This window comes from Pantherophis guttatus, chromosome 1 (genome assembly GCF_059756535.1).
Source record: "Pantherophis guttatus breed Tessera chromosome 1, ASM5975653v1, whole genome shotgun sequence".
Taxonomy (NCBI): Eukaryota; Metazoa; Chordata; class Lepidosauria; order Squamata; family Colubridae; genus Pantherophis; species Pantherophis guttatus.
The window spans coordinates 129,741,033-129,885,211 of record NC_142063.1 but is presented as its reverse complement, the minus strand read 5'-3'; the positions used below and the strand labels follow the sequence as shown (position 1 = coordinate 129,885,211).

The window sequence follows — 144,179 nt, the reverse complement described above, 5'->3', positions numbered from 1 at the left end:
TGATATATCTACTTTTAATTTATAGATATAATGCTAATATATAATTTCCAAGCTCCCTTTAGCACCCATTTTAATATTGTCTTAAAACAGGAATAGAAGAATTAAATCTAAAGGTCTTTTAAAAGACTTTTGAAAACTTGGAAAATTTGAAGGCCTTCAGTGTAGCAAAAAGATCACAGTATACCTCAGCAACCCTCTCAGGAGAGAATTTCAGAGATAAATTGCCAGCTTCTGTTCAAACTGGAAATGATAGGAGTAATTTGTAGCATAGTTAGAGGAAAATGCTGGTCAGAAAGTAGGAAATCAGAACTATAAAGAATTACCTGCACAAAAAGAGCATTAGGCCCATCCAGAGTTGCTAGACAGAGAGATGAGCAGCATATAAATTTAATAAATAAAATAAATACATTAAGCTGATTGGGAAATACATTGATGGCAAATATATGCTTTCATACAGAAGATTCAAATCTTCGCATACCTAAATGGGAGCTGGAATAATTCCTATATGAAACTCTGGAGAACTGCTGCTTGACGGCAGTACCTAAGTAGACTAAAGGCTGTGTGGTTTTCTTATTGTGTATAGAGCATTACAGTAGTCTAAACAGAATAATTATGACAAGAAAGATCAAAGGTTACCTGGTACACTTGAATTTACTTCTCAAGCAATGTTCTGTATACATTGTTGAAATTTTCATCACTAGAATGGATTTTATTCTCCTCTTCACTGTCCTTCAAAAGGGAGTGGGATTTTCTGAAAAAATATATGATTCCCAGGGCCTCAAATAACATGACATTGCCGTAGAGATAACGGTCACAAAACCTCAGGAAAGTCTAAACAACCATTAAGTGAGAGTGTGAATAGCCTGTATATATTTTATAATTGTTTTCTTTATTTATGTTATTTCTTTATTTAAGACATTTATATAGCTGGCCATCTGACTTGAGTTTTTATTTCTCTATGTGCAACTTGTTAAGAAATATATAACAATACATTTTAAAAATTAAAAAAGAAGGAGAGGAAGAAGAAGGAAGGTTGGATGCTTCTAAAACATAAATTAAGGAAAATCTGTGAGGTAACTGGGAACTCCAGATCAAAGCTCAATTTAAGCACTAACCCACTCAGCCAGGACCACAATTGGCAGACCAGCTGAAGCTGGGCCAAACCCCTTGTTGTTTTGTTTATTTGTTTATTTATCATATTTAGCACGCCACAAATGATTAGCCTCTCAGTCATTGCTATAATTGCTATAATTAGGAGTAAACAACAGACAAAACAACATAAATGAAAAGAACTGTGGCAAGGTTAAATTATAATTAAAACCACGAACCCCAAAACAAAATTTATTCCAATGATATTAGGCTTCTTATCTTTCATTACCCTTTGAAATAACTCAGTTTTCAAGAGTTTCCAAAGACTGAAACTGTGGTGACCAACTTGGTCTCTACTAGAAGATTATTCCATAGCACAGATTCTTTACTGAAAAGCAGCACATATGAGCCTCTGCATCATATGGAAATGAAGGATCCCTGTGTCTCTGATTAAAATGATTTGATAACGTCTAAATACAACAATGAAGGAAGCATGGTTGGAACAGTGCTGGAATTTTACTCAATGCCTAGATATTTCTATAAAGATGGTGCTAAAGGAAGTTCGGCTTTTATCAACACTGATACCTATCTGCTGATTGATTGCCCTTGGGGCCAATTGAAACTGTGCTCAGTTTAAAACTGATAGGGGCCTAGATGAAGAGCAGTGGTGCAGTTTTTCATTAAATGAAATGGAAAAAGTGATTTCAAATACTTTCTCTGTTAGGTTCCTTGAAAAGAATTTTAGACAGTTAAAAATTGCATGGATTTCAAACCACATGTGTGAGAGTGAAAAAAAAAAAGACGCAACGGTTTGAGTTTTTCCTATTTTTAATATGAGCCAGATGAAACAAAAAGATTGTTTCCTTCCAAACTATAGGTCAAGTACCTCTGTAGGTTTTAAGATGACTCTGTATGTTATCATGTTATCTTTCTTGCCTGACAGTGTACCATTATGTGGTGTATCATTTCAGCATTTACTATCCTTCATGTCCTTTTATCTTCTCGCTAGGATTTCTTTTAAAATTCCAGTCCATACATTTGGTTTCATTATATAAGTCTGGCTTTTACAAAACAGATTTCTTTCGTTTCTTATATTCATTTTCTTTAGTTTCATATTTGCCAGAATTGACCTGAAACAGTATATCCACTTTGTTGCTTTTATCATGCAACTTGAACAACAGTGAAATGCGGGAAGTTTTCAAGTCCACAGCATGGAAAGAAATAACATACTGGGAAAAGTAAATTCTATATTCTATGAATTCATGTCATAAAAAAATTATTTAGGTACTATAATGCCCATGTTTCCAAAACTTCTAGAAATACCCAGTACATGGGTTAGACTACCAAAACAATGCCAAGAAATCTAGAATTAAAACCCAGTTGTAATATGGATACTTTATGGTTTTTAACCTTAAGGACATATATTTGCTTTATCTCTTCTTAATAAAATTAACAATAACAACAACAACAAAAATTCTCTTCTTCTCCCTTGAAAAGCATGAGGCAACCTTGGCTGATCAATTTCGGTTAAACCTCACCTATTTCACAGAACAGGTGAACATTCTAAAAGTAATGATTCCAGGTGAGCTTGGAATAGAATCAATAAAGTAGGAGAGTTAAAAAAAGGTTAGTACCAAAATAGTGCCCCAAAAAAAGGCTACTGACACACCAGGAGTTTCCCTTCTAATCCTCTCCATTGCAGATTCTTTTTTCTTGATATTGCAAATGGCAGTTAAAGGAGTGGACTGCTTGTACGTGAAGACTCCATCCATTTTTGGCAATGCCTCACACCTACTGTGTTCTATGTGAAGCACAAGGAAAACCTTAACAAGCCAAAAAATATCCTGACCCTTTTGAAAAATAGCAATAGCATTTTGATTTATCTACTGCTTCATAGTGCTTTATATCCTCTCTCTAAGTGGTTTACAGAGTCAGCATATTGCCCCCAACAATCTGGGTCCTCATTTTACTGACCTTAGGAGGATGGAAGGCTGAGTCAATCTTGAGCCAGGATCGAACTGCTAACAGTCAGAAGAATTAGCCGGCAAGACTGCATTCTAACCAAAGCACTACCATGGCTCAGTTTAGAGTTCTCCAGAAAATTTGTAGTTATTAAGAAGGAGGTAGAAAGTCTCCAAGGTATGAATGGTATCCCTTTAGCATGCCCCCTCCCCAAATATTTTCACTAGAATTGAGAACTGCCAATCCAACACATCAGGAGGATGGTAGAACGGGCAAAGCTGGACTAACAGTTGGATCCATGTGAAGTGGACAAGAAAAGCCAATGTAGCTATTTCATTTTTTTTAAAAAAAAATCCTTGACCATCAGTTTCTCTTTACTCCATCTGAAATTCACTTTAACATGAAAGTTAGTTTTAAAAAGCATTTGATACCAAATGTTACAAATTTTAATACTGCAAGCATGGTGTTAAATGGTTACTAAGAAAAACCCCCATCTGGCACATATTAGTCAAGCTATTGCAAAGATAAATTGAATAAGAGAATGCTAAGGAAAGGAGGGAAAAGAAAAGAGAGACAACTGCTTAATGCTATAAGTATATCAAAATGTTTCACAGGGGCTTTCGTTTTTTCTCCCTCCCTTCCTATAAGGGTGCACGTATAAAGTTGTTTATTGTGGGTAGAATGCATCTGCTTCCTCTCAGCCTAAGTATGAAGCTATCAAAGCTGTTTTAGGATTTCATTTAATCTCATACCCAAATTCAATGGGGTTAAGGGGAACAGAGAGCCTGACAGCAACATGAGATCTTGAAATTCTCTTTCTTGAATCCTTCCCTCCCCACTTCAAATGCATCTTTGCAGACAATTCATTTTATTTTCTCCCACATCTCAAAGATCTCATTGGATTTTATGTGAGTAAAGAAAATAATTGAGCATCAATAAAAGATTTAGCCAGTTACAAACATAGCACCAGCTAGAGTTACTTTGGGAGGGAGGGGGTATGAGTCCGAGGAGAAGACTTAAAGGAATATGAAACATTGAGTTCAGCGATTTGGAGAATAAAATAAAAGGAGATGCTGTTAGGGTAAAGTTAAGGAGCAGAGATGTCCTGTCAGTTGGTAGGCTTCCTTCAAGAACTGAAGATTCAGTGGTTTGCTCTTGAAGCAATAAAGGGCTAATTCAATTAGAATAGAGCAAAAAGTATCCCTTTGTTCTCCCTCCAGGTTCTTGGATTACCCAATATTGCTTGGAAACTGGAAAAAAACTGATCTCTACATATGGCCATTCACCATATTGATGTACAATGTAAGTTGAATGAATGAGCTCTGTAAACCAACTACGCAGAATAACCTTCAATGCATGCATATCTTTATAAATTTATTTGTTCTTCTTTGTTTCTATGGCAAATTGCCTTGTATTAGTTGTCTTTTTAAAAGACACATTTTTTTTTTCATAAGGCCATCCTATGATGCAGGAGTCAGCAGCATAACATCCTTGGATATTTAACAGGCACAAAATACAGGCATATGCATTGTCTGCAAAGGATGAATGTACCAGAAAAAAAAAATACGATGTTTCCTAAATTATTGGAAGGTACATTGTGAACATATTGATTTATATGACTTTATTCTTACGATTTGAATTGTCCCACTCTTATTCCGGAGTACACCTTTCCTATGGTCTTAAAAGTTCATATAAAATGGCAATAATCATCAATGAAATGGATTTATAAAACTGTTTAAACTATTCAGTTTAAAAACTGAATAAGCCAAAACATATATTCTTCTTTTTAATCAGGGTCCACTATGAACATTCTGAGATTAATAACTGTTATATCCTTTTTTACCACTGATCCAGAATATAAATACATATCCTCACCACCATCAACAGAACCAAAAAAAAAAAAAAAAACCTTGAATGCTAGACTGCTATGAGGGTATTCCAAGCAGGATTCAGGTTCTGTTAGGGTAGTATGTACACAGAAGCAAAGGTTGATCCTGACTTCAAATTACCATAGAGTAGAAGAAGAATAGGTTGATGTGGGAACAGGTGGCAATGAGAGCCAACAGACCCTTAAGCTCTTTCATAAAACTGCTGACATGGTCCTCCCACTTCAATCTGTAGCTCCACTCAATGGTTATTCTACAGACTCTGGTGAAACAGGTCTTTTGTCCATCTCCACTCATCACAGCTTCTATATAGATCTCCAGCTGGACAATGAGCAGCAATTATAGTATACTACTACTACAAGTAGATGAAACCAGTGGTGGGATTCTGCCGGTTCTAGGGGGTTCGGCCAAACCCTTTGTTAAATTGCTGGCTCACCCCGCCCCTTGCCCCGCCCCTCTGCACCACTATTTATTGCCAATAAATAGTGGTGGGTGAGGGGCGGGCGAGCCAGCAATTTAACAAACGGTTCGGTGTTTTTTTTGTAATTTTATTGGCCCGTGGAGCTTCAGCATAGGCTAATTAGCCCTTGCTTAGATCGGCTCCTGACTCTCAGCTGATTTGCTCTCAGCTGTTTTGCTCAGGGCTCTGCTGCTTGCTTGCAAAGAGTGCTGATTTTTTTCCCCCTAGCTATGCTGAAAAACAAAACTGAAAGTAAAGCAGGCTGTTGGCTTTGCTGTTCCTGCAACGTTGGAAAATTAGGCAGGCAGATTTCTTTTCTTTTTCCTCACCAAAAAAGATAGGTGCAAACAATGGGAAATTTAGGGGAAAAGAGGAGAGTTCAAGATTTTAAAACACAAAAGAAAAAAGCTCTATTTAACTAGGGAATTGTAATAATTGAGATACTATTAATTGTATATTGTGTTGAAAGCAGAAATGGTTAAGTTGTGGTTTAGAGGAATATATGGGGGAAATTATTGGGTTTATTATTATTGGTAAATATAATTAATTGATTTGTAAGAAATTGGATTGCATGGAAATAATTGGAATATTCATGTTCATATTGATTAATATACAAAAAAGGTAGTTATATAACTAATTGATTTATATTAAAATGTTGAATTTATATTAAACAACTGTAATATTACATAATTAACCAATGTGAGGATGGATATAAAAATAGATGACAATGGGAAGGGGTATAATATAGAATAGAAGGGAAAAATTGAATTTGATTAAGATTAGAGATGAGGATGAAGGGTAATATTGTTTTTTTAAAAAAATAGATGAGGAATAAATATGGCAAAAAGGAAATATAGAAATTGTAAATTTAATTGAAATGACTAAACACTGTTTAAATTTGTGAACCGGCCAAATACTCTGTTCAAAGAAAATACATTGTATGTTTGTATGTGCGTTTCTAATTATTGTTATTTATTCATATTTGTTCTCTTTTATTCTTTAAAGTTTAACAATTCATTCTTTATCTTAATATCTTTATATTTGTTTGGGGTTGGCTTTCTTCCTTTTCATCTTTTTTATTGTACAGCAATCTTTCTCCTCAAACCTACCACCTCTCTCTTTTCTTTCCTTCTTACTTTCTCTTCCTCCCCTTCTTCTCCTCTTCCCTACTTCCTCTTCCTTTCTCCTTCTCCTCCTCTCTTCCTCCCTCTCTTACCCTCACTCCTACTCTAATTTCCCTTTCCTTCCTTCATCCCTCTCTATTGCTGTATCCTTTTATGCATATGGACTACTCAGAGGGCTGAAAAAATTATTTCTGACTGGTCCTCACACTTTTGACCAGTCCTCGAACTTACAACTGTCATCACATTTTATGTTTTTGCCCTATCTTGTCACCATGGTGAAGAGAAGCAGTTGTGAAACGAGTGACACGGTTGTTAAGAATGCTACAATGGGCATAAATGATGACCAGTCATAAGTGCGAAGACCAGTCAAAAGTGCGAGGACCAGTCAGAAATCACTTTTTTCAGCCTTCTGGGTAGTCCTTTTGTGCATATGGACTACTCAGAGGGCTTAAAAAGTTATTTTTGACTGGTCCTCACACTTTTGACCAGTCCTCGAACTTACGACTGTCCTCACATTTTACGTTTTTGCCCTATCTTGTCACCATGATGAAGAGAAGCAGTTGTGAAATGAGTGACACGGTTGTTAAGAATACCACAACGGGCATAAATGTGAGGATGGTCATAAGTGCGAGGACCGGTCAAAAGTGCGAGGACCAGTCAGAAATGACTTTTTTCAGCCCTCTGTAGTCCCTATGCAGATAGCCACGCCCATCAGTTACATGACAGCTAGCCACGCCCACCCGGTCACATGACCAGTTAGCCATGCCCACCCGGTCACATGACCACCAAGCCACACCCCCAACTAAGCCACGCCCACAGAACCGGTTGTTAAAAAAATTGAATCCCACCACTGGATGAAACCAGCAATTTATGATAATCTGGAGATAATTATTTATGTCCAACATTAGGAGGCTTGGCCCACCTTCACCCAGCAGCTTTTGAACAGCTAATCTGTGTTTTGTAATTATTTTACATAATTAATAAACTTAACTTATTTTTAATTCACAACTTTTGTTCCTAAAAACAGGAGTGGGAATCCGAAAGCATCCCAAGAAGCCCAGGGTGGAAGGAATGGCTGCTGAACACTGTTTTATTGTTTTGTGAGAGGGGGAGGAGGCAGTAAAGGATGGCTAATGGATTGTGAAGTAGAGATGTACATATTTGTAGGAATGTGTATAACCCTCTTCTGTTTTCTTGCTTGCATTAATAGCGGTAGTATTCTGCTCTGTCAGATGTAAATGCCTTATTCCCTAATGTGTAAATAATGTATATATGGGATATCAGGGGTTAACTTATTCTTTGACTCTTAATGTATTCATAATTCACCACTCCCACTCTTGGCTCCACCCTTTGTATATATAAGGAGCCACCTTCACCATTTTCTTTGCTTCTATCTGTGAATATTCAGTGAATATAGAATGCCTATTATAATTAAAGAGAAATATATTTAAACCTCTAACTCTTATTATTATTATTGAGTCTGATCCTGAAAATATTGCAACAAGCTGGTAGCAGAGGATGGTTAATTGACTCAATAAATACCTAAAAATGTCTAAGAAAGATAGGCCCAACACCAGGGCCTACAGCAAAGAAATAGAAACTGAACAAGAAATAATCAACGAATCCACAAACGCGATTTCGAGAGAATCCGAAGAATACACCACTGAAGAAGAAGAATTAATAAATGAAAATGATGGCCAGGAGGAAATCGAAATAGAAAATAACGAACTCAGGTCAGAGATATTAAAGTTATTAAAAAGCCAGAAGAATGATGAAAGCCTCATCGCGAACCTCCAAGAAATGCTGAAGAACAGCGGAGCAGCGAGAGAGAAAAACATCGCTAAAGAGAAACCCAAAGACCAAAAAACTGTGAGTGATATGACTACAGAGAAAGTCGTTATGAAAAAGAAAAAATGTGATCCCGCGCGAAATTTTGAATGGCAGCCATCTTGGTTTCAACAAGCCTCCAAAGTGAGCGAAGCAGAGCCAATCAAAATGCTCAGTTCAAAATTTCTGGCGCGAAAAACGTTATCAGACAACGAAAGTGAAAAGGAGGATTCAAACTCTTCGGAAGAGCCAGAATCAGAAAGTGAAGACGACTTAACGAAATCCCAAGTAAAGTCAGCAATGAAGACGCTTTTTGCTGCATTTGGGCCAAAATTAAAAATTTCCAAAGCGCCAACGAAGAAGCAAGCGAACAAGCCGATACTTCAAGACCTGCACGCTCCCATCCTGACTTCGAGAGCGACGACGCCCGAGCCCAGAGAGCCATGTCGATTCCGCCCTACACCGCAGACCGAAGCAAGTGCCAACGCACCCAAAAGAAAGAGAAGAACAGTCGCCGCCATCAGAACTCCTAAGACCGAGCCAGAGACCGACTCGTCTGAAGAGGAGCGGAGCGAGCGAGCTACAATGGAGAGAACCTTCCACGACGACGCCAAAGAAGAAATGAACAACGCGCATGTGCGAAACTACGTAGACGGTCCGGAAAGACTTGAACTGGCCAGAGAACCGCGCAGACTCGTTGCGAGCATCCCCATGCCGTTTTGCAATTTCCTACACTTGCGAGACCACGGACTACCTCAGGTTGTAAGTAATGGACAAAATAATGTGGGAAACTTACCCAGTGACTTCCCAAAACTTAGGGTTGATGGCATTAATTTGCAAGAATGGTATCAACAGCTCCAGGTTGTCTTTATGAAAGAAAATTTACTATTTTTTATCACTAGTCCCCCAAGAAGACCTTGGACTTTAAAAATAGATTGTTTACACCATAAGGCATTTTTCTTAATAATATCTAGCGTGTCTCCTGCAATGTATCATAGCATCAAACCAAATCTAACTGTTTCAGAAATAATTCAATGCATGTTTAATTTGTTTCACAGCGATAGTGTAGCTACCACCACAAGAATGTCTAAGGACTTCTTTTCTTCCAGAGTAAAACCAGGGGTTTCCATAAGTGAGCATTTAATATCTTTAAACAAAATAAGAGCTGAGCTGCATTTGAGGGGGGAAGTGATTTCAGATCAAACAATGAAAAGTGTTATTATCAATTCACTTGATTCATCATGGGATAGTTTTATGTCACACTTAGACACCATCAATCTAGGATATTTATCAATAGAAAGTCTGTCTAACAAATTGATAGCAGAAGACAATTCAAGAAAAAATCGTTATAGCAATCACACAGAACACAAATCTTTTAGGAAGGTAGCTTTCCAAGAAAAATATAATGAAACTTTTAAATGCCACAATTGTGGGTCCAGGGAACACAATAGAAGAGATTGTCCCAAAATTTCAAAGGAAAGACATAGGTCAGAATATAGGAATAAATACAATTATAGACAGTCTTCCACAGATAGACATAAATATAGAAGCCCACCAAATTACAGAGAAAGTAGAGGGGGCAGAGAAAATTCAAAAGAGAGAAAATCTGGTTCACTGAATGGACTAAATAAACAAGACAGCACTAAAACGCAACAAAATGAGAACAATAATTGGCTTATTGATTCTGGGGCAACTAATCACACCACTAATAACAAAAATATATTGTCTTCATTTACAGAAGATAAGTTTGTAATAAAGGTAGCTAATCAAGAAAAAGTTCAAGTATTAGGCAGAGGGAATGTGACCTTGCCTGGTCTAGGAAAAATAGAGGGGGTATTGTTAATACCAGAAATACCTCATAACATACTAAGTGCCATAAAACTAAGCAGAGATTCTGACATCAATATAGTTTTCTCAAAGGGAAAAGCAACTTTAGAGAAGAATAAAACAAATGTAGGCACTGTGATGATTAAAGGAGGCCTACCCTATCTGATAACAAAAGAAAGATGGTTACATAACATTGATTCAAATATGGAAGATTGTATTGAGGCAGATGATGAAAATATTAGTAACAGTGACAATGATGAATGTAAAATATCTCATGATCACACAGATACACACAATGAGAAGAAACCAAAAATAGGTAAACCAATTCATGACGAGTGTGCTCACATCTTACATAGGAAGTTAGGACATGCAAGTTTTCCTGTAGTACAAAAAATGACTGAACACGCAGAAGGTGTCAAAATAAAAAATTGTGAAAATTATTTGGAATGCTCAGTATGTAAATCTACTAAACTAAAAACTAGTCCCAGGCCAAAAAAATCCACCAGATCAACTAACAAAATTTTTGACTTAGTACACATGGACTTAGTTGGCCCATTAACTCCATCAATCACTTATAGAAAACGTTACTTCCTAACAATAGTAGACGATTACAGTCGCTATGGTTTTGTTTACACATTAAAACACAAGGATGAAACCTTTCAAAAATTTAAGGAATTTTACAAACGCATAGAAACACAACACAATATCAGAATAAAACAAATTATGACAGATAGGGGATGTGAATTCATGTCTAAAGAATTCTCCCAATGGTTAAAGGATAGAGGAATGCTACATTACACGTCTAGTCCATTTTCTGCGTTCCAGAACGGGATTGCAGAGAGAAAGAATTCCACATTACAAACCATGATTAGGTGCACATTAGAGGATGCTGGTTTAGGCAAACAATTTTGGTCAGAAGCCTTACATTATTCAAATTACACTCAAAATAGAACCTGGTCCAGTATTGTGAATAAGACACCATATGAGGTGATGTATAATAGGAAACCAAAATTAGCACACATGCACATATTTGGGGTCACTGCAGACGTACACATACCTAAACAGTTGAGAAGAAAGGGAGAAAACGTATCCAGAAGACTAAGATTTATGGGATATGAAACTGGCACCAAAGGGTACAGATTCATTGATAATAATAACAAATTTATAGTTTCCAGAACAGCTGTGTTCCATGAACAGGCAAACTGGTCTAAATTACATCTTAATGAAATATTTCCAAATAAATGCAAAGATACAAAATCTCGTGAGGAAGGGACAATAGAAAATCAAAATATCAACAAAAATAAAAACAAAACCAAAACATGGACAAATAGTCAACACAAAATAAAGACAGACACATTAACAAAAAAGGAAGCAAGATATTTGCATGACTACCATAGCAAACCTGAAAGAGCTATTAGGAACAACAGAAATCAAATACCAAATAAATACAGAGATTACATAATGCATATGGATGGTGAACAAATAACACCTAATACATATGAGGAAGTATTAAAACTCCCTCGTGAAGAAAAGGAAAAGTGGGAACTAGCTATGAAAAAAGAGATGGAAAGTTTGCAAGGATTAAATGTATTCACACCTGCGATTGCACCTAAAGATAAAACAATTATTGGTACCAGGTGGATTTATAAAATTAAGAACCTAGAAGGAGGCAATACCCTATACAAAGCTAGATTGGTTGCACAAGGTTATGCACAAAAATATCCGGAGGACTATACTGACACGTACTCCCCCACAGTAAGAACAGAGAGTGTTAAAACAGCTCTAGTAGTAGCATCCGCACTCAATCTTGATGTATTTCAATATGACATACAGACTGCGTATCTACACGCAAAACTAGATAAGGAAATATATGTAAGAGCACCTCACAGTCAATACACTAATAAAAATGAAATTTGGCTATTGAACAAGAGTTTATACGGATTAAAGCAATCTGGCAAAAGATGGTACGATTGCTTGGTAAAAGTACTTAAGACCATGGATTTCAACGCTACCACTGCTGATAACTGTTTCTTTGTCAAAAAGAGTGATGATTACATTGAATTTGTATTGATTTATGTAGATGATATTTTATATATAGGAAAACACAAAGAGAGAAGAGAAATCTTTGTAAACAAGCTAAATGAACATTTCTCGTTGAAATCTCTAGGTAAAGTAAACAAATACCTTGGTGTACAAATTAACAAGACTAGAAGGGGATTCAAACTTACTCAGAAAGATAAGATTATTGAACTTCTAAACAAATGCAATTTAAACAATGCCAAACCCTGTGACACTCCTATGCAAACTGATTTCCTTAGAAATACTGATGAATCTTCCCCTGAATTCAAGGATAATACATTTTATAGATCAGTCATAGGTTCACTTCTTTATATATCTAATTGGACTAGGCCAGATATTGCATTACCACTCAATTTATTATCAAGGCACGTTAGCAAACCAACAATGTATCACTGGGAAGCTGTCAAAAGAATTTTAAGATATCTGAAAAGTACATTAGACTTTTGCCTAGTATTAGAACCTAGTGATAATAAAGAACCAAAACTTACATGTTACGCAGATGCGGATTGGGCTGGAGATATATCATGCAGAAAAAGTACTTCTGGTTATATTTTTCTATTAAATGACTGTCCAGTTTACTGGTACACTGGTAAACAAGAACTGGTAGCCACTTCAACCACAGAAGCGGAATATGTTTGTTTATCCAAAGCTGCAAATAACCTTGTATGGTTTAATGATTTAATTTCAGATGTTTGGAAAAAACCTGCTTTGCCTTTTGTTATGCATGAAGACAATAAAGCAGCCATTGGAATATCTAGATCCGATGCCATTGGACAAAGATCCAGGCATATAGATATAAAATTTAAGCATGTGAGACAATTGTCTCAAGATGGATTTATCAAAGCAGTGCATAGTGATACCTCTGAACAATTAGCAGACATATTGACGAAGCCTTTACCTTCTAAACAGCACAAATACTTAACTTCCAAATTGTATGTCTTATATTGTCCTGAATCTGAATGTAATTGGTGTTGTATAGCGAACCGGCATTTAGAGGGGGATTTGTCAGATGTAAATGCCTTATTCCCTAATGTGTAAATAATGTATATATGGGATATCAGGGGTTAACTTATTCTTTGACTCTTAATGTATTCATAATTCACCACTCCCACTCTTGGCTCCACCCTTTGTATATATAAGGAGCCACCTTCACCATTTTCTTTGCTTCTATCTGTGAATATTCAGTGAATATAGAATGCCTATTATAATTAAAGAGAAATATATTTAAACCTCTAACTCTTATTATTATTATTGAGTCTGATCCTGAAAATATTGCAACATGCTCTATCTGGTTTTTCTTTGAAAAATCCATTTAAAAAATCAGTACTACTTTTTTGTGTGAAACTTTCCCTCATGTGCAGAATGAGAAGGGCTTTTGAGCTACATCCCTTGAAAACCTGACTTTCAAATTCCCATAATTTTGTTTTCTGACACAATGCATTTCTTTTTTCACTGAAAATGAATCAAATTGTGAGAAATGTCTGTGGCAAATTTCAAGCAGGCTGGAAGGGATTGGACAAAGGCTAGGCTGGTAGCAAAGAATAATGATGTCCATTTATGAATGTAGTGGAACTGACAGTCAGGGCTAGAGAGCAGCACTCATCTCCTCATAAAAGAAAATACAATCCATCAGTTAGATAACAGTCACAAAACCTCTTTTAACTTCTGAGGGAGTCAGCAATGGAAACAATAAAGTGAACAAAGGGTTAAATTCCAATAAAGGAGAATATTTGTAGCTCAGGGTTGAAATGAGGGTTGGTCCTCTCTGAGCTTGCTTGTTTTTTGCAGACTTACCCAAACTAGGTAACACCATCAATGCAGTTTGGTGTCAATTTACATTCTGGTGGCTTGCCCTGTCAGTGTTGGTGGGGTAATCTTAAAGAGATTCTTTGGTTGGGTTGTTCCTTGGCAGTTTCTTGATTGGGGTATTGTTTATTTGATTGCTGGTCTGATATTAACCTTTGAGTTAATCAGTGGTGAAATCCAAATTTTTCTACTACGGTTCTGTAGGCATGGTATGGCTTGGTGGGCGTGGCTTGGTGGGCGCAGCAGGAGAAGGATATTGCAAAATCTACATTCCCACCCCACTCTGAGGCCAGCCAGAGGTGGTATTTGCCAATTCTCCAAACTGCTCAAAATTTCCACTACCGATTCTCCAGAACCTGCCAGAACCTGCTGGATTTCACCCCTGGAGTTAATCTATGTTGATCTGGATGCTGATTGCTGGTGGAGAGGTGTTTGGGTCTATTTGTTCCCTTTTGGGCTGGCTGATTGTCTCTTTTGCATAGTCTATTGATGTTGTTAATGTCTATGTGTCTATTGATGGCTAATTTGTCAGACTGCCAGGTTTCAAGAAATTCCCTGGCATTTTTGGACTTGGCCTGGTCTAGGATTGTCACATTTTCCCAACTGAAACTATGTTAAATTTGTCTATATGTTGTGAAATTAAAGAATTTTCATCATGTCTTCTGACTGCTATGGTAATTGGTGTTCGTGGATGAGTTCTGCCAGTCTTCTGTCTGTTTGTCCTACATACTGGTTATTGCAGTCATACCTTGTAGATGGCAAAAATGTGGATATTCTGGTCATATAGGCATAGGAAAGTATTGCTGTCTGATAGATTTTCTTTCTGCTGATCAGAATAAGTAAAATCAATTTTTCATTGATTTAGGGATAATTCAGTTTAAGATTTAAAGCTGAAGCTCAAATACTTTGGTCACCAAATGAGAAGAGAGGACTCCTTGGAAAATATCCTGATGTTGGGAAAGATAGAAGACATAAGGATAAGGGGAGGATAGAGGATGAGATGGTTTGAAAATGTCATCAACACAATGAACATGAATTTGGACAAACTCTGGGGAACAGAGGATAGGGGCGGGGGGGCTGACATTCTACAGTCCATGGGGTCACAAAGAGTCAGACATAACTTAGGGAAGAGACTGAACTACAACAACAGTTTAAGATGTGACAATTAAATCTCAAATTATTGCATTTAAATTTCATTGAAGCTTTGAAAAGAAAGTGCTTAGGATATAACAAATCTTTTCATGGAAACAAAAGTGAAAATAAAGGAGAAATTATAAGGCAACTCTTAAATCCTAAGGGACAATCAAGCCTTCCTATAATTATGAAATAGAGGAATTGCAGAGAGAATACTAATTATATTCAGAATATTTCTATTCATTTGTAGTTAAAGCTGCAGAAAAGGTATTCTTTGTTCTTCTGATCCAAAATATTATTATCTTGAAGGAAAAAAAATGAAATAGGAAATGTAAAGGGATAATTATAACAAATATCAGAATAACTATCCATTTACCCTGTTCCTATTCCCTCTTTAAAAAAGAAAGAAGAAACATTAAGTATAGAAATTAAATAAAGTTTTTTGGAGTTTGGGGAAAACAATTAGAATGAAAATTTATGTTGAACTTCAGAATTTTTATCCCTAAGGAATCTCGTATTTTAATGACCTCATTTTCTGGTAACATTTGCTATTAGTATAATTAAGAGATCAGCAATGAATCCTGAATTTGAAATTTATGTTCTACTTTCATCCCAATCCTTTTTAAACTTCTTTGGAGAATTTCATATCATTTATACAAACCATATGCCAAAGCACATGTGTTCAAAAATTAATGTGAGCAACATAAATTTTATGTGCAAAATATGTCAGACACAAGTGCATACATCCCTTACCCATATGTATTTTTAAAATAAATTATAATTTTGAAGAAAAAAGAGATAATGATATTAAAGGGATATAGAAAATAGAAAGGGAAAGGGGAAAAAATCCTAATATAACAAAAATATGTGTATAACTAACAAGTCTTGAATAACCAGAAAATCTAAATATGACTAATACATTCTAATACACTATAAATGACTTACAGTGCCATAGATGTTTCATAGGCATACAAGTTAATTAAGATATGTAATTAAGCTTGTAAATCTGTAAATATATTTGATAAGCACTATTGAGATCAATAAGAGGAAAAGGAAATAAATGTAATTAATATTGTAAACATAAGTTGAAAAATCACTGTGAATAACATATTGATTATGTGTTGGATTAAAATATGAATTGAAGAACCTAAATTTAGTATGTGGCATAACTCCATGTATAAAATTATAGCCCAGAAATGCTCTCCATGAGATTAAACTATACATCAGATTTACTTTTTGGATATGAAATTATATTAGAAATTAAGGAATATTCCCAAAATTTAATCAAGCTTTCTTCTATAAAGATAATCAGATTTTTTTCCAAAAAAACCAAACAAACAACAAAATCCTTACACTTATTGTCACATATAATACCAGTTCAGTGTACTTTGAAGATATGCTTGCTTTAGTGCAATTTAATAAAAATATTTTGGGTTAAAATAGGGTTATGATTTTTACAGTTTATTTCATTTTAAGATAAATTAATTTCCAATATGTTTAAGATGTGCAATGTTGCCACTACACATGAAAGAAAGAGCCAATCTGTTCATATCCCCCCGGCAAGAATCACAAGAATGTTCCTGGGAGTTTCTTTGGCATGCTGGAAGTGTGGGAATGGTTGTGGGACGTACTACCACCAATGGTGCACATGCTCCAAAGCAGGCAAATATTGGTCCAAGGTTCGGAACTGGATGGTGGAAATTACAGGATATAATATAGAGCTGAAACCAGAGATTTTTTTATTAGGAATGAAACCAGACAAAATAACTAAGGAAAAATGGTATTTGATCCTCCACATCACTACTGCAGCTAGGATACTATATGCGCAAGAATGGAAAAACGAATTAATACCCACAGAAAATAAATTGATTTGGAAAATTACAGAATGCGCAGAGGCAGACCGGTTAACGAAATTACTTAGGAACCAAAAAGTTTCTGATTATTACAAATGTTGGAATTTATGGTATAATTGGGTGAAAGAAAAGAGAGGGAAATGAAATGGATTGTATTAGTGGTATAGGCGCAGATTTGTGTACGTTAGTTGCAATAACCTTGTATGTATATATGTAAAGTATTGTATTTTTAAAAATGAAAATAAACTTTATTTTAAAAAAAGAGCCAGTCTGTTAATTACATGTCCAGTATTTCAGGAAAAAGGAATGATTCATTTTGCAGTCATGACTGAGCAATGTACCAGTGATAAAACATCTTAGAACTTTCTCTTTAAGTATACTGTTTTGAGTTATGCTTGATCTTTTTTTAAATTGAAATTCCTACTGCTCCATCTCTACAACTGTATTCAAATATTGCATCCATTTAGTCATACATATTTGGACTTGTTCATATTAAAAGTAGATATTCAATAAGGAAACAAGAAGGGACATGCCTGGACTTATTGCCACCATATGAATTTATTCTGAGTAAAGCCTGAAGCTTGTCTTAAAATATATGCACTTGTTTGAGAGATTACTGCATGCATTTAATATGGATTATTTGTATGTATACAGGTGGAAACTTTGCACAGACTTTGACCAAGTTGTAAGGTTTGCATGTTAGTATTTTTCCTCACTCATGCATTATTGTTATTAATAATAATATATATGATTGCAGCAGATGCTGTTTTGCAAGAATTATCATTGTAGCTGTTGTGCCAGAGGGCTACATAGAGATGAGCCTAGGACATTCAAGTTTCGTTCTGCAGCCTACATTCCCGAATATTCACCTATCCTTGCATTCATAACAGATGCAAAGTAACTACGCATGTGCCTAAAAGTCTACACAGAGCTTGTTTTTTTTCAATCTACCACACATCATCATATAGGATTATGTGAGTATAAAAAACTTTACATTCCAGTTACAAATCAATATTGTTAAATGAGTATGACGAACTGATTTACTCCAAAAGAAAAAAAATGACAAGCATAAACTAACATTCAAACTTTACCCATTTGTGAGATATTTCAAACTAGGGAAAAAATATTCAGAGGCTTCTAAATCTTCTGAGAAGCGATTTATTTTATTCTACCTTGCATGATCAGAGGCTTCTCTTTCTAGGCAAGAGATGAACAGCCTCAGACCTCTTAAAAGTAAACTTTTTTCTGGATTATTAATCCTCTACAGGGAAAAAAATGACATAAAAGAATTCCAATCTGATATTGTACAATATTAACCTATATTACTAATATAACCCTGGCCTCTACCAAGTTCCCAATTTAACTCCTGCCTGGACTTTCCAAGGGTGGAATTTCATGACCTCAAATGCTACCAGGTAACATCTGAGGCTGATAGAAGAATTGTGAGAAATGATCTTTTAGATTTCTCTTTTTAAAGACAGGGTCGTTTCTGATTACAGAGGAGAGGACATCAACAAGAGCTATAGATTGTAACCTTGCATCCCAGTTATTCTTAAATATTTGTACCTTTGATTGGCAAGAGCAGCTAGGAATATTTTGATTATGTTGTTAAAAGCTAAATAATAAGGACATTTTAATGTCTATGTTTTTATCCATAATTCAGTTTTCTTTCTTTAAAACCATATGGTCTATAATCCCATAAGTGAGCAAAGCTAACTTTAGCTAAAGCTAACTAAAGCTAAATTTAAGCATGTACAGAAATGAAAAGTTAAATCTTAAATAAATGTATGGTGGACACTTGTCAATTTGTGTGTGGGGATAATTTAGGTGTAGATGTATGTCATGTTTTGTGTATTTGCATATGTGTCTTCATGCTTGTGATGGAATATATTAAAATCTTGATCAACATAGGCTGATGTGGTATAGTATCATCACTATAGGAAGAGACCAAATGAAATAATCCTTCAACTGGTTGAGATTTATGAAATAGGAGCCTTGGAAGAAATGAGTACTTCTAGGACAGTGATGGCTAACCTTTTTGCCATCACGTGCCAGGAAGTGGGAGGCAGGGGAGGTTTGCGCGCACACGTGCCCACACCCATAATTCTATGTGCCCCACCCCATGCATGCACATGCGCATGTGACTCCCCACCCCCCAACCCTCTGCTCTTGGCACGTGATGGCCCGTTTTTCTTTCTCACCTGGCTCCAGTTCTTCTCTATGCATCTGGGGAGGGCAAAAACAGCCTTCCCCACCCACTCGGAGGCCCGAAACAGCCCATTTCCCAACTTCCAGTTGGACAGGAAGTGATGTTTTTTGCTGTCCCCAGCCTCCAGAGACTCCCAGAGCTAAGCTGGCATGCCAGGCGACATAGCTCCATGTGCCACCTGTGGCATGCGTGCCATAGGTTCGCCATCACGGTTCTAGGATGTATATCACCAATTCCTAGGAGTGCAAATTTGCAAACTATTTACTATTTTCCTAGATATTTATAAATACTTTTATTGTAGTCTTTCCAGAAAAAAAGATGTTCAGGAATTCAGGACAAAAGCAATGCTGTTTGGAAATATGATTAAGTTTAAAAAATACATTTCTCATTTTGTTTATGTCAAAAGTGCTGTTGTCATTTGCAGTGACCAATCAGAGGAAGTTGACAATTTTTCCCCAAAGCTAAGGTGTCTCAAGTTCATTTATGTTTCTGCAGCATGTAGACCTAAACTCTAAATGTTTTTCTAGTGGCCAACGAGATGGTGACCTAGGCATCCCTAAAATAATAGGAAACAATGAAAAGGCTGAAACGTCACTAGTTTTTGGTATCCCATATGACATGAAATGTCATGACATTTCAACAATAGCAAAATCTTTCGGTGACCTCATATGTCATGAAATGTCACGACATTTCAACAACTAGCAAAATGTTGGGTGAGATTGCCAAAAACTCAAAATCAGTGATTGTGCAATATTTGGGAGTTTATTTTAATGGGTTTATTGTGGCATTCAGAGGAATTGCCATTATTAGCTTCTGGGATACACAGATAAATTAATATTTTTGCAGCCGTGTTATGTTTAACTCTCATCTATTGTTTTAAACGTTGGTCTCATGATTTCAAATTCTCTGTGCAGTTTAAATAAAACCACTACTTTAACTTAATACAGTATAATTTTGAACCGGGAATTGCTGCCTAACAGAAAATATGTACCAGTTAATCTCTCCTAAACTGTAGAAGAAAAACTCTAGTGGTCCTTTTAGTTTTTAAAAATGCTGTCAAGTAGCTTGCTGCTTTCAGGGCTTCCTCTGCATTTTAGGGTTAAGGGCTAAAATGAATGTTGTAAACATTGCAGACTTTCCACTCCTCATTTACTCTTCAACACTTTGGAAATGAAGCCTTTAACAATGCCACACAAGATTAGCACTGAAGCAAGGAAGGTGTGCTCTGCTACTTTAAGAAACATGGACAAGACTGCTGCAGAGCAAGGTAGATTACATGAAAAAGATAACTTGTCAGTGGAAAGCCAGCCAAGGACTGGAAGCGCAGCCTAAGTGCTGGACAGACATGTGATGATCCTAGCAAGAATCTCTTAGTTATCATCTAGCTATGTGGGTTGGGTTTTTTTTTTTAGCTATCATACTCATCCATATTGAAAAATGAGGATGCCGAAATGATGAGAACTGTGCTGAAAAATCACAATGCAAACACCCCCTTTTCATATTTGCATTGCAACATTGCACTCAAGGACATAAGGGATGGAGATTGCCTTGCCATATTATAATGTCCATTTTATCACTTTCTCACCCATGCCACTTAGTCTCCTCTTGTAGCAGAAAGATGAGTATGAAGAGAGAAATATACTAGCTAAGTGTCAGGGTGCCAAGTTTGGACAAAACAAAAGGATAGTGAAGGGAATATTCGCCATATGCAGCTTCAAGAAGCATAAAGCTAGGTCTTCTCCTTTTCCCAGTATAAAGCACCACAGTATGTTAACTATCAGTGTGATTACTGAAAAAATAATAGTCAAGGATGGGGACTAAAAGCCACAAGAAAAATGAGAGCAACTCACGCAGAAGTCTTACACTGCAAGAAAAATGAGAGCAACTCACGCAGAAGTCTTACACTGATCCTTACAGCTATGGGCAACTATGTCTATATGAAATAAATTATGCTCATCATCTGCAAATTAATTATTTGATGTTCTTGCTGCTATTTTAAAAAAATTGTTAGTTGCCTTTCCAACAAATTATGGAGTCCACATCCCCTGGAATGAAGAAAAATAAAAGTAGAAGTAGAAATAAGCAAAGAAATCATTACAACATAATGGAATAAGGTTACATTATTAAAACCACTCCAGACCATCACCACCTGTTAAACAAGAATGGTAGAGCAATTCGTTGACACCATCTTCTCAAGTCAAATTATTTCCATCTTCAATGCCATCATGACAGCAGCCAAAGTGATGTTCCAGGCAGGAATTGTTGGAGTAGATGTGATCTTTCAAGAATCAAGAGAACTTTTCCTTGATGTCAGAATTTCAGTCTCCTGCAGATTGAATACACTGAAGCAATACAACCTAATCAGGCTGGATCAGCCCCAGACATGTCTCTTCATCCAAAGTCCTGGAAGGATCTCCTACATGCTTATAACGTGCATAGATCCAGGCCAGTAAAAGAAAGAATAATGTTCAAATGTTCTTTTGGAATGCATGTTTTTAGGATTTTTCCAGAGGGATGGGAGCAGATGAAATAAATTCCCTTCAAATGTTTAAATGTTTTCACTTTCTATTGAAAACTGTCTTTAGAAATATCTTGCTTTAATAAACCCTATGTTCTTCCCAGCTGAGACCTTGAAGTGGCTCTTGTGTTATATAAGGCTGGGAGAAGATAAATTTTTATAAACTGCTTTGCTGAAATCTGGATGTTCTAAATCTTTTTCTGGGCTGGCTGGTGGCAGAAAAATCTCTATATTAATTTGGGCTTCATAGCTGTCACATGATATGGATACATTCCAAAATCTAAGATACAAGATTACTCTTTAACCATAGGACAAACCAGCAGGAATTTTAATCAAGACAATATCCAATAATGAATAAAGACTGGATGTGTTTGGAAGTCATCCAGAATACACATTTGGGAATTTTAATCTTGATCGCCTTTGATTTTTTTTTTAAAGAAAGCTTTTTTTAAATCATGCCATTTTGTCTGCCAGCAAAAAAGAGCCATCTAAGGTATTAAAGTGTTTCATCTGAACAGACATTGAATATTGCAAATCTGTCTCAGTAATTGATACCAGATAAGTTAGAAATGAATCCATGCACAATACTGGAGAACAAAATGTGGCTGTAGGTATATGTATGTGAATGTGCCTCTGTATACATGTGAATTGCAGATTCATAAGAGATGAAAATATTGATAATTACTTTTCTAAATGAATTGGTCTTTTGTTGGGATAATATTGAGCAAATTATTTTTGAAAGCTCGTGATTACTAAACCGGTAGATGTGCTAGGATCTAAAAAGAATTAGCAACACTTATGAGAAACTACTACTTTGGAACAAGGTTTTAAATGCTGCAATTTACATAGAGTCACATCTATGATGGGTCACATATTTTGTATAAACAGGACTGGCTGATAAAAGGACCCATTAGGGTGGAGTGGTTAAGGTTGTGCAGTGACACCAGGGAGATACAGATTCGTGTCTATTCTCATCCATGGAAATTCACAATCTGACTTTGGACCAGTCACTACCTCTCAGACCATCCTCACAGGGTTGTTGCTATGAGAAAAAATAAGAATAGGGAGTACAATACACCCTGCCTTGAGCTCCTGAACAAAAAGCGGGATGTAAACTTAATAAAAGTCATGATTGTTTGATCTGAATTATTCATTCAGTATCAATATTATTCTGTAAAATAGTCTATTGTACTGGTTGTAAACTGTTGGTATATTCCCAATATCTTGGTGACGTTCAAGGGTAATGGATGTCTCCATAACTCCATAATCTGATTTAAAATTAGCCTATTCGCATTCATATTTGTTTTAAAAGATACATACAATTTGAGTAGATTTCCTGGAATATGACCATGTTATAATATTAGTTATGGAAAATATCACACTCTGCCTAGTCTGGAAAACAAGACATTATAATCCAGAACACTTGTGGTAAGAATGAGGAGAATGAAATGTTGAATGAGCTCCCTCATTTTAAATTAGCCCAATAAATAAATAAAATGAAGACACAATATGTTCCATGCATTTTTTTCCCCCATCTTGTTAGGAATTTTACTTTTGTTTACGAAGGACAGCTTAAAAACAGCTTCCATTTTTTGTACAGGCTTGAACACATCTTTACTGGAGCAACTGCAACTATCACAGTATAGAAGCCAGAAATCTTCCTGAGAATTGCTTGTTTATCTCTGAATCCAATATGCTGAACCTCCTTCCATTTCTCTCTAGGAATCAACAAAATAGAGAATGATCAGCCTCGGTGGAACACTAGCTCTAGAATCGGTAGTACTTTCCACCATCTTTCTCTCTATTTTACCCTGTTCAGTTTCATTAGCTGTTGCTCTCTGGATCAGGAAAACACAGTCTGAGAACATTAAGGCATGTCCTACCATGCCCTCCATCTTATACAAGGGAATTACTCCATACTAATACTGCATTTTTTTCCCTCCTGATAATACACAGTTGAAACAAATCTCAGCAACTTCAGTGAGAAAGCTATTGCAAACAGGCATAAATTGAATGCCATTTTATTTAGAGATCAAACCTCCTGAATACTTTAGTATTTGCTACGGTTTCATCCACAGAAGTCCTGCTGAATAAGTTCAAAAGAAAAATTAAGTGTTACCACTCCATCTTCTCTTGCCCAGAGAGCAATTCAATATGAGGGCCGTTCAAACCCAATCAAGGAAATGGAAGAACTGAAAGTCCTTATAGTCTGAGCCAGCAAATTCACTTCAGTGAGCGCCTCTGGGGGAGATCAGCGTCTTCATTCTATACTGGAGCTTGAAGTTTGCAAGTTTGAAGTGGATTGAAACATTCCAGGAAAGCTTTGTGAGACTCTAAAACTATGTCCAGCTAACATCTGTTTAATGGTTTCATTACTTCCTCTAAAATTGTCCATGGAAAGACAGTAACAGTTTCAGAGCTTTGTTTTCTTATTATGGTGGCCTTGACAGACATAAAAATGGATAGAAATAGAGACAGACAGAAAGACAGTGATTATTAGAGATGTCAGCTTTGAGGTTCAAAGGGTTTTAAAAAATTTGTCCGGTCTTCAAAGACAAAAAAGTGAATGATCAGAAACATCAGCAAAAATTGAGCTCCTCTGAGTATGAAATGATGCAGAAATGATATTTTGGTTCAAGCTTGGAAGGTGCACAAGAAGATTTGTGTTCTTATTTATTTATTTATCTATCTATCTATCTATCTATCTATCTATCTATCTATCTATCTATCTATCTATCTAATTAATTAATTAATTAATTAATTAAATTTATATACCACCCTACTCCTGAAGGACTCAGGATGGTGAACAGCCAAAAGATAAAATACACATAATACAAACATTAAAAAACCATTTAAAAATACATTAAATACTTTGGCCCAAAATAAATTTAAAACACCCCAATTTATAAAACAAATTTAAAAGCAATTAAAAGGGAGGTTAGGCCAGACCAGCCTGCTGGAATAAGAATGTTTTGAGGGCACGGCGGAAAGTGCGCAAATCCGGGATCCTCCGTATCTCCGGGGGGAGCTCGTTCCAGTTGGCAGGTGCCCCCACAGAGAAGGCTCTCCCCCTGGGGGCCACCAGTCGACATTATTTGACCAACGGCACCCTGAGAAGACCCTCTCTATGGGAGCATACTGGTCAGTGAGAGGCTACTGGTGGCAGAAGGCAGTCTCGTAGGTACCCCGGTCCTAAGCCATGGAGCGCTCTAAAGGTGGTAACCAAAACCTTGAAGCGCACCGGAAGACCACCGGGAGCCAGTGCAGCTTGTGCAGGAGGAGGGGTCACATGGGAACGCCACATCGCTCCTGTAACCATCCGCGCGGCCGCATTCTGGACCAGCTGGAGCCTCTGGGTGCTCCTCAAGGGGAGCCCCATGTAGAGGCTCCCTACAAGACTAAAAGAGTCCCTTAGAGCAGGGTTTTTCAAACTCTTTCAAGGAGTGGAACCAATTAGTTAAAAATAAAATCCTGGAACCCTTGTTCAAGAGGCAAAATTCTAGCAAACATAATATCTGTTGCATTTTATTTTTTTTTTACTCACCAAGTCTCTCTTAGAACCCTAAGAATCTTGAGACACAATTTGAAAAATCTTGTCTTAGTCCATTGGTTAGGCACGGTTAAAAGCCAACCAGATAATACAAGGCTATGCCCAGAGGTTGAGGGGATATGTGCATTATTAGACTTTTGCAAGGCTGTGCTTTGGGGTCTAAAGCTTCAATATGAATTATTTCAAATTATTTCAAATCTTTATTGTCAGTGCACAAGATATGTACAATGAGATTGGTTGAGCTCCCTCAGTGCAACCCCCCCTCCAACACAATACAACTCACAGTGAAGACAGAAAATCCCTAACCCAATAAATCATATTAACAAAACACCCAGTCCTATTGCACCAACGTGAACATGTTACACGTTGCACCGACCCTGCAAGTCCATCGTACTACGTAGTTATGCTATTTCGCATTCAGGAGTCTGACAGCCCATGGATAAAAACTGTTCTTCAGCCTGTTTGTGCAGCTGGCTGTGCTTCTATATCTCCTTCCCGATGGTAGGAGAGTAGAAAAGTGGTGACCAGGATGAGAGCCTTAGAAGATTCTAGTAAGGTGGGGTGGGGCTAATCAAAATCCTCAAAGCATGTTACAGAAAACCTTCCCCCTCTTTCCTCACACCTCTCTTGACAGAAGCCAAGTATCCCTGGGACTCAACCCTCTCTGGATGCAAAAGTTTAAAAGCCTTTTGCAGGAAGCTATAAAACAACTTAAGCCCAGGAAGGAATGCAGTGCATATTAAACGAATAGGAGAAGAGGCTAATAGAGTTATATAAGTTTCCAGGAAAGATATAATCAAGTGTGTACAATATAAAGCAGAAGGTTCATAATGAGGAAGGGGGTGGGGTGGAAGGGGAGAAGCTATTTTGTAGTAGCTTGGTGAACTTTGGCTGAACTTTGCTGTTTGGCAGCCTTCAGTAAGGACAGCCTAGGATGAGGCATTAGGGCTTGAATCTGAGAAGCTGACATCAAGCAGACAGCAAGACATGATATCTTATTTTCCTGAGCTGTGCTGACATAAATTGAACTCCGCTTATTATTTTCTTATGCCAGTAAAAGCTGTGCTTGGAATTTGAGCATTTTGCTTGCAGATGTTAGGAGGAGGACTGCTTTGTCTTCATTTAAATAATTTGCAGATTGGTTGGAAGCATTGGAAGATAAAACTCATTTTTCATTTGAATCCAGTCCCACAAGGAGGGTAATAGCACATTTCGTTGGGTCTTTCCAAAATTCAGAAGCCAGAATTCTTGCTGTTACATCGAGCGAATGCTTGCCTGGAAGATAATTGACTATTTACAGTACACTGATCTTTAAATAGTTTTCATCAGGAAAGAGTTTGTTTGTTTCTTTCCTTGCTTGGTGCTTTTTGGCTTCTGACTGCTTGGAAACACTAACACTGTCATCAGAATTGCAAAGGCTGCTTTAGACATCTGTACTAACTATGGGGTCTTTAATTTCCACACATTTATTGCGTGTATTCCACCAGTGAAATCAATTATATTTTCCTTCTGTGAATTCCATAGATAAACCATGAACTATAAGAAAAGAAAAGTTTATTTCAAGGCATCAAGATAATGAACTATAACTATATCCAATAGATTTTGGTGGTACCATATTTGTGAAGCTCTCTTTTACTTATTAAGAGAAAAATAGAAGCATAGAAAAATATTGGACATTTATAACTGAACTATAAGGATACTATAAATATAACTCTTGTTTAGAAGACTCAATACTTTGTGTATGGGATTGTTTGGGGGGGAGTGATAAATATTTGTCTAATGCTACTTATATTAAGTGATTAAATGAAGGTTTGTTCTCTAACCAAAAACCAGTTATTCCAATTCATTCAAGAGTTAATTTTCTCATTCAGTTTTTATATCCAATTTTATCATTTCTTTTACAAATCATGATGCAGTAATCATACAAGTCATTAATATCTTAATTCTCATGTTTCATAATAACACTCTCAGATATTTTTTTCCCCTTTTGGCTATGCTGAGAACTAGTGGTAAACTCAACAGTGAGATGTGGTGGATATCTCAAACAGTTCGAAACAAATTAGTTGCAATCACCTTGCTGTTGGAATTCAATTTAGGAGTTGGATCGTATGCTGATATGATTTAGGCTTATTCAATTGTTGTCATCTGTTCATCTGAAATTCATAAGAACGTCAACATGGTTTTAGATTGATTACAGCTTATTGGCTGTATTTATCAAGATTATATTTATCCATTCTTTTTGGAATTTATCATGGCAACTGATAACTGCAACTGCAACTGTAATAAAGATTTGATTTGATTTGACAGCAATGATTCTTATGGATCCTTGTGCAGAGAACATAGACAAGAATTTGTATAACATTAGAAAGATAGATTTACATTTAATATGAAGCAGAGGATTCGCCTTCTTGTTAACAACTTCATACAGTACGCTAGAGCTGTACACAAGATCAGACAAGGTGTATTGGGTCCAATGTAGGGATTCTTTCTGAATGGTTAGAGTTAAGGAAGTATTAAATGGAAGCAACAGGGCAGTATCATGTCATCACCTCTTATTACTGCCTCTTTAATTCAAACATGCATTTCTGACCCATTGTAGGTATCCTACAAGCTCTGGAAAAGGTGCAGCTTCATTAAGGAACAGGTAACTAGCACAAATCCATCTACATTGGATGAAAAGCATCCTTCACTTTCCCCCCACAACCAAAATGCAAGAAAAAAGACTTTTGTGCAAACTGATCCATTTTTCTGAATGCTTTGTCTATGATCAGAATGTATAGGCAGGGTTTGGACACTAGAAATGCATGTTCATCAGTATTTTAAAATATAATGATCTTGAATTTTGAAGATGAAGGCATTTCAGACTGATTATTCTAGAACAGGGCTGCCAAACTCACATTGTCATGGCAGCATCACATGATGTATCATGATTTTCCCCTTCGCTAAACCAGGCATTGGCATGGCCAGTGTGTGACGCATCTGGCCTATGGGCCTTGAGTTTGACAGCCCTTTTCTAGAATAACACTTTATTCTTTTACTATTTAACTCTGCTGCTATGGTAGAACTATAAGCAGTTCAATAATAGTGAATTTCCATTGCATTTATAAAAACAGTTTCTGGTATCTCCTGGCATGACTGGAGAATCTTACTTTAAAACCCTGAAGAATTAGTCTTGAAAATACTAAATTAGATGGACAAATGGACTAATAGCTCATAAATCAATTGCCTGATAAGGTCAATAGCCTGATAAGATAATTTCCAACAATTATAAGATTCTAAATTAGAGGGATAGGTTCGTATTCTAGGCAAGTTTGATCTAACAGTAAAGCAGCAGGTGACTCTGAGTTCTAGTCTGGCATTAAACATGAAAGCTGGTTGGGTGACTTTGGGCCAGTTACTCACTCTCACCCCCAACTCACCTCAAAGTGTTCCATGGGAAATAGAAGAGGAAGAAGGAATGTTAGATATGTTCACCACCTTGAGTTATTTTTTAAAAAAGATAAAGGCAGGATAATAAATAAAATAAATGAATTCAGAATATTAGGGCAACACTAGCTTATTTTTAGTACTATTAACAACTCAAATACAATCAGAAATAACTATCAATGAAATGAGCATTAGCAATAGATATTTCTTTTTGCAAAGAAGATACGGGCATGAGGGAAGGTAGAAAATACAACAGGACTATCACCAGGAGAAGATGGGCACCAGGAGCTGTTTGGCATCTTATAAGAAAGGAACACAACCCACAATAACATTAAATTTGAGCTCAATGGTAATGCAGGAAGATTAATGAGGCAGCCTGCGACCACCTGCAACAGTAAGTTTAGATGTAGGATGAAGGTTGACTCACTAGACTAGAGCAATTACCCAAAGTTCTTTTTTTTTCTTAAAAGCGTACCAAGAACAGCAGGCAGGTGAATATCTGAATGTCTTTGAAACTTGGAGGGCTTCTTTATGTCTGTAAGGGTTCAGAATTCCTTGGTCTAATTCAAATGGAGAGTTTTGAAGACACTTTGGTTTTGATTACTTTTACAAAATGTCTTTTCATCCTTGCAAATGTCATCACATTTCTCCAGGCTTTCTATGGCCACAAGGAATGATACTTATTTATGAATTCCCCTTGTTCCATCTAGTACATTGGTGATGATGGCATAACAACATCAGAGTGGTGACTCCAAAATATATTCAGCTTATATTTAGGAGAGGTTTAATGGGTAAAATCCATATGTTGGTTTAGCTTAAGCTTAGTTAAATCCTTCCATTTCTTCCCCCCAAATATTATAGCCCAGTACATAATTCCATTTCAATGTTCATTTCATAGACAAAAATATCTTCCATAATTTCCTAGACATACTGTTTTTATTTGCTTGTTTCTGCTAGGCAACATGTTGCTCAACTAATGCCCACAAAAATTATGAGAATAAGACATCAGCTTACATTACAGCCCCTTTGGGTGAATGAAAAGAATGCATAAACAGACATATAATGAAATGTTGTATAATTTATTGCTACATATTCTGAGAACACACTATCCTTCTTCTGTCATCCCCATTTTTCCCATTGTTGAATAATTTTTAATGAAGAGAGGGAGAAATAATGTATACTAGTTGTTAAATGTGGAAGGAAGGGAAGGGAAGGGAAGGGAAGGGAAGGGAGAGGAAGGGAAGGGAAGGGAGGGGAGGGGAGGGGAGAGAAAGGAAGGAAGGAAGGAAGGAAGGAAGGAAGGAAGGAAGGAAGGAAGGAAGGAAGGAAGTATAATTTAGGACTATAATCAGTTGATAAAACTCTGCTGGATAAAATAAAAGTAATATTGGCTAGGCTTAATCTCCAATAGGATGTCTAGATTGGAACTTTAAAAATTGAAGGAAATCAAAATAAGATTATCTTCTACAGTTTTACTATAGTTAGTGATCCCTTTGGTACATTCATTTATTTATAAGATTTGTATGGCTGCTCATTTTAGATCTTTACCCATATACATCCTTTTGTTTCTGTAATTTAGGTCTGTTTCTGATCTTGCCCTTAAGCTTGGATGCCTAAATGTAGGAAAGATGCACAGACTATGTAAATTCCACCACTGGCTGTTGCAAACCATGATTTTCTAGCTTTCTGTTGTGTATGAAACCAGTCGTCTGTGGCAAACCCATTCAGCAAACACTTGGTTAGAAGAATTACTTTAAGGTGAAGTTTTGATCCCAACTTGTCTTCAGTGAAGGCAACAGAGATTTAAGAACTCAGCAATTTGTATATGGTAGTGGGTACTATCTGCCTCTGATACCGAGCTTGAGGTGGTTGCTCACACATGCAGGTTTTTGCTTGGAACTGATGGATGTAAATACTAGAGACAGATGTTAATGTAACTCTAAATAGACAAACATCACATATAGTCAAAAGCTCATGTAGTCAAAGGAGGAATGTAGGCATATGTTCATGTACAAATACATAAAGTGAATATGCAAAATATTTATAATTATCCCTAAAGCAAATATTTGGTTTGCAACTTTTTCTGTTTTCCTTGTGCATAATGTTCCTCATCCTTTATCCAGGCAGTACCTATAAAGTGTAGGTTAAAATGAAAGCTTGTTTTCAAAGCAGCTTTGTGGATTCACATGGACATGAAATGGTCTTTTGTTTGTTAAGCAGTAGGCTGTAAGAAGGCCCAACTATGATTGTCTGTGCCTGGCAATTGTTACTCAAGGGTTATGCTGGACACGCGCTTCACTTGGTATGAAATGATTGCCTCACATTGGCGTGAAGTAGTTATGGCAAAAGCTGGCAATGTGTCTCAAATGATATCCTGGATTTCACCCTCCACCAGCTACGCATGATACTTGGCAGATTGTGCGGGAAAGGTGGAAGAATATGGCTGCATCTGGTTCTGCTGCTGGGGATTAATGGGAACAATTAAATAGGATAAAGACATTGCGAAGGGAGCTAAATGACTTCTTTGCATCCCAGGGAGACAATTACTCTTATCTAATAACAAAGATGATGTCTGTCAGGCAATCTGGTGGCAAAAGGGTTTCCTTTGGGAAGCACAAGAGGTCAAGAACACCAAGTTCACACACACACATACACATACACACACAGAGAGAGAGAGAGCCTGCATGAGGCAAAAGAGTTCAGGAATGGGTTTGAGGTAAATACTGAGAAGAAAGACAAAATATTTTGAAAAAGCACTTGCCACATTCAAAATCATGAGGATGACTCTGTCAGCCACCAGACTTAATTCTGTGCCAAGTCATTAGCCTCGACAATTATACTCTATTGCTTAATTAAGTCACCCCAATCTACCTCTTTTTTATTGAGATTTTCAAAACATCTCCTTCATAAAGGGATGGTAAAAGAAAGACACTATGGGGACTGCCTGAAATCAGTGAGACACTTTCTCCAGAGAAATCTTGCTTCCTGATTGGAAGTATTATGCAAAGATATTTGTATGAAATAATCTAGGCATTCTGCAGCTGCTATAAAATCCAACAGCCACCTATGTCCTTATCTTTTCTTCTCCAATAGCATCTCTGAAAACAAAAAAGGCATGTCGTCTCATCATATTCATTATCTCCCTGTGAGAAAGAACCAATCGTGATTACACCCTGGACACCTGAAACACATCACATCTGTAGCTATATCATCTAAGACTTGTACCCCAGAAAAGTAAATTATTTATAATATTTTTCTTTAATCATTATTCCATGAAAACTTCTTTTGACTTCACAATTGTCCTCTGACAATTACTCTCTGACTAGGGCCAGAGATGTTGATTAGAACAACTTTATTTAATATTTTTGGGTGAAAGAGGGCATTTGAACTCTTTTCTCCTCAATTCAACTTAATCCTCTGGTTTCTACACCACATTGTATGTACAATAAAGTTGGCCTCACAAGGAAGGGAGAAACAGCTGAGTAAGAAACCCCAGTGTGAAAAAATTAATCCACAAAGACCAACACAAACTTACTCATAATGTATGCCACAGAAAACTTGGAATGGGAACAGAAGGGCAAGTGAGGGTTGGGCCTCATAACACAATTCACAAAACTAATTTAATTGCATCAGACATCGGGATGCAAATATTAAACTGAAGGGTTATGCCTTACAGGTCATTATTTTGATAACCTTGTGAGTTGTTACAGATCTTCAGCTGATGCGCATACATTCTCTTTCACACACAATACAAACGATGATCTAATAACAAAACTGACTTTTCATCAGGATGCAAAAATTCCTCAACCGCCAGTCTTTAGTGCTGAGAAATAATCCAAAGGTCATGAAAAAAGGGAAAAAAAAGGACAAAAGCATTCCTTACATATGCTGTCTTGCAATAGAGTCTTCTGTCTTTATCAGAGTATAATGTGAGATATAACAGAACAAAGTTTGAGCAGTCAAGGGACAGATGATAAAAATGATCAGAGATATACGAGGGAAGATGAGAAAAGCGAGGTCTGCTTTGTGTACAGAGGTGTGGCATGCTTGGGAACATGAGGAAGGTCTTTAGAATAATTAATGGGATTTTTAAAAGGTAAATCATGTGCTTCAGATTATCTCATCAGAGTAAAAGCTCTTCAATGAGATTGAAATTCAACGTATCTGTCAGGGATTCAAAGAAACAACTGGGAGAGTGGGGAATGGCATTAGTCCGAGACTAGAGGCAAATTCAAAAGATGAAATTCAGCGGGATCTCTCTGACACCCAAACAAAACAGTTCCTCATATCTGATACTCCCCCATACACACACACACACACACACACACACACACACACACACCACAAGACCTGCTCTCAAAACAGATCTCAGATTTAAATGAGCATGGGAAGGAAAAAGAAGAGAAGGGAAAATAATTCCCGTCCATGCCGCATCAGTCCTTGGCCACATCTTGAAATAGACACAAACACAAATTAGTTGAAGCCTAATTTTTGGAAAGCAATGTGCAATTATCTAATGTAAGGGACAATCTATGCCTGTTTTTAATCTGTTACAGTTTCTTTACCCTGTCATCTGCTGTGCTGGATCATTGGATCACCGTCAGCAAATATGCATGGTCTTTTTAAAGAGAAATACAGAGAAATAAGAGAAATACAATATGCATTTTAGAACAATAAAGTTTTCATGCTGGGTTTTAATTTAATGGAACAGTCAGTCGAATTATACAAAATTATGCTCTCTACATGGGGCTCCCCTTGAAAAGCGCCCGGAGGCTCCAGCTGGTCCAGAATGCAGCCGCGCGGGTGGTTATGGGCGCAACTCGTTGTGCCCACGTGACACCCCTCCTGTGCGAGCTGCACTGGCTCCCAGTGGTCTTCCGGGTGCGATTCAAGGTGTTGGTTACCACCTTTAAAGCACTCCATGGCATTGGACCTGGGTACCTTCAAGACCGTCTTCTGCCACCAGTAGCCTCCCACCGGCCAGTCCGCTCCCACAGAGAGGGTCTCCTCAGGGTGCCATCGGCCAAACTATGTCGGCTGGTGACACCCAGGGGGAGGGCCTTCTCTGTGGGAGCCCCTGCCCTTTGGAATGAACTCCCCCCAGAAATTCGCAAAATCTCTGATCTCCGTGTATTTCGCTGTGCCCTCAAAACCATGTTGTTCCGCCAGGCTGGGCTATCAATATAATGATTTTAATTGGTTTTAAATTGGGTTTTTAAATTCGGGGTTTTGTAAATTAGGCCTATTATTTAATAATTTTAATTATTTTTAAATATTGTCTGTCTTTGTGTTTTTAATTAGGCTGTACACTGCCCTGAGTTCTTCGGGAGAAGGGCGGTATAGAAATAAAATAAAATAAAATAAAATAAATAAATAAATAAATAAATAAATAAATAAATAAATAAATAAATAAATAAATAAAATTAGAAGATGAAAACAAATATGAAAAGCCAGAAGTCCTTCATCAGGACTGACCAACATGTCATGCTTTATACCTGTGACCAGACACTCATAGATATGATGGAAGGGGTTTGGGCTGAAGGAACAATCAGTAACAAGAAAACTCTTTGATTGATTCTGCAAAGAAATAATAGCATATGGATGACCAGATCCAGTAACAACTGGAACTAGACCATGGAGAAATATAGAAGCTGTTTTAATGACTGTTGATTGGGACACCTTCCTTGGTTGCTATACATTTTAATTTGTTTTGTATTTGTAATAATTTTTTTTTAACAATGTTCACTTGTTGAGTCACTTGTTGAGATGGGCAGCTGTACAAATTAATCGATTCATTAAAGAAATAAATAAGCAAAACCATGCTGCGCCTTTGCCCTCTACCCCCACCCACCTCTAGTAATAAAGAGAAAGGAAAAAAGTCATGCTAAACCTTTTGCCAACAGAAGCATTAAAAGACCAACAACACACAACTGGAAATACCCAGCAGTCTTTAGTTTAGTTTAGTTTAGTTTAGTTTAGTTTAGTTTAGTTTAGTTTAGTTTAGTTTAGTTTAGTTTAGTTTAGTTTAGTTTAGTTTAGTTTTTTCCAGGGTTAGGGTTAGAGTTAGGGTTAGGACAGCTAGTAATGTAGCCCCATAAGACTGTAAACCTTTAACATTATTATGTGATTTGTATACATTAATTATATATTTTATATGTGTCCCGAGACAATTCCTCTTCACTCAATGTGACTTGGTCAAGCCAAAAGGTTGGACACCCCTAGTTTAGATCTATGCAGCAGGCGGAAGTCAATACTGTATCCCAAACCAACATATACACAAAACAGGAGAACTCACACTCACTTTGCGAATACAAGAGCAAGTTCTTCTGTGGAAACCAGATGCCTGAATCAAGGCAAAATCCTGAATCCTGGAATCAAGCCAAAACAGCCATGAAGGCCTGTGCCAATGACTATACAGCAGCCTCCTGAGCAGGAGGTCTCAGCTGACAATTAACCACCTCACTGATGAATTGTTATAGATAGCATCCACAGCAAAAACTCAGTTTAAAGAAGAGAGGAAATACTAAAACTAGAACGGTTAAACATTATTTTAACCTGCCTGTGCTCTCTCAAAGGCAACCTCCTAAATCTAGAATAGTGTTTGCCACAGGTAGCAGACTGTGAAGACTGACCCTTTTCCCAGGACTTTATCACTTTCCAGGCTGCTTCCACATGAATCTTTGGTTAGATTCATGTATTGTCTATATGGTTTCCACGTATTTATGTGTCTTCCAAATAGGTAACTTCTATTCCTTGGTATCCTTGGCTTATGATTCACCTTGAATAGCAACTTTTCTTCCATGCTTCTTTCTTAGAAGGGGAAGTCAACATTTATTCATTCTCCACCCACTACCCACTCCCATTCAAGGCCCAAGTGCCATCTTTGCTCCTGTTTGAATCTCAGGCTACTTGTTGTCCAGCAGCTGCAGGGCTGCAAAGCAAAGGAGACAGCAAAGAAATCATTTTTCCCTGGTGTTAACTCACATTTTCTGTTCACACAGTTCCACAAAGTCATATGTCTACACATGTCAAGATGGATTGGGGAATGAAGAGTGCTTTTCTGGAAATTTGGCATGCAAACAATAAACGTATTCATCGCTCTTCAACAGGGTGCCTAATAAGTATTTCAAATGCAGGTGAAACAGTTTAAAGAATAATTTTAACTTCAGAGGTACAGAATTTATTTTTAAAATACGGTACCTATGTCCAAATAGCACAAATGGGAAACATTGATTCTTTATTAACCCATATCCTGGACATAGACAGTTCATTATTTGTAATGGCTCTACGTAAAAAAAGATAAGTATGGAGAAATTTAGTTTGCCAGATAAATTGCAGAAGGGTTAAAAGTTCAATTCATAGTGAAAATGTAGGGAAGGAAATAATTGATTTAGAAATGGGGGGAATAAAGCATAAATAATTACGATTATTGTGCTCCACTAAAAAAGGAAGCATAAAAAAATTATGTTTCTTAACTAATTCTGTCACAAATTCCATTATGAATGCTTACATCCAAATTGTCTGGCTGGAGAGAAATACATAGGCTTAGACTTAATTCTAGCAAATTAAAACGACTCTGAGTTTAGAATTCTACAGATTCCAATAGGTTCATCTTTGATCTTGGATACTGTTGTGTCCTCACAGTCAGCAGGTTCACTCATGGTTCCTGTTGGAGGAAAAAGTGGAAGCCATAGCCAGGATGACTTTTGCACAGCTTCCTCTTGTGTGGCAGCTCTGATTGTTCCCAGAATAGGCTTTGTTCAGTTACTCGTGTCTTTGTTATCTCATAGTTGGACTATTGCAACATTGGGCTGCTCTTCAGGGCCACAAGCCATGTAGTAATGGGCAAGTTATAGTTGGCCCATGATATACAACTACTTCAGAAGCTGCTCTGTTTTCCAGCTAGCCTCTGAATGCAATTCAATTGTTACCTTGAAATCCTTATATGGCTCAAGACCTGGGTATCTGCAAAATACGTTGTCTGACTAAACTCTGCCTACACAGTAAGACCCAGTATCAAAGTCTGCTGCAGATCCTAAAGCAATATTAGACCCCTCTTCTGAAACAATGCACATCTGGAGATAAGGCTGGCCCAATCTTGCTATTAGAGGAATCAGTTAATATTTAATTTTTATGGAAAGCGTGGGGTGGGGGCTCTTGAACACTGAGTGGCAATTGACAAAGAAGTTGCTTGTTGATTACAGATGGGTAATGATGATATAGGGCTGACATTTTGTGTCATATGGATTGATAACATTAAGCCAGGTACTGACTGGTACAGAGAAACTATGCTAAAAGACTGCAATATGAAAACTCTCTGGAAAAAAAAATTAAAGGATTGGATTTCCCTGGTTATTTTATTGAAAGCTGCTTAAGGTGTCTTTGTGGAATTCTCTCATGACACCTATAAAAAGGGTGGACCATTTTCCTTATCAGAATTAAGGACTGGTTAATTCAGATGTTCTTGTGGCTTACTGGCAGAATAGCGTCCTTGATCAAACAGGCCTCTATCTTGGTGTTAATATTTCTTGGGGAAATTCCCTTCAACCTTATTAGTATGACTATACAGAATTTCAAAGGGGAATTTCAATTAGACAAAGCTTTAATGAAGCATTTTTAAGTGACTCCTGAAACTGTAGTGGTTTAGCCAATTGGAACAAACATTTTCCAATTTTCTTGAACCAGAGTCCCATAGGAGAAAAGCCAAGAGCTGACTTGAGAGACCTAAACAAAGAATTGGGCCACTTTTCTAAATACATGTAGGTTTTGTGAGGGGTACTGAATATCTCAATCCCCTACAAGCTCAAAACAACTTACTTACTTATTTACTTTCTCGATTTTACTCTTGAATTTTCCTTGGTAAAGTGAAGTTATAAACAAACAGAGAGAGAGAGAGAGGCAGACAGACTGACTGACTGACTGACTGACTGACTGACTGACTGACTGACTGACTGACTTTTAGAAAAACAGAGTTGGAAGGGACCTTGGAGATCTTCTAGTCCAACTCACCGCTTAGGCAGGAAACCCTACACCACTTCAGACAAATGGTTATCCAATCTCTTCTTAAAAACTTCCAGTATTGGAGCATTTACAACTTCTGAAGGCAAGTTGTTCCACTGATTAATTGTTCTAACTGTCAGGAATTTTCTCCTTAGTTCTAAGTTGCTTCTCTCCCTAATTAGTTTCCGCCCATTGCTTCTTGTCCCACTTTCAAGGGCTTTGGGAAATTCAAGGGGCTGCCTCTTCTTTGTGGCAGCCCCTTGGATTTTGGAACACTGCTATCATGTCACCCCTAGTCCTTCTTCTCATTAAACTAGACATACCCAATTCCTGCAACTGTTCTTCATATGTTTTAGCCTCCAGTCCCCCAATCATCTTCGTTGCTCTGCACTCTTTCTAGAGTCTCAACATCTTCTTTAAACCGTGGCGACCAAAACTGGATGCAGTATTCCAAGTGTGGTCTTACCAAGGAATTATAAAGTGCTTATATTTTATTATAAAGTGAGAGAGAGTGTGAGAGAGTGAAAGTGAAAGTAACAGAGAGAGAGAGAGAGAGATGGAGAGAGAGAGAGAGAGAGAGAGAGAGAGAGAGAAAGAAAGAAAGAAAGAAAGGAGGAAGGAGAAAAGAGAAAAGAGAAAAGAGAAAAGAGAAAAGAGAAAAGAAAAGAAAAGAAAAGAAAAGAAAGAGAAGAGAAAAGAAAAGAAAAGAAAAGAAAAGAAAAGAAAAGAAAAGAAAAGAAAAAGAAAAGAAAGAGAAAAGAAAGAGAAAAGAAAAGAATAACAACCCTGGAAGTCTTAAAGCTCTGAAAATCTGCCTGCAGGTCATGAGTCACAAAATGACCATCTCTAGCATCTGTATCCAAGATGGAGCTTATCTCTGTACATGAAGTGGTGCCATATTGCCCTCTCCTTGCAAAGTGTTTTAAGTGAGCCCTGTATCATACAGGAAGAGACCGAGTTTTTCATCATGGTTTACAAAAGTAGACACTGTTTTTTAACCAGATGTGTGAGGCTCCAGCATCAGCACACATTCTCCTCAGTGCCACCACTAGCTGACCACTGATATTTTACAGAATGAAGAGTTAGACTGAGATGGCAAAAGTCTGCACAGAATTATTTCAGGAAGCAGGTAAATTGTGTTGCAGCTGTGATGGCTCCCTCCCACCTCCCCCCCAAAAAAGCTGATTATGTACACTAAACTGGCTATTTCCAAAATTTTGATGGAAATGCCAATAAAATGTGGCATCAATAGTAATAAAATCCTCAAACGTCAACTATCTAGATTGCTTTCCAACTTCAGTACAGCAATCACCAATAGGCTTAATGCAAAATCCTTTTTCACATCCCTGCTTGAATGGGATCCTAATCCATTCATTCTGTAGTCAAGAGCAAACGAAGAATCCCAAAGCTATAGCTGGGCACTTTCTTATTGAGCTTAGAAGTGGTGTTCTCTTCCTATTCCTTCTAAAATTCTATTTAGCTTTACGTATTCCATTTATCCCATGAACTAAGTTTCAAGAATATATGAGAAAAATGCTGCTTCCATCATACTACATATGTTTTTGGATACATAATGGTATAAAGGAAAAATGGATTTGTGGTTGTAATATCATCTGACTTCTGTGCCCAAGACTTAAATGCAGAGAGTAGAATATACCTTCTTTGCTGGAGGATACAAAATTACCGTCTTAAGTATAGTGGAGTTGGTAAATTGGCATCTGTTATCTTTAAAATTGCTTTAAGTCAAAAGCTTGGATAACAAAGGACAGAAGTTGGTTTCACATTAGCATATATGTCATGTTTAATCAATCAAAACTGAGCTGCAATTACTTTGCTCTTTTCTTAGAAAACTTTAAAGAAGGAAAACCATGAACCTATAAAAGCAAGTGTCATCCTGTTTGGATACTCAAAATTTTACAGGTAATTTGTTGCAGATTTTATGCAGATAGCTGATAATTATTTCCTTTCATGCTCATCTGCCATCCACTTTTAACAGAGACATAAGGAGGGCAGATGCAAAAACTGAAACTGGGCAATAGGATTTTTTAAAAAGTAATTTATTAGCCACTGAACAACTTCTGGTCTTGCAAGCAGAAGTAACCTAGTAGCAGCCTCATGGCTCTGAAATCTACTCGGTAATTTTCTTCCTTAAAAAGAGAATTGTTAGCTTGAAATCCATGACAAAGAGAAGCGTGGTCTGGTTCTAGGCTTATTTTTGCTAGGGGATGATGAGATAGTTGTCAAACTGAAAGGTCTGACCCAGCCAGAAAACCCTTTTTCCCCCATCTAATGGTTGTCAAATTGAAGGCTCCGACCCTACCATTCTGCTGTCAAAAAAAGGTTCATTCACTAGAAAAGGACTTAACGTCAGTTCAGCATGTTACAGATCAGGCTGCTAGCAACCATTTTCCCCTGCAATGAACCCTTGATTAGCTGTACCCCAATGACCCAGGAAAAAGAATGCAGAGTTGCACTGAAAATGACTTCAATTGTTAAAAGACAATGAATTGCCTGTACTGCAACCAGATGAATACATTTCAGGATATGCTAAAACTGGCACGGCTGGTTTGACCCAAGGGTTCAGCATAGTCTGTACTTTTCTGCTTCACGGATTCAACCTCTACATGGGAAAGCTTCTGAAAGAACATCCAGAATAGGCTTTTAGGAAAACAGAATTTAATGCAATTGTTTTGCCTGTTTAAATTCAATTGGTTCCATTGGGTTTTTTTTTCTCTTCAGAAGTAGACTTATAAAATAGAATCATAGGGCTGGATGGATCTTCTAGTCCAACCCCAAGTCCCAAGGCAAGGAGTGCTTATATAGTACCACCCCAGACAAATAGTTGTCCAATCTTTTTTTTTTTTGGAAAAAAAAACCTTCAGAGATGGAGCACTCACAACTTCAGGCAAGCTATTCCATTCATTAATTGTTCTTACTGCCAAGAAATTCTCCTTATTGTCTCCCCTAAGCCTTCTTTGTTAAGCTAAACATTTTTAGTTCCTTTAGCCGTTCATCATATGATTTAGTCTCCAGACCCTATATCATCTTTGTTCTGTTCTCTGCACTCTTGAAACAGGTTACATCCCTCCCAAAAAATCTATCTGACCCAATATTGCCTATTCAGACTGCAATGAAAAGAGATCAATTAACTAAAATCATACATTATGATTATTCATAAAATCATTCCCTATTAAGAGAAGCAACCTACTATATCTCAAGAGCCTTTTAAGAATAAGAAAACCAAACAAGCTAAAAAAATCTTTAAAATGCAGTTGAACCTTAAGAGAGACAACCCCAAACTAATCTTTAGTGACTTCCAGCATTTTCTAGAGTCATTAATGTGCCAAAAACAGGAAAAGGGGCAGGTGTTATATCACTTTGTCAATGTCAGGGTAATGCTACGAAGATGGTAAAATTATCTCAGGGTCAACCTTTTGCATGCCTGGTTAATATGTGAATGATCATCACTTACTGTTTATACTATCAAGCAATGATTTCTATGTATAAATAATCCATTGCAAGTTAATTACCTTGCTCAACAATGCATATCCAATGGCAACGCATGGCATTTTTCAGTGGAGATCCTGGGAAGTTTCATCAGGTGTTAAGTATTTAAAGGATGAATCTAATATCAGATTAAATCCCAGCATTATGTTTTTATTTATTTTATTTATTTATTATCAAATTTATAGACCGCCCTTCTCCCGAAGGACTCAGGGCGGTGTACAGCCAAAGTAAAAAACATAGATACAAACATTAAAAACAATTTAAAAAGATATATATAAGTTTGGCCCCAAAGTTAAAAAACAATAACATATTAAAAACATATTTAAAACATTTTAAAAAGTGTTAAGCCAGCCCAGCTTGCTGAAAAAGAAAGGTCTTCAGGGCACGGCAGAAGGCACCGAAGTCTTGAATTCTTCGTATCTCTGGGGGCAGTTGATTCCAGAGGGCAGGTACCCCCACAGAGAAGGCCCTCCCCCTGGGGGCCACCAGTCTACATTGCTTGACCGATGGAACCCTGAGGAGGCCCTCTCTGTGGGAGCGCACCGGTCAGTGGGAGGTCGTTGGTGGCAGCAGACGGTCTCGAAGATATCCAGGTCCTATGCCATGGAGCGCTTTAAAGGTGATAACCAACACCTTGAAGTGCACCTGGAAGACCACTGGGAACCAGTGCAGCTCATGCAGGAGAGGTGTTATGTGGGATCGCCATGCAGCTCCTGTCACTACCCGCATGGCCACATTCTGGACCAGCTGGAGTCTCCAGGTGCTCTTCAAGAGGAGCCCCATGTAGAGAGCATTGCCATAGTCCAGGCGAGAGGTGACAAGGGCATGAGTGACTGTGCACAAGGAATCCCGATCTAGGAAGGGCCGCAACTGGCGGATCAGATGAACCTGATAAAAAGTCCCCCTGGCCACAGCTGTCAGATGTTCCTCCAAGGACAGCTGTGTATCCAGGAGGACGCCCAAGTTGTGAACCCTCTCTGTGGGGGCCAATGACTCGCCCCCAATAGTCAGTGATGGAGTCAACTGACTATATCGGGATGCCGGGAACCACAGCCACTCAGTCTTGGATGGGTTGAGCCTGAGCCTGTTCCTCCCCATCCAGATCCGCATGGCCTCCAGGCACTGGGACATCACTTCAAGGGCATCATTGGGGTGGCCCGGGGTGGAGATGTACAGCTGGGTGTCATCAGCGTACTGGTGGTACTTCACCCCGAAGCCACAGATGATCTCACCCAGCAGCTTCACATAGATGTTGAACAAAAGGGGCGAGAGAACTGACCCCTGAGGCACCCCACATATGAGGCGTCTCGAGGTCGACCTCTGCTCCCCTGCCAACACAAACTGCGACCAGTCTGAGAGACAGGAGGAAAACCACCGTAATATGGTGCCCCCCATCACCAGCTCTTCCAACCAGGGCAGCATGATACCATGGTCGATGGTATCAAAAGCCGCTGAGAGGTCTAACAGGACCAGAACAGAGGAGCAACCCCTGTCCCGAGCCCTCCAGAGATCATCTATCAATACAACCAATGCCATTTCCGTGCTGCACCCGGGCCTGAAGCCCAACTGGAATGGATCTAGATAAGACATTTCCTCCAGGTATTGTGGAAACTGTCGTGCGACCACACTCTCAACGGGACGATAGTTGGTTAATACTGCCAGGTCCAGGGAAGGCTTCTTGAGGAGAGGCCTCACCACCGCCTCTTTCAAGGCCATGGGGAGGTAACCCTCACTCAATGAAGCATTGATAATTCCCTGGAGCCAGCCTCGTGTAACCTCCCGGGAAGCCAGTACTAACCAGGAGGGACATGGGTCCAGTAAACATGTGGCCGCACTAAGTCTCCCCAAAGTCCTGTCTATGTCATCAGGGGTCACAGAGTCAAACTCTTCCCAGATAACATTCTCAAGACTATTCCTCGCCACCCTGCCTGAATCTACCCAGTTAGAGTCCAAATCCCCCTGAATCTGTGCGATTTTGTCATGCAGATATTGTCCAAATTCCTCAGCCCTGCCTTCCAGGGGGTCCTCCCACACTCCGGGATGTAACAGGGAGCGGGTCACCCTGAACAGGGCAGCTGGTCGATTATCTGATGACGCAATAAGGGCGGAAAAGTAATTAAACTTTGCTGCCTTTATCGCCACTAGGTAGGTCTTAATATGCGACCTTACCAGTGTTCGGTCAGATTCAGCAAGACTGGCCCTCCAACCGCTCTCTAGGTGTCTTTTCCGGCGCTTCATCTCCCTCAGCTCCTCGGTAAACCATGGAGCCCCATGGGATCGGCACCAGGTCAGAGGCCGCAAAGGCATGACTGGATCTAGAGCCCCCCCCCAGCCACCCGATCCCAGGCAGCTACCAGGCCATCGACCGAGTCGTGTGCCAGGTCCTCAGGAAATGGCCCAAGCTCCATCTGGAACCTATCCAGATCTATCAGGCACCTGGGGCGGACCCACCTTATTGGTTCCGCCTCCCTGCAGTTCGAAGGTCCAGGCGAAGGAGCGAGTGATCTGTCCATGACAAGGGTTCCATTTCTATATTCCCTTTAAGAAGACCACCCAACCACTGGCCAGAGACAAAAATCAAGTCCAGAGTGTGTCCCCCCCTGTGAGTGGGGCCATGAACTAGCTGGGTCAGATCCATGGCCGTCATGGAAGCCATGAACTCCCAGGTCATCTCAGATGTTTCACCAATGGATGGCAAGTTGAAATCACCCATGACCATAAGCCTGGGTGTATCAACTGCCACTGTCGCTATCACGTCAAGTAGCTCGGGTAGGGCCATTGCCACGCGGCAGGGAGCCAGGTACGTTAGCAACAAGCCCAACTGAACCCCATGACCCCACCTCACAAAGAGGGACTCACATCTGACAATGTGTGGCACAGTGGTCTCCCTCAGACCAAGACCTTCTCTAATAATAACCGCCACCCCCCCACCCCTACCCTGGGCCCTCAGCTGATGGAATGCTCTGAAGCCTGGTGGGCACATCTCAACCAGAGGGACCCCTCCCTCTGGGCCCAACCAGGTCTCCGTAATACCTACCAGGTCCTCTCCCCCCTCCTGTTGGCTTTATCATCTTGTTATAGCACATAGAGTAAAATCTTGCATTATTGTTTCATTTTTAATCATATGAGACCTACAGTAGAGATTGTTTTATATGTGTCATTAAGATCCACACAAGCAATACATAAGCAATAACATCTACATAAATATGTGACTTTGACAGTTGGTGTTCATTATACAGGGTGAAGGCTGCACCCTGTACACCACCCAGATCCATGACAGATGAAAAATCAAGGAAGCTGTTCTTGCAAGAGATGGGAAGCATGGTATAAGGATTGTGTGATAGACTACAGAGTCAACATGCTAAGATTTTGCCTTAAGGAGGACAATTGTCATAAAATAGCCCATCACGCCCAACAGAGGGAGTTTTTCTAGGTGTTTCAAAAGTCACTTTGCCAGCCTGGCTTTGGAAACCAGACTGTTGTCCCACTCTTATAAACTGACCAGAATGCTATGTTGGCACATAAACAGATAGGAAGCACAGAACATATGCTATGTTCTCTGAAAATTGGCTGGCTCTGCTGGCATTTTGGAAAGCCTTAAAAAAACATGGCTGTTTTCCCAGGCAAGGGGTTTGTCAAGCCAATACAGCCTGTGCATTGGATGTCATTGTAGCAATTGTTGTTCTCTTCATCTGCCACTATTTGGATGCTAGTACTATATTGTCAAGATCATTATCAATGATCATTATTGCTCTAGAGTGGAGTTTTTTGTTAGCCAACAGAGTTGCTGTTGCAAGATGGGTAACCATATCATTTGAAATAAATACAATGAATAAGACTGGTAGAAAGGGGTCTAAAGGATAAGAAGGGGAGTAAAAGAAAAAAGGGACTATTGGTGCTAATGTTTTGTGCAATCATACTTAATATTTAAAATTAATCTCTTGTACAATATGGCTAATGCTGGGAAAAGTTGAAGGAAAGAGAAGAGGACAATGAGCAGCAAGGTGTGGATGGACTCAATTACAGTGACAATGAGTTTACCGTTGGGAGACCTGAAAGAACAGGATAGGGATACCGTAGATCATCATGGGGAAAAAATCTATGTGGTTGCTAAGAGTTGAAAATGACTTGATGGCACGTAATCAATCAATGACATGATATGATTGCATTGAAAGCCTTCAGATCCAGACAGGTAATATATTAATTTCCTAAAGGCCACACTGAAAAGCAATCAATAGCATCAGATAGAAAGTGCTGCTGTTACAAGCAGCAGTGGCATCAGCAATCATGCGTCACAATCAGGCCAGTCCTAGGGATGGAGAAATGGCCTATCCCCAAGCTCCAGAGAGCTCCGATGTTACACTGTTCTTCTTGCCTTACAGATGAGTTGGAAGAACTTCTGCTGCAGAAGAATAACCAAATGAGATCACAGATGGGATCTGCCCCAGTGGTGGAAACAACTCCTGTGGAAGTACTCCTGGGATTTATGTTAGTCACAACCCAAGTCCTATACATTTCAGAGCGTTGCTTAGAGCTTTTACTTCATTCCTTGGGATGGTTCCTCTCTCTTAAATCCAAACGACACAAATATATCCTGACCCCAAGGCCCATACCTTTCCTCTAGACATCCCACGGCTTCATTTGTTGGCTTCTAAGGAGCTCTCTGCCCTCACAGGGATTGTGTTTTGCCTTGATCTTTAACACGGGAAGCACCTGCAAAGACAACACCCAAAGAAGCAAGCAATCTTCATGCAATTCCTGTTTCCCTAATTACATCATGTCTACTATGTCTGTTTCAGCCATAAACTTGTGGTTTGCAAGAACTGAAAGACTAAAATGCAAGGTGGGGGGAGAGGGGAATCTGGCATTTCAGTTTTCATATAGTGGTAAACTCCACTAAGATTGATTATTTAACCACTGTAAGCTATGTAACATTTGTCCCTAATTTGCCATAACTGCTTCATTTTATCTAGTTATACATACATTTGCTTGTGTTTCAAAACAATGAATCACAATTTAATATTATTCCTAAGAAACCTTGTACTACATAAATTTATGACAAACAAATTTATGGTTTAAATTATTACAGAACCTCAGGGAACTTTCTTTCACAATCAGTGGCATTTGGGGGAAAGAAAAAGAGAGAGAGGGAGATAAAGTAATGTGATCTTAGGCAAGAGAAACATTAAAAGCCTGAATTCCTAGTTCTGTGCATTACAACTAAACTTTCTGAGCATTACTTCAACTTTTAAGGTGTGTTTAGAATAATGGTCTGCTGACACTACCATTATATATTTACCTCCTTTTTTTCCTTCTTAAAAGTATGAAGACAACACTTGCCGTGATGCAGGCATACCTACATTCATATTTTATGAAAGCCTTCATGCACTTTACCAAACCTGAGGTCACAACAGGGTTGTCATACCTGCCTCAACTTGAACTTCTAAGTAAGAATGGTCCTTAACTCCATTTGTTGGGAAAGGTATAGTTCATTAGAGGTCAAGTGAATTACAGTAATGCAAAACCAGAATTGAGACATGCGCGCCAAAATCACTAAGTTCTACTTTTCCCGTCATATCTGCCTCTCGCTGTCCACCAATCAAGTTCCTGCAAGATGTTTCCATAACAGTCAGTCTGAGCCCAGGTTAGTATGTGGCTCCCTCCTTCTTCTAGATGGGTGATCTTGGAATGGCATCTTGAGGCAGTTTCTACTTTCGTTCCCCTCCCCAAGCCTCCCACCCCCTTCATCCACCCTCTCCACAGTTCATGGCAGACTGTTACCTCATAATAGCAAGGCATAAGTGAGCATAAGGTGGAAGCTGATTGGGCATTCATGGGAAGTCAATAAGGTGGATTGAACCACTTGACTGAAGGCCCATCCCTTATGAGCAGGCATTGTATGTATGTTAAACAGTGGGTCTTTCCTCATGGGGTTGTACTCACTATCTTGACTTTGATACCCCCACCCATCCAGATGCTCATTTGTCACAGTTATTGCAACACCAATACAGATTATGGGGGTATTCACTGGTCTGAATATTCATTTCAGTTATTGCAGATTGAAAAACTAGAAGATAAAGTTGGCCATTTGTTCTCTTGATACATGATGGTCATTCCTAATAAGAGAGAGAGAAATAGTAAGTCTAGGGCAACACTACTTTATTTTATTTTACTTAGTTTTATTTTATTTTATTTAGCTGGAAGTGAAACTTGTGTTTTGAATAGCATGCTGAGTAGGCCCACTCAAAAATGTGAAATGAAGCCAAGAAAAAAAATCCATTAGGACAAAAATTAAATGCAATTAAACTGAATTTAAATTCTCATAGAATTAACATTATGCTACATGAATAGATTTAAACTGAACATCGTCCACATACTTATAAATAGATTCTCATTTTTATCACATTAAATATTATAATTTCTATTTACTTTCAAGGAGGCTGTGAGGAAAGTTTTGGGGAACTGCATGAGGCATTGGGGCCTTTACTAGGCAAGAAAGAAACATTAAGGTGACCTCTCCTGGAGAGACTGTTCCTGAACATTACAGTTTGGGGGAATGACTACCCAATGACAAACATTGCTTCCAGATCAGATAAAGAGCAGCTATCCAGTTGAAGATATGTTTGGGGTAGCAGATGTCCAATGACCATTGCAATCTAACTTCAGACCTTTATATAGTGCTGCAGTTACTGGGTGAGGCATTTGAACTATGATTTCATTGACTGATCATTTTTATCAAGAGAGAGATAGGTGAACCAGTGCTGTTTATTCTCCTGGATCTATTATTAGCCCCACCCCCTCTCTCTCTCTTTCTCTCTCTCTCTCTCTCTGTCTCTCTCTCTGTGTGTGTGTCCCCCTTCAAATCAGCATTGATTCCTGATGATTTCAGTTTTCTTGGCAAAGTTTTTCAGAAATGGTTTGCCCATCCTTCTCTATGTGTTCAGAAGGTAAACAGTGCTGAGTTTAGGTGCCTGTAGTTTTGTTTTGACCAAGTCAAAATGACAATTTCATAAAATATTTTATCCTGTGGGTGTAATGGACATGTTGTATTTATAAGTAATAATTATTTTAACATTATTTTAATCTTGAGAGATGTTCAATGTTTGGACTTCTATTCTAGTCATGCCCAGTTAACTATCTGGTTTTCAGAGTATTAGAAGAAACAAAAGTTATCCTTTATTTGACAGATCACGCTGTTATTGTTCCACAACTATAAGGAAAAATGACCATTGAGATTCCATAGAAATGATACAATATAATTTATTTTTACGTGTAAAGCATGTTGTATATTTTTTACATGCACGCATGTTGAAGAAATTTCTTACCCCAGGAGTTTGTTTAAACTGCAGACCAGTTTTGAATTCTTAAATTCCAGTTCAAATTCTTTTGAAATGTAGATTGTTTATTACAGTACCAGATGCAGCAAAGGTAAACCTGAAAGAAGGACAGAGCTGCAACCCCACTATATAAAATTAATAAACATACAATTATGCAGATTAGAATACACATTTGATTGGATACAGAAAAATAATTGGGTATAGTTGGGATCCGATATAGCAGCCTCTTATGTGTATTATTATCTGACAGTATACACAGCAAAGGAGATGACCATGCTGGATTTCGTATCCCAAATCACTAGTCGAATATTTCTCAAACGTTTAGGACTGTGTGATATATCAGCGGATTATGCGAGCAGATCCCAGTAAGGTGGCCTTCTGCAGCTGACCAATGGTGATCTTGTCAGCACCAATTGTTTTTAGGTGCTTGCCTAGGTCTTTAGGCATAGCACCCAGTGTGCCGAGTACCACTGGAACCATCTGCACTGGTTTATGCCAGAGTCTCTGCAGTTCGATTCTCAAGTCCTGATATCTGGTGACTTTTTCAAGTTGTTTCTTGTTGGTTCTGCTGTCACCAGGTATGGCAAAATCGACGATCCACACTTTCTTATTCTCCACAATTGTGATGTCTGGGGTATTGTGTTCCAAAACTTTGTCAGTCTGTATTCGGAAGTCCCACAGTAGTTTTGCATGCTCATTTTCGATCAGGCTTATGATCCCACCAGTTCTTTGCTACAGGCAGATGGTAGTTGTGACACAAGTTCCAGTGGACCATCTGAGCCACTGGAATTATTATTATTATTATTATTATTATTATTATTATTATTATTATTATTATTATTATTATTATTATGAAGCATGTATTTTATGACAGATACAAGTGTAAACATAATTATAAATACATGAAAAGGATACGAATAAAAGAAAACATTAGAACAGGGACGGTAGGCATACTGGTGTGCTTATGCACACCCCTTACAGACCTCTTAGGAATGGGGTGAGGTCTACAGTAGACAGTCTAAGGTTAAAGTTTTGGGGATTTGGGGAAGAAACCACAGAGTCAGGTAATGAATTCCAGGCATTGACAATTCTGTTACTGAAGTTGTATTTTCTGCAGTCTAGTTTGGATCAGTTTACCATGAGTTTGTATCTATTGTGTGCTCTTGTATTGTTTTGGTTGAAGCTGAAGTATTCATTGGCTGGTAGGACATTGTAGCAGATAATTTTATGTACTATGACTGTGAACTAAGATTTGAATTTGATTCTATGAGGTAATGGGTAGAATCAGAAAAACAATGATGCACTGAGGGCATATTATGACCTTACAATAACTGCTTTCCAGATAGCGTAATTATTTTGCAAGGGGTTTATCTTAAATTGGTGTTAAATCACAGAGGCTGTGGTCATCTCCTAGTACCTTCTGATTTTATCCACATTTGTTGATTCTTTAAATGTTTTCTGGCTGACCTGACAGTTATTGTTCCTCAAGTCCCTAGGAAAATAATCAAGGGTAGGAATGTTTTGTTTTGCTTTATTTATCTGAACTGGCACCATGTTTTATCCCACATGTGTATGCATAATTAATACATTTGTGTACATTATTTTTATGCATGTGTATGCACAAAAATACAAAATACTACAGGGAAAGAAAATCACTGAGCCATACATCTTCAATACAAATAGCAGTGTCAATTGAAAAACATTTAATTAAAAACACTTGCTTAACTGACAAAAGTGGAGAGACTTGGCCTATAGTCCTAAGATTTTATGAGCACAGGTACTGAAAAACCCATCCTATGTCTCAATGGCTTTTGCCACTCAAGCAGAGGGACCATGCCAGTAGTTTATTAAATTGATGGTCTAGAGCAGGACTGTCAAACTCGTGGCCCGCAGGCCAGAAGCATCACATGCTGGCCATACCCATGCCCGGTTTAGCGAAAGGGGAAAAAAGGTCATGATACGTAATGTGATGGTGCCATGACGATGCAAGTTTGACACCCCTGGTGTAAAGGATAGAGCCTTTCCATGGGGTCTATGGGGGCAATGAGGACCTGAGGCATTAATTAATATCTAGGAAAAGTCTATTCTATAAAGCAGTCTTTCCAATCTGGTGCCCTTTAGATGCATTGAGGTAATGTCTCCCCCAATTCTTCAGACATCATGGTTGACATCTGGCTATGCTTGGTAGGGATTTCCAGTCCCCACACATCTGAGAACAGCACACTATGGAAGACTTGCCAAATAACCTGAGAAATCAGAGAATTTTATAGAAGGTGGTTGGGAAAACCATTGGCCCCAGACAGTTTAGCGTCTTGTGTCATCAGTCAACTTCATGTCAAACAAGCCCCCAAAAATCAGTGAATCATATCCTGTATCAATAACTAGTTAATATAAACTGGGATAGTTTATATTCCCCTTGCATTCTTTATCATTTTCATTATATCATTATCCTAAACTCCAGGCTTGCATAAAGAGACTGTTGAAATAAATCTAAATACATATATATCCCTATCAACTTGTCTTCCCAATAAATAATTCTTCTACTTAGCTAGCTTTATGAAGCCTTCCTTAATTGATTGTGGGCTTTGCATTTCTCTAACGCAAAAGGTGATTTGTCTTCCCTAAGTTTGCTACCACATCTTGCCAGCTGAAAAGGCCTTAGAACAAGCAGCTGCATGGAGTAGGCACATTATCACTTTGATTTAAAAGCTGTCTGCAGTAATGAGCTCTACATAACCTTTTGCCCCATTAGATTTCTACAAAGGGATCTCACTGGCTGAGGGTTAAATGCAGATCACACAGGCACACAAGAGAGTTCTCCTGAGTAGATTTTCCCTTCGAATCATTGCAGAAATGTAAAAGGCTTGCCAAATCACACCTCACTTATTTTTAAGCAGTACATGTGTTTTAAGTTTGCACCCACTTTTCTACTGCAAAACCTAATGTTAGCATCTGAGGACTCCTGCATGGTATTAGAAAAAAACAATGTGAGCATCCAAAGGAGGGAAGGAAAGCAGTGGATTAAGGATTGATTTTGCACAAAGTTTACAGAATGTTCTATTTGTTTTGTGTTGTTTTGTTTTGTTTTTTTAAATCTGGCAATATATGCTAAGGAGCATTTGATGCAATCAAAAGCCCCAAATCCCTTCCTGGCCGGTTAAAAGTACAAACAGCTTGCTTTGCTTTTATGTATGCACCTGAACACCTCATGTCCACCCATCTGACAAGGACATTTTTGTCATTCCATGGTAGCAAAACAAATGCAAGGTTTGATGTAGCCTGCACATATGGCTGTGAAGGGCACCAAGTAGATTCATCCTTTTTGGGGGGGCTCTGGATTAATTTCATGGTCTTTGCTGTCCAAATGATTTGCAGGGAACACCCGCAGAGAACAGCAACCTGCTGGGAATCATCACTGCAATAGGGTTAAAAGCTGGGCAATTGCTTTAAACAATGGCACATTGTTGTGTTTGAAACTTTATTAGCATCTTTGCACAGTGTTCTTTATTGGTACTTGATTAGCTTATTATAAATTACAATTGGGTCCACTTCTAGCTCTTTTCAATATATGCTTAATAGCCCTCTGCAATATTAAGAAAACACAGGGAGACAGAAGGGCTTTTAAAAGTCCTGCTCAGTCTGATGCTAATGTGTATGGCTCCATCATCATCACTGAAAACTCCTCATTTATAGTGCGTACTAAGCTGCGTATTCTCTTACACTACATTACCATGCTGCATTGTGTTATTAGGCATTGCCCTTTAGGAAGCATTGTCAACCTCATTTTGGAGGGGGTGGGGGTGTCAAGAAATCTGTGGTATTTAATATGTGCTTTTGTATAATCTCTGGCTGCAACAGCCTTTGTTCCATTCCCATTAAGCATTAACAACTTAAGAACATTCTTTATGAATCAGATCGAAGAGTCACCAAGTTAAGGAATAAGTAAGCAACTTGGTATCTAGAGATGCCACCATACTCCTTTCCCTGTCTAATTTTATCAATTCGCTTAATATGAATAAATCTGACATGTTCCAAAACAAAACATTAATCTCTGGTATCATTTACAAAAATACCATGGGATCTCATATCGTGATTTATGGCTTTCCATGACCAGTCAATGCCGCTTTGAATAAGTCCCAAAAGGGAAGTCTAACTGTAGCTCAGTGCTTCAAGTATGTCCACCTGTTAAGGTGATAGGAAGTATCTAAAGAATCTCTATCTCATGCTCACTTGTAACATGTAGCCATGCTATGATGCATTGGCACACTTAAGTGGAATCTAAACACCGGGTGAAGAAAGATTGTGTTGAAATCGAAGTATACTGTGACTCAGCAGATGCAAAATAGTTTTAGCTATCAATAGAGAAGTGACACTGTGCGTCAAATGGCTTTCAGGCTTCTTCCTTTCTGACCTGCATGCATATATAAATATGGCTTGAGAGATGCTTTGAGACCACTGGTTCAATGTAAGAACTTGAGTTTTAAGCATTTTTTTTTTTTAATCAACTGGGAAAGTTGTAAGATGTATTCATTTTGTTGGGGGACTCTAAAAGGCTCACAAGTGTAATGAAACACATAAAAAATAACAAAAAATAATAATACAATGCAATCTATCTAAAATATTCATTTCAATTATTCATAAATGCATAATAACTAATAGCACCATACACCTTCCGGGTATTTAATTCACACAGCTCTAATTCCCAAATGCCTGCTTAAATAACCAGATTTTTAACTGTTTTCTAAACGTTAATAACAAGGATGTAGATTTTATTCCCAGGGAGACCTACTTTCATAGGCTTGTATCTTGGTCCTGTCTCACTGCATGGTGGGGACGTTAACAAATCTTCTCTACTGGCTTTCTGAGCTGAGCAGATTTTATAGGAAGAGAAATAAATGTCATAGATAAAGCATGTTGACCACAAAGCTTTATATTATATCAAAGGGGATGGTGGACAACTCTTAGAATTAAGGGTAATAGAGAGAATTTGTGGAATGGACCCAAAGATATCCATGAGAAAATGGATTGAAATCATGGGCTTCTTAAATCCTGTTCACTTTTATTTGTAGACTGATTTCCCTACCTCCCAAATTCTTCTGCCTTATTTAGTAAGACTACTGACTTTAAGTTAATTACCAAAATAAAGTGTAGGACTAAAATTGAACAAAAGAGAGGTAATTTGTAGCCCTGGACTCCTAGCTATACATCCATGATTTATACTGATGTGAGGTGCGTCATTTTAAAGTAGGATATAAATATCATAAATAAAAATAGACATTCGACATTGCTGATAGCGTCCAGTGACATTTTGTGAAGGGGGAATAGTACTGAGAAATCTACATTCTTTCCTTTTGATATCAGTGTATAACATCACAGCCAATATTTCTCTCTTAGCTAACTGTAATAAATCAAGCTGACCTAATTGTGAATTATGACCCGTTCTATTTATTGGGAGTCACCTACGGTGAATTTTTCCCAATTCACTGATAATATTAACTAAAAAGCAGTTTCCCTGCAATATAGATATACCTGTATTCCTTATAAAATATTTTCATGCTGATAGTGTTATGATGGGATTGGGATTAACAGTGGCAGGAACTGGATAGAAATGTCACTCAGGAATTGGGCAACATGGCCCAAGTTCCAGTGTGTACTGTAGTGTCCACTATATTAGGTTTCTTGGTCAACGTCTGCTAATGTGCATATTTCTGGATTGTAGGGAGGTAACTGAGATGGCCTTTTTCTGGTTCTAAGTCAGGGGAGGGAAAAAGAAAGTGGTCCATAAATGTTAGTACAAGCAGAAGAAGGTTCTGAATTATGAGTGACACCAGATTTCCAAGAAAAGTTTCTGCTTGGTAACCTCAAATGGAAAGCCGCGATTAAAATAAATAAAACTGAACGGATATGTTGAAAAGATGGATATTGTCATCCTTTGCGAAAGCAGAATGAGAAGGGATCTATTGCCATCTCAAAAAAGATGGTGTTGCTCGGAGTTTTGGAGGGATCCAGCAGGATTCAGCAGACAGAAAGATAATTCCAGGATCAGACTTCAACAGCAGTATCTCTGGAATGATGATCTCTAAAATAAGAGGGATACATTACATTTCTATGCAAATCTCCTGTCCTGGTGTAAAGAAAAATTCCTGTTCTAATCTGTATTTTTATCTGTCCTTGAAAAGAACTAAGAAAGTGATACAGAAACTGAGGATCAGGAGAACATGGAGCAGCTCCTATTTTTGGGTTTGCATTTGTTTTACTCGTCTGCACTGACAGTGGCACTTGTCGGTGGCCTGTTTCTCACCTTCTCACATAGTTTAAGATCTGTTATTGTGATGCATTAACTGTGCAGCTGCCAAAGTGCTAGATTTAACCAAACTGCAAAAGCCATTGACTCCAGCTGGAATTTACTCTGAAAGGCATTTCCTTGTTGCTTTAATTTTGGGGTTACCCATGGATGGTAGAAAAGTTGTCTGCTGAACACTTATGGCAGGATGATAGCATGAGAAACTGCAGCCAGGTAAGCATTATGCACATATGGAGGGTGAAAATACGGAAGGAACATAAACTTGCATGCAACCCCTCCTCCCAATATTGTTTCAAGCTGGGCTTTTAGACTTCTTCACAAATTAGCCTATTCATTATAAATAAGTACATACAAATTGCATTTCTCATAGTGAGTGCCCAATTACATATTCTACTTTTAAATGTCCTCACTTGGCAGAATACAGATAAATGGATTTCATTTTGCAATTTCCAAGATGTTGGATTGCAATTCCCATAATTTCCAGTGCAACTCTCAATGCTGTTGTCCAATGATTTGTAAGGTATTCAGTTGGGAAATGCTGAAGGAAGGAAGGAAGGAAGGAAGGAAGGAAGGAAGGAAGGAAGGAAGGAAGGAAGGAAGGAAGGAAGGGGAAAATATTTTTTCCATTTTATCATGAATCTATCACATGCATTTCTACTTAACACAAAATGCAATTACAGAACATATCAATATTTGCATGATGTTTTAAAATGGAATTCTTCAGACAAGCATTCATATTAATTAATTTTATTTTATAAGGTAAATTTGTGAAAAATGCTTAAAAGAGAAGATGTGCAGAAATGAATATATTAAGAGGCATAATACCAGGAATACATATTATATTTAAATTTTAAACCAGCCTTTTTTGGAGGGGAGGAGAAATGGGGTAGAATGGATTTTTAAAAGGGACAGGAAGAGAAATGAAAGTGGGAGATGTATTTCTTAAACAAAGAGATTAAGAGGCACAGAGAGTACAGTCCATTATATATACCTATTGATAAAGTTCATTTACACAAATATTTGAAATGATACAGATTTTATTACAATACTGAGCCAATAAATACATACAATGTATTAAGAACTCTTTGCTTGACCATTATCAATAAATACATTTTTTGACATCAGTAGGAGTAGCAAAAATATAGTTTCAAAAAACAATTTGCTTAAACTCTCTTCTAACTAGCCCTACGACTTTTCCTCTATTTTTCCAACTTTTTATTCTTGTTACCTTAAAATATTGGTCTTCCAAATTTATTCACTGTTTTAATTTGTCACTTACAAACACTTGGCTCTTCACACCTGGCAGGAAGAGGAATGTCTCACAGCCAAGAAAGCAAAGAGAGATTTTGAGGGAAAGGAATAGGAACAGTTCAAAGCAGGTGGAGAATAACCAAGCTCTGATTTGCCCAAAGTTTCAATTTTTGAAAAGTAACCCACTTTGAAAGGATGGAGAGAGGAGAGAAGAAGACAGAGCAGGATTCCATGAATCTGAAAAAATTTGGCAACAGGATAAAGACTTCGGTGTTTGTGTGGTATCCAGCTCATTATACTTACCTTTGGCAAACAAACAGAAAATACTGAGCAAGAGAGTTTCTAGTTAAATGATCCCAGATGAACTTCTCAAAAGGTATTATAAAAGACATAGATTGACATTTGCAGCCTGCTTTTCTACTACCATATCAGTCTAAAAGGCCTTAATTTTTAAATTAATCACTTCCCGTCTAGACTACTGTAATGCTCTCTACATGGGGCTCCCCTTGAAGAGCACTCGGAGGCTCCAACTGGTCCAGAATATGGCCGCGCGGGTGATATTGGGAGAGACTGGCGCTCACATATAACACCCCTCCTACGTGAGCTGCACTGGCTCCTGGTGGTCTTCCGGGTGCGCTTCAAGGTGTTGGTTCTTACCTTTAAAGTGCTCCATGGCCTAGGACCTGGATACCTACGAGACCACCTTCTGCAACCGATAACCTCCCACCAACCAGCACGCTCCCACAGGGTGGGCCTCCTTAGGGTGCGGTCATTAAAACAATGTTGACTGGTGGTTCCCAGAGAAAGAGCCTTTTCTGTGGGGGTACCTACCCTTTGGAACAGGTTACCCCCAGGGATACGAATGATCCCAGATCTTCGTACTTTCCGTCACGCACTTAAGACCTTTCTCTTTCACCAAGCTGGGCTGGCATAAATCTCTTCATTGTTCTAAATCTTTATGCCGAAAATTCTTAACCGATGAGCCAAATTGGCTTAATCATCTTATATTCACATTTTATATGTATGTTATGTTAACTGTTCACCGCCCTGAGTCCCTCAAGAGAAGGGCGGTATAAAAATTAAATAAATAAATAAATAAAGAACTGCATAAATATTCAATGCTGGTAGAACAAGAAGGTCAGGGAAAATTAAGTTGGAGTAAAACAGTTCTGTTCAGGCCTTTCCAAATTCTGCTTGACCATTACTGATAATCTACTTTGATACTGACAGTGAAATTACAGTTCAAAGGCTTGGAGACAAGCCATGGATAGGAAAGTCTTGTCAGTTTCCTGTTAAAAGTAACAGGCACAGCAGTGTTGTGCATATGTGACCAAGTATTAGAAGAGGACAAGGGGGGGGTTGATCTTTTCATATACAGATAAGCCCAAGGGGGAAAAAAAATCAATTATGTCCACAACTTTATAGACAGGATACAATTTCCATTATCTTTTACTATATTGAGTAAGAGATTCATGCAAACAGATCCAAACGTTAGATCTGAATTTGCACATGCATGAAAGTGCTTCTTGAATGATACACTAGCTAGATGCCTGAATGTGCATACATTTCCTGACACTAGCTCTGGAACTGCTTAATTCATGACCAAGAAATTATCACAGCTGATAAAATCCAATTCAGCCTGCAAATCAAAGCATTCAGTCCCTCACTATTCAAATTAAGGATCTGGGAAGGGGATATAAGGGGGCCAAGAGCTCAGTGGGTGGAGTAATTATGCAAAGTGGGTGAGAGTATATCACTCATAGAAGCAAGAACAAATTATTTGTATACATCAAACATACAAATGGAAAAAGGATATTTTATGCTTAATATGGAGATGAGTGAAAAACCATATCCAGTCTCCTTACAATCCAACAGTCTTTAGCTGGGTTATACCAGGATATAATTCCTGGGGTGTAAGTATTGAAATGTATCAAGTTACTAAATCAATCAGTCTTTAAAAGCTCTACTTAAGCAGGTTCTTAGTTAAACCCAGGCTCTTTGGCTATGTCAGCAAAGGTTGGCTGTGCAGATGATCGCCATCACTTGTTCCAATTCTCATTCAACTTGTAGGAGAGGTTGAAAAGTAGTTGAAAGATGTTGCAGAATGTGAAAAGCTTTCTAAATATATTTCAAGCTTAGAAGGAATGTGTGTTGGAGTTGGGGAATTAAAACCTGGAAGGAGAGCTGATTAAAATCTAAATCTGAGCCAAGGCTAATTGCTCTTTTTTTTTTAATATGTTGTCATATCAACATTCATCTCCCTGTTTTTGTTGTTTTCTTTTCTCAGCAGTTCTTTTGCAGGCTACAATCCTGCTTTTCCTCCCTTTTCAATGCCATCTGTCCAATTTGCCCTTGTTGCTCTTGGATCCAGTGTTTATGGAATGCCTCTAATTTTTCCCAGTGAGGTTGTGATGCAGTTTGGGATTGCCAAGGTACACATGAGCACAAAGGAAGTTTTGGAACAGGAGGAAAATAATGCTGGCAGAATCAAGGCAATGTATTGAAAGAATAGGGAGCATAAGTCACACCTCTTGTTTGCAGACAAACAGAGAGCATGGAAAAAGCCACAGAAATGCATAGGTTCCCCTTGTCCTCTGGAATCATTGCATGCAACCCTTGCAGACCTCCCTTTACTAGAGGCCTCTTGACTTTCTCCATCTTGAGGGGAATCCTGACTACTTTTGCATGCAGAATAAATCTCATTTTCCTGCACAGTGCATGTGCAGCATGGCCACCACATGTATCTGTGACTAAAGGCAGATTTAGCCTATGCACGGGGCCACCTCTGAACTCACCTACTATGAATAGTGTTATTTTAATTCTCTGCCTGGATTGAACATAGCCCTTTTAAAACAAATTTGAATTAACATAGCCCTGATCATGCCAGGTGAGACAGTTAGCTCTCCACTTCCATTCTAATTATATTAGGGATAGAAAATCTGAAGCTTTGAACCTCATATGTTTTGAACCTCAGCTTCCCTATTCTTCTTTCCATCTTCCTAGTAAGGAAAGGTGGGTGTTGTAGTTTAAAACCATAAGGAAGAACCAGGCTGTCTATTCCTGGTTTGCACTAATTAATAGCTGTCTCTCCAGGATATCCAAGAATCTTCCCACTCCTGCTGCAGAAATCACAGTGGGGGAAACCAGTTTTATTTGCCTGGAAAGCATGCACTCTGCCACTATCCTACAGTTCCGTTTCTATTCATTGTAGCCTTAGTGAGGAGTCATTTTCCAAGGCTCTTGCACAGATCATTTTTAAGCAACCAAATTAAAAGGCACTTCAGAAATATGCTGACAGCCATTCTACCTAAACAGGTTGCGTGACTATAAAGCCAGTGTCCCTTAGGAAAAGAGATTTAAAGTAGCCAATATGCCTGAGCGGGATAAGTATCATTTCTGCAGGAGGAACTGCCGCAACAAAGAAAAGCAATGTGCTCCTTTCAGATAGAGGTGGGCTGTTGGGAGTGCCAAGCACTTTCAGTGGACCAGTGATACGGACAATAGGGCCAGAATAATATCAGGCGGTGATCAGTAGCACTGAGAAAGGCTACCGGCATCCTGTCAGAGCAGCAGGGAGCAAAGAGAATATAGAAAAGGGGGCTGCTTTGATTTAAGGCCAGCTTAGATGCCAGCGAAGGCGAGATCATTTTTGTAAAACAGAGAGACAAAAATCCAAAAATCCTTATTCTCTAGTAAGTGCCAAGGTTAATAATAAGTAGTTTTTAATTTTTGTTTCATGGGCTATGGCAAGATAAATAGACAAGTAAGATTTCAAACCAGCAATAAGGCCAAAAAGTAAGAATCCAAGGTTAGGAAAATTGCTCGAGTTCTCAAAATCTTTTCCTTTCATGAGGTATTTAAAAAAACAAACATCTGAGATATGGGTTGTGAGTAAAAACTAAACTATTTTTAATCATCATAGCTAAGACTTGATGCAAATACTGTTACCCAATGCATATTGCAAAATTAGAATAGATAGTATACTAACCGTGTGTTCTCTTTCCTGCAAAGCAATTCAGTTTGAAGTGTGCACATTAAATTGCTCTTGCATGCTGATGAGACGAGAATTAGTTGTAAACTTCCCTGATTTTGATGTCATTGTGGATAGGCAGTTCAATGAAGTCATCTCTTCTGATTCAGTAGATAATCATGTCTGTAAATGAAATATAAGGTTCCCGGGAAGAATGGAATGGATCTCATCCAAAAAACCATACGATTCTGTGCAAATCACTGAGGCAAATTCTTTCCAAGATGGCATTAAAGAGAAATTTAAGCAGCTGCATCATTGGGAAGGAACCATGTTTTGAAAGGTCAACATCTTAATACTATACTGCTTTAATCATTTATGTCATGTGATGGTCACACTATGATTAGATTCAGATATAAGCATTTACAATTATTATATTAATAATTAAATGTAAAGGTTTCCTTTGTCCAGTTGTGTCCAACTCTAGGGGCAGTGCTCATATCCGTTTCTTAGCTGAGGGAGCTAGCATTATCTGAAGACATTTCCATGATCATGTGACCAGCATGACTATCCACTAAGGTGCATGGAACACTGTTACCTTCACAATGAAGTGGTATCTATTTATCTACTTGCATTTGCATGGTGGGCAGGAGCTGAGGCAAGTAATGGGAGCTCACCCCATCATGCTGCACTTGGGTCTCAAACCCAGGCTGTCAGCTTTCCAGCTGACAAGATCACTGTCTTTAACTGCTGAGCCATGGTGCCTCCTTATTAAAGATTAAGGGTGCACAAAAGCCAATTCTGAAATGTCTGTACATGCACAGAGATAACTAAAGCCTCGTTTAGCTGCTGACCATGAATAAGAGGCCTTAAGAGAAACTTGAAGGGCAGCCACAAGGCAACTTTGCTTCAGTTTTTAGAAACAAGGGCTGTGTTGTTTCGCATAGAAACTTTTATTATAACTGAGCCTATCTTGAAAAGTCTGGTGGTTTAATGTACAAAATGTTTTTATATTTCCTACAGCACTATTGCTGACAACACTTATACATCTACTCCGTGTGCAGGAGAGTTGGGGATGAGAAAAGCTCAGGGCCAGCGTGGAGAGGGTAGGATTTAAGAAGACTTTAGGTTCAAATGTATGCTAAACCCAATGAAATCTTGGTCTGTTGTAGCGGTATTACCATAGACTGTTAGACGCCTCTAGGTTGAAGTCTATATTTTGTCACTAAATGGAACTGTTGACATGCTGATGGAATCTTTACATCCTCCTCATTAAGTCTTCCTGTATTCTATGTATTGTCAGTGTATCTGCAAAACCACACATCTTAAAAATTGATACCAGCTAAAAAAAAAAAAAAAAACCTGCACTCTTTTCTTCAGCCCTGGTGAACATATGTCCCTCCCTTCTCTTTTTCCTTCTAGTCTTCCTGATTTTTCTCCCTTCCTATTCAAGTTCAAAGGGAGAGGAGTTGGGTTTGCTTAGGAATGCAGCCAATTGATCCTCCTGTGCTTTCTTACTAGAGAAAGCAGTGATTAGGTTACAGGTCAATGGGTCTGTTTGTGTGCTTGATCTAACAAGGATCTCTGAACTTTTGCCATGCAACCTTTCATTAGGTGACTTCATTGAAGTTACAACAGCACGGAAAAAGTGACTTATGGCCATTTTTCACACTTATGACTGTTCCAACGTCCTCGTGGTCACATGATCAGAATTTGGACGGTTGGCAAATGGCTCCTATTTATGACAGTTGCAGTGTCCTGGAGTCATGTGATTTCCTTTTGTGAACCTTCTGACAAGCAAAGTCAACGGGGAAGCCAGATTCATTTTACAACCATGTTACTAACTTAACAACCTCAGTGATTCACTTAGCAACTGTGGCAAGAAAGGTCATAAAATGGGGCAAGACTCACTTAACAACTATCTCGCAATTTTGGGCTCAATTGTGGTCATAAGACAAGTATCTGATTTCACACATAAATTTCATTGGAAGGTTCTTGTCTCATTCTTGAATTGCATTAATGTAAAAGAATAAAGGTAGTAAAATGCAGGGTAATTTTTCTTCATAAGTTTGTTGGGTGGGATAATTTCTGATTATTAATCTACTTAAACCATTGTAATTTAAATGGTTTTTAAAAATAAATAAATAAATAAAATTTGTATAAAATACCTTGGTCCATGTACAATCTGGAGGATAAAGCAGGCTAAAACATAATTATATAGACTTCTCTTCAAACTTCTGAAATTCATGGAGGGAGGGAGGGAGGGAGGGAGGGAGGGAGGGAGGGAGGAGGAAGGAAGGAAGGAAGGAAGGAAGGAAGGAAGGAAGGAAGGAAGGAAGGAAGGAAGGAAGGAAGGAAGGAAGGAAAGAAAATACTGTAAATATGCAGAAATATCTATTAAAATTGTCTGCCAAGCACATTTTACAATTTGATGGCATGCCTAATGTCAAATCATAGCGGCATTTGTAATTGTGGTAAAATTGTGATATGTTCAGCTAACTATACATGAGCTTAAAAGTAAATACTGTTAAATATATTACATACTGCCAAACAACATTCCATGCTTTCAGCAAGCTGAAATTTCAGGCTTTGTTCAAGATCTGCCTCTCAAACACATACAAATGCACACACCTCACTCAAATGTGGGATGCCAATGTAGATGGAGCAGTTAATAATCTTCCTTCCACTTCCCCCGACAATCTATTCCTGTCTGGCTTTCTACTTCTAGAAAGAAAATGGGGAGGTGGGGGCTGATAGGAGAGAGAGAGAGAGAGAGAGAGAGAGAGAGAGAGAGATGGAAGGAGGGAGGGAGGGAGGGAGGGAGGGAGGGAGATGGAAGGAGGGAGGGAGAGAGGAAGAAAGAGAGAGAGAAATACATCTTTTCATTAGAAAAGACAGGCAAGTAAAAAGAATTAAGTAACCTGGCCTTCTAGTATGGGTCTGCTGTTTCAATCAACAGCTGCATTTAAACAAAAGGAATAATCCAAAGAACTACATGTGGCACAGTGTTCCCTATAGTTTGGGCTTTTAAGATAAGCCGGTACTGGGATTTTGTATAATATCTTGCAATATAAATAATATAATATTATTGAACAGAGCAGATTGGATGTGTTTACTCAAACCATGAAGACTTAAACTTCTTCCATCACTTGTCCTTCTTAATCACCAACCTATACAATCTCCCTACAATACTCCTTCTGTATGCAGGAGAAAATGGGGTGGGGTGTACGCGACAACAATTTCACTTTGATGACAAACCTCTCCAAACCTGCTGCTCTATGCACATATTAGGATTTTGATTTCATAGCCCTAAGATTTTTGAATCATCCTCAGAATTCTACCTTTTCTGCAAATTACATAACTATAATAAATTCGGATACTTATTTATTTCAATCTTTTTAAGGCCACCTACTTGCCAATGCCTCTTATGTCTCTCATTTAATATTTATCAATACTATTTGTTAACAGCGAGAATCAGAGTGCTAGATCTGGAGCAGAGAGACCTAGGTTCTAGTCTTCCCTTAGACATGAAAGCCAGCTATATGATCTTGGGCCAGTCACTTCCTCTCAGCACAAATCAGTATCCAGCTCTGCAACAATCTGCTTGAAAAACACACTCACACCTACATGTCTCTATGGAGATTCTCAGTCATCCTCGTCATGGTTGTCCCAAAGGTGCTTTTTCAAGAGGCAATTGGACTTTCTGGTTTTTCTTTGAAGATGTTTCACTTCTCATCCAAGAAGCTTCTTCAGCTCTTTTCTTCAGCTGAAGAAGCTTCTTGGATGAGAAGTGAAACATCTTCAAAGAAAAACCAGAAAGTCCAGTTGCCTCTTGAAAAAGCACCTTTGGGATTCACACCTACACTTGTCACATCACACATTAATAAACCTGACTATAAGATCTAGGTGAGCAGAGGGCAAAATAAGGAGAATCTTCAACTAATCAGGACATATGCTAAGATGAAGAACTACTGCTTATTAATATTGTAACTTGCCATGTTGCAAGTATTAACTAATGGGATCATTTCTTGTTTGTTTTTTTAAATTAGAATACAGTCCACTCAATTGTCAAAGTGTGCTTATTAACTACAAATTAATACATTGAATGGTAAAAATGAATTCTGCACTATAATTATCTACGTAGATCTCAAAGTTACATCTGCATTTTATTTTCTTCACTCTGAGATTGATGCCTGCCTATAACCTGGTAAAATAATTGTAAGATTAATAGACATCATCTACATCCTAATATTAAATCCAAGTATACAATTTTGAAAATTAGGTCAAAAGAGGGCGGGAAAATAGTGATTCATTACCATGCCTGAAAGATACAAAATTACCTCATCATAAATTTTAAGTCATCTGTTTTTCCCTATTGTCAGTGCAATGAATCACTTTCACTAATAAATTGGGTAGTCAAATAATATCTTATATCTGGATAAACTGGTTGCCATCCGACATCTGTCTTCATTAGTAGGACAGTAATAAAATTAATGGAAAACACTTAGCTGACAATAGCCAAGCAAAATCAAATTGTCTTTCAAATCTCTCTAGCAAGGTCTGAATGGTTTTCAGAATAAAGCTGTACAAAATGGCACACTTTGTTTAATAATAGACTACTCCATGGATGATTCTGAACAGTCACAAATAGGTATTAACCTAGATTGAACCTGACTCACATTTACTATCAAACAGTTAGTTACCAGATATTGTAATGTGAGATTATATGTGCTCTCAAATAGAATTATTTTTTAATATCTTACTTTAAAAAGCTTTTCAACACTGCTTTCATTTGAGATAATCTCTTCTTAAAGCTGTTGGTTGATTGACTACTTATCAACCTATAGAAATGCTAGCTTGAAGCTCCCAGTTTCCATAGAAAACCGAACTAGCATGTTGAATAAATATTGGCTAATGTTGATGGAGAACCAATCCTATAAATCAATTCAAATAGCTTTTTAGCTCCATCAAATTCCAGCTATTATTTAAAACATGTGGTAATCCTTGATTTCAACAGATTTGAGGATAACAACTAGTTTATTGAAAATTGGAGAGAAGCTCTTTTAAACCAGCACCTTGGAAAAACTTCAAATATCTGGAAATATCTTATGCCAGAACAATCCTTAATACATTATGATTTCTGTTGGTTTGGGGAGAGGCTGTAATATCTGATTAGATATTAATAATAACTGCATAGAAACTCTGGTTGGACTCCAGGCAGATTTCATCAGCCAGTATTAGATGTAATAGAACTCATGTCTTGTGATGTTATTTGTTTTATAATTTTGTAAACTACTTTGAGTTTTTTTTTTTAAAGTGATTCTTAAAAGGATATTTTTAAGTTGTTGCATGGGTGAATTATACTGTTGCTCATGCTCCAGAGAAAGATATTCATAATGTACTAACATAATAAAAAATATTATTCACATATTGTGATAACTAGATCTAAATAGGATCCAAATGTCCCTTCGCCCTCCAAATTTGTTCTTAAAACATGGCTTACATTTGTGTGCAATATTTGTGATCAGTGTTTCAAACCTGATCAGAAATGTCATTTCCTTCTCTGTGGTAAATTCTTGAAATGCCTCAAATATTCTATCTTGTTGTTTATTGTTTCTTTGTTGATGCTTTTCTTGCTTCAACCCTTTCAATACTAATTCAATATGATTTGTTCCTTCTGGCCAAAAGATCTTCCATGGATAAGGAGTGCAGCCAACGGGAGACAAAAATAATATTAAATCTGGTGGTGTTGAGTGTCTCATTTCCCCATTTTGAAGCAAAGCTGTTTCTAATATTTAATTTCAAAAACTTTCAAGAATCTGGAAAGAAGTGTGCTGAACAGATTAAATGGAAGAAGAGCTCTAATCTGCGAATTTTGCACTGATCCTTTATGGGTGTGTGCATGTATGTGTATTTCCCTGTATAGCTGCTGACAGATACCATGACATTATCTAAGCCAAAAGGTTATTTTGAATATATTTAGAGATTAAATAAACAAAGAAGCAATAGCTATGTTCCCCAGCAGAAAGCTACAACATGCAAATCCCTGAGATAACAAACCAGACTCACATATGCATTACTGTACACTGGATCACCTACAAGTCATATTTAAGAGAAGTCAGTTGGACAAGGTAATCAAGTAGGGTAAATTACATTTTTTGTTCCTTTAATCTCTGGTTTTGCTATAGCAAATCCCAAAGCCAAACCACAAAGCAATGTTTAAACTCCCTCCAGTGCCAAAAAGTGGCTTGGCAATAAAAAACTACCATAGTATTATGCAGCCAAGCTACACAGCTACAGTGAAATGAGAGAGAAAAGAGGCAGTGTGTGTGAACAGAAAAGCACAATCACCAACAAGAAATGTGAAGGATCTTTCTTTCTTTCTTTCTTTCTTTCTTTCTTTCTTTCTTTCTTTCTTTCTTTCTTTCCTTCCTTCCTTCCTTCCTTCCTTCCTTCCTTCCTTCCTTCCTTCCTTTCTTTCTCTACATTAATACAAAACCATATTATTTGTTTTGGACACGTTTAATGTCTCAAGTGAGAGCCAATGTGGTCTAGTCCTAAGGCACCAGACTAACAGCAGGGATACCCAAGTTCTAGTCTATTCTTAGGTATGAAAGCCAGCTGGGTGAATCTGGGCCAGTCTTGACATCTCAGCTCTTGAAAGAAGGCAGTGACAAACCACTTCAACAAATGTGGTTTTTTAAAGATTTCTTTTTAATTAACTAAGTACAAAAAACAAAGGAAAAATAAAAGTACATAAGTTATAAAAGGGAAAAAAGCTGAAAAAGGAAACAACAGACAACAATAAACTGGAGCCATGTTTTGTTACAGTCATTGATAGCTGACCTATATTAATTCTACAAATTACTGAATAGTTGGAGCCATATATGTATCTGTACAATGCTGAACACGAAACCTTTTAGCTATAAATTCATTTAATTTGTTCAGAACTGAGAATATTAAATCTCAAAGTTGAGTTAATGCATATAATTACTTCTTACCCAAATATAATAATATATTTAATAAAACCTTTAACTTCATTGCTTCTCCAACATAAATGCAATGAATACATTTTAAAATTATTTGTCAGTTCCAAAAATATTACTAAGGAAACTTTACAATCTTGTCCATATAGTAACCAGGAGTTAAGAGTGAATTATAAACACACACACACACACACACACACACACACACACACACACACACAACTGGGGGAGAGGGAAAGGGAAAATGAGACAGAGAGAGACTATACCTAATAGGCCTATGCTAACCAGCCTTGATTAGATTTGAATTGGAACGTTAATATTTCGAGTGAGCACAATTCAATTGGAGTTCATGATTTCCGATTTGAAGGAAAACCAATTCAAATTGAAATGCTTTCAAGTTTTAATTTAGTTTCAGCCTATCAGTAGGGCGCAACAAACCACCTGCAGCCAGTTCAATTTGGTGGCAGAATAAGATTAAAGGACTAGGACATTTTAGAAAAAAGTAACTCCATCTACTTTCATTTGGACATTTTCAGAGACAGAGGGGGAGAGGTTTCCCCTGCATTGTGTCACAGGTACACTGCCTCTTAACCCTTACCCCTCAATTCAGGGATGAAATCCAGCAAGTTCTAACAAGTTCTGGAGAACTGGTAGCTGAAATTTTGAGTAGTTCAGAGAACTGGCAAATACGACCTCTGGCTGGCCCCAGAGTGGGGTGGGAATGGAGATTTTGCAGTGTCCTTCTCCTGCCACGTCCACCAAACCATGTCCACAGAACTGGTAGGGGAAAATTTTGAATTTCACCCCTGCCTCAATCCCCCAAGTGGACTACCAAACTGGCGAGATAAAACCCTGCTTCACAACCGTAGATGGAACAGAAGTCAGAGGAAACAGAGGAGTTCTGTTTCCCCACCACCACCCTCAATTCACTGAAGTTATGAAAATAAATATTTTACATGTATTTTTTTCGTTGTTTAATTTGTTCAGTAGATTTGTGTGCCACCCATCTCATTTAGAGGCAACTGTGGATTGTGATGTTCAATCAAGAAATACTGGATTAAGAGCAAGATTTGTTCAAATGGAGATTGCCCAGAGTAGGTCATCGGCTAGATATGTGGAAGAAATAGACATGAGTAAAATTATTTATGCATGCCGATTGAGCCTGCAATTTAATAATATATTGTAAGTGGCAGTCATTTGTGTTGGCTATTCTATGATTTAACGTGACCCAAGGAATTTGAGAAGAAATATCACTGGTATTTGATGTCAGATAAACTATCAAAGATGTATACGGGTGCTTCAACTTTTGTTGGAAAGTAAGTATAAGGAGGGTACTTTATATCACATGTGATGGACATGTGACAAAGCAAAGAAATATTGGGTACAGAGCCATGGTTTAATTCAGAAACTTTTTAAAAGTTTCTTACTGTGGAAAGTTTTCTTTTAGGACTATTAGATAAAGAAATGGGGAGTGGGGATGGAATTTTGCTGCTGTATGTATTGAAGGCTGCAAGATTTCTATATACCCAGAAATGGAAAGAAACATTAATCAGCAATGGATTGAAAACATGATGGCAAAGCTGACTGCATTAATTAGGGACAAGAATGTAAATATTTTTGTGATTATTTGGAAACCGCTTCTGGACTTTCTGAATTTAAGAGGAAAAAAATTAAATTGTGACTCTGGGTTTTGACAATTAAGCCGGTTATTGCATAACTAAAATGTGATACTATAACTTTATTATATATCTTACTGCATCGAAAAAAATAAGAAGTCCCTGATTTTTCTTTTCCCTTCCCTCACTTTATCCCCTCTATTCCCTTTCCTTTCCAATTTTTCCATTGTCTTTATTTCTAGTTGTATTTTATATAAAGAAAAAAAAATTATATGTGTGTGTGTGTGAGTGAGTGGGTATACATATATACACATACACACAGACAGACAGAGAGAGAGAGAGAGAGACAAAGAGAAGAAATACCACATAAAATAAGGTGCTATGATAATTCAATCTAGATGTCTCCAATGATACAAACCACTCCATCAGCCTCAGATTAAGTTAGTATGAACTGCTGCCTTTGAGTACCTTTAACCTAAGGAAAATAATATTTTACCATCTGGTTATAATCATGTGAGAATGAACAACAGAAGCCACCACAAAGTATTTCTTATGAAAACTGAAAAAGTTAGCCTATCTGGACACCAAGTGAATATAAAGAATAAACAATCAAATACCCTTTTGGTTCATTGAAGGCTATAAATCAGTCCCAAATTCCATCCTGAGTTTTATGATCATGAACTATAAGCCCTTTGCTATTCAAGTATTTCCCAGCGTATATATGATCTATTCTCCAGTTAAATTCCTCACACATGTTAATTACTGAATAACAGGATGCTTTCTAACTAGTTTTGTCTTTAGTTTTTTGTTTTTTTGTTTATGTTTTTTTTTTTTTTGCTGTTCGTATTTTAAGTAATGTCAACACTCTTTCTGACAAGCTCTGTTCTTACACCTGATGAAAATTTGGACAAAGGTATTTATTTTGTTCATATAGTGCAACAAGATGGTGAAATATCCTGGAGCAATATTAGAATGTTCCAGATGTTTCTAGAATTGGCAATTTACTTTACAGGCCTCGTCTTAAACGAGTCTTCCACTATATCCCACTGAGTAATATAAAATATACACAATTTGGCATTTGTCATTGCCATTATTAGTGTATCTGATTACATCTGCAAAAATTACAGGATAACAATCTATCTGTACTATAGAAGTACAGTGGATAATGTAGCTTTGGCACAGTTCAAGTATGGAAAAACAGTACTCAGCCAATTTTTATTTCACAAACCAGAAAAAAATGTTTTTATGTTTGTATGCATCCAGATAAACACAGAGATTATGCTCAGGCTAGTTTAAGAATTCTAGTAAGAGCTTTGTTCAATAATGTATATCAGTTGCTTCCTTCCTAATTAATACCTACTGAAAGGATAGACTATACTGTTTTTTCCTGAATCTCTTTTTGGTGATCTTTTAAAGAGAATATCTGGAGTTGACTATTTTATACACATGTAACAGGAACATAACATCACTAAACCCTTTGTTACTGAATTAAACTAGAAACACCTAACTCAATCCTCTCATATACCAGCTTAATCTTTTGTGGTATGAAACCTGAGCTGGCCATGCCATCCTTTATTATCCTTTCCACACAAGACAAACCTCTATTTAGATGCATATATTTTTCAAATGCCTTTGTTGTGCCAGTAAAAGACAAATCATCTAAAACAATTCTTAGGAAACTTCCCATTCTCTTCTGTTTTGCACTGAATAAATGTGTAGGAAGCTTACTTTCAAGAAAGTATACATGTTGCCTAGAAATTGTATTTTCACACCATCTCAAAACTAACATGTTTGTGATCTGGAAAATACAAGTTTTCCATATTAAAGTACATACTGAAATAAATATATCTGAACTTTGATTAGCCAGAGTGACTAACAGTCTGTTCTACTAATAAATTGATGATAACATAGAAGTTAAGGTAAATTGTGATTACTGTTGTCACTGAACACTGAAAAAAAAAAGTAGAACATAAATATTTCTTCATTTGGAGTGAGACCAGAAATTATTGCCTCATCCTCATCCAGATGTAGCCAGATCAGATTGTCCATCTGATAAGTTCAGAAAGTCTATAAGAATAATATCACTGTCTTTGAACAGCCGCCATGACATCATTGAACAGCTAAAATGAAGAGAGTTACGCTGAGGTTAGAAGAAAGCATTTTTGAATGGGCATAAACAGAAAACTGAAAAGATGAGCAATGAGGATTGTGAAACATTTTACCCCACTCTCTTTTTATCCTTCTGAAGTTTCATGAGTAAACATTCAGTATTACTCTAAAAAGAATGTCATTTGATATAGCAATTTAATAGTTGCTTAATTCAGCTTTCCCAATGTGAGATCCTCCATATATAGCAGGGGTGTCAAACTCAATTTCATTGAGAGCCACATCTGGGCTGTGGTTGACCTCGGGGGGCTGGGCAGGTATGGCTGACTGAGTAGGCATGGCCAGCTTGACGCCACTCCCCAAACTGTTGGCATGTTTCCTCTTTGCATTGGGTGGATCAGGTCAAAGCCACACAGGTAGACCGGACTGAAGCCATGTGGGTCAGCCCCTTACATTTTTCAATGGGCCGGATCCAACCACATCGCGGGCAGGATCTGGCCCACGGCCCTTGAGTTTGACACCCCTGGTATACAGGTAGTCCTTGACTTACAACCACAATTGAGTCCCAAATTTCTGTTGCTCAGCAAGACATTTGTTATGTGAGTTTTATGACCTTTCTTGCCACAGTTATTAAGTGAATAATTGCAGTTGGTAAATTAGTAACATGGTTTTAAATGAATCTGGCTTTAAGTGAATCTGGCTTGCCCATTGACTTTGCTTGTCAGAAGGTCACAAAAAGTGGCCATATGATCCTGTGACATTGCAACCATCATAAATATGACTCAGTTGTCAAGTGCCTGAATTTTGATCATGTGACCATGGAGATGCTGCAATATTCATAAGTGTGAAGGACAGTCACTTTTTTCAGTGCTGTCATAACTTTGAATGGTCATTAAATGAACTGTTCTAAATCGAGGACTACCTGTATCTTCAACTTCATCTCCTAGACTAAATTGGCCACACTAGATAGGAATTCTGAAACTGACAGCCAAAAAAGAAGAAAAAGAGATCAAGTTCTAGGCATTATTGGAAGGAACTAAAGATTAAGACTAAGTAAAAGGTTTAGGTAAAAGATTAAGTAAATGGAAGGAATATAAAGTTAGTTGATTTGATCAAGTTTAAAATAAATATGTTATCTCTGTTGTTGTTGTTGTTGTTGTTGTTGTTGTTGTCGTTGTGTCTGTCCCATTGAGACCCCATGGACAAAGTTCCTCCAGGCCTTCCTGTCCTCTACTATCCCCCGGAGTCCATTTAAGTTCACACCAACTGCTTCAGTGACTCCATCCAGCCACCTCATTCTCTACTGTCCCTTTCTTCTTTTGCCCTCAATCGTTCCCAGCATTAGGCTCTTCTCCAGTGAGTTCCTTCCTTCTCATTAGGTGACCAAAGTATTTCAGTTTCATCTTCAGGATCTGGCCTTCTAAAGAGTAGTCAGGGTTGATCTCCTCTAGGACTGACCGGTTTGATCACCTTGCAGTCCAAGGGACTCGCAGGAGTCTTCTCCAGCACCATAGTTCAAAGGCCTCAATTCTTTGGCACTCAGTTGTTATCTCTGGTAATCCTTAATGGACTACTGTTGATATCAGAACTGAAATGACAAGGTTTTAAGGATTTTTTTTTAAATAGATAACAGATGTGATATGGGAAAAAGAGATAATTTGTTGTATTTTAAGTGAGGATGATAAGCTACTAGAATTATTTATAATTGTGATAAAGGGGGAAGATATTTCTCTCTCTGTACTATATTCTTATTATTTCTTTTCTGTTTTTCATTTCTGCACTAGTTTTTCTTTCTATGATTGTTTTAGCTTGTATTTTTTTTCTTTGTAACTTTTAATAAAACTACTACGTTAAAGAAAGTTAATATTCCAGAGTTGCCCTAATGAAAATAAATAATAAAGGTCAAGTTGTCTCCAAATGTAAAAAATATATATAGAGAGAGGAATTGAATGAATCAGTGCCTATCTATAGCATAAAGGCTTTAGACATTTCTCTGAAAAGGCTCCATTGTTCGGTAAACCAAGGGTTATGTACAGGTGCATACTGGAGCCTGATCCAACAGATTTTGTTCATGCCAATCAAGAGATTTCTGAAATATGTCAGGCTGAAGAACTAAGCTCCTAATGCCTTAATTTAAGAGTGTGGTGTCCCAGTGCTCCCTCCTTCTGCCCAGGAAAATTCAGGGTATGTGCAGGTGTGCCTTTTGAGGAAGAAGCAGCAGTAAATAATCTGTGACAAGATAAAGCTAGAGATAAACTTATGAGTTTGGCTTTGATTTGTGCAGACACTGGATAACTTAATTTTATCATAAAAAGAGATATATATTTATATTCTGTTTTTAATTACAGGTTAACTAACTTGACTGTCTTTGCTTTTGACATTCCTAGAGAAGAAGACAACAATTCTCTCTCTCTCTCTCTCTCTCTCACACACACACACACACACATATATATATATCTGTGAGAGAATTGTTGTCTTTATATATATATATATATATATATCTCATTATATATATATATATAATGATATATATAATATATATATATATATTATATATATATAATATATTTTACTGATAAAGAAATAAAGGGAGACTGGTATAGATCTATTTCAAGCTTCTTAGCTCTCATCAGCCAGCCTTACCCTTACTTGGATTTGAACCTGGGCTGCCTGCATGTTAGGCAGTTGTATTAACCACTGAGCCACAAGTGGTTCAGGTATAAAAATGGTTTGTTGTGGATGCAACTGCTTGAGGGCTCCTGGGTTGGAGCTGAAAGGCAAAAGAGAGCAGAATGCTCTCTCCCACACAGTGGTTAGACAACGGCTAAAAGTATAGATCTATCTATCTATCTATCTATCTATCTATCTATCTATCTATCTATCTATCGCCTACATACATAAATCAGACATATATGCATCTGATTTATATATGTAGGTGTTTAAGTATTTAAGCATGTATTTGTATGTTTGGGAGATCTTTCCTTTATTTTGCTTTTTTCTGCCTTGAACTCATTTTATTTTTATTTCATTTATCAGTTTTATTTTTTACTTAGGGCATGGGCAATATTCACTAGCACTGATGATGTTACTTAGTTAGAGTAATAAAACATCTGCAAGAAAACAAACAAGCTCAGAGAGCAATATTTCTCATGGGAAATATTCCCAGCAAATTAATCAGTCAGACTGGAGTATGATATAGTCCTGGCTGTTTAGATGATATAGTGCCTCTTGCAGAGCTGGGAATGTTTTTAGGCATAATGAAAATTATTAGGCTAATGAAGAGACAGACTAAGGGTGATATGATAGCAGTCTTTCAATATTTGAGAGGCTGTCACAAAGAATAGGGGGACAACCTATTCTCCAAGGCAACAAGGCAAGAAGTAATGGGTGGAAGATCATTAAAGAGAGATCCAACCTAGAACTAAGGAGAAATTTCCTGACAGTGAGAACAATTAATAAGTGGAACAACTTGCTTCCAGAAGATGTGGGTGGCCCAACACTGGAGGTCAAGAAGAGATTGGATAGCCATTTGTCTGAAATGGTATAGGGTCTCCTGCTCGAGCAGGGGATTGGACTAGAAGACCTCCAATGTCCCTTCTAACCTATTGTTCTATGTTGACACTTCTGGAGTTTTGTAGAAGAAAATTAAATGTTTGTTATTTATTTTATCCTTACTGCATTTTTTTACGGCCATATTAAGGTGGTCTTCTTGAGGGTTGTTCCAACTGAGAACTTGAATAGTTAACTGGTTGGTTTGGCTACTACGCCTCTTGACTGGAAGGAAAGGGCCATTGTTTGCTACTCTGTCCCATGAAACAAAATATTTTAAGACAACTGTAGCTTACCATACTGAATGTGAAAGATTGTGAAGAAACTGCTGCATTAATCTTACACTGCTAAGATAATTTATATAGCTTTAAAAATTCCATTGTTATTTATTTTTTTAAAAAAATAAACTTTTATTATAATTAAATAATATTTTTGTGAGAATAATGCTTCACTGCATCATTACTAAAGCCCAGAATTACATTTATTTTGATACTGTCATCAAGGCATAGCACTGACTTCTTCTAAAGAAGACCTTGTGGAATATTATCTACAATGTAGTGCATAGAATGATGGGTTAATTATTTTGATCAATAGGTGATCGTTTTGGTGAATTCCTACCCTAAACAAGATGGGGGAGGAGGGGTGTGAGAAATTGTTGAAGTAGTGATCTTGGGATTTATTTTTATTTATTTATTTATTTATTTGCAAGAACTCTGGTAGTATTTATAAGCAACTTTCCATAATGTTGGGGTTGAAATGTCAAGGGGAGAGAGATTTGCAAGTATTAAAAGGAGTAATTCATGTAAGCCTCTTCAGCAACAAAAGCCAAGATTAAACCCCTTCACATTGACTTGGAAGACCTATGAACTCTAGGGTTAAGTGGGATATATAACAAGTATCTGACAGCCACATCAACAGACCTCTCAGTCTTGACCTTATGTTATGTGGGGCAACCTGATCCATAGACCTGTTAAAAAGTTCAAAATATCTAGATTTAACCTCGTTTCAAGCCCATTGGCTTCAGCAGGATGGTTCCACGTTAAATCCCAATGGTAGCTGTTAAATTGTTTATGACTATAAAACCACCAATAATTATTTCCCATAAAAGTTTGGGACAGGAAATTATATCTAAAGAAAACAGTTTTATCTATTCTCCTGAAGAAATGTTGAAATTTATAGATCCAGGTCCAAGTTTTAAACCAAACTCAAAATATATGGCCTATACTTATTTTTTTTAAAGTATGTTTGTTGTTCTTATATCTGTTTGTCCTTTAGTCACCTCCTCTCTATCTTTTTACCATTCTCCTTGTTTTCTTTGTTTTTCTTTTACCTGTCTCCTTGTTTTCTTCCTCCTTCCTGCTTTTCTTACGAAGGATTAGGGTTAGTGTCCTTTGCTCCTATAACCTCCGCCTGTTTTCCTGAAGCAGCTGCCAAACCCCAATGTTATTCTGAGGGTTCTATCCTTGCCTGCTCTAATCCTCCCAAATTATTTTGCCCCTTGGCCTAACTTTTTGTATAGAAATGAATATCAAGGTAAAACCCCTTCTAATTTCCCAACGTGCTCCTAGTCAAGTCTCACCAATGGATTTTGGGAGAAATTTGAACAGTGGCCAGATAGAAAGAGTGGGAAATGCAGAATGGCAGCAATTGTTTTGGTACTCAGAGAAGGAAGTTCCAAAAAGTATTAGCAACTTTTAAAAAAGGAAAATTACAGAGACATTACCACTTTAAAATGTTATTTAACACAATATTTACTAAGGACAATATTCTATAGACATCCTACCTTACTGAAACTCAGGTCAGGAACCCTGTGATATTGGTTCCGTTATGATAACTTTGGTTGGACCTTAATCCAAAAAAGCCATTCCTAATTGCTGATGTGGACTGTGAGATGTTGCAATCAGTGACAGTGTTATTTGCATGTCATATAAATATGAAGTATTAAGGTTGAAATTCCAGTAAAGTTTTTTCACTGACTATTTCTTTCATCAGTAGAATCAGAAGGTCCTCTGATTCTTCCTCAAAAGAATTAGGAATTTAGCCTCCCATCTGTATATCCTCAAAGCTATTAAAAGGTTAGAAAACACATTGGGACTGATCTGCAAAGCAGGCCAGCTGCAGGAGAAATAATATAATACTGGATTTCATACTAGGCTTTTCTGAAATGCAAATTTTGGGCTAAGTCTATGGTAAGGTTAACGACATGCAAATTCAATTATTGCAGCAAATAGATAAAATCATTTGCCCTGAATCATTTATGTTGCTTTTTTCAGTTAACAAATTGCATGATGAACTGCATCCCATTCAAACAGGGAGCTACCTTATTAGCCAGTTCCTATTTCATTGGATAGAGAGAGAAAAAAAACCTTAGGGTAAAATGTGAAATTGAAGGGAAAAAAGATCATAAACTATAAAACACAATTCTGTAAAGAAAACCCAAAGCCATAGAGAGAGAGAGAGAGAGAGAGAGAGAGAGAGAGAGAGAGAGAGAGAGAGAGAGAGAGAGAGATGAATTTGCAGCAGCATTGTGTTTGCTCCGTTACTTAAGAGATGGAATGGCCATATATCTGTTATTGTCACTTGGCTAACAAAAAGAAACAAATAAGTATTCAACAACTAGTGGCAGCTGCATGCAGCAGAAGGAAAGGAATTCTGAAGGTTAGGAATATTTGGAGAATTTGGGGTGCAGATCTATCAGCCAACCAAAAGTTTGGATTGGTAATTTTCTTTTTCCTCCATGTATAATAATTAAAGAACTGATCTTTGTCAGGATTTATGTTGCAACCCTTTACATGAACTGAACTACCTTTTTGACACAAAGATCTAATTCCTATTGGATAACATTTCAGATGGCTGTGCTAATGTTTCTTGCATTTCTAGAATGAGCCATTTTGTGTTAACACTGGCAACTCACTGCTGGCTTCACAATTCCTGCTAAGCTTTTTGCTACACAGATCAAACACAGTTACAAAAGCCTTTTTGCTGCCATCTGCTGGATGGAGTTCATGTTGTTGGGCACCTGAGGGACTGGGGCTCACGGCAGGAACAGGATAGATAGCAGTGCGACACAACTTGCAGCTGCCCTTTATTAGGTCAGAACAGTGCTGTTGAAACTCAACAATTTAAAAATGTGTGGACTTCAACTCCCAGAATCCCCCAGTCAGCATGAGTTGCATCTTTAAGTTATCAAGTTTGATTAATACTGGGTTAGAATCCATTGCAATATTAGCATAAGTCCACATCTCCACAAGTCTGTGATTGCAGTGGCATATCCAGACCTGGAGATTAAATGGGGAGTCCTAAATGTTGAAATATTTTTGAGGTTTTCTTTTATCTTACTAATCCTTTGGTGTTGCCTTATTGTTCATTAAACTGGAAAATGAATATTCTTTTTTGTCCATATGTTGTGCGCATGCATGGGGCACTAAGGAGAAATATGATCACTTCAGCATTTAGAAACTGAGTTGGGCAAGGAGTTACACATGAATGCTTGCAATTTTAAGTATAATTCTTTAGGGCAGCTTTTTATAATGCTTCTTATAACCCATCAATGAAAGAAAGAGAAAGGAAGCAGGAATTTCTTCTCTTTCGTCTATGTTCATGCCCGTTCATTAAGATACAAAGACCAAAAATGTCCAACATTGCAGTATTTTATTCATATTGCAACTAACACAACAATGCCTATCACAAGCCACCATAATATCAAAATGACATGTGTGCCCTGACATCATATGAATGTGCGCTTATATAGTTTTTGCACTCGTGTCAGAAGCACTGAGGAGCTTCTGGGTTGAAAGGATTATCTGGTGACATCACCATTGCCCTGAGGACGCCCAGTTGAGGACTCCTTTCATTTCCCCAGCTGGAATTGGAGTGAGAGATGAGAGCACAACCCTGCCCCATGGAAGCATTTGGGTGCCCAGCTTTCCAACCGCTAGAGCCACCATGTTCCTACTTATAGAGTGATGTTATCACATCTAGCGCAGTTCTATAAGTTGTGTTATTTGCATGATGATAGCACCATGCAATGTCATTTTATCTCCCTTGCCATCTTTATCCATATAATCATTATACTGTGTGATATTAACAATTGATAACTGAATATTCTCCTTATGCTTGGAGGAGAGTCAAAAAATTGAAGCTCAACCCAGGCAAGACAGAACTGCTATTAGTGGGTAATTTATCTAATTTAATTGGCTCTCAATCTATTTTGGATCATGTAACATATCATGATCAAATTTATCATGGACATTCTTTTAAATCATTCTCTGCCATCAAAGAAAAAAATTGCCCTCTGTGAGATCATCTTCACTTAAGTTGGTGTACTGGTTATAACCTTATTCGAATAGATGTAGCCTCACTGTGATAATCCAGTAACTTTTTGTTTAGATTGCTGTAATTTATTATATGTGAAACTGTCCTTGAAGACTATTCAGAAACTTTACTAGAATAAGATACCTCTGCAAGAATACTGAATGGAAGTAGGCATTACGAATATATTATACATACTGTATTCTCCAAGTCAATTTCTAGTCCTAATTCACTTATTAACCTATAAACCTATAAATGAGAGCCAGTTTGATCTAGTACTTAAAATAGCAGATGAGAAACCTGAGACTGTGAGTTCTAGTCCCACCTTAGCTGAGTGACCTTGGGCCACTCACTTTCTCTCATCCCTAGGAAGGAAGCAAGAGTAAGTCACACCTGAAAATCCTACCAAGGAATTTAGAAATTCTAAATTTACCGGACTTGAACATTTTGACTCTACAAAAAACCACCTTACTGGGAACAGCTTACATCCTCCGACGATACCTTAACAGTTCCTAGGTCCTTGGTTAGGATTCGAGCTGTTGAGCTATTAACTAGCCTCAAAGGCTGTGAATCTCATTAAAGATTAAATAATAATAATAATAATAATAATAATAATAATAATAATACATGATCGAGTTGCTAAATTAGTCCACTAGTCATTATGTAAAAAATACGACATACCTATATCCAAAAAGTCATTGGAGCACAAAGTGGAAAAAGTTATTGAAAATGAGACAGTGAAGATCTTGTGGGACTTTTGAATACAGATGGATCATCATTTGGAACATAACATGCCAGATATCATGGTAGTTGTGGGCCGAAGCATACAGTTTATTGATATTGCTTGTACCAGGAGATGCCAAAATTGAAGAAAAAGAACTGGAAAAAAATCATGAAATATTGTGAACTGGCCATCGAAACTACACGGCTATGGATGAAACATGTAACAGTGATACCCATTGTCATTGGGGCACTTGGTACCATGTCCAAGAATTTTACAAAATACATCAAGAAATTGCAGCTTCCTGCAATAACACCAGTGGAACTGCAAAAAACTGCACTATTCGGAATATCATATATTTTAAGAAGATACTTGGTTGATACTAGGGCGCTGGCAGCACCCATATCAACCATTAGCACCAGTCAATGGTATTTGTGACACATTTTTAAATGTTCAGTTGACTGAGTTTCATGTTTAATGAATAAAAGAGAATAATAATAATAATAATCATCATCATCATCATCTCTAAAATTACATTAATTTATAAAATGTATTTCACGACTTGGGATAAACATATTGGATATGGCATCTCTTTGTATAGGATCCTAGACATTTCTAAGGCAGTATTTCCCAAATTTGCCATATTCCAGACATGTGGACTTCAACCCCCAGAATTGTCAGTAAAGGCTTGACTGACCTGAGAATTGTGGGAACTGAAGTCTGCACATTAGAATGTTGTCCATTCTGCAAAGAAGTGCCCTAAAATAATCTCTGGCAATTCTCCTATGTTGAGAGGCAACGTGTGACTGGATCTTTTCAATGGCAGCCCCCTCTCCACCTCCCCCCAAAAAAAGAAAACCTGGAAAAACCTTCACTGAGAGAAATACCTAATGTTTTTCTGATGCCAAGCGAATATATTTTTACTCTGTCAGGCATCCTAATATATTAATATGAAACTTCATTTTTATACTGCAGAGAACATTCTTAACTACTGTGGCTGCTATTTATTTTTTAGTGTTTTTAATTATTGTTAATTGTTAAAATTAAATTGTTTTAGAATATTGCATCTTAAACTATGAAAAATCAATTTTGCAGGATGGGATAGAAAATTGTAAACTAAATAAACACACCATATTTAATTAAAGACATTGACCAACCAGGTAAATAAATATGAATTAAATAAACAACAGGTAATCTATTATTGATAACCAAGTCGAAAATATGCCAACCACTTGCAAGCTCTGAATGATTTATATAGAATTTCTTTGTAAAATACAAAATGATAAAAAAGAAATGCTCCTGGTTTCTGATTTTTTTTTAGGTTTTGCCATAATACTTAAATGTGCATATGTATGCAATTCCTATGCAACATAAATTCTGAAAGCAGAAGTTTTCTCCATTTCAGTAAAATATATTCTGTCTACTAAAAAACATTGGTACTGATGCTGTTTTCCTAGCCCAAGAAGATCAGTCCACACAATAATTTTATGCTTCAGAGTTTTGCCCAGTTTTTATTAAAATATTTGGCTTGCCAAAATAACTTCATATGCCTGCACCCCCACACATATTTATAAACCAAATAACATCTTCATCATAATACTATAAAGGACCAACAAAAGCAATTTCTCATAGGAAAACAGCTAATTATAATCAACCTAGAATATAAAGGGTACTGCAGTTCATATTCCAGTAATTAGGGTAATAAATTCAGTCAAAGAATACATGAATAAGCTGGAATGGATACTAATACACTGGTGGCAGCCAACATGTCATCAGGAACATATTTAGGGAAACAATTCCATGTTTGACTCTTCACAAATCTTCTTTTGCTCTGTTTATGGATAGCATATTGGGATGAATGGTAGGCTTTGACCTTACAGTACAATTGCTTCATGATAGCAACACATTTCAGTGTAGTGGCCTCAAGGCCCAGTAGTCCTCAATATCTTCAATATTTTAGACCCAGTACTCTTCACAATTTAGACAAGGGAATTGAAGGGGAACTCATCAAATTTGCAGATGACACTAAGCTTGCAGGAATAGCCAACACCCCAGAAGACAAACTCCAGATCCATAAAGTTCTTGACAGACTTGAACACTGGATCCTGTCTAACAAAATGAAAATCAACATAGATAAAAGTAAGATTTTACACTTGGGCAAGAAAAACCAAGTGTATAGGTATACACTAGGTGAAACTGGGCTTAATGCCAGTAACTGTGAGAGGGAGTCCTAGTGGATAATCACTTAAATATGAGCCAACGGTGTGCAGCAGCAGCCAAAAAAGCCAATGCAATCCTAGGCTGCATTAACATAAGAGTAGGATCAAGATCATGTGAAGTTCTAGTACCACTTTACAAAGCCTTAGTAAGACCACACTTGGGATACTGCATCCAGTTCTAGTCACCAAAATATAGAGTTGAGTTGAGACTCTGGAAAGAATGCAGAGAAAAGTAACAAAAATAATTAGGGGGTTGGAGGGTAAAACATACAACTAAACATTGGATATGTTTAGTCTAATGAAAAGAAGGACTAGAGGTGACATGATAGCACTGATCCAATATTTGCGGGGCTCTACAAAGTCAAGAGGGTCAAACTATTTTCCATAGCACCAAAAGGCAATGGAAACTAACCAAGGAGAGAAGCAACCTAGAACAAAGGAGAAATTTTCTAACAGTGAGAGCAATCTTGCTTTCAGGAGTTGTGGGTGCTCCATCACTGGAGATCTTTCAATAAGAGACTGGACAACCATTTATTTGAAATAGTATAGGGTCTTCTTCTCAAGCAGGGGGTTGGACTAGAAGATCTCTGAGGTCCCTTCCAACTGTTATTCTATTATGTGTTCTATGTTCTAAGGCTCCTGCTACTATGCTAGTGAAGTCTCTGTGACATCTCAGCCCTTAAGTGCTGCTGGTTGACATATTTGGCTCAATTTAAGAAAAAACCCTTTTCTCTCTATACAAATCCTCTGGAAAAGTAGGACATCTCTTCCATAATTATAAAAAATCATGGACAGATTTGGCAATAATTGTATCACAAAAAGATTGTGCAGTGGGAGGTACTACTGGTTGTTTAGTGCAAATTATATCATCCCAACACATCAGCCAGTAAGTCAGGCAGGTAAGGTGTATTGCAGAGTCATCAGTTAAAGAATTCTGAGTTGTAGATCCAGGAGAGGTAGGGCCCCCACTCTCCTGGCCTTCCAAAAAGGAGTCAAAGCTCTGTGGTCTCCATTGGGAGCCCAGAGGAGCATGAAGCCATGAGGCTGGTTAGTGCCTTACAAGCCCTCCCTTTACTTTTTAACTATAACAGTGTTTATTTATTTATTTATTTATTAGTTATATTTCTATGCCACCCACTCTCCAAGGACTCTGGGTGGCTCACACCAAAGACAGTATACTAAATAGCATATTGCCCCCAACAATCTGGGTCCTCATTTTACCACCTCGGAAGGATGGAAGGCTGAGTCAACCTTGAGCCGGTGAGATTTGATCCGCTGATCTGCTGAACTACCAGTCAGCTGAAGTAGCTGCAGTACTTCACTCTAACCACTGCGCCACCTCAGCTCTTATCCTTGCCTTCTTCTAAATTTTTAACTTTTATATATAGTGCTTTTACATTCTAACATTTTATTATACAGCACCCAGAGTCCCTCTCTGAGGGAGACGGATGATTCAAAAATGTGAAAAATAACTAAATAAATAAATTTCAGGACTTCTAGCCTGAAAATGTTCAAGAAGTGGCTACCTTCAGCAAGGATTTTTTTTTTTTTTAATCCTTGTCCATAGGAAAAGCATTTTCAAGCTAAAACCCTGTACTTCGGGATTAGGAAATCCACAGTCCTTTGGAATTCATTGAACTTCAACTATAAGCAAAGCCAAGGGGTCATTGCCAACAACAAAGAAAACTGGAAACCTTTTCTGCAGCAACATTCAGAAACGTTTCTCCAACTGCTATATTTTATGGGGGGGAACAATTCTATGGGAAATAACATCATCCCTCTTTTCTCCATTGGTCCCAAAACATACCTAAGTGTTAGCAAGACTAAAATATTACAGCTGCTGACATATCTCTGGTGGTCTGAACCTGTTCAGAGTTATTGAAGCCGATGAATTATCTTCTTCTCTTTTTTAACCAATTTATTCCTGAAGCTGGGATAACTGCTAGTTGGTTTCTTAACCCAATTTATTTTTCTATAGATCTCTATTGATTGCAATCTGCTGTCTACTGTAACCTTCAAAGCATTGTAGAATATAGAGCAATGTGATTTCTTGGAGAGATAACCAGCTTTGTGTGTGCAAACACACCAGCATGCCAACGTATACCATAATCCAATTCTATAGGGTCAGGGAAAAGTTCTGGCAGAAACAAGTCAGTTCAGGTAAAGATACATCTGCATACTTTGCCTAAGAGAAATATTCTTGTCACATACAAATCCCACTATTAATCAAAAATCACATTACAGCTTCTGGGATGAAGTTTCCTTTACTACTCTTTAATAACAAGTCCAAGATAAGATAAAATTGGTAATTGTATGTTCTGTTCTGATGGAAGATAATAGCCAAGTGGTATAGAAATATGAGTTACAAGAATACATTCACCCTGCTAACAGGCTTTCATTATGTGGTCCTTACCGATTCATTCATTACACATTTTCTACATATATAGAAAACTTTAATTGGAAGTTGCTTATTACATTGTTCGAAAATGTTAACTCAAGAGTTCTCTTTAATTCAACAATCATCTACAGCAGGACAGCTAATTTAGTTCAATAGCATAATCTTTTGAAAAAGGCAAGAAAGCAGGACCAATTCACCAACCGTGTTGCTCAAAGAATGTTGTTTGATAGGACCATAGCTTGGAAGAGTTTTAGAAGCAAGAGAATTGTTTATTCGTACTTGGGACTCTTCGAAGAAAATGTTCACCTACATAGGCTTGGGCCACATAGCTTTGAGAGAATGACTCACTGTGCACAAATGCTACAACTTTAAAATGCAATCCTAACACTATTTCCAATTACAGAACAAACCTCACTAAAGACAATGGGGTGTTAGATTGTGGAAGGCAATGAAGAGGCAGGAGGACAGACAGTAACTTCAGCTCTTTATTTAAGTAAGTGACTTCTGCCAAGGCTTAGCCGGCAGCACTCCCTTTTAAAGGGAGCAGTCCCACCGATTCAGCCACTGACAACGCTTTACATTTCCCTCTGTTTGAATCCACCAATCAGTGGTGGGCCTCATTTGAATCCACCAATCAGTGGTGGGCATGCAAATGTCCAACTAAACCCGGACCTGAGTGAAGCCTACATCCCTGGCTTCACTTGCTATTTACAGTACATATGTAACAGGTGTACCTAAGCAAACCGGCCACAAGGTTTCCTAGGTATCTGAACTGTCATTCTGTGCCATAGGCCCAGTTCTCTTTTCATCTGCCTCACTCTTCCTATCTATCTTCCTAGGTTTACATATGCAGCATAATAAGACAGGGCTTTAGTGACAGAATGGGGAAAAGACAGAACACCTTGTCCACTTTGGTCTGGAGTGAGAGATACCATGAGACGAAGCAGGAATTTAGATTCTGTGGCCAACAAGCCTTAATTGAAATTGATATACCGTAGGTCCTCTCTACTTTGTAACTTCGAAGTTACAAATGATTCCTCCAAATGCTATTTACAATCCAGTTCTTACATGCTAATTCTTACATGCCAATTATGGCAATCCCCCAAACACACTCAGTCACATGACTGTACTTTGGACACTTGGTAACTAGCTTACATTTATGGCCAATTGCAGCATTCCATGGTCACATGATGCAATTTACTATATAATAAACTTATGAAAGATTCAGCTGAGGATGAGATAGCAGTCTCCACACATCATTACAAAACTTTGCTGCAATACACATCCCCGCCTGGCAAGTGAAAGTGATAAGTCCTATACAGCCACAGAGACTGGAATATATATAATTGATAACAATTATTGTTAGAGCTGATTATTTCTGCTGCTGATTATTTTAACACCAACTAATTTTGAACAGTATCATAGAATAAGATACATGACACAACATAAAATATTTCAGAAGATGCAATTCCGTTTTTTTTTTGTTTTTTTGTTTTTTGCTTTAATTTATATGCCGCCCTTCTCTGGAGACTCAGGGCGGCTTACAATGTGTTAAGCAATAGCCTTCATACTTTTGTATGTTTATACAAAGTCAGCTTATTGCCCCCACAATCTGGGTCCTCTTAGGTATACACTTCAAAGAGGAAGCAAATATGCATAAACAGGCACATATACATACATACACACATATGCAGGCACCCTTCTGTTTCAAATTAGCCCATCAAGATCCAGTTTTTACGCTTAGATCCTCTGAAGATTTTTTTTTTTTTAATCTTTTAGTATTGGGGAAGAATACTGGCTATTGTCTCTATGACAGAACTTACTCCATTCATTTCCAAAGCAAGATATTGCATTGAAGCAAGAGTGTGCTACTGTTGAGTTGAAAAACGTGTTTGCCCTTGATATGACTTATCAAGGGCTACTTTCCAAAAACCAATTAAAACTAGGTTTAATTTAGTTTAACGTCCACCTCATTAATAAACCCAAATTGATGTGTATTTTAAAATTTTCTTTCTTCTGTCTCTTTAAGCTTGAAAATTTTATGCTTTTTGAGGGGGGGGAGTGTTCCTAAGAATATATCCAAAGCTTTGAGTGGGGGGTGCTGGCTTGAAGCTACAGGTGAAGCACACCTGTATTAAAATTTAACATTTGATACATCTTGTGAGATTTTTTTTCTTTTTTTTTTCTTTTTTGTTTTAGGAAGAGTCCTTTCATAGAGAGGCCATGTCAAAGGAATTTGGAGTTTGTCAAATTTATGTGTTGAGTATTTCATCTTGAGAACTACATATGGGGAGTGGGAGATGGGAAACACTCAAAGGGCTTGAAAATAATAAAGGTACTTGTTTTTACTTTATAGGGAAAAAAAGACTGATGCGAAATGTAGTTTGCTGGTCATTATTTTGCAGAATACAAGAACAATCTATATGTTGCACAGTTATGGAAAAATATCTCACCCACACACAATTACTTATATCTTTATGGTTGGAGCAGTTCTCTGCCAAAGCATAAAGGGAAATGGAAAGATATTGTATTGAAGATTGTGTGACAAGGAGTTGGTTCTTCTCTGCTATTGGTGTGGGGGGGATTTATATTTATATGATTGTATGTACATGCACAGGTACATACTGCATGTACATACTGGATACACATATACATAAATAGAATACAGAATAACAGAGTTGGAAGTGACCTTGGAGGTCTTCTAGTCCAACCCCCTGCTTAGGCAGGAAACCCTACACCACTTCAGACAAATGGTTATCCAACATCTTCTTAAAAACGTCCAGTGTTGGAGCATTCACAACTTCTTTTCAGAACATAGTTTCAGATAGTATATGATTTATGTCAAGGAATTGCATAGTAGCTGTTCAGATGAAGTTAGAGACAGTAGCACAAACTTATAGCCTTAGGAGACCACTAAACCTTGGCCAACATATCTCAATGGAAGGTGATACAATAAAGGAAATTGAACAGCATGTTAAATATGTTTGGCAGGCATTCAGCAAGCTAAGCTTAATTTTCAAGAACCATCTCCCCCTATGCCTGAACAGAAAAAGTTTCGAACAGTGTGTGCTATCTGCTCTAACATATGCCGGTGAAACATGGACACTAACCTCACAATCAATTCAAAAGCTACGAGTGGCACAAAGAGCCATGGAAAAATACATGCTCAGCATTACAAGACAAGATAGAAAGACCTGCACATGGATTAGAGAACAAACGAAAGAATATGATAACATCAAGAGAGTAAAAGAATTGGGTTGGTCACATAGCAAGAAGAACCGACGGCAGGTGGACCAAGACAGTCATAGAATGGATCCCACTTGATAAAAAGCATCCACAACAGAGACCTAAAACAAGTTGGATCAACGATATCAACAAGTATTGCAAGCCCAATTGGCAGAAGAAAGCTTAGGACCGTGTAGGCTGGAAACATGCAGAAGAGGCCTTCATCCTTAAGTGGATAGACAATGGCTATAAAGATGATGATATTTAATATTCAAATGTACACCAGTCTTTGTCATTATACATAAAGAATGCAAGATAGTCAGGAACACAGGAATATCATGAGGTAAATTAAACAGTATACAGAATACACAGAAGAAAATGGCAGGAAAAAAAGGGAAAAGCCTCCTTTATACTTGTGGCAGCCAACCATAGCATAGATTGCCTCATGCATGAGCCAGTACTCTCTAACTAATCAATCACAATGTGTATTCAAGCCTATTGTACACTTTATTGTTCCAGCTACTAAATTAAACATCCTAACAATTTATTTGTTGAGAGTTCTGAAATCTTGGGGCTATAAGGATAATATTTAATAGAATAGAATAGAATAGAATAGAATAGAATAGAATAGAATAGAATAGAATAGAATAGAATAGAATAGAATAGAATAGAATAGAATAGAATTTTTTATTGGCCAAGTGTGATTGGACACACAAGGAATTTGTCTTGGTGCATACGCTCTCAGTGTACATAAAAGAAAAGATACGTTCATCAAGAATCATAAGGTACAACCAGGGGTGGGTTCTACTTACCGTTACTACCGGTTCTGCATGCGCAGAAGCATTCTGATGATGTTGGGGTCGGTGAGTGGAGCCTCCCACCGGTTTTACTAGCAGTTCTATAGAACCGGTGCGAACCGGGGGCAACCCATCGCTGCGTACAACACTTAATGATAGTCATAGGGTACAAATAAGCAATCAGGAAACAATATCAATATAAATCATAAGGATACAAGTAACAAAATTACAGTCATACAGTCATAAGTGGAAGGAGATGGATGGTGGGAATAATGAGAAGATTAATAGTAGTGCAGACTTAGTAAATAGTTTGACAGTGTTGAGGGAATTATTTGTTTAGCAGAGTGATGGCGTTCGGGGAAAAACTGTTTTTGTGTCTAGTTGTTCTGGTGTGCAGTGCTCTATAGCGTCGTTTTGAGGGGACGAGTTGAAACAGTTTATGTCCAGGATGTGACGGGTCTGTAAATATTTTCACAGCCCTCTTTTTGACTCGTGCAGTATACAGGTCCTCCATGGAAGGCAGGTTGGTAGCAACTGTTTTTTCTGCAGTTCTAATTATTCTCTGAAGTCTGTGTCTGTCTTGTTGGGTTGCAGAGCCAAACCAGACAGTTATAGAGGTGCAGATGTCAGACTCAATAATTCCACTGTAGAATCCAAGCAGATAGACTGAAAATATGCTGCCTTTTTACAAACTAAACCTTAATAAATTGAGAAGCAAACCTGGCAGCCTTACTATGCCCTTCATGTCTGTGTGGGACACCCTTGTTTCCCACTGCTTGACTGTGGAGTGATCTGTTTTTATATGCCCTGTGCTGCTCCTGGTTAATGCAACGTTGGAATGAGAATATGATCAATGGGGGTTAGAACGATAGTCCAAGTCCAGATTGGAAAGCATATTTTGCTTTTGAGAGCAGACTATTCCTTTAGTTCTTCAAAATGGGGGCAAAGAAATCTTACCTACCTCTACTTCTGCAGATGATAGACTCTAGATGCCATAAAAATGGAACAACCTTAAATATCTCTCTTTCCTAATCATACAAATCCTGAAGAAGAAGCTTCTTGAATGAAAAGCGAAACATGTTCAAGGAAAAACAAAAAAAGTCCAGTTGCCTTTTGAAAAAGCACCTTTGGGACAACCATGACCTGAATGATTGAGAATCTCCATAAACAACCATATGAATCAGATTCTGTTTGTATCATGGTATTATCATATTTCTCACATATCACCATTGCACCCATCTTTCTAACGCTAATTATTTTCTAAAACCAACTCTACTACTTGTAAACCCAGTTAATCTTGTTAATAATTATTTGTTCTATATACCCCATTTTTATTACTTTTATAAATAAGTCAAGGAAGCAAACATACCTAGTGCTCCTTCCTCCTCCTATTTTCTCGACAACAAGAGAATCCTATGCATATTTGTAGTTACATCCAATGGAATGGAGGAGTCATATTTTCTCAATGAGTTGCCAATGGGGCAGCCCATAAATTTTTGACAGAAATATTTACTTTCAGGCTGTAACCTGTCCTAAAAAGCTGGTTCTGGGAAATTTTTTAAAAAATTAGACTCCTTGATATATTAGGATATAACTTTTCCAAATAAACTGTGCTAATTATAGGTTTCTAGAAGCATAATCAAGTATATTCTTGAAATCCATTTTTAAAAGCACTTTAAAGTTTTTTTCTTGGCCAGCTGTTTGGTATAGAATACTTTTCAACTAGCTTTTTTTTTCTTGCAGTCATTTTGTCAAGCTTAAGTCAGGATTAATTTTACTGCAGGTGTCAGATAAAAAAAAACCCTGCTCTTCCCACCCTGCTAGGAACATGTGGGTAAAATGCAAAAGCATGACAGGTTGGTGGTCCAAATGTTGGAAGATTAAAGCTGCAAATACATTTCTTGCTCTGCCTGGAAAAGTTTTTACTTGCAAGTTGGACATGAGAAAAGTGGCACACTGTTTCCCAAAATCCCCAATGAGTATAAGCAAATGATTGGCGTGGGTTTAGCTTTAATTACAATGCCTCTAATTCCATAAAATAGAGAAATTAAGAACATTTATAGATCATACACAACAGCTATTTCTGTTGACCAATTTCCCAAATTAGTGGACTGTTGTATCACAGGCTACATTTTCCATCTGCAACGCTTCCGACCGTCTGAAGAAATATATGAATTTCTTCGCAGGCCTCCCCCTCACTCTGCTCCACACAAATAACCCTTTACCTCTGCCCCTCTGCAACTCCATCTTTACAACTCTGCTTGTTGATTTGTTTGGACACCATCTGCTACATATAATGAGTAGCTGGAAAAAATGTGCCAGCAGTGAGAAAATGACCATAATGTTATGCTCCATTTGAGGGGATCACAACAGTTTGAGGGAATTTCCTTCTCTCTACAACAGAACAATGCAAATGGCATGTTGTCTAAACAAGTTCTCTCTCGCTTTTCTAGGGTTCCTTTTAAAGTCACCCTTTGACTTTAATTTGACAAACATCTGCTCTTTACAAAAAAGTAAAAGAAACCCCAAGCAAATATTTAAAAATCTATAGTTAGACATATTTTTTTTAAATGTTTCTAAATCTAGATGGTAGAATGAGTTCAAATTATTCCAAATATTGAACAGAGTTCTCCTCTATGACAGATGTCCCTGTTTTCAATCTCCCCATGTTTGCACCTTTCTTGAAATAAATACGAATGCATGAGTTGGCAACAGCTACAAATGAGCTGTAAAAGTCTGCGGCTTGCAGGTAGGAGACCACTGAAAATGGAAGGTATGTCATGGCATAGAATTACCACAGGGTGGTGGAAGCAGTGCAGTTCCCCTTATGCACTAGGGCAACTCTGGAAAAAAAAAAGAAAAAGAAAAAAGGGAGGGGGAATCCCTCCTGGAAGAATAATTTGTGAGTCACTTTGCTTTAGATTTAGTTAAAAAGAAGAGTGTCAAAAATTAAGTTTAGCTCATGGAAAAGCCAGATGGCTAAGCTCTTGACCTGTTTACCAGCCTTCCTGCTCTCTCTACTTCTGACCAAAATTACACAGATGACAATATTCTAATGTTCCATGGAATGGCACCGAGTTTGAAATAAATTAATTTTAAGTCCACTTTGAGGAGAGAGAGAGAACAGTCTAATAAGGAGGGGCTATGTGTACTGAACTGCAGACTGGTTGTAAGGAGGGTGCTGGCTCAGTGCTCTTTGTCTGAGATCTGGCAAACAAAATCTTTTGCAAGAATCAAGCTATGGTTTCACACCAAGCAATGTAGACAGATAAGAACTCTTTGGGCCTCTTGTACGTAAAGTTCCAATTTCAGAATATCTCTCCCTCCCCCCTCTCTCTTTTATATATATATAGGTGTAAGGGGATTGGGATAAGAGTTTAGGGGGCATGTTAAACTCTTGAACAAAATTGTTCCATTCTATACTGCTAATTTGGTAATAAAGAAAAAGAACCATAATGACAAGCATTAGCAACTGGATAGAGTGGGTAACTTGCTGTTAATAGAATCTTTTCACACTGGCCATGGTTACTTAAGCACTGTTTACAAGATGATCTATGGATGCTAAACTATGCCTAATAGATTGCAGCTCAGGTTCAGTAAGGTGTACATAATGCCACATTTAAAAGGTTTGATAAGAGCTGAGCAGGATGTTTCAAAATTATGCAAAACCTCCTTCAGATGTGCTTTCCATATTAATCTCTTCCTGCTTTCATTTCAGAAGAATGGACAACAGGAACAACAAATCTGAACAAGCCATAGTGAATGAAACAGGTGAGCCTTTCAAGGCGATATACCAAGGTCAACAGTGTATCTTTATAGTACAAGAAGGTCTTCATTGGGGGGGAGGGGGGAACAAAACTAATTTGTTAATTGTCACTTCTGAAAAAAAATCTGGAAAGGAATCGGGAGTGGGGGAAGTGTTAATTTATGTTTTAAACTGTCTAGAAAATTTAAGGTATTTCTATACACCCCCCCCTCCCAATTTTTTCTCTCAGCCTTAAAACAGAGTTTGGTTTTTTATGGATATACAGCATTTGTGTTGTAGTACTTCTCTTTATGGTATGATTTGTTAGTTATTCTTTTATTGATGGAGTGTCTACATCTGGTAAGGTCTACAACCGCACCTCTTTGACAGATCCAGATGTTGTGAAGATAAAATACCTCCTGTGTAAGAAACAGGCCAGAATCAGGATCTGTGAAGGGTGTTCTTAATATAGTTTAAAAAGGCATCAGTCTTAAAATAATCCCAACATCTTACTTCTCTGCCAGATCTTTGGGGCTGATCTTTTGGAGCTACTCTTTAAGGTAATTTTGTATTTCTGTGACTAATTCAAATGCCTTAATGTATGAACCTCAACAACAGCATGCAGCATTTTTATAAATCTTGGTTTATCACATTGATAACTCTCAGAGAAAACATGTGTTCAGATGATATCTGAAAAGCAGTTATACAACTTCAGGAAAGGGTCACTACTTGGATGGCAGATCTCATAATTCATTACATAGTTAATCTCTTAAATATACTAATTGTAATGAATCCTCATTAGTATTCCTTGGCAGTGCACCAGAGCGTAAAATTCTGTAGGTGAAAATTAGTGTTCTGGTGCACTTTTTAGTCCTCAGTTTTATTTTGCTTTAACTGGTTAATCCTAAACATATTAATGGATAATTTGTGCCAATGAAATCAAAGAGGGCTTTTCAAAATTCAAGTAAATATATTGTTGTGTCAGTAATATGGACAGACGCTGGGAAAGGAGGGAGAGATATGTGTATTTTTCTTTGTGCATTTACCTTACTCAGTGAAGAGAAGAGTATTATTTGTACCGTAACTGATTATGATGAATAATCTAGTTTTGATTTTGACCTCTGTAAAGAAATTACTATCTAAGAATCCTAAATCCATCTCCTTAAGTTTATACTGCTCTATATATCTATTCTGTAAGATATCAAGATCTTATTGTAGATCTTGTGAGGGAGAATGTACTATAGAATTGAAATTGTTACATTAAAAGCCTAGTCCTCAAGGCCTCTAATTGCTGTGTAATCCAAAACTGTTTCTAAATCATTGCTATAAAAGAGGGGAAAAAATTAAAAAGCATGCATCGCATTTAACAGACTATTACTGCTACAATATAAGCCTGTGGCCTTAAATATACTAACTTCAACACAGTTTTGCATCCCCGTCTTAGATTTTCATAGAGCTGCCTCTAAAATCAGTGGTGTTTTGTATGACTCCAAGTATCCATCTATTCAATGGACATAGGGAAAGTCAATTCTGTACCCTTTTACAGACTTAACATGTCTGTAAAATCCATCATTGGCAACTTTCTCTAACCCCCACCCCACCCCAATAAGTTTTCACACATTATTTGGGGCAAATGAAAACCGTTTACCTTTTGCTTGCTAGAGAAGATTTACTGATATGTCTCTCGTCTGTTTTGCAGATGTGCCTTGGTGAACTTAACAGTAATGCAGACTGTCGTCAGGGCTGTCTTCAGATCTTTGGAATCGTTTTTGCATTGCACAGTACATATTTTATTAGATGTTTGCTCGATTGGAATATATATCTAGGATTTGTGTGTGGGCGCATATGTGCTTGCCATTGTAAATACTTTTGGTGCAAGCTGCTTAATAATATCAAAGTTTTGTATTTCTAAGTATATATTGACAGATACTTAAGGATTTCCAGAACAATTAGAATAAAAGAAGGGCTGTAGCTTAATAATTCTTCTGCCTTTTAAATTACTTATATAGTTCTTTTATAGAGTGCCAGTTTGTATTCAGCCAAATAATTAAATAAGAACATTTCCATCTGATGCTTTTCTCGTGTCCTTTTTTCTTCCCAAACTCTTATAATTTTATAAATTGTTGCAAATGTTTTGATTAATCTGGTATTGTTCTATAAATTTTGAGTAGCTCATATGTTAGAGAATTCTAAGGAGATGAGATATATAATACAAAGCTGGAGTAAGAAAACCCCTTTTTTCCAGTTTGTCAAAGCTAGCAAGTTGCACATCATGTCCATTCTTTCATGATCCAACTGTATTTTTAATTATTCTTTCACACGGGCATGCTGAAGTATTAGTTTCAATATGCTTGATATTTTTATTATGATTTTTGTTAGGTTTCAGTAGAAATAGCTTTCCATTCCTTATCTATACTTAGAAAATATCAGAGATATTTAACTGGATAATCCTAAAGATATTAATGGATATTTTGTTCCAATGAAATCAAACAGGGCTTTGCAAAATTCAAGGAAATATATTGTTGTATCAGTAATATGGAGAGAAAATAAAAGCGGCAAGAGGAAACCTTTAATATTCAGCCTTAGACTCCTTAGCTATTTGAAAAGAGGAGGGTTAAGTAAAGAAAAACTAGAATTTTATGGTAAGAATATTGCCCTTTAGTATTATTTCATGATCAATGTCTTAACAGCCAGCTGCTTTTAAACATATTCCATTAAAAATTACCAAATACATAAATACCAAGCTTTGAAATCAAGAATACCATTTTTTCTTTGTGATTTTAAATCCACAAAACAACAGTTTCAAATACCTCAATTTTTGAATCTGAGCCATAGACTTTTTAGAGAAATTTATCCAGTGCTTAAATATATACCATTTTAGAGGTCAGAATGGTACTTTTATGGTCAAAATCGTACTAATAAACATTTAAAACATTTAAAATAATATTTGGACTGACTTTTAATTATTTCATGCCTGTTTCACTCTTATATTACTCCAGCTATCAAAAATAAAGATTGATTCAAATATAATTGTTTTGAGACATAAGTTTTCCTTTAGAGTTATAATGTTGAAAGCACTAACAAGAGACAAATAAAACAGCCTTAAATTTAATTTGAAATTAGCCAAACCAATTATAAATGACTTTATACAATTTGGGGCTTAAAAGGAATCACCAATATAGCCAGGTTTAAATCATTCTGAGTTAAATCAAAATGGATATCCGGGCATGTTTTATTTGATCTAATGCTCTATCATTCAATTATGAATTACTTATTTCAATAACCTTTTATTTAAAAAAAGAATCCAGAGAGCTGGATTTTAAGTTAAACTGGTTAATTTAAACTGGTAGAAGAAAAACTACAGAGCTTTGCAACACCATAAAGAATAATCATTTGCATTCCACTTTTAGAGAGCACACTTTACTTCTAATTAATGCCAAGTGTCTGATATGTCAATCTGAATCCCCTTAAGTAGAAGTCAATCCTGCTGAAGTCAATGGACTTCACTGCCAAGGAATCATTTTAGGGCAATAGTAGAAGTAATAGAAAGGTACAGATTACAGAATGAAAAATGCCCCTTTATGCTTCCATCCCGTTATCTGAATGGTTGTTTTGCTCTCTGATGAGTTAGTAACTCAGTACCTGCTGTAGCACTCTATATCAGAGTTTAGGAAGATGGTGTTTTATTTTCTAGCCCTCACTGCTTCTATCAATTTGTTTTATAATTACCAGTATGCTTTTATTGAATCTGCTTTCATCATAAGCTAGCTGATGAATTGCTGTTAAAGGTAAAATAATAATGTCTTAATTACATAGCTTTAATTTCATTATAGCTCATTTAAAACCCACTTTTTTCAGAGGGTTTATTCTATGTATGACTAAGTCTAGATGCAATCCAGCAATGATCAGTGAGTTAATAAGTCATGTAAGTGAATATAAATGAACAAGACGACCAGATGAAAATGAAACAAAAATCAGCAGAAGTACTCAGAGATGTAAGCTTAAAAGTATACTTTCTATGTCATATACATTTATTTTCCTCATGTACATATATATATTTCATGGGAAATATTATTAAATATTTATTCTGGTAACCTGTAGCTGGTTGCAGATCCTTGGCCACAAGTCCCCATACGTTTAGGGATATGCTATGTGTTTCATAGGAGAGATGGGAACCTGTGGTTCTCTTAATATTACTGAACCACAATTATGCATTTATTTACTTATAGTATTTATTTCAACTGCAATCTAGAAGACCCAGATTGCATCTGAAGTTCTAGCAAAGCATGGCCAATAATGAGGAATGCCAGGAATGATAGGTCAGAACATCTGGAAAACAACAGGGTGCATAGAAAATTTAATTGGCCTGATATTGCTTAATATAGAAGCTATTATGTATAAAATATTGTTATATAAATAAAATGTAAATGTAATAAAATGTTCAAAATCAGCACTGATGATGTTACCTAGTTTGGGTAAGAGATCTTCAAGAAAACAACCAAGCTCAGAGAGCACCAAGGACCATTCAACAGATGCTCTGTCTTACAGAATATTGTTTGACAAATTCCTTCCACATTCCCAGCAAGCACTCGTCCTTGGTAGATCATCCCTGTGAAATCATCCCTGAAACCTAACCCTTATTTATCACCAATACTCCACATTAAATCATAATCCACAAAGTTAGATAATAACAACTGCAAATAGCAGGGCCACATGAGTTTCCTATTTATCAGTTCATAGTACCACCAAATTATATCTGGAAGACCTCCAAATTTGCACCCACATCATGAATTGGGAAGGACAGAGAGGGAGAAGTCATCAAGTCAGAGAAGAGTTATAAACAGCCACAATTTATATCAGTTCCAAATTTAGCAGAACACAGTACAAAGAACCAAACAACTGGGAAGGTTAGTCACACATCCTAGTAAACATGTTATCAGTGTGATAACAAGTGTCTTATACATAGAGACTAGTAGTATAAGATCTCACAATCTCTGGGTGGGAAGGCAGCCAAGTCCAAAGCTGAGTTTAAGTCTTAAAGCCCCCACCCCCAAAAAATTCATGTGAATTTTCCATTTTTGGAGATGCCCCAATACTCTCTCACCCATCAATTGGATTGGATTAATGGCTATGATCCTGGAAGAATGAGCTAAGTCTAGCAAAGCTGGTAAGGGATATATTTGACAGCACTGCTGTGAAGAAAGCAAAAACCTCATTATGTCAATCCTGAAATACAATTCCATGTCACTAAGCTAACTTACCTTCACAGCACTGAAAAATTAAAAGAGGAAATGAAAGAAGAAGGGTCTGACAACTGGCTAAAATAATGACTGATATTACTTAAGGCTATTCCTTCAGGAGGTCCCTTCCAGGAAAATCTGTCCCTCGGACCTGATTTTGACAATCAATTTGGCCAGTCCAGTGAGATATTCAGCATAGCTGCAGGATCCCCGGGGCTAGGAGGTGTATTGTCAGTGAAGGCACCAAACTTTTCCCTTTTGCCATACAAGAGTGGAAATTGTGATCCTCAGGTGCCTGATGAGGGATATGGTAAGTGGGCATTCCAGATGTTTGCCCAACCTCAAGAATGCACCTGAAACTCAGATTGTTTTGAAAACCGCAGCAATACTTCAGAAGAAGAAAAAAGAGATTAGTAGGACTCATCTTCCAGCCAAAGAAGAACACGAAGAGTTTGCTAAAGGTACATAAATCAGCAGACAAATACTTGTGTTTCCAGATGTTTCATGTCAACCACTCAGAATCACAGAGCTAAGCCTATGCTTTAAAAATAAATATATGGAGGAGGAGGAGGAATTGTTCAAGAAATATGATGGTTGGACTTAAGTGTTTTGATGTTATGTTATTTCTCTCCCACAAGGCTCAGGCCACACAATGTTCAGCTCTTGGAGTTTGAGTCAACATGGTCAGATGGATAGCTCTTTATCTTTGTCTTTCCATCCTGTTTGGATTGTGAAAAAAAAGCACCATGTCTCTTGCGTACTGTATTTTTATTACTGTTGGTGTTATTTTCAAGGCAGCATTTGAATCCTGGCAACTGCCCTGAAGTTTTTTTTGGCAACTTTTCGCAATTAGTTTACCATTGCCTCCTTCTTATGGATGAAAAAGAGTAACTGGCCCAAGATCACCCAACTGGCTTTGGGCCAAAAGCAAGACTAGAATTCACAGTCTCCTGGCTTCTAGTCCAAACTTGACCAAACTTGGTTCTCATTGTATAGATTTGGTATTAATAATATACAATATTATACCTTACAATATTATTGTATCATATAGATTGATATTAATACTTCAGCCTCCAAGAGGAGCAGGCTAAGGATGTTCCTCTATCTTTGCTTTCAAATTTTGCTGGCTGCAGCCCAGTTCACATATGGCTGAATTCTCTTGGGAGCCTAAGGCACAATTCCTTTTAGTACAGCATGTCCAATACAGGCTTTTAGTCTCAGATTAGTGAATTAAAGCAATGAAAATGAATTTCACATCCCAAATCTCCAAAATCCTAAAGAAATGCCACACTGTGGGATCACACTAAATATAGCTGGATCAATTTGCTGTTCCCGTTACAAGGTAAAAAAGAACATTGTGACAACTTTTCAGCCTGTAAATTCATTGCCCGGGGGGTTGGGGGGGGCAGAAGATCATGGAGGTGAAGCAATCACATTTAAGGAAAGGGTCCCTGTGATTTTTTTTTTAACTGCAAGAATGCAGTTGCCACTGGTAATAACTGTAGTTGCAGTCCACCTGTGAGCAAGGGGGATTTCTGTGCTTAGGAACTGGATTCAGCTCATAACTCATAAATAAAAAGGGAGAGAAAGATGGGGACTTTTTATATCCTCTGTGAGATGTTCACTCTTGTTCAAATGCACTATCTGCCAATACCTGTTCCTTAGGCTTAGACTTGCCCAAATGTTTTTACAGTGGTCATATTCAATTACATTTAAACTCATCATTAAAAAAAAAAAAGGAAGCCATATATTATGACATGAGACTTTTTCTCTCTAATTTTGAATTTTTAAAAAATGAAACTGATATCTATCTAAGGTGCCCAGTTTTCACACAGTACTGTACTGCCCATCAATTTAGTGCCTGGAAGAGTTGCATAAGAATGTGTCTTATGCCAACTCATAGCATTGGTCTGTGAGCATTACCTATTTGTATCACTATCAGGTTTGAGATCTTAATGGGTCCTTACTTGGAAGAGCCAACAAACTCTTGGGATTTGATAGCCTACAGCCCAGGAAAGGATTTACCTGATATTCAGAGAGATGGCAGAAATAGAGTAAGTCTTGTTAGTTAAAACTCACAAGACTTTCACAGTATTTCATCACTGCCAGTTTCTTATCATTTACTCCAAACCATCTGTATTGTCACTTTATTATATATGTACAGTATATGGAACTTTTGCAAATCTTAATTAGATTCCAGTTTGTTGGATCCATGTTTAAGAGTTGCCCCAAAAGGAGATGGGTGACAAATACAATAACAAAACAAAACAAAACAAAACAAAACAAAACAAAACAAAACAAAACAAAACAAAACAAAACAAAACAAAACAAAACAAAACAAAACAAAACAAAACAAATAATGGATCCACCATCATATAGTACAGTGGATTCTAGTTTATCTGATGAGATTTCAGAAGTCCTAAGCCAATGCTTGCTTTGTTTTTAACATAACCTTGAATATTTGATGCATGTTAACTATTTAACCCCTCCCCCTCTTTTCCAAGCTTGAAGCAAAATGAGTATCCAATGTTGGAGACCACCCTTACTGAAACTAAAGCAAATCCCATGGGACCAAGAAAGTTGACACCGTACTTGTTAAGAAGTTCTCATTATCTGGAAGAAGAAATATTTGGGGGGCATTAGTAAATATAAAGACATACAACTGAAAGAAATGTACACAATTCAGGCACCATGTTACCGTCTGTGACTTTGGGGCAAGAACTGAATATATTTAGTACACAAAACTTTACCGTGTTTCCAAACAAAAGTTACTTCTTGTATTACTAGGCGGCTAATTGTCTTTCAGTTTCATTGAGATTATAGTTAGATAGTATTGACTATTCCACTGAAATCAAAATTTGAAACTGGTTTTTGTATACTATTATGATTGATCATCCTCTCTAAGGTAAAGATGGGCACCCATAAGCTTATTGACACCCCCACCCCAATTTTCTTTCTGCAGTCCCACAAATTACAATGATGGGAACTACAACAAGAAATACAAGCACACTTCCTTCCCCCCTTTTTTTGGCAGAAAGTGTACTAATTTGACATACCACAAAGCAAATAAAAATCCCAATTTTCCACTAGTATATTGAAAAAAGGCCAAACTATGTGTGACATAGGACATAAAGCACCCTGTGATCAGAATCCATATACTGAGAGAGGGAGGGAGGGAGGAAGGCTTATCCTTCTGGTTATTCTTCCATCAAAAAAGTGTAAACAATAACTGTTGACTTTCTCTGCCCCACAGCTGCCTATTGGGACAGCAGTTCCCTCAGGTATAACCCCAGTTCTGCTGTTTTTTAGGAAACCTTTAAAATCCTGACTCTTCCTCCAGGACAGGACCCTGTGTGAATCCACCACTGAGATTACCTTGTTTCTTTGAATGTTGTGTTTTTCCGATTCCCACCATGGCTGATTTCTTCACTGTCTTTTAACTGCTTGATTGTTTGTATTTAGTCCCTTGCAAGCTGCCAGAACTGCATTACAAGTTAAAATACTAATATAAACAAACAAATAAATAACAATAATTGCATTCTAAGATCCTACATCTGAACAAATTAAACTCAGAAATAGCCCACAGACCTTCACAGTGTGTGCTATAAATGAAATGGAGGAACTGATGTTTCATTTACCCCCCAAAAGAATACAGAAACCGGTAATATTTTGGGGTGTACAAAATAAGGGAGTTCTGCCTTAATGTGTTGGGCAGTAAAACAACAGGTGTCACCCAGTGGTAGGATTCAAATTTTTTTACTACCAATTCTGTGGGTGTGGCTTGGTGGGCGTGACATGGCTTGGTAGGCATGGCTTGGTGGGCGTGGCAGGGTAAAATATTGTAAAATCTCCATTCCCACCCCACTCCAGGGGAAGGTTACTGCAAAATCCCCATTTCCTCCCAATCAGCTGGGACTCTGGAGGCAGAAAATAGATGGGGGCAGGGCCAGTCAGAGGTAGTATTTACCGGTTTTCCAAACTACTCAAAATTTCCACTACCGGTTCTCTAGAACTGGTCAGAACCTGCTGAACACTACCTCTAGTGTCATCTCAACAAAATCAAAACAAGGCCGAACTCAGTCAGCTAGCAGCCATGCCTCCGAGGTAATGTCAACCTATTATTGTGCAATTGAAAAGAATGTCTTCCTCATATGCACAAAAAATTATTCATGTCAACATACACTAGTTGGTGTCTTAACAGTCTAGAAAGGAGGACTGGAGAACTATTTAAAGCTTCCCAAGACCTCTGCCACCTCCTGAGGCAACCCGTGTTCTGCTCCTTGCCTCTCGGGATCCCTGAAGGCCTCAGCCTGCTCCCAATGGAGCCTACATCCAGGGAGCAGAAGCTACCAGTGTGCAGGGGGCCTGTTGTAGGCCTTCCCATCTAGCCACCTAAGGGACTTGCAGGACTCGGCCTGTTCCTCAGCCAGTTCCATGATCAAGCAGCACTCAATTTATCTTTTTATTTTTGCAGAGGGACCTGGCCTATACGATGCAAAACTCAGCTTTTTTTTTTTCAGAGGCTGCCTCATGGCAACCTTGTGCTATTCTGCAAGCAGGTTACTATTCTTGCGAGTCTCTGAGGGGAGTGAGGTCCACTTTTTAAGAAAGCTCCACAAATGAAACCTCCTTAAAAACAGAGCCTCCTACAGTCTTGCGAGAATAGTCTTGCTTACAGAATAGCACAAGGTTGCCATGAGGTGGCTTCTATAAGAAAATTGAGCCTCACATCACATCATCCCATAGCATTGACCTTTTGTGCATATGAAGAAAACATTATCTTCTCTAAGCAGCATGGTGCTCACCTTGACTCATTGTTTCAAAGCACAAAAAATGCTTTACTTCACAATTTTGCTTTCAGTAGGTGATTAACTTTAAGTTTTATCAAAGCAGAGAACCCTTTCCTTTGTGGGTTCAAAAGACAAAAGATCCTACTATGGATCTAGAATCTCACTCTTCCAGATGGGAGATTTTCTCTGCTCTGGAAAAGAGGCCTGATATATCCTGTTTTTTTCATAAGGAGTAAAAGAATCTTGGAAGTAAAGAAAAAATGGTGATGCAAAGAGATATCTTAAGTTTTAGAGATGGGATTTTTCTTTTCTTTTCTTTTTCTTTTTATTTAAAACAAGTTCCATGTTAGTCATGGTGGTGCAGCAACAGTTTGCCTGCCTGCATTTTATTTCAAAGAATGATTGTGGGATCATTCTTTGCAAGAAGTCACAGGATGACACTGTCTAGATATATCGGGGATTTTCTAAAGTAAAAGAGAAAAACTTTTGAAAAGAAAGTTCAACATTTCCTTGACTTCCCTTTGTTTCCCAGCTGTTTCCAAACTAACTTTTCTTAGCATCCTTGAAAACCACAGAAAGTGACTCTCATGTATTATTCATGACATATGGTTTACCCTTGACTTCCAAGTACCAAATATTTAAGATGGCGGTATATAACGCAATCTTGTGGAGAAACTTTTTCAGATAATAAATAAATAAATGGCTCAGACCTTGCATTGGCAAAATGCCAGGTTGTGGAGCTTTGGGAGATGCTAAACACCACCTCCTTAATTCAGTTTTGTTTCTGTCACATTCTTTGCTGCATCTTCAGACTGTCAGGACTCTAAAGCAAAGTGAATCTGTTCCTGGGGACTTTAAATTTTAAGAAATGACACGAGAGTGACTAGTGGCTGGAATGTGCTGTGCCAGACAAAGTGTTCCTTTGGCAGCCCCCCAAAATACACCAATTAGGTTAGGAAACTCTGCCTCAAGTTTCATACTGTTGTTGGTATATCACTCAATCGCCAGTTAATCAACAGTGGTTTTCTTCCTGTATTGGATGTTTTCTACCTAGGTGCATTAGCCATCTGATTTCAAACTCTTTTTCCTAGTGGAATAAGATGAATATATATTGTATTACAATGATTGACATAGTCAGGAATTTTGCTGCTTTGTCATGTATTGTGATTGCACCCTGAACACTGTGCATGCAACTTATTCTAGCATTAAGGTTTTTTTTTTTAAGTGAAAAACGGAGTAAGAAAAAGAAAAGCAGCAAACGTTTGTTTCAGTTATTTTCTGTTAAATTCTTCTTTTGCGATGATCACATTAACTTGGAAACTATCCCAAAACTCTCACAGGGTCAACCTTGCAAGTAAAACTGGATGGCATCAAGTTGTAAATTCAGTCTTAATCTGAAGCGGGATGCATTTAAATACCTTGACCCAAATATATGTCACATCTTGTTCTCATTGGTAGCGACTGTATGATTTGAATCACTCATAAACCTGGAGTAAGAATAGAGGGGAATTATGCCTTAGAAATATGGCAGTGCTATTTTAAGAGTCCCTTTTGACAGACAACTTCAACCACGGTAAAGTGTGAACAATCTCACATTTTCTGAAAAGCATGGAACCATAACTGTGAGAAGATGCTATCCCATTTTATAAAATTCAGCCAAACAGTCAATATTTCCACGAAGAGATTTTCTGATTGAACATGACCACAAGGGTCATAAAAACCAAACGAACAAACATCAGAGCAATAATTTTCTTCAAATATTGTTTGTAGATTATCCATGGCTATTTGAAATACCATGCAAACCAAGATGATGGTCATCAAAAATGGAAAGCATCGCTATGTTTGTTAATTCAATTTCCAGGTTCTTGTTTCTATCCTAGAATTTGTACATTTTTTACACTAAGGGCAAAAAAATGTTATTTTAAATGCAGGGACTCATGTCCATTGCCAAAACTATGAGTCAAAATGTTCTTACTCATTAGTCAACCATTCTAGCAAAGCTTTTCAAAATACTGATTTGTGGTCTCACCCATTGGGTAGAGAATTCATTGCAAAATAGCTACAATTCAACCGAGTCTGTGGTTGAGTTTTCTGATGCACTAGTTAAATTGAAGTTTTGCAATGTTGACATCTTACAATATATAATGCTAATTTTTGTAACCAAACCTAATACAGTCATCATCAAACAGCAGCAACATGACTGACTTGGAAACATTTCTAGTTTCCAAGCAGAATGCGTTCTTATCTAATTGCTTGACTCATACAAATTTTCAAGATGCTGTTTTCAGTTATTTCTCCAGTTAAAAACATGAAAATAGATCCCGACTCTTTGAATATTGCTACTAATTGTTAAACTGGGCATCTGGATCCTAATTTTGCAACACATTGCAACACACTGTTGCTTAAACAAAAAGAGGCAAAAAACTGAATTATTGTCAGAGTCTGAGACAACTCGTGATTTTTAAATACGGCATCGCAAGCATATGCATTTCTTGTAAAAGAATCATAATCAGAGTGCCACTTTACAATTATATTTTATACATCTTATAATTATAAATAAATAAATAATTTTATTTCTATACCGCCCTTCTCCCGAAGGACTCAGGGTGGTGTACAGCCTATTAAAAGCACAAAGACAGACATCAATTAAAAATAATTAAAATTATTAAATAATTTCGGCTCAGATTTAAAACCCCAAAAATTTAAAACACCCAATTTAAAATCATTACATTGATAGCCCGGCCTGGCGGAACAACAGGGTCTTGAGGGCACAGCGAAATACACGGAGGTATTATAATTTTCTTTATGTACCAATATATTTTGTTGCTTGTTTGCATTTTCCCAGACCACTTGTAATTTATGTTCTCACTCGTTGAGTTAGGTGTGTAGATTTTGCATTGTGTTTTTTTAATATATATATATATTAACATATGGTTGAGTTGTAGAAGGTCTTTTGTTGTGAGGCTTTTATATTAAAGCTTCATATTTGCTAAATGGCTCCACATATTATCACCTTGATTTTGATATACACAGTATTGATTACACATATTATCACCTTGTCTAGATTCATTTTTGTCATTTTTGCCTGTGTTGAATCATTTTCAGATTATAATTTAGGGATATCACTCGGCACTTTGTGATACAGCCATAAGGGTCTCCATTGGGGAGGACATCAAATGAGAGTTCAGATCAGCATGGCACCCAGGATTTGTAGGTTGCCTGTCCTGCCTAAACTGTTTCTTGCTTAAGCCTTTCTGGACCACTGTACCTATCTTTCCATTATCTTCCTTGCCAATCTCTAAACCACAGGACAATATAAAATGGCCTTTTCTTGTTTATTTTCTTCCATAACTCCACAAAATACTTTGCAGATGTTGTTTCTCAGCTATTGATATCACCCAGAAAAGTTTTCAAGATAATCCTCACAGATCACATAGCACAGAATCGTTTTTCACGAATGAAGGTGAATTTATATGTCCCAGAATAATGTTGTAGGATCCGATCTGGGTCGGACACTGACAGCTTTGTATTCAGAGCTTTTGGACTCATATAGGGAACTGAAGATGGGCTCCAGCATGAGTCCAAAAGCTCAGAAGACAATAGCTCTTGTCCCGGTTTTTGTTTTGCCCATTTTGTTGTTATCGTTGCTCTAAGAGGGAAGTTGCTTCTATATACACTCTTAAAGCCTTCCCTGAAGAGCCCCATATTTTTATTTTCAGTTTTCATGTTGAAAAATATTTAAGGGTAGGTAATAGGAGCAGTTCATTTCCAGAGGCATCTCTCTTGTATTAAAGTGCTACACAAATTGACCAAAAACATTCCCCCGTACTATTCTGTGGTCTCTGGAAGATTGGAAGGCTGAGCTGAAGTCCCATCCCATGTATCTCTACAGATGTATCTCTAGTTCTTGCTAGTGCCCTTACCTTCTCCATTACAATGTTTGATAGAATTGTGAGTATTCAACAATTCTACGTGCATATATAAGCTGACCTATGTTTACTTTTAGATCTTCAAATCCAGATACTCCAATGGATGGTGAAGCATTTGTGTTCAATATTTATGTTCTCAAGTTTCTCACCTTCATGTTTTACTGGCCTCCCCATTCCCATCCCAAATGATGCCATGGGGCAAAATAAATGCATTAACTGCAGGCGCCATGTATGTATGATTGAAGATATGAACAACTGAAAAGACATAGTAATCAGTTCCACTATTTCTGCCAGCACAGCATATGGTGTCAAAGTGAGAGCTGTGAAATCTGATTTTCTGCTGCCTCTCTTGGATCGGCAATCCTACTCTGATCCAAGGGTTGGATCAGCCACACAGGTAGCCCTTCTCTTTCACAGGCCAAATGTTTTAATTTTATGTAGAAGAGGATCTTGTACACAGAGGTTTCACAGAAGAAAAATAACACCACCATTATCTGCGTGTGTTTCTGTTACTTACACATATGAAGCAAGCTGAAGAACACACTTTCTTGGATATAGCCTAGCTTCCTTTTAGCAGTTTCAAACCCCTAGCAGGTGAAAAAAAATTAAATGTCAAACTGAATGCCTGAAAATAAATGAAAGAAATTAGGAGTGCTATATAACATTATTTCTCATAATCAGTTTACTGTATAACCCTAAACCAATTATGAATGAGCTATGAGAATGAGAATATTTGTAGCTCAGGGTTGAAATGAGGGGTCCTGGGTGCTCTCTGAGTTTGATTGTTTTCTTGCAGGTGTTTCATTATCCAAACTAGGTAACTAGCTATTTTACCTTATTATATCACTGGAGAATTTGATAATACATGGTTGACCTTCTTTAGGATCAGAAATTTTGTAGGGTCAGGCCTGGTTAACATTGGGGAGGGAGATTTGTTTTGTCACATTCTCATTTGTAGCAAAGATGGTCTTCTTTAGAGAAAATTTTACTATTCCATTGGAACATATGTGACAGGTGGGATTCTACCTCCAAAATCCTAACCAGGAGGCAGTAAATTTGGGGCTTAAATGAAGACTTAAATGTAGCTATGAATAAAGATAGACAGGGAACATTAAAGAATTAATTAAATTCTTTGACAGGGAACATTAAAGAATTAATTTAAAAGTTTATCACTATTATGTCTTTATACAAAGACTTTATAGAAATCTATGGCATCTTTTCAAAATCCTGTATACCATATTACTTGCATTTTAATGCACACTTTGTAGCACTAAAAAAGAACCAAAAAAAGAATAATTCAAATAACTGCAGAATTTCAGCCTTTTATCTTATAAAAGGCAATTAAATGAAGGACACATGATGAGGATGCATTGTAAGGCACAATTTTTATATCTATATGGTACATCTCCACTCCTACAGTCAGGTAATTCAAGTAGAATAAAAGTTATGTAAATAAATAAATATTGTGGGGTTTGTTTTTTTTCATAATAGTGGAACCCAGAATCCTCTAATGAAGAACTGAGAACTATAATGAAGGTGAGATCAAAGGACATATGATTACATAGTTAAAGCTATGGGTATTTGCTGCATGGATGTGATGGCCTTCAGCTTTCAAACGGATTAGACAAGGAGTGTCCAAGTTTAGCAACTTTAAGCCATAATTCTAGGAGCTGAAATCCACAAGTCTTAATAAAGTTGCCATGATTGGACATCCCTGGATCAAACAAAGTAATGAGGTGAGACTTCAACTGGCTGTTAGTCATAATTGCTGTTTGTAGTCTTAGAAGCCAGATACACAACAGTATCTGTAGCTGGGAGGCAGCTATTATGGTGCATGAGTCAGTTGGAAGTATCTTCTGTACACTGTGTGGACAGAGCATTAGATCACACAGGCCTTTGTTTTGTTCGAAGATAGATGTTCTTGTTTTTAATATTCAGATAAAGGAAGCTCAAATAAAGAGCAGTCTAATCAGTTTGGTCAGTTGTTTAGAATACTGCTCTCACAAGGAAGAAGCCCTGACTCCAGAGGTGCTATTCAGCCGGTTCGGACTGGTTCACCTGAACCAGTAGCGGAAATTGCTGGTGAGCCCGCCCAGGGGTGAAATCCAGCAGGTTCTGACAGGTTCTGGAGAACCGGTAACGGAAATTTTGAGCAGTTCGGAGAACCGGTAGCAGAAATTTTGAGTAGTTTGGAGAACTGGCAAATACCTCCTCTGGCTGGCCCCAGAGTGGAGTGGAAATGGAGATTTTGCAGTATCCTTCCCCTGCCTTGCCCACCAAGCCACACCATGTCCACCAAGCCACACCCACAGAACCGGTAGTAAAAAAATTTGGATTTCACCACTGGGCCCACCCCAGCTCTATGCCATCCTATTTAGGCATGTTTTTGAGGGAGGGCGCATGTGCAGATGGCACATGCACGAACAAAGCTCATGTGCAGAAGGCCGGGCACATGCATTGAAGGCACGTGCGCACGAAGCGAGCGCATGGGCGGCAAACTGGTGGTAACAAAATGCAAAACCCACCTTTGCCTGACTCAAAGTAGAGAATAATGTTCACAGCATTCTGAAGCCAGCAACTACCTCTTAAAATAGGATGAACTGACTGCTTGGAACGCTGTAGTGAAAGAGAGAAGAGGACCCATTTGGAAGGATGGAGAAAAGAGGTTGAGTACCAATGGGGTACTCTTACCAATGGGGTTGAGTAAAAGAATTGGCCTAGAAGAGTGTTAACTAGAATGGTGATCCTGAAAAAAAATAATTCCCTAAAAACATGATCAAGAACACACCTGCCCACACTATCTCATTCTCAGTGTTACCAACCTACCCAAATTGAGCAGAAATAGTTTAAGGTTCCCCATATAGGAACGGAGGCTTGAATTCAGTAGAAGACAAACAGATCCACCTAGCAAAAAGCAGTTCAATATTCTGGAGGAGGAGAGACAGACTGGAATAAGTCAATGGGGAAGCCAGACTCACTTAACAATCATGTTACTAATTTAACAACTGCAGTAATTCACTTAACAACTGTGGCAAGAAAGGTCCTAAAATGGAGCAAAACTCACTTAACAACCGTCTGGCTCAGCAACAGAAAATTTTGACTCAGTTGTGCTCGTAAGTCAGGGACTCCCTGTAAATAAAATTTACCCATTTCAGGAATAACTTTTCAAAAGATTTGTTTTCATAGAACTGTGGAAAATACCACTTATTAACCCTCCTTCATCCATTTAAAGTCTACCTTCATACATAACAGGCAACTTGCATTTTGCAATTCACTCAGTTCTCCTTCAAGAGTTTAGTAAGTGGGGGCAGAGGTGGTCTAAGGAGACTTTTTACATCTCAGAATTTTTAAAAAGATATTATCAGCGTTTCCATCCAAACTATTTTCATTTCAGGAATGTTAAGATCACAGAGGTAAAAGAGCAGCTGAGATTGCTAGGAAACTATTTAACCATATCTAATTCAGCCTGTATTAGAAAGACTTTCAGACTAATACACTTGAGTCTATTGTATGTACTCAAACATTCCAGTCAACCAGACTGATAAAACCAATTTAACGGGTCTATTGGCAAGAGTGATCTCAGATTTTCTCAAAGTCATAGCTATGTCTGTGCATGCAAAGCAGCACATTTGCACTTACAAGTTTGATTGACTTGGGGGGGGGGAATGACTGTTTAAAAAGTTGTAATGAAAAACCAAGTATCTGACATGTGCTCCATGCTCAGATTATTCCATGATTCTTTTGGTGCAGCCACCACAAGATAAAATTATGTTGGCTTTTAAAGGATTCAGAGGCCTCTGGCCTGACCCATAGAATTGCCTGGTATTGCAGCAGACACCCAAGCTGTTAAATTGAATTCCATGGCTGGCTGTTGAATTCTAGGTGTTGAAGTTCACAAGTCTTAAAAGTTACTAAAGTTGGATGTCCCTGCTCTAGGCAATCATGTCTAGGAGCTTAGCAGAAAATAATATTTTGCATGTCAAAGGGTGGTAATCACAAACCACAAAAGCTGCTTCCAGTTTTGTTGTCCTTAGCCTACCATTTTCTGTTTGGCATTCTCTTGTTCTTTGCAACATTGCGATTTTATTTATTTATCATTTATGAGATGGGTTTAGGCTGACTTCCAAATGCCCAGGATGATGTATATAATCAGTGTGTTAGATCTTTCAGACTGTCCATTCTTGGTACACACATCAATCCAAGGAGATTTGGAATTTAGGGAACTGAACACCAAAAGGCCCGGTAATCAGTTCAGCACATTAGATGAATCAAATGTTTTCCTAGCTGGCTTCCTTGTTCCTGCTTTCACAATCGGGCAACATTTGTGCATTGAGCACAATTCACATTCCATATTTAAGTTCTGTGCTGGATTGTATCCTCCCCTTGCTTAACTTTTGCAGCAATAATCAGGTGTGCATCTGTGAAATATTTAATTTAAATACTTCCATTCATTCATATAATTTTAAACTGCAAGCAACAGAGTTAGAGTCCATTTAAGATCCAGAGGTACTTAAAGACAAGCAGACTGTGTTCCTACTGTATTGCATTGTCCAAATCAGGACTCTTGCAGTATATTAATCTCTTGAAATTAAAACCAATGTTGTGCCATCACAAGGAGTAATTTATTCCTTGTGATCTAAAGGTTCAATCTATTTACTTAAAATATAGGGAGCTCTCTCTTTCTCTCTCCTGCCTCCCAAGTATTTGTCCATTCTTTATTCAACAACACCTGGGTGTTAGGCAGCTAAGTGACCATTCAGTTCATTTGGCATTCATTGGTGTTTATTTTTGGTACTGTTCTAAAATGTTAAATCTCTCCACATTTTTAACATGTAAATTAGATTTGATGTTTTACCATATCTTAATGTGCTCTCTCCCTCTTTGTTTGTTTGTGTGTGTTTTTAAAAATAGCATTCAACTAATTCAGCTCTGGGTATCTTTATTAGGGCCCAAAGCAGTCTAGGTGTTTTCCAATGAATGAATAAAGTTATAATTTCTGGAAAGTAGGTTCAATGATTTGTTCAGGAATAAGTCACATAGAAGATGAGTTCTTCAACTGTTCTTCTGAGCCATTACCTCATCTTTTTAAGACTCTGGAGTCAAGTGTCTTTCCCACCCACACACCCCAAGGTGAGATTACAGACCCATAAATATAAAAGTAACCAAAGAACTCACATTGTAGCTCTAAGTTCTCCAATAAAGATTGAGTTGGCATTACTTTATTTACTACTAAATTGATGCTATCCAGGTCTTCTTCTTTTTTTTTTTCATTAAGAGGATATTTAGACCATGCCCATTATTACTAATACACTGCCAGCATAATCTTACACATTTTTACATGAAACTATATTTTTTTGTTTTCAAGAGGACTGACCTCCAAATACTTCTATATAGACTTACAGCTTGTTTATGAAATTACTTTAGAGCAACCGGATGACTTCCAGTTTATGAAATATATCCAGTTTGCAAATTGAAGAATCCTAAGTCCAGGATTTCTTGTGACCCAGTTGTTCAAGGATGACATCCTCTCATATGAGCCTACCTGCTCACTTTAAACGCTGTTTGAAAGCCTAATTTGCATCATCTTACCACTGATGCACAAGTTTCTGGGTGGGGCAGGGTGTTCTCAGTTCAGCTACTAGAGTCACCGGTATCTCCAAGAGGTTTTATTAGTTCCACTGGAAGGGGGAGGCACACAGAAATGTTGTGCCCAAAATTTCTTCTACAATATAACTACTAATAAACTAAGGCTGTGCTATTCTTCTCTCATCACACCATCTTATTCTATTTTTACTGTTGATTTACTGTTTGTCAAAATGACAAAGCCTTTTAGTTTTTACATACTTTGGGTTTTGTTCTATTAGACTGCTTTTCAGTGTACTTTTTAAAATGATTCTAAACTCATTTTACTCCATTAGGAGTAAAAAAGCAAAATAACCTTTTACTTAACAAAACAAGTAAGACTTGAATGAAAGCATGGGAATATCAATACGCTATTTGAGCAAAACAGTGTATCAGTCAAAGCATTTAAAGTCATGTTGATGGCATCAAAATAACCTGAACAGGTCAACATTTTATGGTTATTTTAGATCTTATTAGACTTAACTTGTCTTCATTTTTAAAGGGTGATAGGAAGAGTTGAAATTTTAAAAAACTTTTCAAGCTGAGAACCCAGCCTGCCACCTGGCTGAACTCGAGGTTGGTGTAACATCAGCCTTCGCACAGTTTCCTAAAAATGAACAAAGGCACCAGATGCTTTGGTTGAGAGTTGTACCTTTTGCAGGTCAGCATCTGGAGTTTACAATTTCGCTCTGAGAGAGAATACCATTAAGAAGTTTCTCTTCTCTCTTGTGCCATGTTAAGTGGAGAAACTATAACTATAGAGAGGTTGCATTTTTTTTTAAAAAAAAATGATCCTCCTCTTCCTCCTCTACACAAGATGTATTTCCATGCACAAAGCTTCCAGACAACTTCCCAAACAAGAAAATCTCCAGTGCATTAAAGCAGGCAGCCTATAAACATGTAGGTCTGTGGCAAATGAGAATCATCTGGTTGCTATTATACTACTGCTCGCAGGTGCAAGGGAGAGAATGGAATTCTCTTGTCATCCATCTTTTAAAGGCCTTACACTTTAATGCTTCTGCTGCTTCGTTTTCAGCATTCTTCTCAGCAGAGAAATTTAGCAGCCTCCTTGTTTTCTGGCCCATACAGACAGTTGTAGGGGGGGGGACTGAACCAGCTGGCCCACCTGAGTAGCAGAGGCCTTACACCATTAACATTTGATCGTGCAAGCTACTAACATGTAGCTTCTGAGACAGACAAATAATTGAAAGGAGGGAGCAGTGATTACAGAAGGGATGCACAAATAAAGGAGAATATTTGTAGCTCAGGGTTGACATGATGCTCTCTGAGCTTGCTTGTTTTCTTGCAGATGTTTCATTATCAGTGCTAGAGTAAATGTTACCAAATTAAGTAATACTGATGATGCTACCTAGTTTGGGTAATGAAAGGACCCCTCAGAAGGTATGCAGCCCATGCTGTCCAAAGAATTAATCTGTGCTGCAAAGCACAACTATTATAACCTACTGAAGTTTCATCAATGACTTTAATAGGATGCCAGATGTATCCTATCTTCTTTTAGTGTTCCAAAGTAGACTAGGATCAAGAGGTTTGTTCTTGCAGTGCTTGAAAATTAAAACTAAGGGCACCTGGCTTTGTTCCAGCCTTCCAATGTGCATATAGGCTATCACATCTGAGATGAGGGGAAATCCAAAGGGCCACTAACAACAGCAAAGATGTAGAAGAGAGAATGCTGTTATTTAGTGGCTGTCTTGAGTTTTACAGGTCCGATGATCAATTATCACTTGCCTCTGTACCAGATGGCTAGATTGCACATTTAAAATCACATACAAGTGCAGGTGATAGAGATGGTATGTGAACCCATCACTGCGATTTGTTATACAAGTCACAGCTATGTATTCACATACCACCTCTACCAGTTGCACTTATATAGATAATTCCAAATTAACATTATTTTGGAAATTTGAATATGTTACATTTAACTTTTGGAGGGTATAGCGAACCGGAAAGTATGAAGCTGGGTGATGGGGAGAGTCTGAAAACTTGATGCTTAACAACACCATGCCTGTTTTAGGTTTGACCCTATAGTTCTCATGGGCAAGAAACTGCTCTCAATTTTCAGCAACGTAATAGAAATTCCAGCAAATGCTAGATGATGACTCTTGGCCAAATGAAATTTTTCACATGAAAGTTTTTAGCCAAGATAAATATATCAGAATATAACAGAAACAAATGATACCTCAGATAGGTCAGAGAGAAAGTTTCTGGTCTTCTTACAGACTGGAGAATTTCAACCGATATCTTTATAAGGGTTTTCAGCACAGTTGTGAATCAAGAATCATGGGATTTTTTTTTTTCATTTATTGTAGGTGTTCTTCTCTTTCAGAACTCAGTAGCAAATATTTTAAAAACGTATACATGGAAGCCGCTTTATATATTTGTGATTCGATGTCACGGCACCTGTCATTTGGAATAACAACCTCCTGCAGATCCATATGGCTCCTATCTTGCTCATCTTTAAGTATTCTTTAAAAACTTGGTGGTTTCCTCAGGCCGTGACTTACCCACTATATATCTACTGCAACTTATGACCACAATGGACAGACTCTATTTTGGTCATAACTTGAGGACTACCTATAAAAAGAAGAGCAGCAGTGGTTCTGTAGTTTTTAGGATTGTTGGGGGCAATATGCTGACTCTGTAAACTGCTTAGAGAGGGCTGTAAAGCACTGTGAAACAGTATATAAATCTGCTATTTTATTGCAATAAATCTGACGATCAAGAGACTGTGTCTGTTGTAAGGTAAAATGCTTCTTCTCTAGCATTTTTCTTGCTTAACTCCATGGTCATCAGGGCTCTTCCAGAAAATTACTCTTTCTATCCATACTACCTTAAAAGCATCCCAACGATGACATTCTCATGACCTCCAAAGACAGAAGAGGAATGTGGGGGGGGGGGGACAAAATTTAGCCCAAAGTGTTGCCTTGAGTTGGGACTCAAGGAACATAAATGCCTACTCTCCCATTTAGGAATATTACCCATGATTTATGAGAAGTGGGTGTTAAATTGTTGCACATATTACAGCTAAAGAAAAACTCAGTTTTTCTACCTTGCTTTTCTAAGCAGATCAAGAGAAACAACCCAAAGTAGATTTGGTAGTATTGGGCTTTGCATGTTCTGGCAGAGCCAGGCCTGGGAAGAATCTTGCTCCAGGCTTTGTACAGAGGCAGCCTGTCCAGGCAGAGCAGAGAAAACATAAGTTTATATGTAATAAAAAATACTAGGGCTTAAGGTAGTAATAATAATTCCCCAAGGAGGAGGAACCACTACTTTGATGTGAGTGTGGGGCTTGCATGCTCTGAGGAAGATGAGAACTGTGCCAGAGGTCCAGTTATAATGGGCAGGTCCCATCAGAGGAACCAGATAAAGGGTATCTCTCCCATAAACAATATGGTGACATATAACTAACAAGAAAGTCCAGTTGCTTCTGAAAAAGCACCTTTGGGATAACCATGACTTGGATGACTGAGAATCTCTACAGACTTTTAGCTATACAATTTATTTATTTTATTTATTGGTTCGATTTATATGCTGCCCTTTTCCGGAGACTCAGGGCGGCTTACAATGAGTTAAGCAATAGCCTTCATACTTTTCTATATACCTCCTTAGTAGGGCTTTCACCACCACCACCCCAAGCGGTTTGAGATGAACGCCCTTTGAATGGTGTGGGAGTAGGAATGGATTTCCAGAGGAAAAATATTGCAGACTACAGGAACCAGGAGCACTACTCAGGTGACCCTAAGGACACAGATAAAGCTCCAAGTGCTTCAACGACCCTCCAAAATGATGCAAAATATGACCAGCTGTCTGCAAGGAAATATAAATCCTTCCATTCCCCACTATCCCGTCAGAGCTGAAGAAGCTTCTTGGATGAGAAGCGAAACATCTTCAAAGAAAAAACTAGAAAGTCCAGAAAAAACAAGAAAGTCCACTCCTGAAAAAGCACCTTTGGGACAACCGTGACCTGGATGACTGAGAATCTCTGCAAACTTATAGAAACCCATACCAAATCGGTCATTGCCTGGGTCAACAAAGAGGGTGCTACATGTTAATGTTCCTAGATATCTGGTAACAAATGGAACTGATTGGCTGAGCAATCAGGGCCAGCAGCTACAGGACTACTGGAAGAAAAGTTGCTTAGCCATCAGAAATATATAAAGACTGAAAATAAAGAAATAATGAGCATGACTTACAGATCAAGTCTAATGAGAAGAGGATATCTGAAAAGAATGGACCAGTTCTGGGAAGACTTAGAAAGGTCCACACAGGGCAAAGAAATTGCTATCCTTCAATACCTCAGAGAGCAGGGACAAACCAGGAGGAGTTGACAGTAGAGGAAGCTAGCATGGCTACTACACCATTTTCATTCCCAGACCAGGTGCCCTATCTTCTACCTACTCCACAGAAAGAACAAAGCTCTCTAATTAAAAAATAAGAGAAATTGAAACGAAGAATAATTGAGCATCTAGAACAGCATAAAAATAACAGAATAAGATTGCCTACATTGAAGATTATTACCCAGAAAACTACCAAATATTAGAAGATGCCATATTATAATATCGAAGCTAAGCACCAGCTTACTGCAAGAAATAAATCAACTGATGTATATCATAGATGTGGTTATAACTGAAGACCTTGGATACAAAATCAGCAAACAAGGGAGAAAAAAGTCAAATGGGCATCACCAAAATGGAAGATCAGATCGGAAAATAAGTCAGCATGCTTAGAACATGCCAGAAAGTTGGATCATATGAAGGAAAAAAAGCTGAGAAATACCTGATCAAGAAATATCATGTTGGATAACATGCTTTGATTCCAAGAAGGCATTCAACTCCCTGCCACATGATTGGATTATCAAGTGCCTAGAAATAATAGGAATAGGAATCAGTAGAAATATCAGAAGCTTTGTGCAAAAATCAATGGCACAATAGAAGACACAGTTGTTGGTCAATGGTAATAGACTGGGAGAAGTTAACATCAAGACAGGAATCTTTCAAGGAGACTCGCTATCACCAACTACTTTTGTCATCGCACTGATTCCACTGTCAACAATACTGAACAAGTCAGACCATGGCTATAAAACATCAAAAACACCTCCCAGACCTCCTTTACATGGATGATCTCAAGCTATATGAAGACCAAATGAAGAATAGAAAAGAGAGGTGGTGAGACAAAGATTAGGAAAGCTGAAGAAAGTGAAAGAATAACTAATTCTTTTTTTTTTATTGCAAAAGTTTTACAATTACATTTTCACCCCTTTTTTTCACCCCCCCACCTCCCTCCCCAAACTTCCCGTCCTCCCTAACCCTCCCTAACCCTCCCCCCCCCAGACTTCCCTATTATGTACTCATAACTAATAACACTGATATATATACCTGAACCCATCCCTCCCCCTACATAATTTTCCCTCTTTGTCTCTTTATATTAAAATATTTCTAATACATTGTTTTCAAATAAAAGCTATTTGATACTTTCTAATTTGGTATTTGTTCTGAACATATTCTATCCACCTTTTCCATTCCCATTCATAAGTCTCTTGTGAACAATCTTTTAAATATGCTGAAATCTTCGCCATCTCTGCAAAACTAGCCATCTTCGAAGTCCATTCCTCGATAGTAGGCAAAGCTTCATTCTTCCAATATTTACCTATCAACAATCTTGCTGCTGTTATCATATACAATATTAATTTTGTTTCATCCCGTGTAAAACCCTTAACTATGCCCAATAAAAACAATTGTGGAGAAAATTGAATTTTTTTCTTCAAAACATTCTGCATGACCCACCATATTTTTATCCAAAAAGCCTTAACTTTCCTACAGGTCCACCAAACATGATAATACGTAGCATCCAAACATTCACATCTCCAACATTTTGGCTGAACATTAGGGTACATACATGACAGCTTTTTAGGATCTAGATGCCATCTATAAAACATTTTATAAAAATTTTCCCTCAAATTCTGCGACTGTGTAAATTTAACATTCTGAACCCAAATTTTTTCCCATGTTTCCAACATCACTGGTTCTTCAAAATTTTGTGCCCACTTAATCATACAATCTTTAACTAATTCCGTTTCTGAATCCCTTTCTAGCAAAACATTGTAAAGCCTTTTAATATGCATTGGACCTTTCTCTCTTATATGTCTAACCAATTCTTCCTCATGCAACATAATACCAGTTTTTTGGTCCTCTTTCCATCTCAATTGTAATTGATTATATTGTAACCAGGTTAAATTAATCCCTTCGTCCAACAGTGTCTGCAATGTCTTCAACTGCCATCTGCCCGCATCTGTAAAAAGAACCTCTTTGTATAAAAACCCCCCGAGTGACATTATATTTGTATTCCACAAGGTATGACCAAGATCCAGCCATAGCGGTATTTTATAATCCCATTTGAGTCGGTGCTTCTTCCAAACTCTCATCAAAGAGTCTCTAAGTATATGACTTTTAAATACTTTATCAACTTTGTCATCATAAAATAGGTAAGCATGCCATCCAAATTCAAGATCAAAACTTTCTGCATTCAGTATTCCAGCCTTTTTACTTCCAAACCAATCACTTGTTAAAGTTAAAGCTGCTGCATCATAGTATAACTGTAGGTTTGGAAGTTTAAGGCCTCCTCTTTCTGGAACATCTTGCATAATTTTCAATTTCACTCTCGGCTTTTTCTCGTTCCAGACAAACTTATTAAGTCCAGTTTGCCAAACTTTCAGTTGTTTATCACTTTTAAGCACCGGAATCATTTGAAACAAAAACAGAAATCTTGGCAAAATGTTCATCTTAACTGCTGCTATTCTTCCAAGTAAAGACAGTTGCAGCTTTTTCCAAGTCCCCATGTCTTTCTGAACCTCTCGCCACAACACCTCATAGTTATTTTGAAACAATTTCATGTTTGATTCTGCAACCTGAACTCCAAGATATTTTACCTTAGGTACAATTTCAAAACCTGCCCTCCTTTCAAACTCATGTTTACGATCTTGTGTCATATTTTTGACTATCATTTTAGTCTTTTTTGAGTTCACTCTGAAACCTGAAACTCTACCATAGTCTTGTATAATGTCGTTCATCAAGATTATTGATTCCATTGGTTGTGATAGGGTAACCACCAGATCATCTGCAAATGCCTTTACTCTATAATCCTCTTGCCTTATCATTATAACTAATGATAACTAATTCTGATTTCACAAGTCAAGCTCTAAGAACAAATGCATATCAAGCCAGAATTGAATTCAAGCCAGCAACAGGCAGCAAATGCTGCTCTGCAAAGAAGGTAAAGAAATGGTGGACCACCTAATTATCTGCTGCAAGAAGATTGCCGAGACTGACTACAAACAATGACATGACAAACTAGCAGCAAAGATGCATTGGAATATCTTCAAGAAATACCACTTGCCTGCAAGCAAGAACTGGTGGGACCATAAAATAGAAAAGGTAATAGAATATTAAGAAGCCAAAGTTCTTTGAGACTTTAGAATTTAAATAAACAGGCACCTGCTTATATAACACCCCAGACTTAATAATTGTTGATAAGAAAGACAAAAAAGTCTGGCTAGTGGATATTGCAATATCTAGAGACAGAAAGAGTCGAAGAGAAAGAAGTGGAGAAAATCACAAATACAAAGACCTGCAAATAGAAGTAGAACAACTATGGCAAAAGAAAGTAAAAAATAGTGTCAATAGTAATAGGCACCTTGGGTACAATCCCAAAAGATTTAAAGCATCACTTAAACACCTTTGGCATTGACAAAATCACTATGAGTTGCAAAAGGCAGCTTCATTTAGAACAGCATATATTATGTGATGATACCTTTAATTTCATTAAACATCTGTCTATCCTGGGTCCTTGGGAAAGATTCAATAGGTGGACAAACATGCCAAATCCAGTCTAAAGATCTGGCTGACTATGCAACCAACCAATAACATCAATCAACTTCCATTGATTTTTAATAGAACCTGAAGTGCATAATTGTGGTTTATGAAAGAAAATAATGTCTCCCACATTGTTATGTATACCAAGTCAATTGAACAGCAGGTATAAAACTGCATTACATTATAAATATAGATTACTGATGTGAAGATGTTGAAAAGAAGAAGATGTAAATATCTGTTTTTGTTGGTTTGTTGGTTTGTTTTTGTTTGTTTCTTTGTCTTTTAAAAAACTGTTTAATAAAAATTATTTTTTTAAAAAAATTGCATTACATTAGCCAGATTTAAGTTGAATTGTGGTCAGTAAGTTTAGGATAACAACTGATTCCTCTTAAACAGTAAAGTGTTTAAAAGTAGTTTAGTTATCTACCACATCAGCAATAAGTAAAAGACAGTAGGAAGGATTCAGTGAGTAAAAAGTTCTGTCTCAGAACTACTATGGTGCGGATGAGTTTCGAAGACTTGTAGTTATAGTGTCCAAAGTTTGTATGATCAGAAGCAGTTGCATTTCCAGGAAGTGATATTCTTTGCAAACCCATTTTGCTGTAGTACAGGGGTGTCAAACTCACGGGCCGTGGGCCAGATGCGTCACATGCTGGCCACGCCCACACCCAGTTTAGCGAAGGGGGAAAAGGTCACGATACATGATGTGACACCACTGTGACAATGCGAGTTTGACACCCCTGCTTTTGTACATTTCCAGGAACCCTCCTGTATTAGCACAAGAGTTGGGATCTATCTGAATGCTAACACAATTTTCCAGTGAGTTGATTTAAAATATAGATGGTTCCATTATCAAAAAATCTCCCTGTGACATTACACTATCAGGGTGGCTGAATTATGTGCACATATGCAGATCTTATCTACTGAAATAGATCTTTAAAAATAGCTTTTGTTCTTTTCGTAGCTGAATGTTTTGTTCATTTGCAGACTTCAGCACAGTTCAAGAATAGAATAGCAGACATAATTCCAATAAATTATCTGGATTATCTGTAAGGTATTTACACCATTCCAAGACTTCTTTCCTTTGCAAAACCATAGGTGCTTTTTAAAGTCTTAACTTAGCAGTTTATGACAAGCATGGAAGAGAACTCTACTAATTGTAAAATGAGCATCATAAAAAAATTATTATTGCCAAATCATTTCCACTTTTCTTTCTTTTGTTGGAATATTATTACAGGAAAATACTTGACTATCAAAATGTATAGAGTTTCAGAAGTTACAGAAAGTTTTGCTATGATTTATAACCCCAAGGTTAGTAGTCTTAAAGGATAATAAAGTTGGCTCACTATTGTTCACAATAAAATGGATACTGTACTGTAGGCATTAAATTAATTTAACTCAGTTTGGTGTCATATTTTAAATCTGAATGTTTGCAGAAGCTTCAAATATTTTTTTTAAAAAAGAGAGGACTTTGTCAGGCCCTCTAAGTGGACCATGCTATGAAATCTACTCCACAGGAATGCTAAAGCTATTTTTATTGAGATTGGCTATACTAACAGAACCTTGCAATCTTCCTCCTCCTCCTTATCATTCAGCTAATTAGAAATGTTCTTAGCTGCTTCTGAATTTATTCAGATCTTCTGGACTTTAAAAAGATGCTTTAGGACAGTGTTTCTCAACACTTTGGTCACTTGAAGATGGGTGGACTTCATCTCCCAGAATTCCTCAGCCAGCCTTGCTGGCTAGGGAAATCTGGGAGTTGAAGTTCACCCATCTGGCTGAGGAAATCTGGGAGTTGAAGTTCACCCATCTTCAAGTGGCCAAGATTGAGAAACATGGCTTTAGGCCTTTTGCTTGCACAACAGCTTCTACATATTTCTGTCAAGGGGATCTTTCCTACATTCTACAGAGTTGGGCTGATTTATTTTTCCTTCTCTTCACACATCATTTCAAGAAGCTAGGATCTCATATACTGTACTAGGTATATGAAGTCAGTGATGGCTAACCTTTTCCGGACCGAGTGCCCAAAGCACAAGCACACGTCTGAACCCTCAAAATGCAATGTGTATGCGCCCCCGTGCATGTCCCTAACCCCCGCACATGCACCAACCACCGCATGCATGTGCACCCCTGCATACACCCCACCCCCCACGCATGTGCACATGACCCCCCACGCATGCGCAGCAGAGACCCAACAACCAGCTGGCCGGTGGGAGGCGCATGAAATTCAGCCGGTTCTATCCAGCTCAGGCAAACCGGTAGCAGCGGCTGCAGGAGACTCCACCCACCCATGCAGATGTCATGACATCACTTTTTTGCGATGTTTTTAAGCCTCTGCGCTTGCACACATTTGCAACCCAGTAGGGAAGATAAGTGAATTTCACCCCTGAATTGGGGCGACTGCTCACATGCCCACAGAGAGGGTGCTGCATGCCACAGGTTTGCCATCACAAGTATAAGTTCATGCTCAGGTCTGAAAATAGTTAAGACTTTGATGTGGGATGATGGCAGGCTGTGATATGGAGAAATAAAAGTTCTGCAGGACATGCCCATGTTCTCTTCTGTTCCTAAAGAACCTCTGCAGAATCTGGCAATGATGCTCATCTATTTTACAAGTCATTCAAAATATTGTGGTCCGGTTTACACTTTCATTATGTTCTAATGGATGTGACTCTGGAGATCACACCGTCTTCTGGAGTGGGCAGCCATAAAAATCAATAAAATAAATAAATGTATAATTGGATCTTTCACTTTTGCTTTGTTTTTATTTTAAGGCTGTCATGCAAGCTGCAGCGAGACTCTGATTGTAGTGCTAGGAATGTAATTCTTTTCTCCCACAGTGTTTTCCTGATCAAAATGACTCTTTCAACCAGCCAAGGCTTCTACTGGTAATACCAATACTGTGGCAAAAATATGAATGCCTGTTTTATGGATTTGGCAGCAAATTCCCAGTAGCATCACTAATAGTCTGGATGAGGAAATTTCAGTTCTTTTTTTCCCAGGTAGCCTGATAAACAAAATAAGTCTGCTTTTAAATGAACTAAAATCAATAGATATATTCACAGGTGACTTACCTGTATGATTCATCTGTTTCAAACAGAGTGTCTTCCAGCTTACAGCCACAGAAATGGCTTATCAGATAGATATCTTGCATCAGTGTGTATGTAATGTTAAAGCCATATTGTCTGAATTAGAAAATGTAAGCTTCAACCCTTAGCAGCTGTTGCAATTTTTAACCACCTGCAATCAAATACATTGTAAGGTGTTAATTCTGCATTTTTCTCATCACAATGGCATGCTTTACAAGTTTTTCATAAAATAGTATGCGTAACCCATTTAAAAAGTGAATGTGATTTTAATATGCATTCATACTCAAAATGCAAGTATTTTGAAGTACACATTATGCAGACAGCAGGGAACTAGTAAGAAACAGTAAGACAAAGAAATTAAAGACTTGAGATAAGAACAGGAAAGGAACATAGTTAAAAATAGCTGGCATCAATGCTGTTTATTGTGTCTCCATATTTTTGTAGCCTTACAAGCTATCCTTACTTATAAAAAAAAGGGGGTATAGAACCATTTCCTTTAAAAGCATGAATCACATGTTTTTCTTCTCACCAAATTGCTTGCTATGTTTACAGATTTTTCTTTAACATTTACTTAAAAATATATTACTATCAATATGGAAGGGATTAGATTTATTTTATAAATTTGATAAACTCATTTCACATTGTTATTGGGAGGAAACTAATACATAAATAAGTTAGTGTGTCTTTTCAGAATATTGTATAGCATGCAGTCATAGTGGTAGTAGTACAGTTTTAGCTTGCATTGTAGGGCATTTTTCTAAGCTTGAACATGACTATAACTAAGAAGCAATGGATGTCATGCAAAAAAAAAAAGAGAGAGAGAGACAATAGACTATTCTTCCCTGAATTTTAAATGGCAAAGGGAAGTGAATGTGTCAATGGGAAATAAATAACATAAGTTATGTGCATCAGCTACAGCTCAACATTCTCAAAAGTCTCTGCCAAATAATACATTGTTGACTGATGTTTGTGTTTCTTACAAGTATCCAGAACTTGTGAAAAGAGAATGGGATCGGCCTCTGTTTCATATACTCACTAGGGGTGTGAATGAATGTGTGTATATGTGTGTGTATATACATATATATACACACACATACATACATACACTGTGTATATATGTGTGTGTATATACATGAACACACATACATCTTTTAATGATACATGCAGTAAGTTGTGTCAACCCTATTTCTGTTCCATTATTCAACAGTTGTCATGAATTTCTGTTGAAAGTCCTTCCTGGCAAAAGAAATCCCAAGCGGTTCGTCATGTGTGGCAAGAACTGAGCCAAGTTTGAGCTGGTTTTAGAAGCTCATTTATTATTTTTTTGTTTTTTCAGCCCGGCAAAGTTGTGAGCTGCTCTGGACTCCTGAGCTCTTTGGAGAAGCCAAGCAGCTCATGGAATAAACATGACATTATTAGGAGCACTTTGAGAATTCTCTGCCATTGTGAGCTCATTCTCTTCTTCCGTCTTTCTCCTAGACAATAGAATGGTTCATCTACAGCTTTTGATGTAAAGTAAGCCTTAGCCAAGGAAGATTCATAGACTTCCACGGACTTTCGGATTTAACATTTTACTTCCCATTCGGGGATCTGAATGAATACTAATCATTTGGGGTTTTATGTCTGTTTATTATTTACGTGGCCTTACAAAGGCACACATCGCATTAAGGATCTACATCCTTTTGTAAAGAAAATATAATTTTGCACTGACATTGTCTAGATGGTGACCTGAAATGCAACCAACATACTCCTCTCACACAGGTGAGGCTTGGGAATATATCCGTGGTATTTCATTAAGCTGTGATATGTTATCTTTGCCCTACATTTCAGAAGGATCCATGGTGCTAGATTTATGGCATTTGGGAATCAAGGATTACCTTGGGGTAAAAGCGAGTGAGAGGGAAGGAAGCAAACTCAATTAAACTTTTAAAAAACATTTAATATGAACACAGCATTGTTTTGCAAAGAAAATACATCCATTCAATGTGTTTCATGCACATTGTAAGCCATGATCAGTGCTATCTATAAATGGATCCTTTCTGCCACTGGTGTTCTCACACAGAAAGGGTCATGGAGATACACTATTACAATCTGCTATATCCAGTATGTAATTTGTACTTAACAGGATGATATTTATCCAACCAGAAGATTTTCAACATCATGGTGGGAGGTAATGCTTCAATAAATCCTTTGTGGGGGGTTTGTTTTGTTTTGTTTCGGTTTGGTTTTTTTCTTCTGATACAGTTGCTGAGGCAGTTGGCTGGCTTAAAAATTATATCAGTTTTTTTTTTTTTAAATCATCTAGGCCTTTCCTTGCTTGCAGAATTTCGGGCCACCCTATCAAAACATATCATTTCATAGTCCAGATTATAATTACAGGGACTATAAATGGTGTCTATCCCCACCCCTCCCCCATCCACTCCCTTTGAGTGTCTGTATGTTGCCATCTCTTATTTGGGAACCTGGAGGCAAAAGTTGTAAAACAGAATGAGCCAAAATGAGCCAAACAAAGCTACCTTTGGGATGGGTGAGAAAATATCACTTTATTGTCGAGAAATAGAATAGAAAAATTGGGCCAGAGGAAGCTACATTTAAGATGGGTGAGAAAATACTATTTTATTGTCAACGCGGCACACGATTTGGTTCTGTTGATTTATTTCTTCCCCTTGAGAAAACACATCAGATTCGGCAAAAGGTATTTAAATATGGTGCAATGAGAGCCTCATCAAATCTGATTCCCTTTCAAAGGAGTTGATTTTGGACCTAGGTTGAGAAAAAGACATGAAAACCAGTGTTTTTCCTTTCTTCCTTCCTTCCTTCCTTCCTTCCTTCCTTCCTTTCAACCTTGTTTCCTCCCTCCCTCCTTTCCTTCTTCCCTCCCTTCCTTCCTCATTTCCTCCCTCCCTTTCTTCCTTCCTTCCTTCCATCCTTTCTTCCTTGTTTCCTCCCTCCCTCCTTCCCTTCCTTGTTTCCTTGTTTCTCCTTCCCTCACTCTTTGCCTTCCTCCCTTTCTTCCTTCCTTCCTTCCATCCTTTCTTCCTTGTTTTCTCCATCCCTCATTTCCTCCCCTCCTCCCTTTCTTCCTTATTTCCTTATTTCCTCCTTCCCTCCCTCCCTCCCTTCTCCCTTCCTTTCTTCCTTGTTTCCTCCCTCCTTCCTTTCCTTCCTTCCTCCCTCCTTTCCTCCCTCTCTCCCTCCCTTCCTTTGTACGGTGATCAGCCCAGCAAGCTGGGTGGCAGAGAGGACATAATATAAAACTGTTGCCTAGCATTCCACTATGCACTGTCCTCCTCCGAAGACAAAAAAAAAACCCCTCATAATTCAGGCAACAGCTGGAAAGCTTAGCCTAATGGTCTGTGCTTAAAAGTGGAAGGTCACAGGGTACTGATCTAAGCAGCTCAGAAGCCTTGTTCATCCAACTGTTGACACTTAGTAAACGGAGAAGGAGGGGCCTGGCTGCACATCTGAGAAAGCCATAGGCAAGCTGCATCAAGGACAGGAAAAAGTGAAAAGGAAGCAAGCCCCATTCAGGGTTTCCAGGGGTCCTGAAAGCAGTGGGGTCTGACGAAGGGAGAAACAGCAACCAGGCCTTCCCTTCCTCTGAGTTACCTTGTATTATAACAGGATTAAAGTACATTTAGCTTCTCTATTAGCATACGTTAGCCTCTGTTTAGCTCTCGTTGATGTTTCCGCTAAGCCTTTGATCAGCCTTGCATATAGTGCCGGTCAGTTCGGGGCACAACAGTCAAAAAGGGAGACTGTGAAATTGTCCTGATCGGAAGCTCACATGAGATATTTTGGATTCTTTTCATTCACTCATTCCCAATATTCTAATTTCCTCTCTCTTTCACTCCCTCTTGCCTTTTTCTGAAGGAAGTCATTTCCACTTTGTTAAGAGAGAGAGAGAGAGAGAGAGAAGATTAAAAGGAAAATGGAACTCTGTGACCAATAATAATTAGCTCCTATACTAAAATCACAATTCCAGTTTTACGTGCCGGTTCAGCAGCATCTCCTTAAAAATACTACAATTTTGATAGTGCCTGCCTTTTTATTGCTTACATTTGCATATAAATTAAATCCATATTGTAGCTTTAAGGCAAGTTCAGCTTAGAATTCTGGACAGCTCAGGGATCTATTGTTTTACAATCACTTCCTACATTGGGGATAAATTGGGGGGAGGGGAAAAGCAAGGAAAATGAAGAAAGGAGGAAGTCAGCTCTGTATCTTTTTAATTGCTTCTCTGCCAATTATGACCAAATTAATATTTAAGCATTTTTCATTGCTGTGGGAAGATGTTTACAAAATATGTTTCCTGATACACTGCATTGATGTGCCCAAGGCAATTGCTGTATTAGCATTGTGGTAGATTAAACTTTGGTGTCTCGGTGTGCAAGAAGATTCTTTTTCATTGTCACAAAGTATGTCTTATTTATGAAATTTAAAAAAAAAATAAAAACAAGGGTAAAAATTATTCCTGGAATTAGCCAAAACCTTACATTAAAAGTTATGTTCCGTCTATCTTTACCAAAATTTAGGGAAGGGGGAAAAAACACTGTCATTCCATTCATTTGATCTCTTGTTTAAGTTTTGTTTTTTTTTCAACTGTTATATATGCCTGATCAATTCCACTGGTCTGCATAAATTTCGGTTCCAACAAGTTTCAGAAATTCACAGGCTGAGAGCATCAGGGCACTGCCTAGAAAGATCAGATGTGTCTGCAAGCATAAAATGACATGTTAAAGTCTTCGTTTTGAATGTTCTTTAATAGGGCATGGGGGTATCTGTGTGTTTGCTTCCATGTGGGATCCTGTTTCTTTAATAGTTCAATTTGACAATAGTTGAATGTTTCAACTTCTGGGCCTTATTTTAAAAAAAAAGCTCCAAATAAAAATATGAAACTTTCAACAGAAAAAAATCAAGAACTTGGATGGGACAAAGAATATAATTTATCGTCTTTTATCTTGTGAGTCAGGAATGCTCTACCATCTCTCTCTCTCTCTATCTCTCCTTCCCTCTCCCTTTCCTTCTCTCTCTCTCCCTCCCTCCCTCCCCCCTCCATCTCTCTCTCTCTCTCTCTCATCTATCTGAGAGAGAGACAGAGACAGAGAGAATAGATAGATTTAATGAAATTGTGTTGGTTGGTATATCATCCTGATCTTGGTTTTATCATAATGGGAAATATATAATTGGGATTATTACTCTTAAGAGTGAATTACACCCCAAATTATCCACTGACTGTAATGACACCAAAGTGAAGATGAAAAGGAAGGCAGTCCCGTCATGTGAATGGAAATTTGCTTGCTGGTCATTGGATGGTTGCCTCTTTAATCTCATATTGATTTATCTATCCAAAGACTGGAATTGAAACTGGACTAAGAACTCCTGAATAACTGAACCTAGGGGTTATACTACTGTAGAAATTCAGAAGACGTATTTTATTGATCGGTGATTTTCATGTATGCTACATTACAATCACCGTTATTCCCATTTACTATGTGGCTAGTTTGGGGATAAGGAAGATATAGTCCAGTACTTATAAAGAACACAAAATTGAGATTAATCTATCGCATTTCAGAATTATAATACTTTAAGCAATTGGAGAGAGGCCTATTTATTATATGTATTGTTATCGGAACCTCATATGCCAGTTCTGGTGCCCATTTTGTAAGGCAATGCATTAAAAATATAAAATTTGCTACAACAGCATATGCTATGGCACTTCATGAATAAAATAAAATAAAAGGAGAATGCTGCCATTTGAAGGAGCAAAATCGTGCTAGATTCAGCAATTCAAAAATGGCTAAGAAAGCAGCTTTCCCTTTAGAATGTATTGAGACTAGTTACACGCAATAACTAATCAAGGGTGTATACTCCTAGCGTGCAAGGAATGTTCTGAGATTGTTTCTAGTTGCTTTGTACTACAGTAGATGTCCTATGAAACTGTTTCAAATAGAATTATTTGTGATGTGTCAATCTTTGCAACTCAGACAAGACTAATAACTGTTCCACCTCTGAAATCAAACTTATCCTAGGATGCTCAAGAAAATCCAGTGTTATATATGATTTTGGAGTTGTATCATTTTTCCTATTCCATCAACCAGCAGTATAAATTTCTTGTCTCTATTGCAAAGCTTTCCATCTGTTTCCATCACAGCATCACATATAAATCTGAATAAATCAATTTTTCCCAATATCCTCCTGATGTGATTGAACATTGCTGTTACAACTCATTTATGCGGACAGAATAGAATTCCACAAAGTTTGCAATTCTTCAATATGGCAAGTGGTAACATAAATGAAAATACATCTAAAGATGTAATAAGAGACAAACAGATGTCTAAGCACATCATGTCCATATATGTAGATCTTCCAGATCAGCTTGATGAGAGTATGCCCACATGATGAATTATATCAGAGAAATAATTTCAGAAACTTGAACATCACATGCAGAAGTGTTTGAAGGAAGGTTCTCTACCATTTATTTCATTAAATGCATGAGAGAAGAAAGGACACCACCTGATCTTCACCACGTATGTTAGGTGCTTTCTCAAATAAATATCTCAGATACCTTACAGAACCTAATATTTCTTGAGCCGCCTCTAGTTGACCTACACATGCATCAGAATCAAGTTATTTTAACTCCTGCTGGTATCAGTAGGAGATGTTTAGAGACAATTTCAAGAAATTAATATGACTTACGGTCCTTTTAGCTTCTGGCTGCATCATTGTGCCTAAATAGGCTAGGGTGAAATCTAATTACTGCCTGGATTGTTCTTCCTTTACTGCATTCATTTTAGCTACCGCTTCAAGCGATAATTGGCTTAATATTCTTAATTAGATTTATCAATTAAAATGTGTATTGTTTTAAAAACAATAAAGTCTTATACTTGGAACCTAAAATAAAGGCATATCTATTCTGCACCAATTTTAGGTGTTTTATGATAGATCACTATGCTGGGAAATTAAAATGAAATCATAGACTTGCTTCTAAAAGTTGCAACTCTAGCTGCTGATTTAAAACAAACCATTCCACATACAAGAGCAGCCTTGAAAATAATTAACCGGGTAGAAATAGGAAATCCCACTTCAAATGCTATGACATTTGTCCAGTTAAGATTAGGAAAAACTTCCCAACAATGGAACTCTTTTTTACTAAATGGATAATCATCTCTCAAGTATGTTGTAATTTGGATTCTTGCATGGAGCAGAGAGATGAAATTATTGCCTTTATAGCCCCTTTCAATGCCATGATCCTATATTGTTTTTCTTTCTCTTCTAGCCCTCAGAGCAGAGGTGGGTTTCAGCAGGTTCTGACCAGTTCTGGAGAATCGGTAGCAGAAATTATGAGTAGTTCGGAGAACCAGTAGTAAAAATTCTGACTGGCCCCGCCCCATCTATTCTCTGCCTCCCAAGTCCCAGCTGATCAGGAGGAAATGGGGATTTTGCAATATCCTTCCCGCAGGAGTAGGGAGGGAATGGAGATTTCGCCTGGAGTGAGGAGGGAATAGAGATTTCCCTCCTCACTCCAGGCCTTCCCCTGCCATGCCCACCAAGCCACACCCATCAAGTCATGCCACGCCCACCAAGCCACACCCACAGAACCAGTAGTAAAAAATTTTGAAACCCACCAATGCCTCAGAGACATGTATTTCTGGGTGATCTCAAGCCTCTGGAGTAGTCTTCTTATAGGGCACAAAGTTAAGGGGAAATAAGCCACATTTTCTCTTTCTCCCCTTTTTCTGGCATGACAGAACTCCACTTACTGCAATTCTGGATCCAGTCTCATCTATTATTCTATTCATCTTACTAACTAAAAAAAAAAAACCTATAATTTGATCCAACTTCCATCTCTTTCTCTTTCACATTATTGTTGTTGTTGTTGATCACAGAGTCAGTCAGATGTTTAGACTGGGTTTAGCATTTTTATCCACGTATCTAATTCTTCCCAAAAATTTGGAATAGGCAAATGTTGTTTGACAGTGTTAACGATATCATTGCAGGATGTAAGCTGCTCCAAGTAAAGCTGCCTTTTGCAATTGACTAATGGTGGTTTTATCAATGCCAATGGTGTTCAAGTGGTGCTTTAAATGCTTCGGGATTGTATTAGGGCACCTGTTACTACTGCCACTATCTTCGTTTTCTTTTGCCACAATTATTCTATTTCTATTTGCAGGTCTTTATATTCTGTGGTTTTTCTCCAGTTCTTTCTCTTCTATTCTGCTGTCTCTAGGTACTGCAATGTCTACTACCAGACTTTTTTCTCTGTGTGTTTCTTATCTTATTATTAAATGAAACTAGCTCCAATTTTAAATCAAATGATGGGGAAATGCAGAAAATATTTTTTTACTAGATTTATTCTTAGAATCCTAAATGCAATATCTAAAGCTGTTTTATGGCTATCAGAAATGTTCAAAGTATATATAATAATTGGGAAGACCAAACCTTACTATTAAAACACAAAATTGCACAGAAAAATTTGTCAGAGTTCCTAGCACCAGGAAAGATCTTAGGGACCAGGACAAAAGAAGATAAATTGATGTTATTTAATATAGATAACTTGACTAGATGGATCAAAATAGTGCTGACTCAGTGGACAACATAGATCAGTCTTCCAAAAATGAAGGACCTTCAAGTATTTTGGACTTCACTAAAGCCAATGTTCAGAAATAATGGGAAAGATAATTGCTCTTTTGCCCTTAGCCTTATTCTCCACTTCTGAGGGACTTATATCAGGGGTGACTGCTGTTCCAGATAAATGTAATTTTCATAAAGAGAATTCTTATGAAATACACATGGAAATTTAGTGCATTTGACTTTCTGTCAGTTATGGGTGCCACATCGTAATATTTTGTAATATCTTCAAGAAACCTGAATTCTATATTGCTAACTCTGGAAAAAAAAGTTAATAAATAGAAAAGAAATTTCTCAATTTCATCCAAGGCCAAAAAATATGTTGAAAATGATGGTCCAAAAATAATAGACACAGTGAAAATGATTAATCGGTGGAACAGTTTGCTTCCCAGCATTATGGGTGCTACATCACTGGAGGTTCTCAAGAAAAGATTGGACAATCATTTATCTGGGACAGTATAAGGAAATCTGCCTTGGGCTATGGTTCGACTAGAAGACCTCCAAGGTCTCTTCCAGCCTTATGATTCTATGATTTGCGTTCTCCTCTAATAAAAAAAAAACCATTATATTTTATATGCTGACAATCCTTGTACAACTATTTTTTGTGCCTCTCTATAAAAGGTACATGGACCATGTAAAAGTGTGCCAAACATATGTATGTGCCTGTTGGTATTTGTATTTATATGAAACATCATATATATGAAACATCAATGATCTCCCTGTAAATGCTATTGTCTTATATCCCAAATTTACAAACTGCAAATAGGTAAAGGGTGTATCTGAAACATATGAAGGGTAAAGGAAGTAAAAAAAAAATTGTGCTGCTCAATAACTTTTTAGATACTTTAGATTTAGCTATGTTTTCCATTCAGTTTTAAGTATACACTCTCAAAACTAGCACAAGATGTATTTGTCAGAAGTTACTTCAATTTCAGTATATATGGCCCCAGATTGCTTATGAAATAATAGTATTCACCAATGAAAAGGATTTTCCTGGGAAAAATTCCAAGATAGATTGGAGGAAGATCAACCAATCTGTAGGTTACATGAAGCTGCAATCTAGACCAATTTAAATGCACTATAAGACTCTAGATTACAACTAACTTCAAGGATTTCCTCTTCCTGTCCCAAGGAAGATAAAAGATTCAGAAACACCAGATTTGATGGCTTTTCCCTCAGATATATTATTATTAAACAGTGTAGTCGCTCCAAGGGCTGATATTTTAAATATGTTTAAGTACTGGATACATCTTTAAATAATGATGTTGATATTGTTAAGCAATTTTATGTATTTACTAGCTGTACCCGGCCACACGTTGCTATGGCACAGTCTGGTGCTTCTGCTGGGCTAAAAGAGCGAGGCTGAAGTTCCAAACTCTCCACGAACATTTGGTGGGCGTGGCCAACTCGATGTCACTCACTTTCATCAGTCACATGACAGCCCCCGAGCCACACCTACCCAGCTGGTGATTAGGGCAGAGAACTGGTTGCTAAAAAACAATGGGAACCACAAAATCCTCCCTCTCTGTCTCCCCCTCTCTCTTTGTATCTCTCTATGTCTCTCTCTCTCCCCCGTCTGTATCTCTCTATGTGTCTCTCTCTCCCCCTCTCTCTGTATCTCTCTGTCTCTCTCTCCCCCTCTCTATCTCTCTCTGTCTCTCTCTCCCCCCCTGTATCTCTCTATGTCTCTCTCTCTCCCCCCCTCTGTATGTCTCTATGTGTCTCTCTCTCCGCCTCTCTGTATCTCTCTATATATATCTCTCTCCCCCCCTCTGTATCTCTCTATGTGTCTCTCCCCCCTCTCTCTGTATCTCTCTGTATCTCTCTCTCTCTCCCATCCTCTCTCTGTATCTCTGTATGTGTCTCTCTCTTCCCCTCCCCCGTCTCTCTGTATTTCTCTATGTCTCTCTCTTCCTCTCTCTCTGTTGATCTCTGTCTCTGGCCCGGCCTCTTCTGCATCCCCCGCTATCGCTCTTATCTTTTCAGGCGAGGCCTTCGCAGCTCTCCGCACCACAGCAGAAACTCGGGGGCCCCCTCCATCCTCCCTACACAGATGTTCTCTGGGGGCTCTACAGGGAGACACATAGCAGGGAAGGGAAGGGAGGGAGGGAGGGGGTGCTGTGGGGGTTCGAGGCTGGTTTGGGGCTTCCCGCCCGAAAGAAGAAAGCGGCAAAGCCAGGAGCTACGCACAACCCACTGGACCCCTGCTGCGAGTTCTCCTCCCCCGCCTGCCAAGGGCAGGGGAATGATTAAGTCCCCTGCTCTTCCAGGCGAAATGAAGGTGGGCCGGTTATCCTCCCTCCTGCCCGTTTTCGCCCCCCGAAACCTCCCGGAGTCCCTTTTCTGCCAGAGGCTGAAATTTTCGTGTAGGCTCCGTGAACTGCCAGAGTGCCCACCTGGGAATCAAAGGTGGCACTGGTCAAAGGCGACCCCGAGGCTCCAGTTGCCTCCATCTCCCACTTACTGACTGGATTCGCATAGCGCCGGTTAGTGGCTGGTCTTTCTGACCTCGGGGCCCGTGGTAGTGCTGGGCCAGGCACGATTTGGGCCAGGTGAGGGACAGAGGGTTCCCGCTCGGTGTACCCAGGCAGCCTCGTTGCCAGGTGTTCTTTGGAGGGAGCCCCGAGAGTGGCTGGCGAGGGGGTTGGGCAGCAGCAGCAGGCGAGGCTAGTTTGTGGGGCATCCAGGCTCGGGCAGGCCCCGCCCAGCCCTACAAGCACCAGTTGCGAGGGCTTCCCGGTGGGGAGCCGGCTGCCTACCTGCTGAGCTTGGTGGCAGGATATGGCCCTCGGGCGTCTCTGCCTTCCAAATGCGCAATTTCTTGGAAGCAATATGGGGAGTCTAAATATAAGGAACAGAAATCTGTTGAGCATAATCAGGGCTGGGAGGCTGCCATGTTGGTTTTACGTCCAGCAAATGGCGCTGTTTTTCAATGTTTTTCAATGTTTGTCAATGTCTTTCAATGTTTTCCAATGTTTTTCATGTTTTTACCTTCACAGGTGTGACATGTATATATTATAGGTATATAAAAACACGCCCATAGTCAAATGCAATGTTGTGTCAAAATTTGAAAGCAATCGGTGAAGAACTTTTGGAGATGTGCGGTTATGTACAAATGGACATTTACATTTTTATTTATATAGATGGTCTATGTTCTTTTCTATTCTAAAGGTAATAGTATTTTGGGATGGGAAGAAATGCATCTGAATCATATTTTTGCATGAATTTTACAAATCAATAAATAAACTGAAACACGGTTCAGTCCAAAAATTCATACCTGTCTCATTTTCAATATAATTTCTAACTTTTAAAATGGTACTAACACTCTGTATACTAAAAGAATGTAGGTATGCATATATCATCCAAATTGTGGACAAAATTGCATTATATTTGATACAAGATTTTATAACTAAATATGTGATAAAAAATATATATTTAAAGGATATGTATTAATGGAAACATACACAAAATTGATATGTGTGTTCATTTTTTTAAAAAAAAATTGTGATATGATGTAAACATGAAGCTCAACATGAAGAGTATGCTGAGAAAATGAGAAAATGTGCAAGCTGTTTTCCTTTCCTTACAACTTTCCCACCTTTATAGATTTCTCCAGAGAGCTAGGTTGTTGCATATTGTGTTCAAAATACAATTTGAGCCTTTTGATTGTGCCTTCAGTGAAAATTCTGGATTTATTTGTTTGATGATCCATATGTTTGTTTTCTTGATTAAATTGTAAAGATATAAACCATTCATTTTAGATCAACTTATGGATATAAGAAGAAAGTGTGATCAATAATACTTCGACAAGACTGTTTTTAAGCCATGTTTATGCAGCTGATTCACCCCTACAGCAAGCTCCTCATATTTCTAAGGGAAAAACATATTCATAAACAAGGAGGAAGGTGTTATTTTAAACTATGCTTAATGAAATTTGTGTTTGTCTCCAGACAACTCTTTGTTGCACTTACAACCTCACTAAAAGCTGTTTATTTATTATTTATTTATTTATTAAATTTATATACCGCCCTATTCCTAAGGGACTCAGAGCGGTGAACAGTGAACGATAAAAATACATGTAATACAAACGTTAATAATAAAAAACCAATTAAAATATACTAAACATTCTGGTTTATTGTTGCAAATAAATTGGCAATCTTCAGAATTGCTTAATTATATGCAGGCTTGCATTATTAGTATATTTCCAATTTTATATTGCCATGAAGAAGAAAAAACAAAAAGAAACTCACCACCAATATTTGAATTTAATTAGTGTTATAAATATCTTGATCTCTTCAGGTTCACTCAGTTTCTTTACAACATAGAAACTATTCAATTAGTTCACTCAGTCAATTTATTATAATCTTAAACTAATATAAGAAGTTTGTCCATGAGTGATCAGTGAACACTTATAAATCTATCTTAAGAAATCAATAAATAACATATGAGACAAAATTAAAATAACCTGGCAATGAAATAACCTGCCTGAAACCCATATTTCTAAACTTACATAAAATGTGATAACAACTGAATTTACAAACATGTCATGCTATCTAAAATTTATATAGATTGATGATATGCAAAATTAGACAAAATTTGTTAATATCTAAAATACATCTGTGTGGTAGGAGCTTAGCCTGTCAAGGTCCAGGAGTTCTTACATGCTACTGTGTGAAACCTAGCCATATGGACTGCAATAAATGGAAGTTCATCTGTAAGCACTATCTGGGCATAGGCCAAGTCTGAGCAACCAGGCTATCTGCTGCTCAGAGGGTGGATAAATCTGGTTTGATGATCTATATAAAAGGAGTAACAAACAAGAGCATGTTATATGGTTCCTACCTCTCCAAAATCATGGGGCAGAGCATTTTAGTCAATGCTACTTTTTTATATTTGCCATCTAATACTGCAGAACTGAAAGAATGACATTGGGTGAGACAAAAAGCTTTCTGATGGTTGTCTGTTTTCAGCTGGGATAAATCAGCAGCAATGATCATATGACTGTTGTTTGCTGGGGACAGGAAGGGTACTCAATTAGTTTGCAACAATCATGATGAATAACTGTTGATCATTGAACTTGTCCTTCGCTTGGGTTAGGTATGTGTCCCTTCTTAAAAAAAAAAAATAGAGGAATGGGATAACAAAAGAAGGCCAAACCAGGGGTGAAATCCAGCAGGTTCTGACAGGTTCTAGAGAACCAGTAGAGGAAATTTTGAGCAGTTCGGAGAACTGGTAGCAGAAATTTTGAGTAGTTCGGAGAACCGGCAAATACCACCTCTGGCTGCCCCCAGAATAGGGTGGGAATGGAGATTTTGCAATATCCTTCCCCTGCTATGCCCACCAAGCCACACCATGCCCACCAAGCCACACCCACAGAACTGGTAGTAAAAAAAATTGGGCCAAACTAATGAATAGCAACTAGCCTTAGAATTGACAAAGAAATAATGGATGGCTTCTACCTTGTGGCATCAACTAGCAACAGTAAAGGAACCAGCAGTCAAGACTAGCACTTGACATAGTAGCAATGAAAGCCTTGGAAAAGATATTCCAATGCCATATGTCTATATCAACAAAGCTCAGAATGATGCAAGCAATGGTTTCCCTATGACACTCTATGTGAGGTGAAAGTTGGACCTTGAAGAAGCAAAGCGTATTGATGCTTTTGACCTTTGGTATTGGAGGAAGCTCCTAAGAATACCATGGATGGTGGAGAAATAAAGAAATGGATAAGCAAATAAAACATCTCAGAATTCTCACTCAAGGCATAAATGGCCATGCTCAAATTATATTTTGGCCACATTATATAAAGACCTACTTCTCTGGAGAAGCAACGGTGGAAAAGTTGGAAGGGAAGAGAAAAGGATGAAGATTAGGAGCAAGCGGAGTGGACTCAGTTACAGTGGTGATGGCTGCACTGTTCAGAGATCTGAAACACCAATTTGCAGATAAATCATCCTGGAGAAAATCTAACTACCGGTATATGAAAAATCAGACTCATTTTATGGCATATAACCATCAAAATGAGGTGAAAACACTGAGGTACAAACATTGTCTTCACTATCAGTGGACATATGATGAACCAATTTACTAATTATGCTATCTGAGAGATGAATATTCTCCTGCTTTACTTTCAAATATTTTACTTACTGTAGTAGTACAAGCATGAAGGATACATGTCTCTGCAGTTGCGTAAGATTTCAGAGTTTCAGATTTCAATTTTGCCACTAAATAGCTGGTTTGATGAGCTTTATTTGACACCCTGGCCATTTTAGCAGATTTAAAGTTCTACTGTCTCTACCCCAAATCATACATTCTGAAGCAGAATTAAATTCATCACCACATCAAGTAAATCCGATTGCAAGGTAACTGATCAAATAGAAACTGTCTTTTCTTAAAGCCATTTTTTATGTCTTTCTAATCTTACTTGTTGCAAAACATTTTGCTTTTTTAGTTATATTTTCTTCTCTCATTTTTTAAATCAGCTATCGGCATATTTGCTCTTCTTACTGCAGATTTATCCTTTATGACTTTGAGGGCTCATTGTGGAGTGCACTTCCAGATGCTCTCTCTGGTTTACAATGAAAGCATTAGCTTTACTCTTCAATGACCAACCAAATTGCATATTTTGAGAAATTATCTATGGGTTAACTATTTTAGCACTGGGTTACTTGACACAAAACTCTATTTCATATGGGACAGAGCTTTCAAATATTACAATAGTTTTTATCTGAGGTTCAGTTTGTTAGTTAAATCACCTCAGGACATTTAAATGCTCACTAACTCTGCAAAGTCCAAATCTCCACAGTATCTTGGGTCAGTCAGGCATCATTTATAAAAGAATGAGTCATTATTTGCAAGCAAAATTACATTTCTGCTATAATGGCACATGCCCTCTTTGAGTCTAACATTTAAAATAAAACTTTTGTGATGCTCCTGAGCAATGTTACAGCGCACTGGCTGAGAATCATTGCCATAATTATTTCTTGGATTAATACCACTTTATAATGCCTCAATAAGACCACATTTGGAATATTGCATCCAGTTTTGGTCACCAGAAGAGTGACCAAAATTGGACTCCAGAAAGAGCGCAGAGAAAAGCAACAAAGATTAGGGGATTGGAGGCTAAAACATACGAAGAAGAGTTGCAGGAGTTAGATATGTCTAATTTAATGAAAAGAGGGACTTGGGGTGACTTAAGTGTCCAATATCTAAGGGTCTGCCACAAAGAAGAGGGGGTCAATCTATTCCCAAAAGTAGGATAAGAAGCAATGGATGGAAACTAATCAAGGAGAGAGCCAACCTAGAACTAAGGAGAAATTTCCTAACAGTGGAATGACTTGCCTCCAGAAACTATGGGTGCTCCAACCCTGGAGGTTTTTAAGAAGAATTGGGCAACTGAAACGGAATAGGGCAGTAATGGTAAACCTTTTTGGTACCAAGTGCCGAAAAGGGAGCGTGCATGCACACGCGTGGCACCAAGTGCTGAAAAGGGAGCACTTCATGTGCAAAGGCCAGCTGATTGTTGTGTGCGCATGTGCGCCAGAAACCCAGAACAGGAACGGGTGATGCTACGCGTACCAGGCGACATGGCTCCATGTGCCACTTCGGGCATGCAGGCCATAGGTTCGCCATCATGGGTATAGGGTTTCCTGCTTGAGCAGGGGTTTGAACTAGAAGACCATATAGGGTCCCTCCGTTCCAACTCTGCTATTCTGGATGGACTAATGTTCAGTTCAGTTCAGTAGCTCTTAATGCAAGCTAAAGGAAAGTAATCATCGTTTCTTTCCTTCACTTTTCAGTAGATACAAGGCCAACCTTCAATTACTTGGGCTGCCCCACAAAAACTGTGCACCTCACAAAGACTGGAAACTGAAATTTAAAGTGAAGTGTGTCCTTCTAGATCAGTTTGTTTGTTTTTTTTTCCTTTCCAGCAAAATTTGGAATTGTCCACACTACAATCTAAGATCTCACCTGATAAACTCCTAGCATCATCAGTCTACCGCTAATTACCTAGTTAGGTAATGAAATGTCTGCAAGAAAAGAAGCAAGCTCAGAGAGCACCAAGGTCCCCTCATTTCAACTCTGTGCTACAAATATTCTCCTTTATTGATAAACTCCATCTGCATGTTTTAAGATTAAATAATTCAGTCGAGGAATATATAGTAATCAGCTACAGACATGTCTTGAAATCAGTCACAACATTGCCAGTTTCTGGGGAGAATGAATCCCTTTATCAAATTTCCTAATGAAAAAAAATCCTGAATGCTCAAAAAGATGAATTACTTTTATAACTACAATTGGGTAGTTAATAAGGGTATCATCTCACAGATTTTTTGCAGCTCAAGACATGAATACAATCTGTGGTTATGACTCAGTTGAATCTATTCTGTGCTGCTCCTTCTATAACAATATTTGAAGAAGACTCAGCTCCCTTTTTTTTCTACCTGCACCAAATTATTCTGAAGAACTTCATGTTAATTTCCTTTTATATCAGATAAGAAAGCGTTATCACTTAAACTGTGGCAGAGTTCTGTATAGCTTCTGTGAATGTGCTCAAGCAATTGACGATTACCTCACATGATTGACATCCTATATCTGGTCTACTTACCTTCCTTTATGTTTGAATGAAATATCAATCGCCATCACTCTAATATTTTCTAAGAATTATTTCAATATCTTGGATTATTAGAATCCATAGTACATTTATAATAACATTGTTAACTTACTGCATTTTTTCTTGAATATTTGCTTCTTCTACTTGGGTTTTTTTTTCCCTATTACTGATGGTAACATATTACTTATTATATAATCTCTAATTTCCTTACATTAAATTCTATGATGTTTCTGTGGATCATTTCTGCTGCATCTTGTTTGTACTGTCACTTACCAAAATAGATATTATTGGATCAGATAAGATACGGATATTTCCCACAAACATCTTATATCATGCAATAGTAGCTGCTTTTTCCCTCAAAGTAAATTATGAAATATGTTCTTTGCATAACAAAAGAAAACAATTTGGCAAAATTATATACAGGTAGTCCTCAACTTACAACAGTTCATTTAGTGACCATTCAAAGTTACAACAGCAGTGAAAAAAGTGACTATGATCATTTTTCACACTTACGACTGTTATAGCATCCCCATGGTCATGTGATCAAAATTCGGATTATTGGCAACTGGTTCATATTTATGATGGTTGCAGTACCCTGGGGTTATGTGATTAGCTTTTGCGACCTTCTGACAAGCAAATTCAATAGGGAAGCCAGGTTCACTTAGCAACCATGTTACCTATTTAACAACCACAATGATTCACTTAACAACTGTGACAAAAAAATTCATGAAATGGGGCAAAACTCACTTAACAAATGTTTCACTTAGCAACATAAATTTTGGGCTAAATTGTGGTTGTAAATTGAGGACTACATCAGAAGCTTGGACATGTAAGAGACTTGCAGGCATTGGGTCATCTCTAGGGTTGGACAGACCCTAACCAAATGGCTCCCTGCATCCCCTTCTATTTTAGTGACCTCCGATAACAGCAATATCTGCTGCTAGTTGCAGGCAGTCACCATCCACCATTTTCCCAATTTCCCAAGGATCCAGTTTAAAGGAAATGCAACAAAATATCCAATATCTGTCTGTTGTGTAGCAAAGGGGTTTCAGTTCAGGGATTGTTATGGCCCCTTCAGGTGAGATCTCAGCTACAACATGAAATGGCACTACAATTCTGAAGGTCAAAGAGCAAAGAAACAGAGAAGCAGCAAATTTAAAAGATGGGAGGCATCCTAAAACATGCATCCTATTTCAGAATAATTAGCGCCAATTTATTTATTTATTAAATTTACTTGCTGCCCATCTCACCATGAGGGATCTGGGTGGTGAAATGAGCAGCAAATAAATCTGGGGAGGGAGAGGTAGTCAAGAACCTTTCTCTTGAAAAATCTCCATTTGGATTTTTCAAAATATTTTAAAAAATCTTCATTTGATGCTAATCTTCATTACCATCAGCAGTAATCTTGTCTTCAGAATGATTAACCTGAACTTTATAAAAAAAATATCTTGGATAATTGGCCTTTGTTTTTGCCCTTCAAATCTTTTGTGTACATTACAAGTACAAATCTTGCTCTTGATATAGTTTTTCAACCATATCTTTCCAGACCAATTTTAGGTAACCTTGAGTCCTTCAAACCCATTTTTTTTTTTTTTTTGCCAAGACTTTAGCTAAGACAGAAGTCAGGGATTAGTAGTAGAGATTAAATCCACTATAGCAGCCATATTGTTATGTTATTCAGAATATACTATTAAAATACTAAATGGCTCCAGTAGTCCGTAAAAGTTTGACCATCAATGATTAATACCATACATCAGAATCAGGGTTTCTATGTAGATTCTGTTTCAAGGGATTCGAATCTGGCCATCAGAATACCAACGTCAAATAGGAAATATGTCTATTTGTCCTTTTTGTTCATTTGCAGAGTAATTTATTCAAAGGCAAAATCAAGTTTCCTGTCCCTCTGCAGAGCATCCCTAAAAATTGGCTGAATTGAATTCTTCACTGAAGTTTTACAGTGAAATTTGCAAGAACAAGAAATGTACTGGCAAATCTGGAGAAAGTTCTAACAGAAGGCAAGAATTTTGAGCATATACATAATTTGTGGGTGGAGACCAGAGGTGGGTTTCAGCAGGTTCTGACCAGTTCTGGAGAACCAGTAGCAGAAATTTTGAGTAGTTCAGAGAATCGGTAGTAAACATTCTGACTGGCCCCACCCCCATCTATTCTGTGCCTCCCAAGTCCCAGCTGATCGGGAGGAAATGGCGATTTTGCAGTAACCTTCCCCTGGAGTGGGGTGGGAATGGAGATTTTACAGTATCCTTCCCCTGCCATGCCCACCAAGCCATGCCCACCAAGCCACACCCACAGAACTGGTAGTAAAAAAATTTGAAACCCACCACTGGTGGAGACAGAGGGAAACAGCTAACTTAAGGAAAATGAGGAAAGTAGCAGGATTCCCACTTGCAGTGGCCACTGTTCCGGGACTGAATATCTTACTATGCAGATTGTTTCTTCCAGCCTAGCATTAAACATCAAGTATCAATTATAGCAGTAATCTAGTATATACTTTTTAGAAGGTTTGGTACTTGTACATTGAAAAGAAGTCAAACTTTTGTCAAGAAGATGACTTCAGTCCAGGCATAGTCCCAAAGAGCAATAGATTTGCAGTCCAAGATAATTGTTAGAGATGCTTGGTTCAATGTACAATGTGGTACGATGCAAAATATTATTTCATATCTCATAACATTATTTATATTTATTCACTGCATAGTCATTCTAAATGAACTGGAACATTGTTGTGCTTCCATGCCAGATGTTTATCTGGATCTATGATAGGCTGTTCTATACATTGAGAAATCTGCCCATAAAGCTACTCTTTGCTACTTCTAAATCTTAGAGCCTGTTTATGGCCTGATTAATGAGTGAGGTGTTTTATATATAGAATAAACTATGTGAGATATGTATACCATTACAGAAAAAGGGCACATTTAAGAATCCCTACTTTGCTCTCTGTAGATATGCAAGAAACTACCACTTGTTACCCTTTCATTCTCTCAAACATATAACTGCTAACATTTTCCCTCTTCCTGAGGCAGGTGTGTGTAGCTACTTCACCAGTAGCTGAGTTTTTCTTTACTTGCCTTAGTCATCTCTCCTGATGCTACATCTGTATTTTTGCCTCTCTCGAATTATAAAAGATAATATCCATTCTGCCAGCTGGAATTTTAAAGGCAAAATCCACCATCTTCTTGTTTTTAATGCAACCGTAAACAAGACATTTATAGTCTCCTTGTGGATATTTTCAACCAAATTTAGACTATGTTCTTAATTGTCACCACCTTAATTTCACCTGCTTCATATATCCAAAAATTTACATCACCACAAGCCTGCCAATCTATTCTGATCAGATGCTTGGAAGTCCCTGACCTCTTTAGAATTCATATTTCTTTGCCCAAGACTTTATTCATCCCACTACAGTGTAAATTGAGCAGAAAACAGAAAAAAGCTTCCCTCATTTTAAAGTTCATGGTTTCTACAAGCTTCAGTACAGGGAAGAAAGTCAGATTGTGTAAGAGACAAAAATGGTTGCTAAATGCTTATCAGAAATACTGCTCCTGCATTAGGATTAGCAGAACTGCACTGCAAAGAAAAACCTTGAGAGGGCAGCAAAGAGAGACAAAAAGCTACCATCTGGTGGTCATCTGGATTATTTCACTCCCAATTTGTATCCCGACCAAGGAGGAGCACCAATTTTAGGTATCCTACCCCTTTAAAACAGCTAACCTTTGGTAACCTAGATATGGGAATGAATGGGGTAGTTGGGGAAAAAAAGTCTATCTCTCATTTTGGTGAGGTTTGTGCAAAATTTCTGCAAGGGGGAGAAAATAAGCATTATTAGTTGGACAGGATTTTTGGTTGCAGTCTGATTCGTAAGGGAGCATTTTTATACAAATGACTGCAAATGAAAGTCTTATCTAACTTTAAAATATTTAGTTCTAATTTTTCTTTCCTCTAATTTGAAAGAAGTCGTCTATTTATAAATGGTAAAGTTGTAAATAGAGCATGTAAAAAAAATCTCCTCTGCTTTATTCATTTCTTTCTAGCAACCTTTTCCTCACTATTCAGCCTCTGCCCAATAGTTTGTAATGGTTAATCTGGCTTGATCCTAAAGAAACTTTCCATTAATTTATGTAAGCAGAAAATAAAACACCCCACAATATTTCTGGCTAACACTGCCAATTTAAGTCTAAATGTTTAGTCCACAGTGGAATAATTGCATTAGTCTTGAAAAGCCTTCAGTAAAGACTGTCCTAATCAGATTTTTAATTTAATGCACCATCAGCTGTTTTTATGATAATATTTAATCTGCTGAGACAAAACTGGTGCTGTCTGAATATCTATAATTTTGAAAGAGAGATTGGGTTCTAGCCATCTCCTCCTTAAGGGTGAGACATTGTTCATTATAATATGAATAATCTATGTGAAGGGAGAGATATTTATGTTTGCCTAACTGTCACGGTCCAAAAATAAATAATGGATTGGATTTCTCTTTCAATTCTTAACCATTAAATCTGGGCAATGGGCATTGTGAAGACTGGGAGAACAATCCCATGCCATTATTGTGTCAGTTCTGAGTACATAACAGC

At 37.7% G+C, this 144,179-nt stretch overlaps 2 long non-coding RNA genes across 2 annotated transcripts; one reads left to right on the top strand and one right to left on the bottom strand.

The window, feature by feature from the left end:
- Positions 1 to 50,858: 50,858 nt before the first annotated feature.
- On the bottom strand, positions 50,859 to 101,264 carry LOC117669351 (uncharacterized). Its single transcript, XR_004592415.2, has 4 exons — positions 101,211 to 101,264; positions 100,405 to 100,511; positions 60,138 to 60,302; positions 50,859 to 54,673 (listed from the first exon to the last, which is right to left on the bottom strand). It is a non-coding gene; the product is annotated as an uncharacterized LOC117669351 (long non-coding RNA).
- Positions 89,005 to 93,860, top strand: LOC117669347 (uncharacterized). Its single transcript, XR_004592412.3, has 4 exons — positions 89,005 to 90,793; positions 91,763 to 91,815; positions 92,314 to 92,349; positions 93,489 to 93,860. It is a non-coding gene; the product is annotated as an uncharacterized LOC117669347 (long non-coding RNA).
- Positions 101,265 to 144,179: the final 42,915 nt, after the last annotated feature.